The 144,179-nt window shown below is 41.3% G+C and overlaps 4 protein-coding genes across 4 annotated transcripts in view; 3 read left to right on the plus strand and 1 right to left on the minus strand.

The window, feature by feature from the left end:
• Positions 1-21,398: 21,398 nt before the first annotated feature.
• On the plus strand, positions 21,399-115,761 carry spock1 (SPARC (osteonectin), cwcv and kazal like domains proteoglycan 1; the record flags this gene model as incomplete). The annotated part of the gene is made up of 11 exons (XM_079228586.1): positions 21,399-21,530; positions 71,487-71,532; positions 82,328-82,408; positions 94,109-94,223; positions 97,145-97,277; positions 99,881-100,001; positions 111,654-111,773; positions 112,083-112,304; positions 112,781-112,843; positions 113,492-113,629; positions 115,550-115,761. The coding sequence occupies 11 exons, from the start codon at positions 21,399-21,401 to the stop codon at positions 115,744-115,746; spliced, it is 1,368 nt and encodes a 455-aa protein (XP_079084712.1). The 3' UTR covers positions 115,747-115,761.
• A 4,712-nt stretch (positions 115,762-120,473) lies between these two features.
• Positions 120,474-130,484, minus strand: bicc2 (bicaudal C homolog 2; the record flags this gene model as incomplete). The annotated part of the gene is made up of 19 exons (XM_079228308.1): positions 120,474-120,604; positions 120,696-120,795; positions 120,984-121,150; positions 121,247-121,469; positions 122,218-122,381; positions 124,254-124,293; positions 124,797-124,902; positions 125,403-125,605; positions 125,716-125,852; positions 126,196-126,385; positions 126,685-126,816; positions 126,982-127,233; positions 127,351-127,566; positions 127,818-127,871; positions 127,993-128,154; positions 128,368-128,447; positions 128,562-128,631; positions 128,965-129,011; positions 130,208-130,484. 19 exons carry the CDS (start codon positions 130,482-130,484, stop codon positions 120,474-120,476), a joined length of 2,751 nt encoding a protein of 916 aa, XP_079084434.1.
• Positions 130,485-132,963: 2,479 nt separating this feature from the next.
• dele1 (DAP3 binding cell death enhancer 1) lies at positions 132,964-139,771 on the plus strand. Its single transcript, XM_079228677.1, has 12 exons — positions 132,964-133,097; positions 134,212-134,344; positions 134,700-134,802; positions 135,237-135,381; positions 135,494-135,694; positions 135,808-135,890; positions 136,010-136,103; positions 136,256-136,398; positions 136,523-136,681; positions 138,078-138,170; positions 138,602-138,761; positions 138,927-139,771. The coding sequence occupies exons 1-12, from the start codon at positions 133,067-133,069 to the stop codon at positions 139,181-139,183; spliced, it is 1,602 nt and encodes a 533-aa protein (XP_079084803.1). The 5' UTR covers positions 132,964-133,066; the 3' UTR covers positions 139,184-139,771.
• A 3,879-nt stretch (positions 139,772-143,650) lies between these two features.
• apbb2a (amyloid beta (A4) precursor protein-binding, family B, member 2a) overlaps positions 143,651-144,179 on the plus strand; it is a gene marked incomplete at both ends in the record, with an annotated part of 30,971 nt that continues 30,442 nt past the window's right edge. The window contains one exon of the mRNA XM_079228587.1: positions 143,651-144,179. This exon is cut by the window's right edge and continues 723 nt beyond it. Coding sequence (XP_079084713.1) covers positions 143,651-144,179 — 529 coding nt within the window.

Here is a 144,179-nt window from a genome sequence, read left to right on the forward strand (position 1 = left end):
ATGCTGGTTTTGACAACCTCACACCAGGATGGCATTACTGAAAAGGGCAGTGGATATGTGTACTGCAAATAGTCCATTCAGCTGCAGCTCTTCACTTTACTCTGTGTGTGTGTGTGTGTGTGTGTGTGTGTGTGTGTGTGTGTATGTGTGTGTGTGTGTGTGTGTGTGTGTGTGTATCCTGACCTCGGTATTTCTGCATAAAGAATTAACTTTGTTCGGCATTGACATGTTGGTACAACACCAAGATTTACAGCTCAATCTGATCAAGGTCATATAGTGTGTGTGTGTGTGTGTGTGTGTGTGTGTGTGTGTGTGTGTGTGTGTGTGTGTGTGTGTGTGTGTGTGTGTGTGTGTGTGTGTGTGTGTGTGTGTGGTTAAGAGAGTAACAGAGAAATGGACAGACAATGAAGGGTGAGAGAGATCAGTAGTGTGAACTTAATGTTACTTGAACACTTTAATTAAACATGGTCAATATTCATTTTTACATATTTTGTAATCATTCTATACTAAATTTCAGATGTCCATGAACCCCTCTAGTAAGCAAAGTTTTTGGACCCTGGCTCTTTTATTCACTGATTATCTTTGACTCTGCAAAGATAATGAATTCAAGTTTGATTACTATAACTAATAGGGAGGGAGTTGAGGCTTTTGTACAATTTCTGTGATCATATATTTGACATGTATACATGATAGATACTTTATTCATGCCCAGGGGGAAATGTGTTTGTGGCAGCAGTAAGCAAAGTTACATAGGAGACATAAAATTATGAAGTATTAAAAATACTCAATATATACAATACAATGAAATAGCAGAGCGTATTAAATTAAGTAGCGCATGTTAAATCTCCATTGCTTATCTCCGTGAAAAGAGCTATCATTTCCGCTATTGACCATAGAAGAAATAACCATTATTTCTGAGTTACACATGTTGTGGAAGTCCCAAAAACGTCAGAACATCAAACGCCCTCGTGTTTGGGTTCATAACACAATCTGTAGCCGCACACAGCTCGGTGAATTTCACCCGACTTCTCCAGGAACTGCGTCTGGCTTATCTCCGTAAAACAGTTACCGTTCCCGTCATCCACCATGGGAATAACCACTAGTTCTGCTTTAGACTTGTTGTGTAAATTCTACATACGTCGGAACATCAAACTCCATCGTGTCTGGGTTCATAAAATTACCCGATGTCCCGCAACAGCATCACGCAAATTTTTCGGCAGAGTCGGAAAATTTAAACTTTCAACTCATAAGGAGTTAGGAAAAGACAACCGCGGTGTTTAGCAAATCTTTCACTAAGCGACGTATAGGGCTGCAACAACAAATCTATCAAATATGATTATCAAAAGAGTTGGCAACAAATTTCATTATCGATTCGTTGTGTCACGCGAATATTACGGCAATAAATCGCGGAGAAGAAAAAAAAGAACAAAGCAGAGCAGAGCAACTGGCCCGCCAGCGTTTCTGAGATTGGAGTGAGACACAGACAAAAGGTTGTGATCTTATAAAATAAAACCTCTTTGATGTGACGTGTAGAGTCTTAGCCAATCAGCGTTAAGATGTCTTCAGCGTCTTCATTTCCCTCAAACTTGTTTTTAATGGAAGCTAGTCAGCTTGCTATCGCGTTAGCTAACGTGTTTGGGTTGTGTATTGTCGTTAAAGTTCCGTTATGTTCCGTTACAGTTCAGTCTTGCTTGTAAAAAAACGTAACGTGATGAAACATGCCGTCACCCCCCGGTCTGGTTCAGTTCACGCTGTCACTCGTTAACGTTAAACCGGCACACCGGCGGATGTGGCTGCAGGTTTTAATTTTTTTACTTAAAGTAAAATGAATCAAATCACGTAGTTGGGCTTAGCCAACAACGTGACGTCGTGGTCATAAGAGACCCAGAATGAAATAGTTTAAGGAAGAGGACGCTCTATATGCAGACGTGAAAGGAGCAGTACAGCTTCGCACAAGGTTGAACGCAGCATTAAAGTGTTGAGGAAAAGCCGCCGCCATCAGCACATGCTGAGAGCTGATGCCTGTGTGTGATGCAGGCTGCTCCAAGTTGAGTGGTCCCTTACTCCCTGTCATTTCCATTTATCTTATCAGCCTCCTCTGTACCAGGTTGTCTCGTCTTCTTTTCTCAGTGCGAAAGCTTTTCAACTTACTTATTGAATAAAATACATCTTATACATAAAGTACAACATTTTCACTTAACCTTTTTGGAATTTATGTACTTTTGTGCAACTGTATTGTGCCTGTAAGGAGCATTTGTTCACATCCTATTGTGTAGACTTTACTTAGCCTACTTTTACTTCCTGTTGAGGCAAAGTTTTTCTTTACCTCAACCAACCTCTCATGCTCCTCTCCCTTACACCCTTTATTCAATTTACGCTTACTCTCGCTATCTCCTGTTGTCACTCCTTTGCCGTCGCCCCCTTCCTTTCTCCTTTGCCCTTCAGTCATTTTTATTATGATAAAATGACAAAGGAATCTCAGCCTCCAAAACAATCTCTAGCACACATGGTGTCATGTCCTCATCCAGGACAAAAAGGAAAGGCAGATTGAAGTGCTGAGGGCCGTTGTGCTTTAAAAGAAGGTGAGGAGCAGGAAGAGGATCACAGGGTTGTTACACTGCTCTCATGGAGGGGTCGGAGGAGAAGAAGAAACCGAATAAATAAGACCAGTAGTGTGAGTGATAACCAGTGATACATATTCAAAGGCTGGGTTCAGTTTACTGTCATACTAGCGAGTCCCTCTGGCCTCGCTTAAAATCACAAGGGGGTCTCACAGTTAACTGTTCTTTTGGAAGAAGGCAAAGACGGATCCTCATTTTTTTTTTCCCCATCATTTTTGATTACATACACACACAACCTTGACCTTTATACTCCAAGTAGTATTAATATGGAAGTGCTCTTATCTAGAGAAAGTTCACACAGACCCAATCCAATGCCCTACTCCTCCTCCATAACCATCATTCTTGTCCACTCCTCCAGTTTTTTACTGTAAAATATTGTTCACGTCATGGCTGTTTTTCCGAACCATATCCTCCCAATCTCTCTGTGGTGCTTTCTCTCGAAGTTTATGCATCACCCTCATTCTCCCCTCACCCCTCTCGTGGTTGCAGTCTCTCACATTCTGCTCTCATATTACATCCAGACTCTGCCTCTCATTAGGCCCGATATCGCTCGTCCACTCTTCTCTCCCTTTTTCTACTTCACCCTCTGCTCTGTCTTTGTATTGTTTATCTACTGCTTATTCTTCAGTGCTATTATTTTTCTGAACCTTCTTGCACACTGTCTGTCTTTCTCTTCCTTATTCACTCTTCTATTTTCATGCTGCATTAAGTCAGTGAGCAGCGTACAGAAACCATATTAATCCAGAGAGAGAGAGAGAGACTGGGAGATTCTCAGAGCTTCTCAGTGTGCCGACAGTGACTGGGGGAGGTTATCCATCTCCTGGGTTTTCTCCCTCGCCTCCTCACTCCCCAGACAGCTAATTCAATATATTGAGAACAGGACCGAGCGCCGTTCCTTTGTCAACAAATTTCATTAAGCAACATTAGTAGCGCAATCAAATAGGTGACAGGACGGAAATGATGGATTCAGATTACAATATTGAAAATTAAAGTGTTGAGAAGCAAAATGGCTAACATGTGCATGTGTGCGTCTGTGCACAATCTCATACTTGGCCACTTGTCCCCAGCCACTTACCAGGCAGAATTTACATAACCCATTTGAATTTTCATTATTTCCTCTCGGAAGAGGTTCGTAATTGGATTTCTTCCCACAGAATTTCTTCCTTCCCACATGTACCCAAGAGGGGAGGAATACTGTTAATTTACTGTAACATTTCAAGATGTTAAAGCCGGGTGTGGTTTGCAAATGTTCGGTTGCATTAGTGTTATTAACGTTTCATGACAAATTAATCATTTCTTTTCTCACAGTCGCAAATCTGATATTTGTAAATTAATCATTTTCCATCACATTTGCTAAATTGTCACTTCAGTGCTAAAATATAAATGAGCCATCCACTTACACAATTATTGCTGAATGGGCCAGAAGGATGGATGGCATTTTTTCTACTGTATTGAAGAGAACATCATGACTACCTGACCGAGATGGACCATTTTGACTTCCCTTTTTTAGTCACTGAATTAATAGTTTGTGGTTATCATTTCGTGGGCGACTGTGGCTCAGTGGTGAGCAGGGTTGTCCTTCAATGAGAGGATCGGCAGTTCGATCCCCGGCTGCGCTAGCCAATGTCGGTGTGTCCTTGAGCAAGACACTTAACCCTAAATTGCTCCCGTAGCTGCGCCTACGGTGTATGAATGGTTGATAATCTGATGTGGCACCTTGCATGGTAGCTCCTCTCATCAGTGTGTGAATGGGTGAATGATGTCATGTAGTGTTAAAGCGCTTTGAGTGGTCGGAAGACTAGAAAAGCGCTGTACGGGTCCATTTAAAATAGGTATCAGTAGGCAACTTTGTATCTGTCCAGATACAGGACACACACACACCGCTTTCAGTAATGCCATCCAGTGGATACTCTGTTCAAGTGGACATAAAAAGTTCCCAAAAACCACTCATACTTGTTTGTTGAAATAAATTATCTACAGGGACCTTGAAAGTCAAAATTAATTGACTTCTACACTACTACATGTCATCTTTCAACATCTCATCAACTTTCTGGATTGGTACTAAATTATGCCACTAAACATGCAGTTATATACCAATGCAGAACAGCTGCATGAGATCATTATTCAGTGGACACTGGGTTGAATTTGTACTGCTTTCACATCTGATGTTCTGTCTGATATGCAAACATTAGAAATAGCTGCAAAACCACAAATACACGTGTGCACGCTCTGGTTATGCTTCAGGACATCTTGCGAATCAAATGGTTTCCCCCTCCTTTCTCAGCTGTTTTTTCCCTCCCTCCACCTTCATCTCTCTGGCAGCTACAGGGAGCAGTGACTGAGTGAGTGCGTGTGTCTTATTGTTTGTCATGAAAATAGGATTTCAGCAGATGGATGGAGAGATTCTGGAAGAGAAATACAATCCACAAGAAAGTATACACAGAAAGAATGGATGTTACCGACTTCCCCTCGCCCACATGGGGGGCAACAGACTCCATTGTTCTTTTTGTGGGTGTACGTGAACGACCTCACACTGTGGTATCTGTGATAAGTGCTGGCATGTGTCCTAATATAATTTGAATTCATGTGTTTATGCTTGACTCTTGACTTGTGTGGGAGGTGAAACGGGGAGAGTAGAAATTCATTCCTGAATTGACATTCAATCAACATACCTACACATCAGTATGGAGGGATTATCTTGTTAGATGCACTGATTATTTGTACACAATACGGCCCTGTGTATGGAAGATATTTTCCCTCTGTGTGTGTTTTTGATAAAGATAAGAGAGGGTATTTTCCACATTAATGATGCTCGCCTCCGCCTTCCTCTGAGATGTTGAGTGATGCAGAGACGATGAGCCAAATTTCCCCATAGGGATTATGAACAATTCATGTTGTTTTATCTAGATTCATATTACTTCATCTTTTCTTGTTTTTATGAGTTCATGAATATGTAATCTGTTTTGATAGGATGTTCCCATCATTTTCAGAGATCTATCTATCCATCTTATACGGGTATGTACATCTCCCTTTTTAGACAATTTCAATGCCTATCTATACCAAATCCACATTTCCATATATATCATTTCACAATCAGAATTTTTCCCAATATAATACACAATTCAAAGCATATTTGTCATGTTTTGGACAAATTAAATAATCTTACTCCAATAATAAATGTGTGACTGCATTTAATGTAGATGTGCTGCTGCTGCTGGAGCGAATTAAAAAAGTATCTATCTATTTATCTATCTTAATGAATTACTTCAAATAAGCTACTAAAAACTAGGGATGCCCAGAAACCTTTTCTTTTTAGACCAAGTACAAGAACAAGCACTCACATTTGAGTACTTTCCAAAACTGAGTACCGATAAGAGTACTTAATAATACCATTACAGTTCTAACAATAACAAACAATTAAAAGGTAATTATTTAAACTGAGTCCGGCACAGTGCTCACTCCTCGTAAAAAGCACTGGCTCCATTACATCGCTTCCAGCGAACGCACCTCACAGACAACAATAAGGACAAAGCTGCATCACCAATCTGTTTTAACCAAATATCCTTTGGTCTAGCTCAGTTAAAAACACAAAAACACACGTTAGTGTGTCGTTCACTACAGAGTCTGTCTGTAACCAGTACCAACGATATCATCTTTAAATCCCCTATCTACGCTCCATGTGTCAGCTTTCGAGCTTTCAAAAGACCAATCGCAGATTGTTAAATGGTGTCACGGTCTTGGGGTGTTCCATCTATAATCCTTGCTTGTCCCCGACTCTGGCTGCTTTAAGTAGAGATAGCGAGTTTATTGCAATTGGGGATTTTTTTATATAGCAGCGGCCCTAATCACTTAGCAGCGGTGCTAATCGTTTAGCAGCGGCGCTAATGATTTAGCAGCAACGCTGTATGCAGGGGAGACGCTGGAGCCATAGAACTGCAACTGAGAGAACCTCTAACAATCCCTTTGTAAAAGCAGATCGTAGAGACATTTTAATTGTACTGATCTAATACGGTCATATCGCGGACACATTCAGACACACACACACTGGCTTTCTGCCTTAACGGGTCTTGTCTAATCTCTCTCCGATAAAAAAGCATTCATACAAATCTTGATGACCATCAAGCTCGTTTAATACAAAAGGAACGCCTCCGCCAATTATAATTCTGTCCATTAGTGTGACGCTGAATGATGGAGGGAACAGAGAGTGTAATGGAGAAACTTTTTACCAACTTGAATGCTGCCTAATTATTCCTCCCTGTCTTTGTTCACTAGAAACTATAATTATGAGTTTGTTTTGCTGAGAGGTTGGCTGTGGGAGTTATGGGAGTGGATGAGAAATGAGATCTATTTCCAGATCTTGGACTGTGTCAACAGCATTATATGCATCTCTGCTTCTATTCTCTGAATTTACTATTTGTATTCAACAAACAACAACATACTATCTCCATCTCTTTTTCAAATATCATTGTATATTAAAACACTTCACTTGGCTGAATTCAGACCATGTTTTTTTGTGCTTGTGTCCGTTTCTTTTTCATATGCTTTATCGCCATTGATAGCAACTGTGGCTCAGTGGTGAGCAGGGTCGTCCTTCAAGGAGAGGATCAGCGGTTTGATCCCCGACTCCGCTAGCCCATGTCGATGTGTCCTTGGGCAAGACACTTAACCCCAAAATTGCTCTCTTAGCTGTACCATTGATGTATGAATGTTAGCTACTCCTGATGGACAGGTGGAACCCCAGACCCTCCCTTCAGGGGGTGAATAATGACAAATAGTGTGAAAGTGCTTTGAGTGGTCGGAAGACTAAAAAAGCCAAACTGTCTTTTACACTCACTTCTCTTTCTCACCCATTTATGTGCTGTCAATAACTTTCATATCCATCATTGCCCAGTCCAGCTATCTCATGTCCCGCCTCCTCTGCCCTTATCCTATTTACGTGGCTTTCCTTGCCTTACTCTGGCTTGTTGGGAGCACAAGACAAGAGAGTATAAAGAAAAACATTGTAGTTCAACTCACAATGCACCATAATTATTTAACAATGGCTCGTATATTGTTTATTTCAATAATGTGTTGAAACAAAATTGTTTGCATTACTTAAAATGGCACACAACAATGTAATTATGTTAATAAACATTTAAAATCACACGAAAGAATCCAGAGAGTACATCCTAAGGCTGTAAACCCCGACACACACACACACACACACACACACACACACACACACACCTCAAAGAGATACAGATGTGTGGGAGATAGGAAGTTGTATTCACAGGGCTCTGTTACGGACAGACCAAAGGAAGGGATGGATGCAAGGAAAACCTTTAACAAGCATAGACACGCACTGGCAGAATTATTTCAATTTCATGATTGCATGTTGCATTCAGTTATAGCTGATACTAAGTCAAACAAAACATGGCCCTGACAACCAGCATCCTCCATTCAGTACAATACACACTTTATTCATTTAAGAAAAGTTATTCTGGGGGGAAAGCAAGCCCATATTTATTGCCAGGAGTAAAAAGAAAACAGCAAATGAAAGGAGAGAACGATGCTGTCTCACATGACAAAAGACTACATGCAATCGTTAGGGCAAAAAACATGAAAATATAATAAGCTTCATGATGTATCACACCTGGCTTTCCTTTCCAATAAACGTTACTCAATTTCCAAATAATGGAAGTGTGTTCACCATGGTTCCGTTCTGGTCCTGGTTTAGTTATCAATATTACACACAGAGTCGTATTTGGACCTAATATACTGCAATGAAAATACATTTAAAAACGGCAGGATTTAGTAGCAGACCTTGCTATGGGTAGATGTGTTCATGTGCATCACAGCACACCCAGATAAGACGCCACGGTGCAATAGTTTGCCTCAAGCTCGTGCTAGCAGGCTTGGTTGCAGTGGCACAAGTTTTAGAAAGTCACAACAAGTACCGGCCTACTTTTCGGCAACGCGCGTGGCGCGGCGGCCGACACAACATACACACACATGATGACATGCAATTTAAATACACTTACCGTGTGTGTCGGTGGTATGTGCTGAACTTGTTGCTCGTGTCGTCCCTGAGCGTGTCCTGCTCCGAGTGGACGAAAGATGTCCTCCTCCATACTTGTCTCAGTGTCCAGAGTCCGTCGATGAAACTGCTGCTGGAGAAACACCAGTAACATAATAATAATAATAACAGTGTCGCTCGCGACGTTTCCTGACGTCATCAAAACTTCTTCTTCAAATAACTGTCAGACATGCACAAAACACAATATGTGAAGCCATTTCTTCTTTCTAGCTCGCTCATACTGGTGGTGCGGATCCAGAACTTCCTGTTGGCGCTTCTCTGTTGTTCACATCGAAGTTCATCAAAGTTACCTTGCTGTTCAAAGAGGTGTGTTTCCTTGCAACGCCATCTTGAGTTTCGCGCACAGACAGGGGGCAGCGCACTGGTTATACCCAGAGAGCTCAGTCCAGTGGGAATATGGGAACTTTCCAAAATACATTAATAGTAATTATACGCAGTAGCTTTTAGCCTGCACTTCTTGATACACTTTCCATATATCGTTTAGTGTCTCCTCATAGTCCTATTTGATGAATATCATAGATGTTTGCTTATATTTAATCATAATTGTGCTTGATAGAGGCTCACTTGCGGCTTCTAATTTACTTGAGTCAATGCTGTGGGTTTTTTCACAAACAAATACAAAGCTGATACATTGAGTCGCCACAGTTTACCAGTTTATACGATGAAAACCATTGTGCCTGTTGGAAACTATCAGATTACGTGTCCTTGGGGCGCATTGAACAGTTTGCATATCATTTCATGAGAAAAAGGGATACAATTATAGTTCTCTGTTCTCGGAACAACACACTGTTTTCTCATGTTGTACAGATTATAAAACCCTCTGAGTCACATTTGTGCTTCGTGATATTGAGCTATACCAATACAATTGAACAAAAACCCATCAAGACCACCAGTTCTCACCAAACCTTTCTTTTGTATCTTCTTCCAAAAACATGAGTTACCAGGGCAACAGATGCCTAAGTAGGCTACTTCTTTCCAAAAGGCCTGACAATGGACCTTTTCACAGCAGACATTTTGACTAGTGATTGTAAGAAAAGCACTGGGGAAATGTATAACAATAACAATGGCTCCAATGAGTGTCCCAGTTAGCTATGCATGGACAATACCAGGGTTTCTCCTAAGTGGAATGCACTTATCATCTTGTTTTACCCTGTTATTGAATACACCTGTTCTGGCATGTATAAATGTCTGCCGTGAAAAAAGGTCTTTGGTTTGTAACATTAGTGAGGGCCTTTAGTGAAAACACAGCTGAGGGCATCTATAGCCCCCAGCTGCAACTCTGCGCCCAGAAACACAGTGGGCCGGAAACAGGTCGCACACTGTTATACTGCTTGTATAACGCTCCATCGCTCCTTGATTTTGAGTTTTGAATTTCGCAACAATTTCTGAAAGAGAAATTCTGGGACATTGTGCCAGTGTTGTTACTTCATGTCAATTGCAATCACATTTGTTTTGGAATTGGCCCCACGTACCATGCACCATGTGCAATATCAAATATGTATCCAATACCTCATCTTTTGGCCCATGTCAAAATGTAGTTGTTAGACGTTCATTTATTAATGTTATATTCTTCTCACACTGAGTATATTCCTAAATATGTGTTCTGTCAAATAGTCGAAACTAATAGCCAAACCCTGATGCAGGTTTCCAGCACAAGAGTACTCAAGAGTACTTAATGACCACCATGTGCCCATCGCTTGTTGGGAACCTAGAGCCACAGGCGACTGTACATTGTGTGGTCAGTGGCAAATTGGCTTTTTTGTACTAGAATTCCCAGGCGACACTGGCTGCATTGCTAGTCCTTCTAGTCTGTAAACAATGCAACATGTCAAGATAAACTAGAATCATACAAGTGATTAATAAGAAGCATAACACCTCTGTTTACATTATTGTCGATGCTGTCACTCCAGTGATTTTTATTTGTAAAAAAAACTGACGGCCATTGCTTTACTTGCTATGTCATTCTCAATTGATCTGAGTTAAAGATAATCCAGTGTTTGATATTCAACCTATGGTACTGATCAATAGCTGTTCCTTGTGTTTGTGGTAACAAACTAATAACAACACATACAGTACTTGACAATACAGAGTAGCTGTATAATGTTGTACAATGTTGCAGCTTCATCCTCAGTCTAGCACATTGAAGATAATAAAGAATGGACTATGAGGTGCATATTATATTGTATTTCAAGTAAAAATCGGACCTCTATCCAAATCAGTTCGTGCTGACTTGTTCAATGCCATCCAATAGATGCACTTTCTATGTGTCCTTGGCGGCTCGAGAGCCTCTGTTCTCTCTCTTCTGCGCCTGAAACTATTGACAAGGCCAAAAACACAACGCTCAAGGATATCTCAATGCTTAATTACTCCACCATTGCAGGGAATTTTAACAAACAAACTTCTTGTCAAAATCTTTCTCGGCTTCAGCAGCACTGTCCCTTGATATTCTAACCTGATCCTGTTCCACTAATCTATAGCCATATTTCTGTCTTTTCTCCAATCTTTTCTGCCTGAAATGAAGTAGTAGCATAAAAATGTAAATACTAAAGTACCCCCAGATTGTATTGTAGTGCAGTACTTGAGTAAACATAGACCTTCTACTTTCCACTGTATGACCTGCTGTGTAGCTACTACAGTGTTTTCTAATCGTGCAAAAGTCTCACTTGTTTATCTGTGTTTTAACAGTTGCTTTACTATCAGTTTTCTCCAGTAGCGTGTGTCTTGTTCCGGCCTCATGTGTTGTTTTGAAGTTGCTAGATGCTGATAAGCTGCCAATCTGGCACCCCTGGCTGTGTTATGTTTGTTTCTCTTTTTTACCCCTCATCTTCTCTCTTCTCCCTTCACCAGTGATTCATTTGTTTTCTGTTGAAGGAGGTGAGGGCAAGAGGTAGGAATCTTCACAGGTGGCTGCTGTGCTAACCGAAGGAGGGATTTAGATTTCCTGTGTGTTGGTGCGTGTGAAGAAAGTTATTTCTCAGAGTGCGATAAGAGAATATGTAAGATCTAAGCCAGTGCCCCAGGTAGAGTTTATTGTTGCCACTAAGGATATTCATAGTGCATAACAGACCTGGTCAATTCAATTTGTCTCCTCTTTTTGTCTCTCTCTGTATTATAGCAGTGTGCTTTTTGGTCTTTTATACTTTAACCAATAGGTTACACATATATTCTCCCATTTTCATCTTTAGTTTAACTTTCTCCTATGTTTTCTTTACTGACAGCAGTAGCATGATTCAATTTCTGGGCTGACTGTGAAACCCATGAAATCCTTCCACCGCCTTTGGAAAGGTCTTGATGCTGTTTGGGTGACTGACAGCTAATGTATAAACCTGCCTGACCCTGTGATGGAGCTCAAAGGGAGACAATTAACTGGCTGTGTTGTCTCTCTGTTGTACCCTTCTATCTGTGTGAATGTTTTCAACTGCAGCTTTTGGAATCATTGCCCAACAAAAGGACCTCAGGCACTGGCAGCCATGCAGTGCCTGCCCGAAACAATTTGGGTCACACCCCAAAAAACAGATAAGAGGGTTGCTCTGAGACTCATTCTGAGCCATGATGCAAAGTCTACAGAGAGTTGTGAGCGAGCGATTGAGAGATGAGGCAGTAAGAATAATATAAAGTCGGAGGAGAAAAAAGTGCAGAGAATAAACCAGAGATGTACTTCAGCTGAAGTGGAAGTGAAGAGAGAGATGAGAGGAAACTTGCAGTGAAAACAATGTTGGGTTGAGGGAGCAAGAAACAAATGACTGGCTGGATGATCAGACTCTTGATAGAATTGAGAGCTAGCTCAAGAGAATGGGTGGGAAGTGGGAGAAAAGTCAAGTGAGGGAGCGAATAGTTGTGCAGGAAAAGTGAGGAAATCTACCAATAGCACTTGATTGGGCCAAAGAATGGATTGGATAAAGTCGGAAATAGGCAGAAAGGGACCTGCAGAGTATTGTCATTGTCATGTATCTGAACTTGATGATTTTTGGTTTTCAGATTGGTTGAAGGAAGACATGCTCCCTAATGTGTTGAAATATTTATTTGGCTGCAATGTGACCAAGCGCAAATCAAAAGTGTTTTACAAAGTTCTTGAAAAGTTTACGTTTTGGAGATACATTGTTGTCATAGGACAGCCACAATATGCAAGGCTGTGTTTTATAATAAGATCATTTTCATTTACGTCACCCCAAAGGGGTTGTTTCACCACCAGCACTAACATTAAATATACATTGGACTGGACTGATATCCCTCCAAGACTAAAATGTCTGGAAAACCACTAAATCTTCAACGATGAGACAACTAGAGATTGCTTTTTATTCAGGCAATGTAAATATGTGAGCGCTGCATTCAGGAGATTTTAAAGAGCGCCAAAGACCTCTAACTTACTGTATCTCTTTATTTCTACAACGCACACTACTCTGCAATTGTCGGCCTAATTTCCGCTGATGATGACAGGGAATACAGAGCACTGAACCAGGACTTTTTAGGATGGTGCCGGGAGAACTGCCTCCAGATAAACTGCAGCAAGACCAAGGAGCTGGTGGTGGATTTCCAACGGGGTAAACGCTCTCGTCCGGTACCAGTGAGCATCCAGGGACTGGACATTGAGATTGTTCAGTCCTACAAGTACCTGGGTGTTCACTTGAACAATAAACTGGACTGGTCTGACCACGCACACAAAAGGGACAGGTCAAACTCTTTCTGCTGAGGTATTTTGGAGTGCAGGGAGCACTCCTGAAGACCTTCTTTGACTCTGTGGTAGCATCAGCCATCTTCTATGGAGTGGTCTTCTGGGGCAGCAGCATCACGGCAGCTGACAGGAGACTTAACAAGCTGGTGAGGAAGGCCAGCAGCGTGCTGGGGTATCCTCTGGATACTGTGGAGGTGGTGGGGGACAGGAGGATGATGGCTAAGCTCTCATCCCTGATGAACCACGCCTCCCACCCCATGCAGGACACTCTGGCAGCGCTGCACAGCTCCTTTAGCCACCGGCGGGACTAATAAAGTATTATCTTATCTTATCTTATTTGTCCTATAAATTAATTGAATCACTCTTCAGTGCCCCCTCATTGAAAGAGAACTGTGTGGCGGGAAAACTCAAATGTAGATTTAAAAGTATTGCCCACAACAACAACCCTCTGCAGAGGCAGCTGAGGCGACTGTATTTGCAGCTAGATGCGGCAGGGCACAAGGATGAATCAACACCATGAACCATTCCATTCATCCTGGGTTTAAGTGTTTTCTCCCCGGCTGCAAAATGCAAATAAACAGCAAAAACTGCCTGTTTTCATGATGCACTAGACCTCAAAGAAACGAGTATGTAGGATTGTATTGTATGTTTTATTTGATATGTTGTACTTGAGATGAGAATTTTCAGTTTTTACAAAGGGATCAGTCTTCACTGCCTTCTCTTTCTACTAAATAACTTACATACCGACAGTTGTTGCCTCTTTTAAGAGCCAATCATGTCCGATACTTTTGAAGACACACTGTATCTACCAATTTGTTATTCCTTTATTTCACTTGTCTCTCCTAAATGATCGGTGTGTCAGGCTGCACTTGAACTTTGAGAAATTGTCAGTTGAATGTTAAATGCCTTCTTGTGGAATATTAATATATTTCCAATCAAACATGTCAAGAATTCATCTTTTTGATTGACTATTGTCTTAGTATGAGGTGGAGAGCACTCCTCTGGGATTATTTTTGACCTGCACAAAATACAATGAATGGGACGACATATAGAGATAGATTGATTGACAGAAACGGAGAAAAGTCATCTTAATTGGCAGTCAGACCCGGTCAGTGTCAAGTAGTTGAAGGAATGAGTGATTTGTTGAGCACTGAAAGAGACTGATTTATACTGACTGTGTCTGCAGACACAGGTTTGAAGGAGTCAATGGAGTTTTCAAGAATTAATTTGCTCATTTTAAACCAGCTCTCATTGGGCATAGTGTGTGGACACTGTCTACTCACACATTATAGACTGTCCTTCTTATCTTTGGTATTTAGTCCCTTTCTTTTTTCATTATTGTCAGTAAGAAATCCACAATGACACCTCCACCGCTTTTGTCTGTCGGGGGATTTGCAGCCAACACATACTGTACATGTGATCACAAGTCGCATAATATGATTAAACACAAAAAAGTAACAATTTAACCAGTCTGCAAAGTTCAGAAAAATAATGAAATGGGAGGGAATTTTCCATTTTTTCTCTGCAGTTTCAGAATGCAATTAACTCTCACGGCTGAAATCTATTTCCTCCCACGCTGAGGCAGCCTTGGGCCCACTGCTGTGGTCAGTTATGGAATTCCCTTTCTATCGCTGTGGGTAGACAAGGTGCTGTATCTCATCAAGCTGGGAAGCAGTGATGAGGACAGGTGTGTTCACACTATATTTTGGTCATCATCCCCCAAACCAAAAAATTACACGGCATTTTACTCAGTTTACAGTGCCTGATTACAAAAAAAAAGAAATTAAACATTGACCCATATAGCCTTTAACTCATTCATGGCTGGAATATTTCAACATTTTTCTTCTGGTGAAGCCTATAAACATAGAAATACTAACACGTGTTTTCAGACATGGGTAAAACTGTTTTTTTCCCTATCATAAGTAACAAATAAAGATCACTTCAGAAGTGCTATGGAATAATAGTGTTATACTTGTAAGTGTCTTTTATCACGTAACCCTTCAGCCAATCCAGACTATAATCACACACTATAAAGAACGCACACTGCAGTTAAGGCAACAAAAGCCCCGAATTAGCTCTATTGCCCCATTTGTTTTTTAAGTCTGTGTAACACAAACCAGTTAGAGAAAAGATATGGGCTGTTCAGGCATCAACACTCAGGAGTACAAACATGGCATATATAATGAAGTAAAATCAAAAATACATAACTAACAAAAATTTAATTCCTAATGGGAGGAAATAGCTCTCGAAGATGTGCATTATGAACAAGGTGAAGAGAGGGCTGCTCTGCCTCATTGCAGATAATAGTCCTGACATGGTGTCAAACATCCCTCCCTGGGGTAATGTTGTTCCGCTGGTGAGAATCTCCTCTAGAGAATGGTTCTCCTAACTGCCTGGTCAGGAAACCTTGGTGAACTGTCATGTTCCCTCCCCACTGCTACCCTGGAGGCCGGCCCAGCAGATGTTGGTGCTGTGCTGCATTGCAGGCAACTCTTTCTCTGTTGTGTCCTCTTGAACATTGGGCTGCTGTGAGAAGATAACCTCTCGATGTCATTGCTAGTTTCATAACACTAAACTGTTTTCTTCTCTTCTGTGTCCTCTGCTCTTCTAGAATATATTTAGATCCCGAACACAACATGAGCTGCAGACCAGAATGGTGTTAGAGCCCCTATATATTTTCTGTATTTCTGGTCTATACCATTGAACAACTAATTTTTTTTTTTTTTTTTTTTCAAATCGTTACCTATTCACTATTTACTTAATGTCCTTGGCTGTAACCTCACTGTCTGCCTCACTGTCTGTGTCTTATCTCTCTTGAAATAGAAATAGATTATGTCCTACTGTAAGACAATTAGGCAAACTTTTACCTGCACCGACTCTCCTTTGTCTTTTGCTTTTCTCTGTGTGTGTCTGCATGTCTTGTTTTTATTGACAGTATATGTGTCAATGTCTGAAACTGTAGGATGTTCAGTGTGTTGGGCCAGATGCTAGATTACTGGGTTCCTCCAGAGGTATACAATATTTTAGAGTTGTTTTGTTATTTTCTAGGTGATTGCAAAGTGTTTACCAAATTATCTTTGGTTAGAAAGCAAACACATCTTCAGATAGTCTTGTTGCATTGAGAGTATTCACATTTGTATTGAGGATGACCTCTATTGAAAGGCGTCACGGTTCTTTTACCTACTTTTAAGATAGAAAATCAGCCAGTCAACCAATCGCTCTCTGATTTTAGGACCTGCAGCTCCATGGAAAGCGTTCCTCTGCCTGCAGTCCTCCATGAATCTTCACAGGCCTGCAGCACAATCCTAATTTCGGTATTATGAAGGAAGAGTTCGACATTTTGGGAAATACACTTATTTGTTTGATTTGAAAAGATTAATACCACTCTAATGTTTGTATAGTAAATATAACGCTACTTCTTGCAGCCAGTTAATTTTTGCTTAATTTAGCATCAAGATTGGAAAAAGAGGGAAAGAGCTTGTCTCGGTGCAGAGGTGAGAAGATATCCCTACTGTACCAGCACCTCTAAAGCCCACTGATTAACAATTTATATTTTGTTCATGTAACCGAAATGTAGAAAAGTTTTCCTGCTTTAGAAGATGGATGAATTTTGAATGTGGTTTTTCTGTTGCAATGTAGTGAGTGGCTACTTTCAGCACCACGGACAGTTCCTCTGCCTGCAGCATTTAACTGCTGCAATAAACCACACAGCCCTGCCGCACAATGTTGATTTCCAAAAAACTGGTGACACTTCTACATGTTCATGTGACCAGCATGCCAGATAATGGGTCCAAATCACACTAGTTCACTATTTAACTCAGGCCTTCCTCCACAGTTACCTACACTACTGATGGTACTCCTGCAGTTGGAGGCCAACAAAGCGTAGTCATCTAGAATTGAAATGTCATTGTGTCACTTTAACAATACTTTTTTTCATGTTAAAATTGTCCGGACATGATTTTCAAGCAATGAATCCCCATTTCATTAATTTATTCAGGGCATATTCATACAGTGTTCTCTTTTTCTTCATTTTGTCCCGTCTTATTTTTGAGGCTGAAGCTTTGTTTTCAGCTCAACAAAGAAATGCTGTGATCATTTAGAACTTTTCCAAACCAGCTTTTCACACAGTTATCAAGGGAAATGACAAAAAGGCACCCATCTCTTTGCTTTGAAAAAAGATGACATATAACTGCTCTAGTGCCCGAATAACTGAGGAAAACATCAAAGCTGATTGGTGGGTTGTTTCTAAAAGAGTCGTCTAAAAGAGATGTGTTTAATGTGTTTACATGCTGAATTTTATCCCATTATTATTGTATGCTAGATTAGTCCTGTTTTTAGATTGGGAAAGTCAACAACACAGTCTGTTTACTGTCACTGAAGCCCTTGATGAGGAACTGATTAGGATACGTATAAAAACATCCATCAGGATGCTAAGACATTTATACTCTTTATCCCATTTGCCGGTGGGTTTCATGCTCTATGAGTTTTCCTATTTTCATCCTATGTGGAACGTCAGATGTATGATTGGATTTATGAATGGCCTGAAGAGCACCCAGTAGAAATGTGCATTGTTGTGTGATGTAAATGCTACATTGTGAAACATTTTGCACCTTGCACAGTGGGACAGCCCAGGCAGATATCATCTCAGAGGCTGATATGCTTTACGATCATGTTCCATTTCTCGGGCAGACTAACAGAGCTTTTCTCTGGAATCGCTCAAGTGGAACTGAAGTTCTCATGCACACGTTAAGTTACAGACACATAGCTCATTAAGAAACAATCGATCACACCCCACTGCTCACTTACAAACATCACTTTCAAACTTCCTCATCTCACTTCTCCCTGGCTTTCTCCAACACACACACACACACACACACACACACACACACACACACACACACACACACACACACACACACACACACACACCCACCCACACCCACACGATTGAAATCTTGTTTCAACATTCTTGTTTTCCTTCTCTCCTCTCTCCCGCTCTTCCTTTTACCAGAATACCTGACTGAAGTGGACCTGGATTGGATCCTTTAAACTCAGAGTGGTGAGTCTCTGACTAAGCTGTGTTAACAACACAATGACATTGAACAATGCTCACAATGATACATGAACTGAAATGGCATCAGGTTTTCTTTTCAAAAGCATTAAAACCATCCTGAGATTACATCTGACATTGAGACATTTTTCCTAATCTTTGAAAAATCTGAAAGGAAAAGAACAAACACCTCTGATGCTCACTGTACACATCCACCGAAGGACAAATACTCCACACATACATTTCCGAGTAGTTCAACCCAGATTTACTGTAAATGTCGGGATACCCATTTAACACAGGCAACATCACTATTAACATATACTCTATATAACTGTCTTGTAAGAGCCTCTAAATGTCAAAATCAAGTGTCTCATATTCATCCAGCTCATAAGCTGCTTATTGGACTTTCCAATTCCACCAATTACTTCGCACTTCACAGTGTAAGATGGCACAGTGAGAGACATGTTTTTAAAGAGGGAAGTGTCATTATTAGCTTGTATTATGTAGACCTTTAGTTCTATCCATTAGCTTTAATATGTTGATGTCACCGCTGTATATTTGCAAGGCATTGACTGGTTTTTAAACAGTACAGATGTCTGGCAATGACAACAAGCATCGGACCGATTAACTCTGAATCAGCTGCCACTCTAAATGACACATAACTAATAAATAATAACTTCATGATATGTGCATTACTGTTTTTGTACCCCATACTGTAATCCTAGCAAGCAGATGGTGTTGAAAAATGAGTTCCTCCATATGCAGTGTTTCATTAAAACTCAAAAGCCTGCTTGAACAATCCTGCTTTCTGTGTTGTAAAGACACCATCAGACACCAACATACCTGCAAGGCCTGCTCATGTAATGAGCATTCTCCACCTAATTAATGCTTAAATCTGTACATAGTGTAGACAAATATTAAACAACTACAGTATTTTATGAATAAAGATTTAGGAGGTCACTTCGCAAGACTTCACACTTTTACACTGCAGCATACATAATAATTGCAAAATACTGCATATACTTCTTTGTGTTTAACCTGTTTAATTTTTAATGAGCTCTGCTTCTGGACCTAGAGCACGAAATAAAAAGAGAAATTGCTGTCGGCCTATAACCTAAGGTTGCTCAAACAGCACTGAAACTTGGATGACAAAACAATCCAGACTCATTAAAGTGGCATGAGGAAAAGTAGTTAAATAAATATAATACAATATTGGCGAAAACAAAAACATTTTTTGCAAGCGCAAGGACTTTTGCAACGTAGCAGGACAAGATGAATACAGAATTGCAAAAGGAAACTACAGTCTTTCTTTTGACGACTGTGCCCGACTAGATTAATACTGGTAATACTTTCCAAAAGTGCAAACATTACAAAAGAGAATTGTGATGTCAGCCAGAATAGCTAGATTTTATGGGAAACTGAGGGAGATACGGAGCCGAACCGAGCTACTGGTTTCCTCTGTACCAAACTAGTCAATAAAACATACTAGAACTGAACCACATGAAGGAGAGTGATGCCAGTATTACTCACCACATACAGACACACACAACGATTTATTGCCGAGCTCCACACACACACACACACACACACACACACACACGCACACACACACACACACACACACACACACACACACACACACACACACACGCACACACACCCAGACACACATCACACAAAGAGAGGCAGAAAAAGAGAAACAAGAGAGTAAGCGAAGAAAAGCAAAAGAGAGATTCAGCAGAGAGTTGCAGATTAAATATTTAAACATAAATCGTAATATTCCTCTTAAAAACGAACGCCCTAGTTATATGGCCCATTTATGAATTGTGTTTTCATTTAAAAAAGAGCGTTTCGTGTGGCCTGCGCCTCTGTCCGTGGAGTTCCAGAGCGTACCCATCCACCCGCTGTGGGAACTGAAAACTAGAGACGTTTCCAGCACCAGCACAGCGCCGATTTTACGGTTTGTGTATCTTAATTGTGTTTACTATAGTGGACACGAGCTTGAATTCCACAACAGAGGCGCGTGACTAAAATGAAATGTGTGTTTGTACATCCCGGAACAGCGCTGCGACACGGCTCCTAAATCCTGCTCGCGCTCTGTTATGAACACAAAAAATCCCCCTGCTGAAAATCAATGACACGGTGAGTGCGTATTGGGGAGAGAGAGAGAGAGAGAGCGAGAGCGAGAGAGAGAGAGAGAGAGAGAGAGAGAGGCGGTGTCTAGTGACTGAGGAGGAGGAGAAAGCTCCCGGTACGGTCGTCCTCGCAGCTCCCTTTTTACCGTCAATCCAAGCAGTCGGGTACCACCGGAGTGCCCGGGGCCGTGGACTTATTTTCCCCCGGGAATCGACACATTGGGCAACAACGAACTATTCCAGGTAGGTGCGGTGCTGGCTGTTGATGGGTGTTTTTAGTTTAATTTTTTTTTTTTTAATTAAATGTTGTATCAAAGAAATATAAAACTGGAAATGAAAGTGAGTAGTTGTCGACTTTCATGGTGCTGCTGCTGCCGGATGGGGGAGAAAGCAGATGAGAGCCCAGACAAAGCTCCTGGGAGGCGGCAATAGTGTTGACGCGGCTAATTGCTTTTTAAATTGGCGGAGGGGGAAGCTTGCAAGCTTTAGTTATGTCGCGTTGCCCCATCTGCCGCGGTGACAACTCTCCAATGTTTATAATCCGATTAGGAGAAGGATCAGCAATTTGATCAAATGAGCACTCCACGGCCACGCCGCAACAGTGGCGCTTTCCAGCCGCTTTGTACGTTCCATTGTGACATTCTAACCAATATGCGTCACACTATGAGAGTTCTGTGTTCGGTAAAGTGCCCTGTCTCACTTCATTCTGCTCTTGTAACACTTTACTGCATCCTCTTCCTCCGTGTCTGTTTTCTCTCTCTGAATGGCATCCGTCTCATGTCCCCCTCTCTCTCTCTCTCTCTCTCCCTCTCTTTCTCTCTCTTTTTTTCTTTGTTTTCAGAAGATGCTCTTCTTTCTGCTACCTGTCGTGGCTCTTTTGCTGAGCAGAGAAACGACGGTCTCCGGTAACAGTAACGACAAATGGGTGAGCACCGTGGCTCAGTACAAGGACAGGTCCTGGAACAGATTCAGAGATGTGAGTTTGAACTGAGAGAAACAACATCCAGCCAAAAGGGGTACCATCATTAGCGACCTTGTGTTTGTGGTGTGTGTGTGTGTGTGTGTGTGTGTGTGTGTGTGTGTGTGTGTGTGTGTGTGTGTGTGTGTGTGTGCGTCTGAGTATGTGTGTGTAAGGGGGGGGGGGGGGGGGGGGGGAGAGAGAGAGAGAGAGAGAGAGAGAGAGAGAGAGAGAGAGAGAGAGAGAGAGAGAGAGATAGCTATATGCCCCTGATACACCCCATGAGTACCTGAGCACCTGCCAGCAGGCATAATCGACATTGTAGTAACTCAGCAGGTTCAGATTCTGGTTGAGGGAGAAGCAGCCTCATAGACTGAGAACATCAGACCTCTGCATATGATTGAACATATACAAAACAGAAAGCAGAGCTCATGATTTGACTGACTGAATTATTTCCTGAACTGAATTGACGGTCTTTACTTGACAGTGTTGACATTATGAAATGTTATATTTTCATTCCACTTTCAAGTAGTCTTACAGCTTGTATAACTGATAATGTATCATCTCTTTCAGTCAGAATCAGAAAAAGAGAGTCTGTGACTTATTTCCAGCTATGAGTCCAGTGGAATTTCATAATAGACACAACAGCCTCTGCAGTAATGATGTGTGTCTGGTTCTGCCTCTCCTGTAGGATTTCTCAGAAAAAGAACATACAGTACATGCAAAAGTCTGTCGTCTACACAGGAGTTAGGGCACCCGTGTGTGTCTCTGTGTAGTTCAGATGGTGAATCATCAAGACTTGTTTATTCAGGGATATCAGGCATGAATTGGATGAAATCTCAGAAGTTGCCATGTTTGCTCTGCAGTTGACTATTTTCCAGCTGAATCAATGTTCTGTCAAGTCAACACAGGCACATATTGATGCATTTGTGTCTCACTTTTGTGTAAACATCTATGAAATTTTCTGAGTAACCTTTGACTGAAGAAGAACTTAGTGAATAGAGTAGGTGCTTCACGTACTCTATTTGAAAGTCAATTTGAAGTCGAGGCATGACTCTGCAGCGACACCAACGTGTAGGTCTAATTATTGTGAAAAAAAGAAATAGAGCACACATTCAGCCAGTTGCTGCGCAGCCACATTGTTTAAACCCCCATGTTTTCAAAGATACCCCATATATAAGGGGGGATTTTTTGGGGGGGAAGTGTGCAAAACAATTAAACACAAGACATCCAGAAGATTTCTATTTTATGGAATGGTACAGTCATAAAAACCTGTAATTTTGGGTTTAAATATTTCACTCGGTGTAAACATTATACAGCTTCAATGAAGAACTGGAAGAGAATATATGTGATGCTGCCAGACGGTGTGATTTAAACATCCTTACAGCTACTTAAGGGGAAATTGGAAGGGTTAGATGTATTTACACTGAAGGCATCGTGCCATGAACATAATTACTCATGACTTCAGTTTCTTTGGGTATTGGTATTTTCTTAGGGCAAGCTTGTGTTCTTCTCCGAATTCGGCCTCACCTGGAGAATGACACCAATACCGAACCAGCATACTCTCCAGTCTAACCTGTCGTCATCAGGCTGATGGTGACAGCAGTGTAAACACAGGCTTTTCCTTTTGATTACTCCGAACATGACGGTGTCCTCAAGAAATTCCAGTCGACAGTGGGCTAACTTTGGCCTTATTAGCTGACCTTCCCCATACTGTACTGGATCAGCGCCAGTATTAGTCATGTCTGTACACACTGCAGGGCTCTACTACCTGCAGTGTGTGTGTGTGTGTGTGTGTGTGTGTGTGTGTGTGTGTGTGTGTGTGTGTGTGTGTGTGTGTACACTGCTGCCTACTTTCTATTCCTCTGTCTGGTCTCCTGTGCAAGTGAAACTTATGAACAGGAAACTGTCAGTGGAGGGCTGCGGACAGGAGGAAAAGTAGGAAAATGTGGTTCTGTATCAGTCAATTCCAAACTACAAAACAAGCATTCTTACAACTATCTTAATTATTTAGCTTGAAATGACAAAATACAGAGGTGAGCTAGCATATTTACCTTGCTTTCTTGAACATTACGATTTTGGGGAACTTTGGTACGAATATATACATATATACATGGAAAAGAATATATCTTTTTTTCAGAAATTCAAGCTGGATTATAAAAACTGTTAATTTGATGTCATAATTGGAAGCCAGATTTTAATCCTTTATGACCCTTTACATCCTGAAGCAGTATATGCACACACTAGTCATCAGTCAGTCAGTCTCACCCCCTGCATGAACTCCACATTTTTCTTTCATGCTTCTCTCTTTCACAAATTTTCATCCTCTGTCTCTGGAGCGGTGAATGACCCTGTGCTTCCTCAACCATGGCCGTCTCTATCTCCCCCTCCCTCTCCATCTGCCCTCAGCTGTGACTCCTCCTCTCCAGTGTTCCCCCCTGCCTGCCATGTTTCACTCTGCATCCGCGATGAGCTACTTGCTCCCTCCCACATATTGCCTGGAGCGTCCATAGTTAAACAGTCAAAGTATCTTGACAACATGAGGAAAATAGGATTTGATTTATTTTCTTTTGCTCGGCACATTCCTAACAACAGGACTGTAATGCAGACAGATGGCTTATTTTAGTCCACTCCAATCTACAAAGGACAAATAGAAATCAAATATGTCATTCATTATCACATTTTGTCTGTTCCAAAAAATATTTTCTTCAATCAAAACAAAGCCAATGTATGTGTTATTAGTTTGTATACTTGATGCATGCATGCATTTCAGCTGGTTTGTTGAAACAAAAGGACACATTCGTGGAATAAATGACACAAAGCATTGGCTTCAGACTAAAGTCTGTGGACAGGCTTGCTGGCTGAGCCAGAATTCTGATTAGTTGAGTTGTCTAGTGGAAAAGTGTAATTTTATTGTTCTAGTGCGATGCCTTTGTTTCTAGTGTGCTTCAGTGAGCTTCTTCAGCTTGTTAGATGATCTAAATGTTTTTGACCAATTCAATATTTTCTTAATCTTTCAATTTGCTTGACCAGGTTTGTTGCTCTTTTGCCAAATCACTTGTTGTAATTTTAGCAAATGGTATTTTCTTTTTCCTCAAGTTACAATCACCACTTTAATTTGCATGATCGTGTATGCAAATAAAGTATAGCTGCATTGAATATACTGTACACAAATTTGTATGCAGCACTGAGTTTGACTGTGTTTCTGTTTCAATAAGGGACAACTTTGTTGTAAGCCTGCAGCTGCCTCGTGCTGTTGGCTATATCAGAGTATTCTGGTCAGGACAAAAGCATATATGGGGGGTATTCAGTGGTAGAAGCAGCAGCAGTAAAACAAAATAGCTCATTACCCATTATCTGGTAACACTAGCATTCAGGATTGAGACTGTGGTGCATGAAACATGTAACTAGTTTCCACACCGTCTCTTTATGGGGATGGTTACGCATGTGTGCTCTCTTACAGTCAGTATATTTGTTAGTTGAGTGAATCTAATGCTTTTCCTGACGTGTCCTTACAGACACATTTGGAGTTGATATCACAGTAATTCGCTATTTATTAATGATATACCTAATTACTTGACCTTGCTCACCTTTTGTGTTAAAACCTTCTGTGGTCGCTGCATTGCAAAGAGGAATTACTGATTATTTGGAACCAAACTATTGCCGCATTTGTTAAAAGGTTGGGGGAAAAAAAGTCCCCGGTGGAATTGCTTTTGACATATTAGTGAAGTCTATCGGATAAAACTGCACATATTATGGTCTGTGTTTTGCTGAGCTGGCCGGTTCAAGTCAGTTCTGCTATTCTGGCCTGAAACAGCCAATTATTTGTGGATGTATGTAGTGCAAGGAGATTATTGGGTAGTTTGTATTGAAGAAAAGGTTCAGCAAGCATTGGTGTCTGAAAGACTGTGTATAACAAGAGCAGAAGTTGATCTACGTTGAGAATGTATAGAACTGATCATCAGGACCATCTGATTTCATGAATCTGATCAGAACTCAGTCCTTTTTTTGGCACGGTCCAAAATGTGCCTGTTTTACTAAAAGCACAGAAAGTTGGCTTTGAATGCCTGGCCAGATTGATAGAATGTTTACTCATTTTACAGATTTTAACCTTAATTTGGTCAAACGCCCAGCCCTTGTTGGGCGTCTCGGGATGTCTTCCGCTGTCTAATCTTCTCTCCTGTTGTCTCTTATCAGAATCTCTCTCTGCAAACAGTGACAGAATGGCTGTCATTGCCATCCAGGCAGACACACTTTTATCTTCAGGAGGTGGAAAAGTTGTTTGCACTCTTCTTCCTGTTTCTTTCTCCTGAAAGAGTCATTTCTCATCTCCGTCCTCCTTCCTGTCCCTTTCTCTCGTGTCCTACTGAAATCCTGTCTTCCGCCCTGCTCGCATGCCGTCAGGTTTGCAGAAATGCACTAAATCTTATTTGCGTGGGACACCGGACGTGTGCTGCATATTTCCCTCATATATTTGTGTAAGTGCATGCTGTCCCCAGACTCTCTGTTCATTTGCTGGTGGACCTGGTGTTCGGCTGAAAAATCTCAGACAGCTACAAACCACCATGTGTGTGTGTTTGCGTGGTTGCATTGCGACTATGTGTGTCACAGCCAGCGGCCTGTCTCAGCTCAGTCTCATGGTGACAATTAAATTCTGTCATCTTTTATCTTCAGTATTTACTTTTCCAAGACGACAGTCTCTCTGAGGCTGCCAGTCACCGACCCCCGCTGTCTGTCTTTTACAAAATAGTGTGTCAAATGTGTGTGCATTTGTGTGCTTGTGTGTACGCACAATTATTTTCATTGCAAAGCTGGTCGGTGTGGTAGCTTGTATTACATGTTTTTCCCTCTTCCATTTATGGAGGAGAGGGTTTTGCTGCGCTTGCACGTTCTTTTTTCAGCCTCACTCTGACACACGGTAAACACATTCACACCTGGGAGCTTCCCACTGCATCCAAATGAACTGGTCCTCTTCTGCTATGTCTATGTTTGCACCCTGGTGTGAATGTGTGTGTCCTGATTACGCAGCTTGGGGGGGAGGGGCGGGGTGCGGTTTAGAGAAGCAGCTTAAATGAGACGAACCCTGGAGTCACCTTCACCTTCTCTCTCTCGCTCTCTCTCTCCCACACACACACACACACACACACACACACACACACACACACACACACACACACACACACACACACACACACACACACACAGACCCCTGAGTGAATACTCCCCTACAGACAAACAGTATTTCTGTCAATTAAACGAAGTCTTGGGTGAACACCTGCCATTCTTTCTTATCTCTCCTTTGCTCTGTCCTACATTTCTCTTTCGCCTCTTAAGCTGCCTCTCTACCTTCTCTTCAGACTGTTTATCACCTCCCTTCTTTCCTGGCTCTTCTCTCTCTCGTTTTATACTCCACTAACTCCTGATGAAACAGTGTCCTTCAAAATACACCTTCTCCCTTCATCCCTTTTCCTCTGCCATGCTTTCCTTCTGCATGCATACTTCTGACTGTGAGCTATGGATTTCAAGTGAAAAAATGATGATCTAATCTCTGTGTTGAAGGAGAGTCTTCCTTGTCATGTAGTACCCCTTTAAAATGACTCGTGGAAAATGTTCACATCTCTCTCCAGCTGCTGTCTCTGCATGTGTATGAGTGCTCACCGCACAACACAACACACAGGCACAGCTGCCCATCCACCCTGAGGCTCTTGGAGACATCGATCAGTACATTTACAGGGCCTGGTAACCCTGATTGGAGCCTTGATATAATCAATAAGTGTGTGAAGAGGCAGGAAGACGGACACACACACACACACACACACACACACACACACACACACACACACAGAGACACAGACACACATATGCAGGAACACACACACACGCACACTAACATTTGGAGGACAATTCGGTCACAGGCTAGATAGAGGTCACTGTCCCCTATGACCAGGATAAATAGGTTTTGACTGTGTGTGTGTGTGTGTGTGTGTGTGTGTGTGTGTGTGTGTGTGTGTGTGTGTGTGTGTGTGTGTGTGTGTGTGTGTTGGAGGATAGAACATAGAGAGACAGACAAAGTAAGGAAGCTAAAGGGTTGCCAGTGTAGTATTGGCTGACGATAAGAAAGAGGAAATGGGGGAAAAAAGCGAGATGGTAGGAGAACAGGGGAAGAGGAGGAGCTTTCATGTGAAGCCTATCAACACTGCGGGCAGAACAGATGGACAGACAGAGTATGGAAGGACGGGAGAAATGTGAAATCCATCATCAATAAAACATTGTGTGTGTGTGTGTGTGTGTGTGCTTCAGTCAGCTTTGTCATGGCAGCGAGATGAAGAGATGGTGTCTGATTTGCGGCTAATGTTAAAAGATTTAGACAGAGAAACCACCCTCAGACTATTGTGGGGGAAAACCTACATGCTCTATACTACTTTTGTATTTGAATGCCTTACTTTGAGCCATATTATATTAGAAAGTAGATCTTTTTTAAACATATGCCACTGTTACTATGACACTAAAGTGTAGAAAATTCCATTTCTATTCCTAAATGAGGGATTGCAATGGATCACCTATACTGCACATACCAAACCAATATTCATATTTAGCTACCAGCATTATCAGCACCCTACATTTAGAGGTAGGTGATATAATGATATATTAAATGAGAATTTATGATTTTTTTATGAAAGAGATTTTACTATGCTATTTATACTGAGGTAGCTTTCCCTTTTAAAGGGACAGCTCACCCCAAATCACATTTATTTTCCTCTTCCCTTTCAAATAGGAACTATGATTGAAAGAAAATAGTTTGTACATGATTCACTTTTTTGTTGTTGCATATGTTGTGAAAAAGGTGCACAATATGGCCGGGGATGTGATCTAAAAGGGTTAAAAGGACATTTTTCATTTCATCTCAATCCATCTCGAAAGTTATGTGCTCTATGAAAAGTTAAGGGATCATTCTTTATATAGTGCCTTTTGTCAGGTGAAAATAAGTTTTTGTTCAAAACTTTGGTCTATGACCAAATACCTGCAATACTAAACATTCAGCCTCCGGGCTGTTGTTTTTAATGCTAATTATCGGATGTTAGCAGGCTAACCCCATCCACATCGCTCACCCCTACCTACAATATGTTTTCTTCATGTGTTGATCTAACATCAATGCACACCATCATTATGACACCAATGGGGCTGGAACTAATGATCATCAAATAATATGTTGACTTTTTTAACATTTATTGAATAACTATACAATAAGTCACTAATGGTAAAAGAGGCAAAGGTGACAAACACTTTTTTGTTTTGTCTGATGTGAACAATACAATAGAGGAAAAATACCCCAAAATATTCTCGACAAATTTTCTGTTAATTGTCTGTCTAATTATTCAAGTAATCTTTTCAACACTAAAACAGATTCACTCTCAATATAATTTCCAGTGTAATATGCATTACCCTGCATAGATTGTGATCCATATGGCTTCAAGCTGTCTTCACTTCATTTTCACCATATTTCATTTTCATGGATGTCTGCGGTTGTTTCTAAATTTACATAATACTAATAACAGGCAGAAATCTTTCTGTCAACATATGTCTTTAGTACAGTGGGTTTTTACTCACATCGTTAGCAGCCGGTTTTGATGAACGTGTGTGTGTGTGTATGGAAACGTGTGTATCATAGTTTCATGCATAATAGGTTGTTTTGATCATCATGTCACTCTACTCTATATGTCAGAATAGTTTTGCCTCTTTGTGTTTCGGTTGCCTTTGCCATTAATGAAGCTGTCCCCCCCACTGTGCGCTCGCTGGTTTTTGTATGATCAGATGTTTCTTCCTCAGGTTTTTGCTCCCTCTACATCTCTCCATATGCCAGTGCATGATTTGATATTTTGTCATCTGTTTTATAAGTTGAAATGAGTGGAGATAAGCCATAGCAGCCGTATTCACCCGCTTGTTACTCTGACAAATAGGATAGACCTGCCGCTTTAACTAGTCTAGTAGGAACCACGCAGGTGAAACTAATCTCGTTAACGAGGGCTCAGTTCCATCAACCCTATACCAACACCCTGGAACTAGCTCACCTTAAATGGAATGCAGTCATTTTAGATTTCATTTTCATGTCAATTATACCTGTCAACAGAAATCGAGAGGTATATTGTTACTCAGCAATGAATACGCTCTATAATTAGGATGTTTTATATAAAAAAAATCTGAGCTCAAAAGGGGTCTTTTTTGGACACAATTATTTTACATGAATTGTCTCAGAAGCGAATGGTGGGTTGAGCAAGATCATTTATTTTCTTTGTGTATCTCGATCACATCATGTCTTTCTGTCATTTGGTTTCTCTTTTTTGTGCTTTTAGCTAAACGCTTACGTCAGCACATTAACATGCTCACAATGACCATGCTACATGCCGAAGTTGAGCAGGTATATGTTCACTATCTTAGCATGTTGGCCTGCAAACATTTTCTAATTGGCACTAAAAACAAAGTACAGCTGAGGCTAATAGAAAAGTTATTAGTTTTGCAGGTCATAAACCAAAGAATTGGACAAATTCTAATTTTGACCTGGTAATGACGCGTTATGAAAGGAGATGAAAGTAATAACAATTCATTCTCTGGAGACCATGAATGCCAAATGGCATGGCAACCTATCCAATTAAATAAAACACTAAAATATCAACATCATAGCAGTGGGCACATGAGACAAACATCAGTGTTGTTGATTTCCTTTTTCAGTCATAATAATCATCTTTTATAATTTCATGCTTTAATTGATTAAACCTGAGTTTACCTCCCCTTGTTTTCTGTAATTACAGTAGATGTATCTAAGAGGATGGACGCAATCATTGCTTTTCCCGTCATAATAGCTGATGCAGATGATAATTACAACAGTCAAATTACATGTTGTTCTTTGGAATAGATAGTTGGGCGATATATTGTGTTTCTGAGGTGGCCTAATCAATTATATAATGCAGCATACTTTACTGACAAGTCTTGCACAGGTTGTATTTGAAAGTAGCCTTCTGAGTGTCACTGTGTGAAATAAATCATGGGCAGTCTGTTTCTCTTTTTCACACCTCCCCAGCCCTCCTTTCGATCAGTGTCAGCATCTCTCCCCTCCCTCCCTCTCTTCCTCTCACTCTGATGTTTATGGTCTCTAAAACCATGTCAGATTGAATTGGTCATTATCTAATTTTTCCCCTGAGGGCAGGGATACAGTTACTGTTTGTGTGTGTGAGTTTGAGAGATGTCTTGTCGGCTTCAATAATTCAGGAGGTGTCTGCTGCTGCAGCTCATGTGGGACTCCTGAGAGAGAGGAGGAGAGCGGGAGAGAGGGAGGCAGGGAGAGATTGACACAAAAATCTGCTCCTCCTCCTGTGGCTTATAGTGCTCTTCCATATTCCTTAGTGCATCATTTTGTAGTTTTCTGACACTACAACTCCCTGGTGGTGCACTCTTGTTTATGAAACACAAACTCTTGGGACTTGTAGGTAATGGTAATGAATAGTTGAACCCTGAGGGGTTGAATGAATGCTGCATGTAAATGTGTGGATTCTGCATGTATGCGTGTGGACAGTTAAACCAATAGGCCTCTGGGTAATGTAGTGAGACAGTGTTAGTTTTTCCAAAGACTAAGTGGAACTGAGCTGTCGGCTGCTTCCCCCAAAGAGCCGTTTATTCTGGTTTATCAAGGTGTACTGGTCTAAAATGTATATCATATTAATACAACATCCTTTATTTAATTATGGCTGTTGCAATGAGGGGTGCATGGATGTCGAAACCAAATTCCATCGTGATCTCTTGAATAGTGGTTCACATATTTTAGTGTGCCACAAAAATTTAATAGAATTACATAAAATATCCTCTTTTGTAATACATGTCCTCGAAAGGTGGCGGTAAAAATTCATATGTACAGCTTTAATCGGGTAATTATGTCACCACTATGTTGTTGCTGTCCACTCTTTAAAGAGGAGAACCCAGTTTGTTGTTGGTTTCTTTGTTGGTGTGCTTCTGCTGTCAGTGTGGGATGAGTGAGTTATTTCATCTATGTGTCAGAAATGAAAAGTGGATAAAAGCAGCCTCTAGTCACGGGACCCAGTGCTCCACTTTAACCCCTCAGATAGATGCACTGCTGCTGGTCGGGGTGGTGGTTCTGCTATTGAAGTTAGTGTTAGCCCGTCACTGCCAACTTCGCACCCATTTTCTCTGGCACTATACGCAACCGCTCTCCAGTCAGATGCCACAGCGTTGTCAAAGTAACAGCTGGCTGGACGTCCTGTTTCAGACTGACTTTCAAATCCATGGAGACACATGTAACCAGATTTAAGCCAGATGGTGTTTTTATCCCTGGTATCCTATTTAAACTTTTTAAATGTTAACACACATAATATAGGTTCTGAGGGGAAACTCTAATTTAAAAGTAATGTGGTTATTTTTATTGTATAATAGTATTTGTAGTGTAGATAGTTTGAAGAGTTATAGATGACTGCATACCTGGCTGGAGGAAAATGGAACTAAGTTGAGTGTGAAGTATCACAGTGACATTCATTAATTTTACATGTACACCAGAATTGATGAAAGTAGTTAAATAAATGGACAAGGTAGCATTACATATGATCAGATAAGATACTTCTACATGCATTTGTACATGAAGCACTATTTAACAAAGCTTGTTCCTGCTTTGAATCAAACTGGGATGTTACGTTATTATGAATTTCACCCACTATTTTCCCAATGAAAACCATTATATCTACAACACATCTACAACACACAGGTTTCTTGATGCAAAACAAAACAAACATTTTCCAAGGTTCAAGGTTTTTATAGAGGCCATTTGTGCCTAGACCGTCAGTCCACATTCATTGGAATTCTTTGCGCAGGGCTCTCCGAGTCAACAGTTTTGGAGAGAATAAAAATAAGAAAAAACACACTATACAGGAAAGAGAAAAAATATAAAATATGAGAACACTATACGAAATATGAAAACACTGTACGAAATATGAAAACACTGTACATACGGCGGTATATGTGCAAAGGTGGTCGTATATACAAGGAGGTTATTAGATGCATTTTTTTATTACAGTGATAAATAAATAAATAGGTTAGTCCTGAGTGCTGTTCCTATTCACAGTTTTGTTTTGCCATCAGTCTGACTGTGGCAGGGAAGAAGCTGTTGTAGAAACGTGTTCTATGGGTGATGATGCTGTCCGCTCTGCTGTGTCTCAGGTTGTACGTCAGTGTTTGTGTCTGAGCAGAGAGTGAGCTGGGTGGAGTGAGTCTCTGATGATTCCCTCTGCTCTTTTCCGACAGCGCTGCACATACATAGAGTCCATGGAGGGACGTTTTGACCCTGTAATCCTCTCTGCAGTCTTTATGACTCTTTGCAGAGCCTTCCTCTCTGCCTGTGTGGTGTTCCCATACCAGACAGTGATGCCTGCAGTGAGGATGCTCTCTATCAGTCCTCTGTAGGCTGAGAGGGCGATGGTTCAGACCAGCAGTTCATCTTAATGCACCAAAATGATAGGGTCATTAAAACATTCAAAGTGACTGGTCTAGGAAATATGACAACTTGAATCAACAACTCTTGACAATTACACAAACAAGATACTTCCTGTCTGTCATGGGCTTGAGTTTCTCACGCATCATCATGGGATACTGTGCTATGATGTGAATATCAACACGTTGTTTCAATGAGTTGACTTAAAATTATACACGGTAGTGTTATGAGACCAAACAGCACTTGTGTACACACACACACACACACACACACACACACACACACACACACACACACACACACACACACACAGTGCAGACATGGCCGGCTGTACCTGAAGGCTTGTCTTTCATTACCAATCCTTTCTGAAGGGTAAAATACTTGATTCGGTTCTTGGCATATAGGTTTTTGTTTTGTTCAATTAAAATCCCAGAAAACTCTTGCCAACTCAATCTCCATGTGCTGGCAACCAAAACAAAAATAAAATCAACAGCACATATTTAAATGATATCTATGTGTAATGCTTCAGCAGAAAGATGTCAAACTGAAAGCACTGCTTGGTCACCATGAGGCAAAAACCCCAGCTCATGTTAGTAAGACCACTGTGTTGGCACAGAGGGGGTCCAGCTACAGAAGAGTGACAAACTAAGACCTGTATAACAATCAACTTGTTGACAGTCAACTCAGTATTGTTGATCACTCAGTGCGTAGACATAGGTGACTGACTGAGGAGTAGAACCGATCCTGTTCTAGGTCTGGTGCTCAGTGTCCATGCAAGTCTTGATGTCTGATGACTGGAGACCCTCCCACGCACTAACAACCAGAGCAAGGGACTCACCTCCCTCATCGTCTGTACCTCACCCCTCTCCTCCTGCTCTTCCCTCTCCTCCCTCTCCTCCCTCTCTCCATCTCCCATTCATGTACAGTTGCGATGATACAGGCACGTTGTGTGTGTTGACAACGGCGGTCCCAGTGATTGAGCAGTGGGCGGGGGAAAGACATGGGAAGAATAGTGAAGCCAAAGGCTAGTCATGTTTTCTGAAGGAATAAAGGGAGATTGATTATGCATATGTCAGGCTTCAATTGATGGGAGATGGGTGTGGGTGGGGAAATGAATTAATTTATGCATATGCATGTTGGAGGATGACACAAGAATTGTGAATTGTTTGACAGCTTTAATTAAACTCAACCGAGTCATCCTCTGAGCTGCAGCTTCAATCACATTTGAATGAGCCACACATGCAGCAGCGCACATGGCATAAGGTCTCTCTCTTTACAGCTCCCCTCCCCTGTCTGCCTTTTGTTTGTTTGTGTGTGTGTGTGTGTGTGTGTGTGTGTGTGTGTGTGTGTGTGTGTGTGTGTGTGTGTGTGTGTGTGTGTGTGTGTGTGTGTGTGTGTACTCTAAACTTGAATACACTCGTGATTGGCACATTCCCAGTGACTTCCTCATGGATTTTGAGTTGGTTAATAAGGTGCACTGGTCAATACTTGGAGCTTCTTTTATCAGACATCTGGCGCATTCCTGAATACAAGCAGACAAAGAAAGCTTCACTTTGATTATCACCATTTTAATGGTTGCCATTATGGGATTCATTTAGCCAGAACCTTTTATTTGAGGTACAGTAGAGCGACTGATATTGTATAGTCACAGGCAGATAGTCTATCTTACTAACACAGATATGATGTAACCAGCACATGTTGGTTAGACAGAGAAGGCAAAATGAACGATTAGCTGGAGAACATAGCTGATTATTTACTTGCCAAAGAGACGACTACTCAAACTAAGTGAGCTGAAGGAGAAGAAATATTAGATATTCGCAACGTGGAAATGAATGCCAATGTTGATCTGAATCTGCTGGATGTGTAGATTCACCCTAAAAGGTTGTAATACAGAACGGGAAAGACAACGCAATGTCAAGTAGTTGTATTAATAAACCTAATACACAATATAATGAAGCTGACATTTCATAAACTCTAAGTGGTCTGTTTAATGATCTTCAGCTGATTTAATTTGAAGTAATCAACAACACTGCAAACAAATTGCATTTGCTGTGATAATAATCCACCCTGGTGCACACACACACACACACACACACACACACACACACACACACACACACACACACACACACACACACACACACACACACACAAATTAAATGTTCATGACCCCTTATTTGCATGTGTTTTTACTTTTATGTTATGCGGAAACATTTCATGGGCAGAGCTTTGCCACTTAGATGAAAACAGAAAATACCATCCCACTCTAACTTTTGCTGCCCGGTTTAGAGTGAGAGTGGGTGAGAGTTTTTGGTGTTCACTTCCAGTGAAAGCACTTTTTTAATTATGATTTTTATTAGCACTACCACAACGCCAGACAGACATATTGTACATGATCAGGTTGTATTTTACTTATATTCCGACAAATTAAACAACAAAAGTTCAAAAGTCGGTATGACTGTGGGTGCGTGGGTGTTTGTGTGTGTGTGTGTGTGTGTGTGTGTGTGTGTGTGTCTTATTCACTTTTCTTACACTTCCTCCCCTGTCCCAGTTTAACAAGGACACGCAGCAAGGGAGCAGGAATGGGCAACACTGCAATATTCCTGACTCAGATTTGATAGCTGGCCTAGTTTCATACTTTTGCAGCGAAGGTCAAAGTATAGGCAAACATTTTGTACAATATAAGTGTGTGCTTGTGTGTTTGGAATATACTTTTACCGGACACCCCATGTTTCCAACAGAGGTAGAGGAAATACTAGGACAGCAGGTTGTGGTCCGATTTAATTTTGGCAGCATCTTCTGCCAGGGCACACTCATTTGATCACAGTCCTCGTGAAACATTGGTGTGTGTGTGTGTGTGTGTGTGTGTGTGTGTGTGTGTGTGTGTGTGTGTGTGTGTGTGTATGTGTGTGTGTGTGTGTGTATTTGGACAATTTGCATTTAATTATTTTACATTAAAATGAATATGTACCACAGAGTGATTGGATAGAAAAACAGTTTTGAACAGTTCTCTCTCGTGAGCATTTGCTTGTGCAGAAAACAGTGCTGTGTGCAGAATGTCAGTTTGCAAGCTAACATATTATTTTTCTGTTTTCCTTTCATGTCCTGATCCCTTTCCCTCCCTGATGGTACAACAGGTAAGTCTGTATTTTCTATTTGCTCATTTTGTTGTTAACTATAATAATTAGTGTGTTTGTGTGTATATATTTTCTGGTTGGTGTGTTATTTTGACTGCAGGGACTTGGGCTGTTTCTTTCAACCTGGGTTCCACACACATACACATCTACTGTACACACACAGGCAGTGCACACACACACACATAGAGGTCTGTGCCGTTGGCGAGATGATTTGTCGACTTAGAGTTTATAAATGTGTTTGTAGGTGTTTTTGCAGGTACAGCCTTGGTTACTACAGTACTGGCCTCCAGGCTTGAGTGTGGCAGCGGAGATTTGTAGCTCTGCGCCCTGCTCTCCCCTGAGTTTACACACACACACACACACACACACACACACACACACACACACACACACACACACACACACTGCATTTGGATTGTATTGCCGACACTCAAAACCTTGTGGCCTGAAGTTTGACTGCTGTTAACAGCAATCAGCGAAAAACACTCCTGCATTGTGCGACAGATCAGAACTCAGCCGTGTCCGAATATGTGTCCACACATGACACTTCAATGCGACCTACCTGATAGTGATTGGATGTATTTCAGGATCAAAGGAAAAACCTTTGTTATTTCTGGTGCTTACCCGTCTTCCCTGCAGTATTCGTATGCTTGTTTCATTGAAGAATAGCTGCTAACAAAGCTCTGCTCATTTGGCGAAAATCACATTTTCATATAAATTCCTTCCAATGAAATCCCCCGGTTATTTTGTTATTTTAAAGGTTTTATTTTGAGGCAGCAATATCAGGAAATGTGTTTTTTTCATCAGCGTTAACTTCACATGACACAAGACAGCGGGTCTCAGGTGTGTTTTCCTCATCTCTCCCCTTTGGCTTCGGAGAGGAACTCCTGCGTGGGGGGAAGATAAAGGAGACCTACGTTTGATAAATTGTCCACACCTCACTGCCATGAGAACTCAATGCGAGCCAGGCCACTTCGGCATGTGGTCTGGCTGATTGGACCCCAATGCGAGGGAGATCCGATCTCGCTGTGTAAAATAGACACAGGGAAGCTCATTTCAACACATGCAGAGGGAGTGACTTCTTTCTCTGCTCGGGTGTTACTCCACTATATCTTTACATAATAATCAATATGATATAGACATTGTAAAGTCGCTGAACCCTGCCAGTTCTTACTCATGTAGGGGTTTGAACAGGGCGTGAAATGATAAACCAAGTAACTATAGCGCTTTAGAGTTTTGATTTATTCATGATTTTATGTTACCGTAGTTGTAACAATTTTCTAGGTATTATTTTGTATACCAGATTAAGTGCACTTGGTCAAATGAGCCCCTTTAGCTCACGAGTAGTTTGAGCAATGACAGGTTTGATACCCGCCTCATCCACACGTCACTAAGTAGGACACTGAACCCAAACCAGTCATAAGTTATGTCCATGGGAAAATAATGTATTCGCTGAAAAATAAATTACTTTTGAAAAAACAGAGCCAAATAAATGCAAAATAATTAAACCTTTCCCTCTGATTATGCTGTATGCTCAGTCAGGTACATGTGATTGGTTAACTTGGCTGCTTTGAAATAGCATTTTGTTTAGCTTTGAGAAAGGTTTGTGTTATCTATATCTGAAACTCAAACAAACCCATGCACCTCATTATTATCGGCTCCTACTTGTCACAACCATGATGTTACCAATACCGCTGCTGTATGTCAACACTTTGTTTGCTCTACCTTTAAAACCTCTTGAAAGCTCATGTACATTTACCTGACATAAACCTTTAAATAAACCTGAAACAAATATAGATGATGAGAATAATATAGAGCTTCTCTATTCTTGTGTAGTACAAAGGGTCTTGCTTTGCTTATGATGATCGCATTGTGTTAATAACAGCACATCAAGCAGGAATACATGTATAGATAGGAGTATTCCTGAGAGATAGTCCAACATAAATTAAAAAGATAGTAAAACAATATTGATGTGACCATTTCTAAAGTGTACAGAGGAGTGGAAGAGATTGTGAAGGAAATAAGGGGACTTAGTAGGAGAGCAACCAAACATCAGTTTTGAAAGTGACAGCTCCATTACTGCTATCCTCCATTAATAACCAGCCAGGTCATTAGTGTGAGAAATGAATGCAGGCTCTCACAGAGACAAACAAACACAGCGCTAATCTCTGTTCTCCAACAGAGTGTCAACCGCCCCGACATGAATGAGGGGAAGGGAAAGTGAGCGGAGAGGTCAGGGTAGAGAGAATCATAGGGAAGGAGGAGAGGACGAAGGACAAGATAATACAACAGATACATGAATAGCTGAAGGGGATGGCGATGGAAAGTGATCCAGCAGATCTCAAAGCAGGCTAATTAGAGTGAGAGGAAACACAGAGAGAGAAGAGGAAGGGAAAGAATAGTGAGTTGTCTGTGATTTCTGTGAGAGGACTTTTTTCTTTATGTTTGGACAATGACAGCTCCATTATTTGCATCATCTGTGAAGAGCCAGCAAAGTCATTAGTGCTGGAAATGAGTCCTGCTGCACGGAGACAAACAAACAGTGCTGATCTCGAGCCTCAAACAGACTGCCAATCAACTACCAGGTGTGTCTGTGAAGAATGGCAATTAATCTGTGAGAGGGGCAGAAATAAAAAATACAAAGTGATCTGTGGTCTGTCCTACGTGTCTCCATGCTGCGTCATTACCTCACTGGAGTCAGCAAATCATATTTCATGAAGAAGTGTCCTCCCTCTCCTCTCTTGCTATCTTTCTTTCACTTGTGTTCATTTTTGGTGGTTTTTCTTCTATTGGTTTTTCTTCCATTCTTCTTTTTGTGTCACTGCTTTTTCTATTATATCATTCTATATATATATATAATGGCTCTATTATCGACCCTGTCATGGCTTACAGGTCTTTTTCTATGTGTCTCTGAAAAGGAGTCATACAATGGTACTTGAGGGTTTTGAAGAACAATAACAGATAACCTGCTGATGGAAAAAGAACAGGGCCTCCAGTACAAATATGTCTGTGTGCATGTGGACAAGCTATTTGTGTGTGTGTGTGTGTGTGTGTGTGTGTGTGTGTGTGTGTGTGTGTGTGTGTGTGTGTGTGTGTGTGTGTGTGTGCACATGCCAGCAGTTGACAGTAGCGTGGCAACAGCTCCAAACTAAGTCTGCCTTCATAAGATGAGATGAGACAATATGACATTTTATTGATGCCCTGGGGGAAATTGGATCTTTGAAGTATCTAAAGTAATATACTGCAGGATTGGATTTAACCACAAATGTGGAACGTAAAGCAATACATACAATAACATAAAAGCAAAATGGAATACAAAAAAAATCAAGTGTTCCCAACAATTTCAACACATGCACAATCAACTGTACTCGTGGGACTTTATATTGTATATCTTGTTTGGGCATTCTGCCAGTTTTGTTTGCCTACAAAATTACAATTTGTAAACTTGTGATACTTCTCTTAGTAATTTATCTAAAAGACCCAGCTATATGTGGTTCTCTGACACCTGCAGAGTGATCACAGCCTCTGATTTGAAGATCTCAATGTGGGAGGGAGTGTTTGCTCTTCTGAAACCCAGAGCCACACATGCTCTGACTTTGTCCCTGACATCCGTCATTAACACTTCAAATCTAAATTAAAAGTAATATATCACCTAAAATTGCTTTATGAGTAACATGAGCCTCAACACACACACACACACACACACACACACACACACACACACACACGCACGCACACACACACACACAGTTTATTTGTCGATCTGTTCGATTCTGCTTTGTGGTGCAGAATCTGTATTGGATTTGTGTTTGGGACCAGCCCGCTGCCTTATTACTGCGTTGTCATCACACAAAACCACACACACGCACAAACTGTATATACTTATATATGTAGAAAAGTGTGACCAATTCATTTTTCTAATTTTAGTGTCTTGAAGCAGAAGTGCAGCCGTGGCACAAAGCAGGATGAGGTTATTATTAGGAGGAGGAATACAGTATCAGAATGTAGCGAGCTTCAGTATAATGACCAACCACATCATTTCCTCTCATCCTCTTTAATTGCAGCAGTCAGTTTCTAATGAGCCGGGAGGAGAGTTCAGGTCAGACTTTCATCAGAAAAACTTATCCCGGAGGCAGTGTGACTACAATTACAGTTACTTGTATCTTATTATTACTGCTGTTGTATTTGTTGTGATTAAAACACATGATATGATCCTCAGGATGCGTCCTATGCTCTAAGTGATTTCACACTTAAATTTTGAATATACATTCAAGTCCAACAGTCTATTGTGCAGAAACGCACACACGGTTCCTATTTTGTTAGATCCATGTGCAGTGAAATTATTTATCAAAGAGCTGTATGACCCGCGTGAACTCAAATCACAAACTGTAGATGGGAAAGCGCCTTAATGCTGTTTAATGGTGACAATCTTAAATCAGCTTACAGTAAAGACCTGAGAACAAAGTTGTGGATTTTAGTTATTTACAAAAATCTGCCAATAATCTCCATAACAGCATAAATTCTATTACAAATGGCATTTGATATACATTTACTGCAGAGTTTCGGGTGTGTATTTACGTGCACTGAACTGGATGAAAAATGTAAATCAAAGTGAATGCGTCAAAGCTCATATCACACACCTTCAAGAGCTTTATTTTGAAGAGGTCTGCGTGTGCGGCGATGCCAGTTAAAGCCGCAAAAATTGCTCTTTGTGCTTGCGTTTGCGATAAGAGTTGGCGTAAGCGAGCTGGAACACAACTAAAATGTTATGCCAAAAGGAGAATTGAAATGTAACTTTGATGCCTGATTTGCATAAACACAACCTCCATCCACTTCGAGGCAAAAATGCTCACGTGACGCCACAATTTCACCAAAAAGGCACAAGCACAAAAGAACAAACTTGATGAAGCTGGCATTGCAACTGGGTTCACGCTACTGTTGTCTTTGCCCAAAGGAAATAGAGGTTTGCTCCTTTCCAGCCCCAACCTGGAGCTCTACCACAGTACTCTTCTAAAGAATATTTACAGTGCTAGACAGATGCTGAGGATATTTTCCCTCTAGGACCTCTTTGTCATCTTTATGTTTGTCTGCTTGCTCTTAGGATCCCAGATTGGACTGTGTCATTAGGGAGCATAAGGTTGTGATAAAAACATGTTTTTATCATGCTCTTTTACTGGGGCGTGTGTGTGTGTGTGTGTGTGTGTGTGTGTGTGTGTGTGTGTACCGGGTCCTTCGCTGTCCTTCATTTTCAAATAAAATGGGTATTGCTTCAATCGTAAATTTTAAACTGAAAATGGATGGATGGAAAATTGGTAAAAAATCCCGACTGTGAATAAAGGAACCTTGAAATTACAGTATTGCACAGCAGATCCCCCACTCAGCCCTTACAGGCATTGTTCTGTGCTATTTCATTGGTGGCGCCATTTATTTTTTACTTTGATCTCTGACCTCGAGCAACACTCAACGTGAGCCAACACTTTGATTTCTTTTCTGTTGCTGTTTTTTGACAAGACACACGAGTGAAACAGAACAAAAGCATCCAGTTAGTGCAACTTAACAGCTGGGAGTAGAAGAAACATCCAAAGATAATTTTGATTCAAATGCAAGCAGCCAAATTGGAAATAGAATAAATGGGTTTTCCAGTACTGCCTGTATTATCAAATTGATCTTTTTTTTCTTCTAAATTTGCTTGTATCTTATGTTATTGTGTTTGTTTGTTTTTGCATGAGACATCAGTTTAGTGATTTATTTTTAATTTGCTTCTGTTTTTTTACACTTAATTGTGTTTTCTTACTGCACAGTAGAACTAGAAAATAATTGCATGTGGAGTGCATGTTGTCATCAGCCTGCAGCCATATGGAGCTTAATGTATTGTCATCCAGAGAGATAAAACAGAGCTCATTGACTTAACTTTACTTTTAACAAGCACTCCAGAGATATTATGAGCTCCCTTTCATCTCTATACACAAATATTTCTCACATGCACACATTTTCATCTTTCAGCACTTGTAGAATTCAGTATCTTCAATTAGCAAATCAAATTAGCTGCCACTGTATGATCTGTAGCCTCAGTTTTCACATCTTGTGGTTTTGCGTTCCCTTGCCGGATCTGATCCTGCCCATTCTTGAAGGTTTAAGTTCCTGTGCTTCACGTTGTCACCCTGGTTTACATAATTGTTTCGACCAAAGTGGAAGCAGGCTGTAATGTTCACTTATTACTGCGGTTGGAGAGAGACTTTGGCTGCCCAGCCAGAGGGGAATTACAGTACTCAAGATGATGAGAGCTTGGATATATCAACTGTAGGTTATGTAACATAACAGCACTTGGCAGTCTGGTCAGGACTCAATGCCATGTTGTCAGCGGTGATGAAATGGTCTTGAAGATACTATTCACATGGGAAAAAAAGTAGTTCCGTTTCCAGGTGATGGGAAACTGCAGCTCGACTCAGAGTATCACCTAGGTGAGCAGAAAGGACACCTCCATAGGCCAGAGTGTCATTATATGGCCTTTTCCCCACATACATATCTTCATATGTATTTATGTGAGGAATCTGCTTCCAGTTTATCAGCAATAATTTGGATCATTGATTACTTGTATAAGTAATTCAGCAAAAATTACTATAATTCTAGTCAAACATCTAGTTTCAGCATCTCAAATTTGAAATATTTTCTGGTTTCCTCAGTCTTCTATAACAGTGAACAGGATGTGTTATCTCTCCCTTATTCTATCTTCGCTGAAACCTTTTAATCACAACATCCTACTTACACATCCTTTTTCAATACTGAATACATCTCTCTCCCTGATGCATTGACACACATCTTAAAAAGATTGCAGCAAAGAATCTCAGAGGGACACAAAATGTAGAACAGGCTACTTTGCTTCAATCCTATTTATGTGCATTGAAGTCAAATAATAAAAAAAACAACTCTGGCTTTAAAATGGAGATAAATACCTTCATATCCAGTTCAATTACCTTTTCACTCTAGTATCAGCATTTTGATTAGCATCCCTGTCAGCTTTATGATTATGATGCCGATTATGGTGATCATAACTGTTGTGATGATGGTGATGATGATTGTGTTTGTGATTACTCTGCTTACTGACTGTGGCCGTGTCACAGATGCAATCTTTCATCTGCTCAGCTCATTCGGTGTGGAATTTGCAGTCTGGAGGAGCTTTAACTGGTCCAGAACTGTTCCTGATAGATAGATAATGTGGAGGCTCTTTGAAAATAAGATTTCAATTTAGTGGGTGGGTAGATGTGGAAGAGTGGAAATTTAGCATAGAGTATAATTTTGTGATAAAAAGAAGAGCGTATCATAGATACAACATAAATCTTTCAGATGTATGGGAGTGTGGGGGAATATAAAATAATACTAAAACTAAAATCACAGGAAAAAAACTGAACAAATTAATGGTAATTAATGAAAAATCGTCATATAGATGAAAACTAATTTGCAAGATCAGCAGAATCATCCAAGCAATGTGTATTTTGTATGATGTAAAATGTACTATAAAGTGTCTCACACACTTCCAATATCACCGCTGCCCCCAGTTAACAGTTAACGCTGCTTGTGTCTGGTAAAACCCGATATGACCGAGAGGATTGCAGATTTCTCTTTTCTTTTGTGCTTTTGTGTTTATATTACTGTAATTTATATCTGTAAATTCAAAGCCCCACTCCCACCGTGTACATCTCTCTCTGTCAGTGTGGGAACAGGCTTTTCTTGTATCATTGTATTTTGAACATTCACATTTTTTGTATAATTTCCTCATGCTTGTAAATTGTGTGCACTTTAAAACGAGACTACAACATGTGATTGTATCTAAAGTTTGCTTGGAAAAAAAAGGCCATACCAGAACCAGGAAGGCTGTAGCAGTGTATTGAATAAAGGTGGATTATATTGCTTATGGATTTTGAAATTGAAAATCTAATTTGTAAGAGGAATGTCTCTTTAAAAAGTAGCGTAGTGCTTTAATTAGACACTGTAGACTTACCATTATGATTATTGTTAAATGCAGAAGCTTAGGTTCAGAAATGGACAAAGACAAAGAATGGTGAGAGATTGGAGAGAACAACACAGAGAGAGTAATAACCAGAAAACAACATTTTCCTCTTATCTTCCCAAGGCTTTGGGAATTGGGTGTGAATTGCTTTTAAGTGCACTCCGGTAATAAAAGTGCTTAAACATATTCACACACACATCAACACAAACACGGTTAAGACCTATAATCACAACAATAATTTGTACAGGAAAAGAAGAGAGAAACAAAGAGAGAACAACTCCATCAGCTTGCGAATGTCGCATCAGTAGCAGACGCTCATAAATCTCATTTAACAGCTATTAGGTCAAAAATGGAAACAAACGAAGAATGTAAGACAGCAAAGATGTCGTGATAAAGAGATGCGTTCAGGTTTTTCGTCATCAGTTGGATTTCGAGAAGGAAAAAGGAAATAACTAGTGAATGAAAGACAACTAGTGTCAAACGAGTGACAAATGTGTCCTTCGTCATTATCTCTTTCTTTATTTGTTAATAGCATAATCATTTCCAAAAGAAAATAATGAAAAACAGACTATATCTCATCATGCATTCTCTTTGTAGTTCATATTTGATAAAGATTCTGCAGATAAACACCTGACAGGCCCACGCAGCACCTTTCAGCCCCTGTATTGATTGGCTGACCAGGTGTCTGTCTGAGTGATTGATGAACTGTAGAGCTTGTTAGTTATTCGCAGCACCTCTCTGAACATTGCACTCCCAGAGCTTCAACCAAAACAAATATACATTTACAGCAGGATTTCTGGAAATGTTATTAAGCTCCTCCGTCATCCTGACTGCATTACTGTGTCACCAGCATCCAGAGAGACTTTGTGTTGAAGCTTTAAGCACAGACGACTGTAAAAATCCACTCTGTGAGTCAATGTTGTTTGAAGCGGATGGGTGGCTTCAAGCCTCAGTATCTACTCAGTATCTTTAGCATCAGTCTGATGTTTTCAATCTAATTATGCTGATCTCGTAATTACACAGCAAGAAAGAAGGATTTTAATAGAAGCATGAAGGCTGACTTGACTGATATAAGTGGATGTAAAATGGCGAATAAGCCGCTGAACTCTGTTGCTGCACCAAGTTTAGACATACAAGTTTTTCCAGCGAGCAGCTGGAGAGACTCAAGTTGACGGTGCGTGTAAAAGCACCTCCTCTGGAGCACGACTGAAAGACAAGTCACTCGACTGGATATTGTGGTTCAGAACTGAGAGCAGAGAGAGCAATAAGAGCTTCTACTTACCCCAATGAGCTCACTTTCACTGTTTGAGAGCGCATGTGGATTTCAGGATAATTATAACATTGGGAGGGACTCAAGATTAACTTCGTTGATTCTCAGATCGGAGCACATGGTTTGGCTGTTGAAGCCCAAGCGCACTGAAAACTTTAAATGACGCGCCACATTTGTCAATTGATGCTCCTATGGCATGATGCAGGCATCAGAGTTACAATGCACACACACACACATATATATATATATATATATATATATATATATATGTATATATATATATATATATATATATATATATATATATATATATATATATATATATATATATATATATATATATATACAACATTTGACACTGTCAGCAGAGCATACAAAAAGGCCATCAAGTTACACACAGAGTGACAGCTGACGTTTGGCTTGTTAACCAGTGAAAGCAACACCAGTGTTATTGTTCATCAATAATTAATTTCTTAAATAAAATATCATCCTCAGGGGAAAATCCTTAGCTTTTGATTCCTTTTAGTTCTCTCCAAACAGGTACTGCTGCTGCTGCGGAAAACAAACAGCTCTGGTCGCTGGGTCCTCATTTGACGCTCCAAAATCGAAACCAGGTCGGAGTAGAGGTGTCAAAGTAGTTTGGTATACGTCGTAACACTTTCAATGCGTGTTGGCCTTTAAACAAGCAGCTTGAGAAAGTGTAAAGGCAACGGCTCTATTCAGAATGTATCGATGACATCGCAATATTCTAGAATCCAAAAGTGCAGTCACAGAGAATTAGAACCACACATGTGGTGTTATGACTCACAGTGCTGACTCACAGCTTTAACTAAAGCAAACTTCCTTTTGTATGAAAGATAAACAATGAAACGACATCACGATTACTTCGGGTTAATCTATAGATAGCCATGACATCACCTGGAGGGAACTAATCATCACACCGGTCACTCAGGCTTCACTTTGCACAATAACATGTGCAGACCTGTCACATAGTCTGTGAGCTCAGACGGGTTTTGTAAAAACAATCTCACAGTATTGCTGAACATATTTTACTAACTCCTGTGTATGTTAATAAGTAATGTTTGATACACAGTGAATCACACACGTTAACGATGGATGGATGATGGATGGATGGATTGATTGATTTATTCTTGATCAAATTAAGCATGGAGGCTTGCAACCAAGTCTTCAAATTGTAACTCTTGAATCATGTCTGATTCCAACTGCAAGCTGTTTTCTTGCTAAAGCAAAAAAGAGTAGGGACAGTAGACAACCAAAAACCTTATGATTTCATGCTTTCTGACTAATATGCATCATCACAAACAGATGAATAAAACATAGGGTTGGATCAGCAACGGTTGCAAATCCCAGTCTCACCTCTGACGGGTAAAAATAAGACTTATATCCACCAATGAAAGCAATGGGAGGGTGCTTCTCCCAGGAGGGCTCATTAAATCAGATTTTGTTTTTGTTAGCGCAGAATAAAGAGGAAAGACCTTTCTGTGTGCCACTTCAGACATGACTCAGATTGGAGTAAAAGTAATAGGATGCCCCCTTCTACTACAGTTACTACAATGAGGTAGCAGCATTGAAGGTGTGAACCAAAACAAAACAGTAAAGAACATAGTAATTGCACGACATCATTGTATAACCCCTGCAGAGAGAAGACACATCTCTCAGCCAATCAGTGCCGATATGAGCCGGTTGGAAAGGCCAATCCCCATGTGGGCTTGTTAAGGACCTGTTTGTTTTGAGAGAGAGAGAGAGAGAGAGGCAATAGAAGGTTAGACTGATAGAGGCGATGAGAAAAACACAGCAATTTGTGTGTGTGTGTGTGTGTGTGTGTGTGTGTGTGTGTGTGTGTGTGTGTGTGTGTGTGTGTGTGTGTGTGTGTGTGTGTGTGTGTGTGTGTGTGTGTGTGTGTGTGTGAGGGGGGCGGGGGTTATCTGTCTCTCTATTTGCTGTGTCTGAAGAAGGCAATGTCTGTGTGGTTCTCTGATCAAAGGTTGGAAAAGGTTCAGTTCAGTTCAGCTGGTCAGGAAGGTCCCTTCCTCTCCTTCCGTTGGTAGGGCTGGGTTTTAAATAATCGTGCCAGTATGGCTTCTGAAATTTGATTACAATAACAAAAGAATACTTATCTTAAAATGTTTGCTTTACATCTTGAGCTGTCTCATCAACTAATAAATAAACCGTAGGTTTGATACCCGGCCCTTGCTAATAGTTGCAAGGGGTTATTGTGTGTTGTGAAATGGGTTTTATGGTTGTGGAGATTGTATCCCTGGAAACAGATCAGACAGGATTAACTGCTCAGACTGGAAAAGGTCAAGCACGATCTGGATCCCTTTGTGTCCTCTGTTCACACTGCAAAGACCTATCTAGTACATTGCAACACTGTTTGTCCATGAACAACTACTCATGACTTTTTTTCTTTGATGAAACATGTATATACTGTATTGTATCCTTACTCTTCCAATGATAGCAATCATTATTTAGTTCAGAATTTGTCATTTGCTATTATCCAAATATACTTTTGAATTCCTCATGATTTGTTTAATGTCACGTAGTGTCTATATGTGTGTGTGTGTGTGTGTGTGTGTGTGTGTGTGTGTGTGTGTGTGTGTGTGCGTGTGCGTGTGTGTGTGTACACTGTATAGACAAATATAAACCTTTCCACCTACTTTAACTAAACAAAACATGATGGAATCGGGCCTCAAACAGTGTTGAAAGAACAATTTCTGTATTATTCATCTTGAAGTATGAAGAGGATCTGGGGCATTGTTTGTGTCGGCTTTAGTTTTGACAGAGTGTGCTTGTTTGGATAAAGACGTCTCTCAGCTGTAGCTAACCTGAAGTTGCAGTTCTCTGCTGCAACGTCTTAATTCAGACACCATGTTTGCTTCATCTTTCGCCCTTCTGCTCTTCTTCCTCCTCGTCTGGTTTGCATCCTGCATTCACCTTTCTAATCCTTTCTCCTCCTCATTTTTTCTACATCAGCACATCGCCCTCTTTTCTCTTTGTTTCACTGACTCTGTTCCTGACTAAGCCTTTTAGGCTGTGTGGAATTAGCTCCTGGCTGGTGTGTGTGTGTGTGTGTGTGTGTGTGTGTGTGTGTGTGTGTGTGTGTGTGTGTGTGTGTGTGTGTGTGTGTGTGTGTGTGTGTGAGTGGCTATTGGTAATCTTTACAACTAACTTTGGTCAGATGTAATGCAAGTTGCTGTTTCACTGTTGTGTGTTTATAAGACAGTGGGTGAAACAGTGAAGAGGCTATTCTGCTTAAAATCCTCTTTCCTTCCCTCAAGCTGCAGCTGTGCTTTGTTTGTCTAAAAATATCCATATTATTTTGGGGGGGAGCTGCTGTTTTGGCCACGCCTTCTAACTGGGGTTCAGAGCTTGACTTTTGCCCTCTGCAGTGTTGCTTCATTGTCCTCGATGCCCCCTAAGGTGATACGTATTGAAATTTAAGACAATATACAGTATTCCTGTTCACATTTTCTTCCAGCAAATGAATACATAGTTACGATACCACTTCCCCTAACTCACCAAAACTGTGTTATTGTTTTTGCCCAGCAGTTTGATTCTGTCTGACATAACATAGACTGTACGTGCTGATTAATCAAGGAGATGAAATAGAAGTGCAAGTGTAATTTGAAACCCCAGAAGAGTTTGGTAAGTTGAGCAAATTCACAAATTCATACAGACCAAAATTCAAGGTGAAGCCAATTAAGCAGATATGTTAAAAGGGTATGTTTCTAGGGGGTTGTTATCCTAAAAGTAACAACAACACCAAGTAAAAGTCGATGCTTGTGCAGAAACATATGGTCTTCTTTATCATTACCATATGAATGTGATGGTCAAAAATGGCCAAGAAAAGATTTGAATAAACCTGCCAGAGCTCAAATGATTAGTTACCTAATCAAAAAGATGAAATACTCCGCACCAATTTTGATTAAAGTAGAATTTAAGTAAAAAATGCAAAACATGTGATTGTCCCAGGTTCTCCAATGTCTCTAAATATAGAACATTTAATATATTTGGCTGTTAAAATATATATATATCAAAAATCCCTTTGAGCTCTGAGAAATTCTGGATAAAATATGATTAATTTAGAAAATATTCTGCAGATTCATCTGTAAAGAAAAAAAATCTAAAAGTCCTCTCAGCAGCATTTTTTGATTCAACATGAATATTAACATGTGTGTTCCTTTGTTGATCTGTAATAACGTGCATGAAGGAAACTATAACCTCAAACAATATATCGCTGCCTTTGTACAAGGACCAGTAAAGTGGAAGATGTACTCACTGGTTTAGATTATAGATGAGCTCAGCTTTTACTGTAGAAATAATTCAGGTGACCTCCAGAAAACCCCACATAGAATAGACCGCTGTTTTTCCATAACAAAGTGACAAAGTACAAATGTTCACATACAGCAAACATGAAAAACACTTTGTGAAAAGTTTAGTGTGTGTGCCTGTCTGGGGGGCCTGCTTTGAATGTTTTCTGCATTAATTTGGTTTGCATTTAGTTTGACAAAGCCTTAGAGACAGGTATGTATCAGTACAAAGACATATGCACACACACACACACACACACACACACACACACACACACACACACACACACACACACACACACACACACTGTAAGATGAGAGCTTCTTTCCACAGACTTCCTTTGAACTTTCTATTCTGTCAACAGACAGGCAAACAATAAAAAAAAGAAAGAAAGTGTCAGAGAAGAAGCAACGGGGGAGGAGTTTGGGGAGAAAGGGAAGTGTGGATGGCAGGACCGCTCTGACACGCTGAGGGTGAAGGAAACTTACAAACTTACTGAGGGGAACTGAGGTGGACAATTAAACAGAGCAGACTAATGCACCTGGAGTACAGACAGGACATTTATCTCCCCGTCCTCCCTCGCTCCTCCCTCGCTTCCCCAGTGGAGCAGACAGATAAGAGAGCCTGTGTGCGATTGTCTTAACACTTGGCCCGTCGCCACGGCTGCACTATCACCGTGGGATACCGTCAGGAGCGGAGGGGATTCTGTCAGATAGAATGGTATTAAAAAAAGATAGGGTAGTTGCGTGCAGGAAGTTAGCAGAGTGAATTTAGCTCATTTGAGTTCTGTAAGTGAACTACGAGAACAACTGCCCACAATGCTCAGCTGTAAGCACGCTATCATACTGCCTTTCACACCGTTTTTCCATAATTTTCTTCACATTTCATACAATTTCACAGTGAGACTCAATGGATCTGTTTAGGGTACTAAGTCTCTTGCACGGAGACACACAAAGAGAAAAAACATAGTTGCCATATGAATATATTAAGTCTCTTTTGCATCCTTTGCCCTCATTAAGTGTGGCTTCAGCTAGAGGGGTCATAGACCCCTATAGCAAAGCGCACTTCATATTATTGCTCGGGCTTATTAAGTGTGGCTTCAGCTAGAGGGGTCATAGACCCCTATAGCAAAGCGCACTTCATATTATTGCTCGGGCTTATTATTATTATTATTCTTCTTATTCCGCCAAACTTTGGACCGTATCTTCTCCCACAGCGTTGCCCGCACATGCGTAAAAAATACATCAAAACGTGCGGCCCGATCGGGAATCGTGAGCTATGACTTTTCTAAGAGATTCGACCAGCCATTTTCCCGAAAAGTGCGAAAAACGGCGAGAAATTGTCCCATTCACTTGACTGGGGTTTCGGACTGAAGAGAGCAAAAAAACATACATCTTTGTGCCCACAGTGACTCGCCATAATGCATCGTAGAGAAATGATTTAAAGTTTAAAACGTTGACAAAAGTCTGGAGTTTATTTGCCCAATTGGGCATTTTTTGATAGCTAGCACAGTTTTCATGTAATTATTGTTCAAGTTTAGGAAAATGTGGGAACCATTTCAGAGTTTACAATGGGTGTGTGTGGGGAAGGTTAGAGCTGTGATGTCATCGCTAGAGCACGAGGAGCTGTGTCCTAAACAACCTTTTTGTATTTGTATTTTGCCATTCACTCCACAATATTGACTTTTGAGGCATAATTTATATATGAAAACGTTGGAAATATTGTGCCGGTGGTACACATGCGTCGTGGAATCCAACAAATGTATACTGTTTTGTCAGCAAGCCTGAAAGCGACATGAAGACCGGCCAACTGCTCCATTAACCTCCATGTTAAATCGGACCACAATTTTCTCTCATGACGGAAACGTGAGCACTTTACAAACTGAATTTACGCCCTCATTTATAAATCCTTACAAATATTTAAGTAGACGGAAACGTTCTCAGAAGTCTTGTGCTTCTCATGATGTCATTATTTTCGTGATGGGATCCATGGTTGTCTGTCAAATACAGTAGTTTGAAAGTTAGTTTTTTCATTAAATCAACTCTCCTGTCTCTCTCTCAGTGAACACCATGGCAACGGTGACACACACGCACACACGCGCAGGAGGAACTGTCAGTTGGTCAGCTGACATCCTAACTGTTTGTGCTTCTCATGATTTCATTATTTTCGTGATGGGATGGGATTCATGGTTGTCTGTCAAATACAATAGTATTATTTCTTGGAGTAACCACACCTCCCTACTCAATTCTGCGCCCTACCTCGAATAATGGCCCATCTTCATTACCTACACTTACACCGGTCTCAAGACACAAATAAACGCCTCTTAACTTCTTTTCTTCCATATGCTTCCTCTTATTAAACACTTAAACAAGCTTAAGACTCATAGACACGGTTTAAACATCCTAATATTACCAATAAGGCACACAAATAGACATTTTAGACCATTAATAACGTCCTCTGTCAGACGCTCATGAGCCACACCCACGGTTTTCCCGCCTTATGCAAATGAGCTGCACCCACAGAGACTTTCACCCAGACCCCTGCAAAGAGCTCCTCTCCCCTCCTCCTATTCTAATTAATGTTAAATATAAACTAATCTCTAAATCCTTGAACTTATTCAATCCCCTTGGCTTTTATTCAAGTTCAGGAACATAGAAATCCACTACAAAGCTGTGTCCTAAACAACCTTTTTGTATTTGTATTTTGCCATTCACTCCACAATATTGACTTTTGAGGCATAATTTATATATGAAAACGTTGGAAATATTGTGCCGGTGGTACACATGCGTCGTGGAATCCAACAAATGTATACTGTTTTGTCAGCAAGCCTGAAAGCGACATGAAGACCGGCCAACTGCTACATCAACCTCCATGTTAAATCGGACCACAATTTTCTCTCATGACGGAAACGTGAGCACTTTACAAACTGAATTTACGCTCTCATTTATAAATCCTTACAAATATTTATGTAGACGGAAACGTTCTCAGAAGTCTTGTGCTTCTCATGATGTCATTATTTTCGTAATGGGATTCACGGTTGTCTGTCAAATACAATAGTTTAAAAGGTTGTTTTCTCATTAAATCCACAGTTCAGTCTCCTGCTCTGTGACAGTGTCACACCTGTTTTAAGTTAGCCAATCAGGGCTGTCACCACGACAACCGGTGATACAAACGCAGGAGGAGCCAACTGACGTTGGTCAGCTGACATCCAAGACACTCTATTTTAAACTCTACAAAAAACGTTTCACACACATTCTTATATATCATACATTAGACTTAGACACACACACACACACACACAGAATTATCACAAGACGATTGACTGTGTGTGTCTATGTGCGCCCGCGTGTGTGTGCGTGCACGTTTTTTGACCCCAGAAAGTTGGTGAGTGAGGAGATACAACTTGGATCGACCTTTCACCCAATGAGTCTGTTGTTGCTGGGGAAAAATGGACAACACAACGAAGCCGATTAGGCTCCTCCCATAGAAGAAGTCTGATTGGCTCTTTTTTATTTGGCTTTCGGTTAAGGATTTTTTTTTTCATTGTGAAAAAAACTACGTTTTTCACCCTCTCAAAGAAAGTCATTTGATCTGATAATTCTGAAGGTGGCTGAGGTTATTGAGGTTATTGTGTTATTGAGAGATGTGTTACCTCAATAACACATCTCACTACCGGTAATGTATACATATTGCGACGTCTTACGGCAGTAGTAGCCACACTTTCAAAATTTCTTGTGAAATTTTCTAGTTATTATTATTATTCTTCTTATTCCGCCAAACTTTGGACCGTATCTTCTCCCACAGCGTTGCCCGCACATGCGTAAAAAATACATCAAAACGTGCGGCCCGATCGGGAATCGTGAGCTATGACTTTTCTAAGAGATTCGACCAGCCATTTTCCCGAAAAGTGCGAAAAACGGCGAGAAATTGTCCCATTCACTTGACTGGGGTTTCGGACTGAAGAGAGCAAAAAAACATACATCTTTGTGCCCACAGTGACTCGCCATAATGTATCGTAGAGAAATGATTTAAAGTTTAAAACGTTGACAAAAGTCTGGAGTTTATTTGCCCAATTGGGCATTTTTTGATAGCTAGCACAGTTTTCATGTAATTATTGTTCAAGTTTAGGAAAATGTGGGAACCATTTCAGAGTTTACAATGGGTGTGTGTGGGGAAGGTTAGAGCTGTGATGTCATCGCTAGAGCACGAGGAGCTGTGTCCTAAACAACCTTTTTGTATTTGTATTTTGCCATTCACTCCACAATATTGACTTTTGAGGCATAATTTATATATGAAAACGTTGGAAATATTGTGCCGGTGGTACACATGCGTCGTGGAATCCAACAAATGTATACTGTTTTGTCAGCAAGCCTGAAAGCGACATGAAGACCGGCCAACTGCTCCATTAACCTCCATGTTAAATCGGACCACAATTTTCTCTCATGACGGAAACGTGAGCACTTTTCAAACTGAATTTACGCTCTCATTTCTAAATCCTTACAAATATTTAAGTAGACGGAAACGTTCGCAGAAGTCTTGTGCTTCTCATGATGTCATTATTTTCGTGATGGGATCCATGGTTGTCTGTCAAATACACTAGTTTGAAAGTTAGTTTTTTCATTAAATCAACTCTCCTGTCTCTCTCTCAGTGAACACCATGGCAACGGTGACACACACGCACACACGCGCAGGAGGAACTGTCAGTTGGTCAGCTGACATCCTGACTGTTTGTGCTTCTCATGATTTCATTATTTTCGTGATGGGATGGGATTCATGGTTGTCTGTCAAATACAATAGTATTATTTCTTGGTGTAACCACACCTCCCTACTCAATTCTGCGCCCTACCTCGAATAATGGCCCATCTTCATTACCTACACTTACACCGGTCTCAAGACACAAATAAACGCCTCTTAACTTCTTTTCTTCCATATGCTTCCTCTTATTAAACACTTAAACAAGCTTAAGACTCATAGACACGGTTTAAACATCCCAATATTACCAATAAGGCACACAAATAGACAGTTTAGACCATTAATAACGTCCTCTGTCAGACGCTCATGAGCCACACCCACGGTTTTCCCGCCTTATGCAAATGAGCTGCACCCACAGAGACTTTCACCCAGACCCCTGCAAAGAGCTCCTCTCCCCTCCTCCTATTCTAATTAATGTTAAATATAAACTAATCTCTAAATCCTTGAACTTATTCAATCCCCTTGGCTTTTATTCAAGTTCAGGAACATAGAAATCCACTACAGAGCTGTGTCCTAAACAACCTTTTTGTATTTGTATTTTGCCATTCACTCCACAATATTGACTTTTGAGGCATAATTTATATATGAAAACGTTGGAAATATTGTGCCGGTGGTACACATGCGTCGTGGAATCCAACAAATGTATACTGTTTTGTCAGCAAGCCTGAAAGCGACATGAAGACCGGCCAACTGCTCCATTAACCTCCATGTTAAATCGGACCACAATTTTCTCTCATGACGGAAACGTGAGCACTTTACAAACTGAATTTACGCCCTCATTTATAAATCCTTACAAATATTTAAGTAGACGGAAACGTTCTCAGAAGTCTTGTGCTTCTCATGATGTCATTATTTTCGTGATGGGATCCATGGTTGTCTGTCAAATACAGTAGTTTGAAAGTTAGTTTTTTCATTAAATCAACTATCCTGTCTCTCTCTCAGTGAACACCATGGCAACGGTGACACACACGCGCACACACGTGCAGGAGGAACTGTCAGTTGGTCAGCTGACATCCTGACTGTTTGTGCTTCTCATGATTTCATTATTTTCGTGATGGGATGGGATTCATGGTTGTCTGTCAAATACAATAGTATTATTTCTTGGTGTAACCACACCTCCCTACTCAATTCTGCGCCCTACCTCGAATAATGGCCCATCTTCAATACCTACACTTACACCGGTCTCAAGACACAAATAAACGCCTCTTAACTTCTTTTCTTCCATATGCTTCCTCTTATTAAACACTTAAACAAGCTTAAGACTCATAGACACGGTTTAAATATCCTAATATTACCAATAAGGCACACAAATAGACAGTTTAGACCATTAATAACGTCCTCTGTCAGACGCTCACGAGCCACACCCACGGTTTTCCCGCCTTATGCAAATGAGCTGCACCCACAGAGACTTTCACCCAGACCCCTGCAAAGAGCTCCTCTCCCCTCCTCCTATTCTAATTAATGTTAAATATAAACTAATCTCTAAATCCTTGAACTTATTCAATCCCCTTGGCTTTTATTCAAGTTCAGGAACATAGAAATCCACTACAGAGCTGTGTCCTAAACAACCTTTTTGTATTTGTATTTTGCCATTCACTCCACAATATTGACTTTTGAGGCATGATTTATATATGAAAACGTTGGAAATATTGTGCCGGTGGTACACATGCGTCGTGGAATCCAACAAATGTATACTGTTTTGTCAGCAAGCCTGAAAGCGACATGAAGACCGGCCAACTGCTCCATTAACCTCCATGTTAAATCGGACCACAATTTTCTCTCATGACGGAAACGTGAGCACTTTACAAACTGAATTTACGCCCTCATTTATAAATCCTTACAAATATTTAAGTAGACGGAAACGTTCTCAGAAGTCTTGTGCTTCTCATGATGTCATTATTTTCGTGATGGGATCCATGGTTGTCTGTCAAATACAATAGTTTGAAAGTTAGTTTTTTCATTAAATCAACTATCCTGTCTCTCTCTCTCTCAGTGAACACCATGGCAACGGTGACACACACGCACACACACGCGCAGGAGGAACTGTCAGTTGGTCAGCTGACACTTGACTGTTTGTGCTTCTCATGATTTCATTGCTTTTATTCATATCTGTTGTGACTGACTCATGGATTTAAACATGGTTATTCATTTCATTTTATTTAAACAAACCAACTGAAGTCTTGGGTAGGAGAGAGGCAAAGTTGTACTTTTTTACATTGAGCAGCTCTGGTTAATTGATGGCTGACATGATTGTTTCAAGGTCTTCTCCCTCTTCTGCCCCTCCCAATGGGCTTTTCGCATGAGTGTTTGAGTGCTATTTTTTTCCCGCCATTCGATCTATATACCGCCCCCTGTCTGTCTAACTCTGTCTGGCCCCCCCCCTTTCCGTGGCTGACATGATATTAGTTAATCTGATCTCTCTCTCTCTCTCTCTCTCTCTCTCTCTCTCTCTCTCTCTCTCTCTCTCTCTCTCTCTCTCTCTCTCTCTCTCTCTCTCTCTCTCTCTCTCTCTCTCTCATAGCTAGCACAGTTTTCATGTAATTATTGTTCAAGTTTAGGAAAATGTGGGAACCATTTCAGAGTTTACAATGGGTGTGTGTGGGGAAGGTTAGAGCTGTGATGTCATCGCTAGAGCACGAGGAGCTGTGTCCTAAACAACCTTTTTGTATTTGTATTTTGCCATTCACTCCACAGTATTGACTTTTGAGGCATAATTTATATATGAAAACGTTGGAAACATTGTGCCGGTGGTACACATGTGTCGTGGAATCCAACAAATGTATACTGTTTTGTCAGCAAGCCTGAAAGCGACATGAAGACCGGCCAACTGCTCCATTAACCTCCATGTTAAATCGGACCACAATTTTCTCTCATAACGGAAACGTGAGCACTTTACAAACTGAATTTACGCTCTCATTTATAAATCCTTACAAATATTTAAGTAGACGGAAACGTTCTCAGAAGTCTTGTGCTTCTCATGATGTCATTATTTTCGTGATGGGATCCATGGTTGTCTGTCAAATACAGTAGTTTGAAAGTTAGTTTTTTCATTAAATCAACTCTCCTGTCTCTCTCTCAGTGAACACCATGGCAACGGTGACACACACGCACACACGCGCAGGAGGAACTGTCAGTTGGTCAGCTGACATCCTGACTGTTTGTGCTTCTCATGATTTCATTATTTTTGTGATGGGATGGGATTCATGGTTGTCTGTCAAATACAATAGTATTATTTCTTGGTGTAACCACACCTCCCTACTCAATTCTGCGCCCTACCTCGAATAATGGCCCATCTTCATTACCTACACTTACACCGGTCTCAAGACACAAATAAACGCCTCTTAACTTCTTTTCTTCCATATGCTTCCTCTTATTAAACACTTAAACAAGCTTAAGACTCATAGACACGGTTTAAACATCCTAATATTACCAATAAGGCACACAAATAGACATTTTAGACCATTAATAACGTCCTCTGTCAGACGCTCATGAGCCACACCCACGGTTTTCCCGCCTTATGCAAATGAGCTGCACCCACAGAGACTTTCACCCAGACCCCTGCAAAGAGCTCCTCTCCCCTCCTCCTATTCTAATTAATGTTAAATATAAACTAATCTCTAAATCCTTGAACTTATTCAATCCCCTTGGCTTTTATTCAAGTTCAGGAACATAGAAATCCACTACAGAGCTGTGTCCTAAACAACCTTTTTGTATTTGTATTTTGCCATTCACTCCACAATATTGACTTTTGAGGCATAATTTATATATGAAAACGTTGGAAATATTGTGCCGGTGGTACACATGCGTCGTGGAATCCAACAAATGTATACTGTTTTGTCAGCAAGCCTGAAAGCGACATGAAGACCGGCCAACTGCTCCATTAACCTCCATGTTAAATCGGACCACAATTTTCTCTCATGACGGAAACGTGAGCACTTTACAAACTGAATTTACGCTCTCATTTATAAATCCTTACAAATATTTAAGTAGACGGAAACGTTCTCAGAAGTCTTGTGCTTCTCATGATGTCATTATTTTCGTGATGGGATTCACGGTTGTCTGTCAAATACAATAGTTTAAAAAGTTGTTTTCTCATTAAATCCACAGTTCAGTCTCCTGCTCTGTGACAGTGTCACACCTGTTTTAAGTTAGCCAATCAGGGCTGTCACCACGACAACCGGTGATACAAACGCAGGAGGAGCCAACTGACGTTGGTCAGCTGACATCCAAGACACTCTATTTTAAACTCTACAAAAAACGTTTCACACACATTCTTATATATCATACATTAGACTTAGACACACACACACACACACACAGAATTATCACAAAACGATTGACTGTGTGTATGTCTATGTGCGCCCGCGTGTGTGTGCGCGCACGTTTTTTGACCCCAGAAAGTTGGTGAGTGAGGAGATACAACTTGGATCGACCTTTCACCCAATGAGTCTGTTGTTGCTGGGGAAAAATGGACAACACAACGAATCCGATTAGGCTCCTCCCATAGAAGAAGTCTGATTGGCTCTTTTTTATTTGGCTTTCGGTTAAGGATTTTTTTTTTTCATTGTGTAAAAAACTACGTTTTTCACCCTCTCAAAGAAAGTCATTTGATCTGATAATTCTGAAGGTGGCAGAGGTTATTGAGGTTATTGTGTTATTGAGAGATGTGTTACCTCAATAACACATCTCACTACCGGTAATGTATACATATTGCGACGTCTTACGGCAGTAGTAGCCACACTTTCAAAATTTCTTGTGAAATTTTCTAGTTAAGTGTGGCTTCAGCTAGAGGGGTCATAGACCCCTATAGCAAAGCGCACTTCATATTATTGCTCGGGCTTATTATTATTATTATTCTTCTTATTCCGCCAAACTTTGGACCGTATCTTCTCCCACAGCGTTGCCCGCACATGCGTAAAAAATACATCAAAACGTGCGGCCCGATCGGGAATCGTGAGCTATGACTTTTCTAAGAGATTCGACCAGCCATTTTCCCGAAAAGTGCGAAAAACGGCGAGAAATTGTCCCATTCACTTGACTGGGGTTTCGGACTGAAGAGAGCAAAAAAACATACATCTTTGTGCCCACAGTGACTCGCCATAATGCATCGTAGAGAAATGATTTAAAGTTTAAAACGTTGACAAAAGTCTGGAGTTTATTTGCCCAATTGGGCATTTTTTGATAGCTAGCACAGTTTTCATGTAATTATTGTTCAAGTTTAGGAAAATGTGGGAACCATTTCAGAGTTTACAATGGGTGTGTGTGGGGAAGGTTAGAGCTGTGATGTCATCGCTAGAGCACGAGGAGCTGTGTCCTAAACAACCTTTTTGTATTTGTATTTTGCCATTCACTCCACAATATTGACTTTTGAGGCATAATTTATATATGAAAACGTTGGAAATATTGTGCCGGTGGTACACATGCGTCGTGGAATCCAACAAATGTATACTGTTTTGTCAGCAAGCCTGAAAGCGACATGAAGACCGGCCAACTGCTCCATTAACCTCCATGTTAAATCGGACCACAATTTTCTCTCATGACGGAAACGTGAGCACTTTACAAACTGAATTTACGCCCTCATTTATAAATCCTTACAAATATTTAAGTAGACGGAAACGTTCTCAGAAGTCTTGTGCTTCTCATGATGTCATTATTTTCGTGATGGGATCCATGGTTGTCTGTCAAATACAGTAGTTTGAAAGTTAGTTTTTTCATTAAATCAACTCTCCTGTCTCTCTCTCAGTGAACACCATGGCAACGGTGACACACACGCACACACGCGCAGGAGGAACTGTCAGTTGGTCAGCTGACATCCTAACTGTTTGTGCTTCTCATGATTTCATTATTTTCGTGATGGGATGGGATTCATGGTTGTCTGTCAAATACAATAGTATTATTTCTTGGAGTAACCACACCTCCCTACTCAATTCTGCGCCCTACCTCGAATAATGGCCCATCTTCATTACCTACACTTACACCGGTCTCAAGACACAAATAAACGCCTCTTAACTTCTTTTCTTCCATATGCTTCCTCTTATTAAACACTTAAACAAGCTTAAGACTCATAGACACGGTTTAAACATCCTAATATTACCAATAAGGCACACAAATAGACATTTTAGACCATTAATAACGTCCTCTGTCAGACGCTCATGAGCCACACCCACGGTTTTCCCGCCTTATGCAAATGAGCTGCACCCACAGAGACTTTCACCCAGACCCCTGCAAAGAGCTCCTCTCCCCTCCTCCTATTCTAATTAATGTTAAATATAAACTAATCTCTAAATCCTTGAACTTATTCAATCCCCTTGGCTTTTATTCAAGTTCAGGAACATAGAAATCCACTACAAAGCTGTGTCCTAAACAACCTTTTTGTATTTGTATTTTGCCATTCACTCCACAATATTGACTTTTGAGGCATAATTTATATATGAAAACGTTGGAAATATTGTGCCGGTGGTACACATGCGTCGTGGAATCCAACAAATGTATACTGTTTTGTCAGCAAGCCTGAAAGCGACATGAAGACCGGCCAACTGCTACATCAACCTCCATGTTAAATCGGACCACAATTTTCTCTCATGACGGAAACGTGAGCACTTTACAAACTGAATTTACGCTCTCATTTATAAATCCTTACAAATATTTATGTAGACGGAAACGTTCTCAGAAGTCTTGTGCTTCTCATGATGTCATTATTTTCGTAATGGGATTCACGGTTGTCTGTCAAATACAATAGTTTAAAAGGTTGTTTTCTCATTAAATCCACAGTTCAGTCTCCTGCTCTGTGACAGTGTCACACCTGTTTTAAGTTAGCCAATCAGGGCTGTCACCACGACAACCGGTGATACAAACGCAGGAGGAGCCAACTGACGTTGGTCAGCTGACATCCAAGACACTCTATTTTAAACTCTACAAAAAACGTTTCACACACATTCTTATATATCATACATTAGACTTAGACACACACACACACACACACAGAATTATCACAAGACGATTGACTGTGTGTGTCTATGTGCGCCCGCGTGTGTGTGCGTGCACGTTTTTTGACCCCAGAAAGTTGGTGAGTGAGGAGATACAACTTGGATCGACCTTTCACCCAATGAGTCTGTTGTTGCTGGGGAAAAATGGACAACACAACGAAGCCGATTAGGCTCCTCCCATAGAAGAAGTCTGATTGGCTCTTTTTTATTTGGCTTTCGGTTAAGGATTTTTTTTTTCATTGTGAAAAAAACTACGTTTTTCACCCTCTCAAAGAAAGTCATTTGATCTGATAATTCTGAAGGTGGCTGAGGTTATTGAGGTTATTGTGTTATTGAGAGATGTGTTACCTCAATAACACATCTCACTACCGGTAATGTATACATATTGCGACGTCTTACGGCAGTAGTAGCCACACTTTCAAAATTTCTTGTGAAATTTTCTAGTTTTTCATGTCATACTCATCTGTATTTTTATGTATCTATTCTGGAGCCCTCTGGCAGCTCATCAATGCAAATATATGGATTCAATTACAGCCAATGTATCGTTTTCATCTGCCTAGGTTCCATCTAATGCAACAAATTGAAGATCTGGCCACCAGTTAGAAAGCAGAAAGAAATGTTCTTTCTCTGTAATTTCCGCTCTTTCTTTATAAATCTCACTTTCGCTTTCACAGAGATTATTCAGCTTTTGGTGTTTAGATTTAGTGTTGACAACACAGGCAGAAAACAGCAGAAGCGGGTCAGTTATTAACATTTTTGTATTGTTCAATCTAAATATGTATATACTGCTCAGCAGGGACAATGTTGTGAGCTAGAGGAGAGGCAGAGGGAACTGAAATGTTCAGAGCAAGCTGTTGAGTATTTTTTCCAGGAGCAGGGGAACCAGACAGCCACGACTTTGTTTTTCACACCAAGGAGAGGTTATGGAAGCATGGCAGCCACAGGAATGCACGGTGTGAGAGCTGAGACTCTTAGCAGCCAGCAAAGTCTATTCATCATCATCGAGCGTATCGCCGTACACTCGCTGGTGGAGCTCACCTCACAGATCAAGGACCCACATTCACAGTCCACTTGTCCAACACCTGAAGTCAAGTCGACAAAAAGACAAGGAGCTACTCGTACTATTGTGTTCCCTCAACCAATCACATGGCCAGGGGCTGCAGGCACAAGACCTTTAGTCGTGTCAAGCTAATCTCGTGATATGCTGTCTTATCTATTATTTCTTACAATGTGTCCACCAGCCTCAGTCTCCCCAGGCCCTAGATCTAGATCTAGGCTGACCTCGACACGCCGGCTAGCTGTTGATAGGTGCAGAAACGCTGATCTGACAGACAGAAGTGACTTGGGAACAGTTGCAAACACGAGACTAAGCTAGGTGTGAGGAGAACAAGTCTGAATCAAAGTGGTTCAGACTTTCTGTTTCTGCCCAGTTTCCTTCGGCCATCTGCCTTTATCTCATTCTCCTCTGTTTCATTTCATCTGTTTAACTCAAAAGTGTGGCTGAGATTTTATTTTTTGTCCTTTCTCATTGACACTTTTTCAGTCCGTCATTCATTTGTTCATCAATTTAGTAACTCAACCTTCAAGCTAAAGTGCTTGATTGGTGTTCAAGTCATTTATCTTGCCAAAGGTTTCTGTACCTTTTTGAAATGTGAGGATATGCCTCTATTCTAGGTTTTATATCATTGTTAATGACACCCGAAATGCAATTTTAAACTGTTGTTTGATTAAAAGAAAAAAACTAAACAGAATAATCAATGACGAAAATAGTTATTTGTAGCACAAAATGTAGCGTTAAAAAGAAAACACTTACTTGCATGATACATGTGTTCTATCAAATGTCAAGTAATTACGTATCTGCACACTGCACAAGTCAAGGATAAATAAGGACGGTAAAGCCACCAGTGTACTGATTGTGGCTGCGTTCAGTAATTATTTTCCAAAACCCAACAGTCATCATTCACACTCACTTCATGCAGCGAGTAGCCAGGTGTTCAAAGGGCTCAAATCTCTTCTCTTAAGCTCCCTCTTCTCATGCGTACGAACAAGTGCAACACTATATAAAGTACTCACTCTAGATGATAGGGATTTTGTTGTCAAATAGTCCTCATGAATTCTGTTAGTTTTTAATTCACCTTTTCGCCGTTCAGAGGGCCTTTTCTTTTCCTGAATCATGGGAATCATCCTCATTCATTTGATTCTTTGCATCCTTTCAAGTATCACATGCCATTTGGATGGAAATATAACTGGAAGTCTTGACAACCAATGATTTAGTCCAAAGTGGCATTCATCATTCTACACCAAGTCTGTGTCTCTACACATATTATTTCTGTCATTTGTGCTCAATCTGTGTTTCTAACTCAGTTCTTTCTTCTGCTTAAAACTTTCTCTTCTCTCACCAGGGAATGTGCAAAGATTGCTGTTTCCCAGAGCTCCATTATCAGTCTCCTCCTTTGTCTTTCCCATTTTCTTTGTTTCTTCAAACTCTACTTTTCCTCCTGGTGCCCCCTCTCTACTCACTACAATTTTTTGTTAAACTAACTCTCTCACTCCTTTTTTCCACCGACTTGTCTTCACTTGTAATCAATTCATTTTCATGTTCAATATCCTGAAATTGAGAGGAAATGTGACAAAAAGGAAAGGAAGCGAGTTTAGAGAGGGTATTGGAAAGAAGAAAGGAATCTGAAGTGGGTGAAGATGGCAAGATATTCTGAATAACAAGCTGCTTAGTGAAGGGTTTTCCCTCATTAACGTGAAGAGAGAGGACAGACTGAAAAGGAAGCATCTTTTTTATGTTCGGCTTTGAGTCACATTGTTCAGATTCTGGATCAGTTGAGGGATGTTTTCAGCAGTGTGAAAACGAGGAGTAGAGGAGAAGAGAATTGATGAATGATGTAGGCTATAAAAATAGAAAGCCAAGGGGAGAAGGGGGGAAGTAAGCAAAAAGAAAAGAAGTCGTTTGTCTCAGTTTAGAGAAGCCAGATTGGCTGTGAATACAAATGTTGTCATTGGCTCGCCAGATCCTTACGTAACGTTACAGTCTGGGAGAAATTAATTGTTGGAATAAGACTTAGAAGATTTCAGCTTAACTGTGTGTGTGTGTGTGTGTGTGTGTGCGTGTGTGTGTGTGTGTGTGTGTGTGTGTGTGAGATAGAGAGAGAGGGCCAGAAAGTCTGAGTACCCTCCAACAAACTATTCATTTTAGTTTGTGTAGCTATCCTAAAACACAACTGCAGATGTGTGTCTTCTCAGCACCACATGTAATATTCAGTGTTACTGTCAATGAGATGCTGCCTGTCAATCTGGAGGCTGAAGACACAAATACTGGATAGACTCCAGAGGAGCTGCCCTAGAGGAAAGCAAACTACCATCCCTCTGCTGACTGTCCTCCTCTCCCCTTCTTTCCCCCCACTCTGTCTTTGTTTCCTCGTCATCTTCCCACATCTTGCTTCGTCCTCAATCTCTCTTTTGTTCCTGGACATGCCTTTATCGCCCTTCTTCTTTTCTTATTCTTCTCTTCCCTTTGCTTTAATGCATGTCTTCATGTCCCTGTCTTCTTCACAGCTCGGGTACGGATACATTTGTGTTGAAGACTTTGAGAGATTTAACTTTTCAGATTCAGAATCAACATTAATGGCCAGTAAAAAGAGGAAGTTTAACTCAGGTAATTGTTGCTCTTAAAGTACATGCACAGAAATTGGCATACTGCAGCAGTCCTGTCTGTCTGTTGCAGTCTATTCCTGTCCTGTTTGGTGGCTGACCCAAACCACACAGTGATGGATGTGCAGAGAATAGACTGGATAATTAAAGTGTAGAACAAGATCAGCAGCTCCTGAGGCAAGCTGAGCTTCCTGAGCTGGCACAGGAAGTACATCCTCTGCTGGGCCTTTCTCCTGATGGCGTCTATGTTGGAAGTCCTTTGAGGTTCTGGGAGATGGTGGATCCCAGAGTCCTGAAGGCTTTCATGGCAGACACAGTGATGTCTTTTACTAATTTTGTATTTCTAATCCATCGAAACATGTTACGTTCAATGTTTTAGACTGTTAAAGCCTCACCTTTAAATGTCTGAACAGCGTCAAGAAGGGACCTCTAAATAACCAAAAGGTCTGTTAGGATTCTGGATATGATAAAGGAATGCAAACTTGTTTATTTATAATCCTGAGATAGCAAAAATGCCAGTTTAAGGGTTAAAAGACTACGATCTGTTGAAGGGCCTCTTAACCGCAAACATCAACCCTTTCACTGTTTGTGTAAATGATTTCAGTTTGACTGCCACAGTAATACCGGCTTCGTATATACTCACATCATTCACTCAGTTGAGGATAGCAACCATTACCTCACCTTGGGGGTTTGAGTGCTGGTCAGGCTAATAGCATGTAACGTAGCAAACTACTGATCCATCATATGTGTCCATATAAAACATGCATTCTGATAATTTGGGTTAGGCCAACTAATTAAGGTTGTTATAAAGTATGGTAATTAATTCTATGAAGAGGACCGCATTGGTTGACTTCACACAGTGCGCAAAGATATTTATTTTCCTACTAACGAGGACAACGTTTCTAGTGAGAACAGGCTCATCAGAAGTACTTCTTCCCTCTGGTTGTGTGCTTTGCCTTGTTGAAGCAAAACTGCCTCTACTGGTCCTACTCAGCATTCCTCACTTCTGCAGAGGCCGAACAATAAAGTAATCTGATGCTCTGTTCTGCCATCTGCTCACGAAGCCCATGTATCAGCTTTACGTGATGCTGATCAGATCCCAGACCAGTGCTTGGCTATAAGTAGGATGTAGCCTAAGGAGGAGAGCAGAGACTTGGTGCAGAGGATGGAACTAGAGGAGGACGAGGAGAGGGAAATGAATTAGAGACTATGGGGAAAAGACGTGAGAGGGAATTTGGCAAGGTCCCAGACCCATGAATAAAATGCATTGAGTATGCAGTAAATTTTTAAGGCTGTTTAGTTTCCACCGAGAGGCTGGATTTGCATCCTCATCCCGATTATGACATCTTCAGTCAGCACTACAGGCATGGCTTTGCCTATTTTTATTTTAATGCAAGTATTTGTGGAAAGCGCACACACACACACATACACACACGTTCAGTGAAGGTTAGAATTTTGCTGAGAGAAGCTAATCGCGCTGAGGCCATTCCAACTCTGCTTCCCCTGTGTATCATGTCTGTTCCTTCTCTACCTTTTACTGTCAAGAACTCCTCTGCTATCGGATGAGATCTCAGGCCCATCACTTTTAACTGGAGAAGGAACACTATTTAACCGACCTGCTGCTGGAGACCTAGGAGACAGAATGGTGAACGTGAAGAGGTCATCACAGAAGTGAACCTGTCCTCAACGTAAAATGGAAACATTGGTTATTTGTGCATTCAGCTTTAACAACCCACTTTTGACAAAGTGACGTTTTGCTGCTGTGCAAATAATGGGTACATTTACGCGCTTGGTAGTATCTCTGTTTTGAGTCATGTTATGGTCCTTCTCCTGCTCTGGGGAGACTGTGTGAACACTGCAGCCTAGTTTAACTTGATCATACAGCTGATAAACAGCAACGTCTAATGGAACTACTCACTGGGACATGAAGATGTTTTAACACAGACATGCACTTAATTACGCATAATTAAAATGGTGCCTCTGCTAAATATACTGCATCATGTACAGCTTCATAATAAAGGAATCCCATTTTCACTGACAGCTGTTGTGCTACATTTTTAAATGATTTTAATTAAGCCCTAAAAAAACGTAATTAAGCGCTTCAATTGTTGTTTGCCAACAAGCTCCTGCTGAGTGTTCGCAACTTTAAATGCACACGGTGAAAGACTTCCCTCAATGTGAAGCTCACTGCTGGAACTTCCAGCACCACCTCCAGCAAAGATGATATGACAATAACAACACAGTTTTTATCTCCTGTAACAATTTGAATGACGTTGGGGCAATATTGCAGCCAGCTCAAGAGACAGTTTTGACATGAATGCATTGATATTAATGGATGTCTTGGGCAAGAAAAGGTCATCCCTGAGACTTATATTGAATGAGCAACCGCAAAACGTAAAGCTGGGCAAATCATTAGGCAAAGATTCCATATTAACCTTTCAGTATGTTGCAATTCAAGTGGTCTGGGAGAAAACCAGACTCCTCTCGGTTGTGTTGTCAGGCTTTAGAAAATATAGCGTGTGACAGGAGTCTTTGGCCAATCACAGTTTATTTCTAAATAAACTGCCTCCCCCAGCTTTAAGTAACACCAGCTAGTAAAAAAACAGTGCAAGCACACCTCAAGCAGCAGCACCTCAGCTGCAGTCCTCTGCAGGACACAGTCAATGCTGTTATCTAATGATAACACATGAAACACTTTCTCTTTACACACAACATATTTGGAGCTGCAGGTCAAAATGAACTCAGCAGAAAACACCAGTATGTCACTAGTGTCCAGATGGAACAACGGACCAGAAGAAATTTATTGAAAAAAGGAAGATGTAATCATTTCTAAAATTCACAACAAGTTTTTATCAAAAAACATATTCTGCTTAAATTCATATTTGTCAGCGTTTAGTCTTTCAGAAACATTTTTACAGCAGAACAATGTTTGGCAATTTGCCAAATCCCCCATTGAAATAGCAATGTGCCCGTTTTTTTTTTAAAGGGAATGGGGGGTAAGATTGGTATATTTCATGTTATACCGAACACACCTATGAATATTTAAGAGACTAAAAACAACCCTTTCACCACACTTTTACCACAAGATTATATGCTGTCTAACTAAGTAGAGTGGCACACACACGCTCTTTAGACTGTGCACTATAGTTCATTTAAATAGGGCCCGAAACTGAAGTAGTCAGTTACTGCTATTCTGCCAAGCTTCTAAGCTTCAGTTGAGATTTTTTCAATGCCATTATTATATTATACCATTATTATGGTACAACAAACAAAGCAAGATTCCTCCCGTATTTCATTTTTTAAGTAGCAGCTGCATACTGGTTTGTAAGGGATGAACATACAACACCCTTAATCCTATATACCCTCATTCAGATAAGGAATACCTCCACAAAAAACTTTAACCCTCTCCACAACATTTTAGCAGAATATAAAAGGCACTAAATTCCCATTACTTTTTTTCCTCTTTTTGCACAACTCCCCCACCTCTCTCTCTCGCCTCCCCTCTCGCCCCGCTGCTCTCTTTATGCTGTGCCTCAACTCTAAGCCTGTACTATTTGCCCTCGATGTGTTTCAAATTACATGCCACATCAAATAAGGCTATCTCATAATGCTGCGAGCGTGAGTGTGTGTATGTGCGTGTCCTTTAGTATTCTACCGCCTTCAGAATCTGATTCCTATTAAATGAATCTCTAGAGTTGAGCTCAGTATTCAGAATGAGTAACACAGGATTGTAATAGATCTGATAGACAAAGCATACTTTGCCATTATCACTGACCTTTCTTTCTTTCTCTCCTCTCTCCCTTCTATTCCTCTGCCTCTCTCCTCTGCAATCATTTAAAGGAAGCGGAGGTAAGTAAATCCATTGTGTTTGTGATTTGATAGTACCATTTTAAACCATTCTGCAGCACCTTCCTGGAGGCCACGTTGTAGTGTTCGGCTGGCACTTGCTTTCAGACATTGTTGCAGAGCTGGAGAGGTGTTGCTGATTTAAATGCACAGCAGGTTGGGTGGCTGGTCAGCCATAACGTGGTATAGTTCAGCATATTAAAATGTTGCTGTAGAGGTTTGGTAGGTCTCATAGCTTCAAGCAAACATAGCAAAAAGTATGCAGATACCTGACCATGACACCCATATTGATTGTTGGTCATCCTTTTTTTTTAAAAGTGCATTAATATGCTCAATTTTCCTTCTAAGGTGTTCCACAAAATCTTGAAGGATTTTGACCACACAGTCTATATAAGACTCCTGTCTTGATACCTTGAGTCATCTGACATGTTGTAACGTTACTTATTCCATTTTCTTTTTAGGACCATCAATTCAGTATCTTTGCCTCTTTGCACATACAGACCTGATATGTCGGAATGTGAATTACCTTGAAGCATATAAAAGATAAAAAGCATTGCCTGAGCAGAACAGTGGCTCTAATATGTATTGACTAGAGGGTCCTTATATAGATATTTTTCTTTCTGCAGCTTCAAACTGCAATCTTTTTTTTGCTGTAGCTGACAATGGAGTTGGAGGAATTTTCCTTATTTCATTGAATGTTTTATATTGTAGGACGACATGCATTTCTTTCTCAGCCTCACCTGTCAAACAGTGACCACATATTCCGTTTTCCGTCTTCCTATCTTGATTGCCAGTTTGTAGCCACTGAGCCTCTACTCAGTACCTGTCTCTGGTTTCTAGTTCTGACTGTAGATATTAATTCAATGATACTTTAGCTTTTTTCTTTCTTATTTCCAGTGTTATAATTTGCTTTACTCTGATTGGTGTTTGGAGAGCTCACTCTCTTAAAGTATTAATAAGAGATAGAGATCCTGCTTTCCAACCTGGCAGGTTTTCTCTGCCCCGGTCACTGTCACACTGACACAGGCTCACTCCCTGCTGACACACATATGCCTTCTTGCTCTGGGCACTACTTAAGATGCAGACACCGCCGCTGTGTGTGGGCGTGTGGTGTGTGGGCGTGTGGTGTGTGGGCGTGTGGTGTGTGTGTGTGTGTGCGTTTCAAAGAAAGCACTTTAGACTACGTTCAGTGCAAACCTAATTCTGTAGCGTTTTATCCCCCCTCTTTTTAGCATTTATAAGCGGTATATAATCATTTTTGTAAACGGTTTATAACACAGGATAATGTGTTTGTAAGCAGATATATGTGTTTATTATGACAATATAGTAAAACTGTTCCTAAGTATCTTCATAGCAGAAGCTGTAGTTGTTGAAAATACAGTACATTGAAAAATCCTTAAAATGTCCTTATATGCTTACAACTACATGCCAGTGTTTTATGAACCTGTCTTAATGCTTCCAAATGCAAATGTCTCACAAATGGCGCACACAGTGAAGGTTCAGTCAGGACTATGAAGTCATTCCACTCCACAGATCAGCTGATCATCAGCGGCTCTTCCTGAGCATCAACCTGTTCACATAACAGAGGGGTCTATTGAAATGCACAACTGCTTTTGCTGTTGCTTCTCTCACCACTGCAGTGCAAAGTGAAAACACACCACCTAGACACCTGCATTTGTCTGTGTCAAACAAATGTTGATTCAGAGACTATTAACCAATCTTTCCTACACCTATATGTGATATGCATGTGACACTAAATAACAATGTTTAATTCTGTGACTCTTTTCATAACGGGCCATTTCATTGTTACTCCCAATAAAAGATGTCTGGCTGGGAAGGAAATCCAGTCTGAATAGAGCCATTGAATCAAAGTGTATTTGGCTTAACGAATACAAACCTCTTCTCAACTGAGCTTAGCTGAGACAAGCCAATTATTTTCAGTTTAATAATTCCAATTGAAGAGGCTTTATCCGTGACTGTAGTCTACTCTGAACAATAAGACAATGTGCACTTATTTAAGTATGATTTGAGAACACCCCTGCAGCTAAAAAAACAACACTACCTCCTCGAAATCCTTCCTTGCCTCTTGTCATTTTTTCTTATTAACAACAACACTTTATTCTGAACTGTTGTTTTAGAGCCGAAGTCCATTTCGACCTTGACATTAAATGTCTTTGACCTAGTTTAACCCATAATTTACTAGAGCGTGTAACATTCTTTACTCCCCAGTGTGTCTCCTGCGGGTTTCTCTGTATATTTGTGTACTATTTTTAAACATACAAACAAGCCTCCTCCTCTTCTTTATTGCATTCATTCATTTTTACACAACACAAGTATAAAAGAACAAATGGAGAGAATAATGAGGACAGGATTTCTCAGTAGTTTGGTTTAGTATTTGGGCTGTTCGCCCTCTGGTCTGCAAAATAATTCAATGATATTCTCGACACAGAGTTGTTTTTTCATAACCCAGTTGCTTGTGTTGTGTTTCCACTCAGGATGACTACTTCAAAAGCTGGGCTCCTGCCAAGTCTATGGACCAAGGTGAGCCCTGCTGTTTGTGTGTGATATCATGTTTATATTAATGAGTATGGGGCCGAGGGTGGATCTCAAACATCAATACTTTCACTTCTGACAAATTGTGTCTGTAGTTAACATTAAATGCTTCATCAGCTACTTGTTTTTTTTGTGATTAGTACATTGTGATCTAAAAGAGGAAATCTGACAAATTGTCTGGCAATCTAAACAACACGAGACACTGATGCAAGAAGAGGTTTGACATTAATTTGTTAAATTACTAAAAAAATACCGACAGAAGTATCATCTTGATGACAAAATGCAGGTTTGATGTGTCGGTAGGAATCTTCATTTGGTCTCTTCCTGTAATGCACTTATCACCACCGTAGTCAAGAGGGTCATTTTCTTGAGCAAGAAAAGATTATTCCACAAACGGAGGCTAATGTGTTCAATACCAGGAATGGCTAATCTTTCACATTTTCGGTTTCTTTCAAGTTAATTGAAGCAGCCTTTAAAAGCAATGTGCCACAACTGAAGACACTTCACATATCTCATATCATATGCGGCTCATTCACTCCCATTCAGTTGCAAATAATGTGAAATGACTTTGAAGACTTTTAATTCAGATAGAGATGATCCATCTTTGTTAACTTCATACATCATACATTGTAATAAGATGGAAAATAATTTTGGACTTTATATACATGTTGAAATTGCAGCCATCTGCTTTAAAGGTATAAATCATATGTAGCTAGTATAATAAATACAACAAAAAGCATATGCATCAATGGTTAAAACGGTTTCTCATTAGATGATAGAAGTAGTGCAAAACCACCTGCTGTACAGCGGTTTAAAACTAAATTAATCTGTAGATTTTCAGAATATATTGAAGGAATCTTTGCGCCCGTGTTAATATAATACAACTTGAATGTAAGGTATACTTATTTTATGTCAACTTTACATCAATCATCCTTCACTTGGATGTGTGGGCGCGTTGTATCCGTCTCGTGGAAACATAAACCTGTGCATCCTCAAATAAAGTAAATCATCACATTGTAGGGTGAAGACTTGGAGTCAATGTTAAGTCTCCAAAAGTCATTAAAACACGACTGTGTATACAGTCTGCGTGTGTGTGTGTGTGTGTGTGTGTGTGTGTGTGTGTGTGTGTGTGTGTGTGTGTGTTTGTTCCAAGGCTAAATGCTGCTACTTTACACAGTTTCATACTGCTTATGGACCTACCATAGCAACAACGCCAAGTCCACTTATCAATCACACTCAAGTGTGTAATGCTCTTAGACCCCAGTAACTCTTGACTAAACTCAATTATTGCAAAACACTCTCTTACTCTCGCTCACACTCTCACTGTGTCATACACACACACACACACACACACACACACACACACACACACACACACACACACACACGCACACATTGATTGCATTGCAGCTCTCTGAACAGCACAACAGACTTTAAATCTTTCTACCACAGAGTTTGCTCTGTTCGATGCTGGCTTATTTTTTGCATATCTAGCACAGAAACTGTAACTCTTTAGGGAGAGACTTGCTGAGCAGGTTTATCTGGGCCAGCTCCTCGTGGAAACTGAGCCTAATGAGAAGAGCCTTGCCTCAGTGCATCATATTCTAGTGTCTGAGAGAGAACTGAAGACACAAAGTAAACAGAACTTCATTCTCTCAACCGGGGATTAAATACATGAGATGTTATGGAGGAATCCTCTGTGCTAAAACCCAGTTGTAGCACATAGTGAGGCCTGATTTAGATGCTTGGACCATGATGGACTAACCGATAGAAAAGTGTTACTGTGAAACTAAACACTGTTCTCCAAACATGGACTTTGTGACGAGTTCGTCATTTTGACTGTCGCCATCTCGGTGTTTGACCATCGCCATCTAGTTTTCCTTTTATCCAGAAGTATCACAGCAGAGGGTGAACGATATGTTACAATTCATTTTCATAAAAACACACTGTGAAAGGGTTAAAGTTCAAAGACAAAAGCACAGACAAATTCTAGACCGGACAATGCCGTGGTAGCAACCTGTCAATCACAAGTATATCCCGCTTTATGGTCAATTTTACTCTAAATGGGACCATTATTTACTAAATGAACATCATGCCGTATTGAATGTTTTATGAGGTAATAAATCAAGTGAGAAGTAGAGTAATTTTCTCATAGACTTCTATACAGTCAGACTTGTTTTTGCAACCAGGGGAGTCGCCCCCTGATGGCCATTAGAAAGAATGCAAGTTTAAGGCACTTAAATTAGCTTCACTTTTCAGACCAGGACACGAAGTCTGAAACGTTTTATGTCCCTCTGTAGGGATATCTACGTGGTGAAGGAAAACTTCAGTCACATTTTGGGATTTATTCTTGTAACTCTGCACACAAGTAAAGGTGAGGTTAGAAGAGAACTAGCTAAATAATGTATAGCTGTTCCAAAAAGCTACACTTGAATGTGTGGTGAAAAACAATCAATGTCATTTTTGTAAACCATGAGCTGATCATTCCCTAATTTAATTAAATGGTTATTACTGTTACCATAGCAAACGAAGCTCCCCTTATATCTTACTAACCTTGGGGTTGTGAACTGAACTTGCCCTTTTGAAACTATTTTAGATATTTCACTATTTAATTTGGTGAGTACAATGTTACTCTGGCCAATAGAAGTATTGGCCAGAACTACAAAATATAAAATACCTGATGCAATTAATCCTATTTTTCCTTTAACTGTGGCAGGAGACGCTCACAGTAGAACTTATTTTATCAACTACATGGAAAATTCCTTTTTTATTCTCCCTGAAAGCCCTCTCCTTCTCTCCGCTGCCCACACGGTACACTCCAAGCGTGAGTCACTGCAACCCTCCGACAGGACATCGTGAGGTGACTTGTCCTCGTGAGAATATGGCATCTGTGCACTTCACTAGAGAGGCCTTCAGTGTAGTTGAAGAAAAGAGGAGCTTTGTCCCAATTAGACTCTTTATGGGAGTGCATAAAAAACATTTTCAATCTTTTTTCTTTTTTTTCTTGTTCTGCTGCAGCAATCCACTTCAGCTGCAATGTGGCTGCTCCCCTGCTGCAGAGCTGCCAACATCGCTATGCACAGAGCAGTTGCTCCCACAAACAGCACACCTGGGAGTAATGGACAGAAAAACAATTAGACAGTGAATAAATAATGGGAATCAATCTGTTCTGCTTTGGGAACATGCTGATTTCATGTGTCTGAATTGCCTCGAGTGGGCTCTATTTTCACCCAGCTGGTACTGCAGGCATCGCACTCACAAGTGTTAGCTTCACCTTATGACTCCAGCCAGTGTCAGCATCACACGCTTTTGAATATGAGTCATCCAATGTGCGGTACGATGCCTGGATCCCTGTCCTAAACAAAGCTACCATATTGACTTGTTTTGATTTCTGTGTTTGCAGCCAGATTACAAACATCATATTGAAATGACCAGTGTGACCACAGCACATACTGGTCCATACAGCAGAAATTATAGCGCCATCAGACACCACTTGCTGATCTCAGTTTGACTAATGAGTCACTGGTCGCCCTTGGAGACTAATCAGCAGCAAGGAGGTTGATGGGGGAGAATCCAGTCCCCTGATGAATCACTTGCCGATTAATGCTTCCCTCTGTAGTATCTAATGAATGGAATCCCTGGGATCACACATTACTTGTTGGTGAAACTGAACGGCAGGCGATCAAATCCACTAGTGGTAAATGTTTTCCAGAATTAATGAGGTCCAGCAGTTGATTTGTATCTCACTATGGAGCTGTGGTGAGCATGCATTTGAATCCATGCTAATCCTACAGAATCAGAAAAAAAATCAGAATCAGATGAGCCCAGTTGGCTGCTTTGCTTCTCTGAAGTGAACATGTATCCCCTCTCATCAGTATACTGATAATATCAAGGCGTCAAGATTGCACTGTTGATTTAGTTTCTCATATAGTCCTGCTTTCTGCAGCCGTCTGGTGACAGCGGGCCTGATTTCAAATAATTGTTTTCTGTCTTTTGTTTGTAGCTGGTATGATTTGCACAGACTGCACTTTTGTATGGATGGCTTTCCTGAGACTGAACAACGTGTAACAACAGTAGAGCCTTGTGTTACACAGGGTATGCATATTAGAAGCTGATGTCGTGGATTAAGGTACTTTGTTATGTGTATTTTGATCTGATGGAAGTTGTGTAACCTGCATTTAACAGTAGGTTTGATAATTGCCTTGGAATGGTAATGCTTGTTTTGTTTTAAGATACAAAAAAGCTGTTATTAGACACGTTTGTTTATCTTTTTCTGAACGTTTTTGCCCACTAAAAAGTTCCATCATCCACAATACAGCTGTAGAAGCTTTGTATGATGTGGGTGATACCAACGGAGTAGGATGTTTGGTAGTGATTTAAAATGGTATACTGCGAGTAGATAGACTTTCCCGCCAACATATTATGTAAATGAATTTTGTTTTGTGAACATGTATGGTGTAAATCAGTTGTCTCCATGTATCCATTGTTCATATGACACGGGATAATCAACATGGGAGCACATATTGAGCATAAGAAAACCCCACATGCAATTTTCTCGGAAGACTGAAGAAGTCACAAACTTGGCATCCCATGGAGGTGAAATGTGCTGACTGTTTTCTGTCAGGCAATTTACGAAACCGACTGACTCTAAATATATTCATGCAGTAATACAGTGCCTGCAACCCTGCTTTGTGTGTGTCTCAATCTCTGCAGTCACAGAGGTCTCTCTCTTCCTTCAGACTTTTCTTTAAACATTATCCTCACTTTCTTTAAATTCTCTCATCAGTTTTGTTCTTCATATTTCTCTCTCGGCACCACTTCACGCCTACGTGTTTTCTATTGTTTCTGAAGTATTGAGTTCATCGGAAGGAAATTACATAATGATGAACAATGGGGGACTGTGAATCAACATACCACAGTGACGTAAACACACACACACACACACACACACACACACACGCGCGCGCATATTGAAAAGCCTGTGAGAATCAGTTGTAGTCATTTTTAAACATATTTGATCAATATTTTATGAGGTTTGGTGATAATTATCACATCCCCCTGTGTAATTGAGCCCTGCAGGAAATTGTTAGTAAGAAGACTCTCCAACATGCTGTCACTTCCAGCTCCACTTTCACATTATTCATCTGTCAGAAAGTAAATGTTTTGACCATGTCACGCAACTTGGTAGGGATCCTCTCCACATATTCATCGGAGAGGTCACACAGCTGACAGGCTCCATGGTTGCCATCACTCAAGATCTCTGTGACTAAGATGGAAAGGTTAAATATTTAATTATAGTATGTTGTACCTTGCATTTGGCTGGATTAAGAAAATATGATGAAACCTTTGCTTGGATTTCATTTTTGCTTTTCAAAATATCAAAATTTAAATTTTGGAACTGAATAGAGAATAATACAATAATTGTGAAGACAGTGATAAAACCTATATTTCAGTAACAATACTACAGCACTGGGAAGTTTACTTTGCCTGTATAGTATTTTTTAGCTGCATTACATTTATTGAATCAGTACTCCTTCTCCTTTGGTCAAAATGCACAGATGTGATATTAAAAGATAGGAAAAAAGTTCTTGAATTAAACCCAGTTGTATAAATTACACGTCGCACTGGGACAGCTAGGGAAGGTATTGTATTTAGAAACCTTTTTTGTTTTTATTTGCTGAAACTCTCTTCACACCCCGACAAAAAACAGAAAATAGAAAAACAGAAAATAATCCAGTGGCTGCAATCATCATTTCCTTCTGTCCGAATGTGTGGCTTTAGAGGAGGGCCTGAAAGGACCGGCTGGCAGTGTTGGCGTCTTAGAGACTTGCATCGTGAGCTGCTCGCTACTTTTATTAGAAGAGAGTTGTCAACCCTGGTCTGGGTTTCTCAGTTGGATAATTATTCAACATAGCATACTCTTACTGGTTTCTCAAATGTTGCCGACCCCAGCTTTAAATGTGACATCACTTCTTGTCCTCATTATGCACAAGGACAGACTGTAGAGTCCTTGGCCACGTTAACTTGTTTCCATGGTGACAGCTCATTGACCTATCACCTGCCAGTCATGGATGGTGAACCCGTTCGGCCTCCGTACATGATGTGCTTACTGCTCTGTGGCTCTGTAAGGAGGTAGGTGTGTGTGGGTGACACTGGCCCGTGTCCCAGGCAGCCAGGCTCTCGCCCTGTGGGTGGATTAAAGAGACATATGCTCCTCGGATCAGGGCTTCGTGTTCGTACTGAACCAATTCAATGCCCAAAGCAGACCCAGGACCAAGAGGAGGGCTGCTCTCTTCCAAGTCAAGTAGTCTCCGACTGACGGGAAGGACGAAGTGAAAATACTCTTGTTTTTGTTTCTGCCATCTTGGATGTAAGCCAATAAACAAACTGGCAAAACATGCACTTATGCTTATATAGTAAAAAAACAACAACAACAAAAAAAACAGGGTTGAGTATTGAGTTGGGTTGAGGGTTTTTATAATTTGCTTTATCACAAATTTTGAAGAATAAAAAAATTAGGGTCCACTTACTTGCTTTTCCTGAACCTTTCAAAGGGAAAGGTTGTTACTAGCTTTAATGGCATCTGTAATAATTTTGAGATGAAGACCTTCAAGATTAACTTGTTAAACTACGATTTATAAATTCAGGTAAGAGTTGGGCCCATAAAAGCAGAACAATATAAGAGAGCTTCTCCTCTGTTTTTTGCTGTTGTTGTTTTTTTACATTTCAATAAACTGCTGGTGGAAAACCACAAGATAACTTGTTTTGATATTTATTTCAAGATCTTAAAATTACTTTCACTGTTGAGGCAAAATATAATATTTTGCGACTTTTGTATAAGCAGACAAAGAGATATGAGCGCACACACCCACGTTGGTCTTCTTTGTTTGTACAAAACACACAGTGAGTTCATAAACACACTCACACAAACACACACACACACACTCACTCACTGTGGTTGTTGATTTCCTCTCCACCCACCTGTGACTGACTACAGCAATCTGGAGGGAGAGCGGATGCCTTGTAGTCATTATAATGTCAGCCATGTCCTGACATTTACTTTTACTTTTCCCATTTACAAGGAGGCAAAAAATGCCTGCTGTCAAACAATCTTAATACAATACAAGCTGAAGTACACTGTTGACTAGTCACACATTCTGGCCTTTCACAGTTTGTACTTCTTTTGCTTAGCTGTGATACAATAAGAACCACCTGCTTTGCAGCCACGTAAACACACGTAATGCTGCACCACGTTGAGGCCACGTGGCAAACTATGAATTTGTATTTAATACTGGTTTTCTACATCTGCATTATTTTCTGCTCTGTCCCATCTGTAACCATTACAGAACTGCCCCGAAAGCCCCAGCACAGACACAGAGAGACGAGAGGGGAGAACGAGTCCTTGGCAGCAAATAACAGTTTCACGGTCAGCAAGACCAATGTTAGAATCAGTATTCTGGCTATTTCATTCTCGGCCTTTGTCTATGGGCATGCCCAACACATTTGTGAGGCTGTGATTGCAATACATTACATGGAAAAGGGGAGTCAAAGGGAGGATTACAAATGGCAGGCAGTGCCCCATTATCACAGCCGGTCCAGAGGAGCGCAGGAGAGTCAAACTGGCAACCAATGCTCAGAAGACACAATACAGACAAAGACAGAAAGAAGACAATACAAGTTAGGTTCACAATTTTCAGGTGTTGTCTTGTTTGCTTAATTAGATTAGGTGGTGAATAAGTGGTTGCCATGGAAACCGTGTTGGCAGCGGAAACGGAAGCCATTTGTGATGCACTCTGGCTCGGCGGTGGCATCCGCAAACAAAAGCCTCGAAAATCTGGAGCTTCCAAATTGCCAATCAGCCTGATTAGACGTGACATTGTGTTTTCCCTGCAGAGAGTTCGTCGTTATATATTTCATCAGCTATTTCTCCAACTCACTGAGCCTCTGTCTCTGTGAAGATATGCTGTCTGTCGGCTCCCATTCCTCAACGGCCCATCTTCAATCTCCCCAAACTCTGTCACTGCTTCTTAATATATGCTCTCATACAATCATCTTTGATCTGCGCCTGGAGAAGCTAAAAGAATTAGAAAGAAAGAAGCTGATAAGAAAAGAGACAGATAGGGCAACAAACAACAGTGAGCACCTCAGGTCTGTGTATTAAATGGAGTGTGAGCTGGAGCAAGAACAAATATCTCATTTCAGTCTAATGTGCTAAGGGTTTGTAGCTCGCTCCCCAGGCGTTCTTTAAACATTGTTTACCGCTCTGATTTTAATGGCTTGCTGGCCACATCATAAAAAGTGACTCAATATCCACGACCCTCGGCTCAGCTCTTATCTCGCTCTTTCAGAGGGGTGAGCGCTCGCAGTGTTGAGCCTTAACACATAAACACATAAATAGGACTATCAGCTGAAACGCACACGTACACGCTACAGTGATTTCAGGCGTCTGCAGTGAATTAACCAGTCACACACACGGATGGTAATCAATGATACCTGGAGCCTGCCGAGACGCAGAGGAAGGTAGTACACGCAGTCGCGCCGAGGGTATTGTTAATTTAATGAACAGATGAAACCAATCATATCAGCAAAGCAGTTCAATTTCTGTTTGGGATGCAAAAGAAGAATTGCTACGGAAGAATAGGCCCTGAGGAAGCAGTGCCCAGAGAAATGGTGATTAATAAAGGGTAAATGTTAGCAGATGGAGCCACAGTGAGTGGAGTGGATTGTTACTGCCCTACACTTCCATCTTAGAAGGATAGAGCCAAAGCCAACGATAAACTAAACGCAAAATGATGCTGTGAAGCAATGGACTGTAGTGTTGTGAATGGTGCTGAACAGACTGTTTTCAAGGCGAGACACACACAACAGTACAAGACTGAATGTGTGCCTGATTGTATGTCTGTTTTCATTTTGCCCTTTGTGCCCCGTAGACAATGGAGCCTCCTGTGATCATCGTAAATTAGGATAAATAAACTTAAGAGGATGTGAGCTGACAGCCATTGCAAGTGAGCACGAGCCCCCAGGCTAAATGCCAGCTTGTGAAAGTGACAGTGGCATCGGGGAGTCTCGAGGGAGGAGACACAAAGATGTACAAGGCCTGGAGAGCACTTGAGAGAGATTGCCTGCACAGAGGATAGCTCAGAGATAAGAAAGTCATCCAATAATGAGGAGGAGAAATATCTGGCAAAGAGGATCAAGAGGAAAGAGGGGAAGAATAATGAAAGAAAAGTTAACTTTTACCCCCACACATATACAGTACATTGTCTTAATTTGTCCAGTTCCTTATAAACCAGGGGTCGGCAACCTTTTTGATATAAAGTGTAATTTTTTTATTTTGTTGTTAATGTGTACCATATTGACAAGGTTAATATACAGTTTAATTATCACATCAAAATGTTAATCTCCAACATATCTGTAATTGTGTCCATCCAAAAAGGCAAAGTGATGGGTAATTTTTCTCTCATACTTAGGACGTTGTTTATGAGAGCACTACAGAGGCTGCCGTGATTATGAAAACATCTGAGTTGAAATCATTAACCAACTATCATACCAACTTTCCATCAATTTTCAGCCATAAAAAAACAGCAAGGCAATGAGTATTAACCAATGAGAGGCGGAGTAAGGCAGGTGGATCAAACTACTGTAAACAGGCCGTGCGACTGCCAATGGTTGTTAAAAATGTTATTTGGCATGCGGATGAGAGGCCACCTCAACATTTTTAAAAAACTCACACTTATTGTTAGTGCGCCCATGGTTGAGCTACTGTGTGCCAATGGTGGCATGCTTGCCAAAGGTTGCCTACCCCTCTTAAATATAAATACAGGACATGGATGTGTTTGGGAGTTAATCATCTCAGAGTGTTAATGGCACAGCCTCGGGACAGACATGACTAACTCCCTGTACCTCAGTGTTTGGCTGCTCCGCTCCCACCCTGAGGCTGTGCCACCGCTGGCCTGCTTCCATATGGGATGTTGTACAGCACTGTGTATGTAAGAGGGAGGATGGATTAGTGTTTTTGTATTAAGATGGATAGGTGCATTACTGTGCTTTCCCTTGGCTGAGTCTACTTGTTGTTTTTGCGCTTGGTAATGATGCGGTTATTCCTTTCAGACGAGAAAAGTAATGTTTGTGTCACTTTGCAGCACCATCAAGTCCATCTTTCAGGAGATTAAAAGCATCATATCAAAACATTTTTGTTTTGAACTATGAATTGGAGACCTGAGTTAGATAAGAGAATTGGTACCACCACATGTCTCTGCATCAAGTAGGCCTACAGAGCTGGATGCGGGAGGCGATTAGCTTAGCGTAGCATAAGTCAGGAAGTAGAGTTAAACAGCTAGCTCAGCTCTCACCAAAGTAAACAAAATAAACCAGCAGCTCCAAGCTTTATCACTTCACTTGTTTTATCTATTTGATTTAATTCGTACAAAAACAGTAACCTAACAACGTGAGGTTTTTGTGGAGCTGTGACATTTAACTATTTATTGGCAAACAACAGCCAAGCGCAGTGGTGCCAATCAACCAACAGAGACGTCACACTATAGTATTTAACATTAGTGTTAGTCTACGGATTACACAAAAGACATCTAACCTGTTCCCCTTTCCTTCCAGTATTTATGCTGACCTAACCTAGTTCAGTCCTGGCTCCAGATCCATTAATGCACAGACATAGCATTGGCATCAATCTTCTAACACAAATAAGCATTTGTTCACAAAATGTAACTATTATTTTAAGCATGTATTAACTATTCTAATCATTACTTTTTTTAATGTCTTCCTGTAGAGCGAGAGGCTGAACCTAGCAGATATGGAGACCCGGGAACTAAAGCTCACTCTAGATCAGCCAAGAAGACGGTTCAAGATGGTGAGTTCGGCAACACAGTTTTCATCAGGATGGGGAGGCTTTTATCGTGGAAGAAATTGCTTCAGCCAACATACAGCCAAAAATGTGTGACCATTTTGTTCCTGTTGTTCCAGCTGATTTGACTAATCTCATTTATTTCTGATATACTCTATGTGTTGTTCGGCTATCTCAGTGTCTATTTGTCCATTAACAGTAAGAGTCGGATCATTGCAGATTACCAGGTTTAATGAGAAATAAATACTCTCATCGCCGGTCATTGATGCTTCACAACAGAATGCTGCATTACTTTCCAGAGTTTAAATTATTCTGTGCTGCTGTCTCAGCTGCAGATCCCATAAAACAGTGGATATATACAGCAGTGTTTAGCACAATTAGTTCTCCACCCTGTCTCAGGTTGTGTGCAGCGATGGCCGTGTGGAAAAGAGAGATAACCGAGCTTGCAGCTCATCGTCTGAACCAGATAGAGCATGGCGAATGCTCACAAGATGATCAAGCTCGGCCTGTCAGTAACATGGAGCTATTTCCAGGGTTAGCTTGAGTACGAACACCATTGTCTGTTAGTGCAGGCAAACACAAAAATTGTAATTTGTGGTTTAGCGAGCGAGCTGTAATGTACTCGGGTAAAGATGTCTCTCTTCAGAGCACAGCAGAATACCCGTCAGTTCTGGTGTTTGTGCTTCCAGCTTAGCAGAATTTAACCAGCTAACGTGGGTGTAGTGGGCTGAAATCCTGTATATTTCTTGAGATTACCATGGTAAACATTTCAATTGAATTTTGCAGTATATGGAAAGCAGTTAATTTACTTTTAGTCAGTTTTTGTCTTTTATTTTTGTACTCCATATAGGAGTACAAAATAGTCAGGCATGTGGGCATCACGTCTGCAACACAGCATATATTTAGGTTATTTCTTTTAGCATTTAGCCTGACACATAGAAAAGGAAGAGCCATACAAGTATAATCCTCGTCTGAACAAATATTTAACAACTACGCATGATTAAAATGTATAAGGAAGAAGTATGGGGATATTATTTATTGACTTATCATTTATTCACACATTTTCTGAGCCAAAGTAGTCACTTGACTGCTATTTGATTTGATAATAATGTAACAATAAATCAAATCAAGAAAAATAAAACAAAAAATAATTTAAACATGTAATTAATACAAAAATAAACGAGTTGCTGTGATTCATAATGAGCTAAATAAGATAATGTACTAAAATGTATTATGAAATGTATTAAGTAATCCCTCGACCACGTCCTCTGTGTCATGGTGAAAAACATGAGGCTGATATACCTTGTGATTTAACACGACTCTCATGTCCACTTACCTGAACCTTTCGCCATTAAATGCTCATAAATCCTGGTTGAAGCCACGACAAGACTCCAGACTACTGCTGAACTCAGTTGAGTTGGCAAATGAAAAACTAAATGCGGAACCAATTGGTAAATCAAATGCAAATTGAAATGTGACGGATGCACACATTGTGTTCTGTTCGTTAGGTAATTACAAAAGCAATTACACATGTTTTGATCTAATTCAATGGGAGATAAGCTGCATGGTAACATACAGTAATCCACACTATCAAAGCCTACATGAATCTACAGAAAAGAGCTGCAGCCATATTGTGTTGCTGTAAGATTCAGCCTGAATAAATAGCGTCGCTGTCCCTGAGCTTCTTCATGTACTGGAGTCAGATCAAACACATGGTGTGGTCTGTCGTTAAGGTTTGGTTATTTACAAGTTTCTCTCGTTATCATCTCTGATGAAACATTAACAACAGCGTAGAACTACGTATCTTTCTGTTTTCAGGAAATGATGTTGTCTCATAGAGATTCAGTGATTCAAAGATTAATTTATACGCATGCTTTTGATTGAGAGTTAAAAAAAGTGAACATGTCAGGCAGTGAGTTGATAAACATGTGATAAGCTCATACGGGACTCGCTGGTGTTGAGCCCACTTTACTCATTGTTTCCCTTTAAGTGGAGCTAAATGTGAGATTTTCAATCACATGTAGTATCATTTCACTCTCCACTCTTCCCTTGTCGTCGTGTAGGAGTCTTGCTGGGGGCTTAATGCGTTTAGATCAGCACACAGGCTCTTTTTTACAAAACGTGTCAAGGAAGAGGAGATTGAAATGGGTTTTTAAACTACATTAAATGAATATAGTCTGGTCTTTCTCCTATTTGTCACGCTTTAGATACAATATTAATCTAATGGATACGCAGAGGTTTGGTTTGTTATATTTGTTTGTAGAGTTGTTTTATTACAATTAATTTGGTGAATATGAGTGGATAATAACAGGAGAGGCGAGTAGATGGAGGTACAGTAGAGGAGGTACAAGGCTCTGATACTCATTCTCATGCATTATCGCTCTCTCTCTCTCACTCACTCACTCACTCACTCTCACATACACACACACACACACACACACACACACACACCCTTCAGCTTTAGATTAATGAATGCCTCAGTCTAGGACAGAGCAAAAACATTTAATTATCCCTGACACTGAAGGTGAGACAAGAGGCCAGATCTGTCATCCACCTGTGCATGTGTGTGTGTGTGTGTGTGTGTGTGTGTGTGTGTGTGTGTGTGTGTGTGTGTGCGTGTGCGTGTGTGTACGCGCACATATGAGAGGACAGAGGAAAAAGAGGAAGAGTCATTGTCAATGAGACAAATAATCCGGCTGTGAGTCAAGCGTGTGGTCTTTCATTATGACTTCTGATTTTGACAAAAACTCGCCGTGCCTGGCAGCAACACATGGTCAGTTAAGAAAGAATGAAAGAAATAAAGAATGCACCACTAGACAAAGTACAAGTGCCAAATAATAATCATGAATGGATCAAATAAAAACCTTTCCCTCCTGCACAGCTGCAGGCCATTCACTTCTAACCCTGACATGCACAACTAGACAAAAATCCAGTAGCTTTAATCGATTGGAGGAAGGTGAAAGAGAGGGGGGAAAAGAGGTGAAGTTTCTGGTGAGTTCTTAGATCAGTCAGAACACACTAACACACACACACACACACACACACACACACACACACACACACACACACACACAGTCAGTGTGTCCATTGTTAGCCGGCTTACAGCTAACTTCTGGACAAGGTGCATGGGCTGTTTGGGTCAAATAAACACAGACTGCACAAACGCTGCAGCATATTGCCACCAATGAGGTGTGAATCACAGCTTCAGTCTTGTTAAAAATAAATGGACTCTTGAAATTATCCACACACACAGTGAAATGAGCCAAAAGCTGGGTGAGCATTTCCATAGAAGACCGATATAATTGTTGAATTTCATGCAGCCGAACCAATAACGTGTTTTGAATTGAATCCCTTCGTATACCACATACCTGTACTTCACGATGAAGACCGTACAACCTGGAGTAACCGACTGTTATCAGGAGCACGTTGCTCCTTTCTGCTGACTGTTCTTTCTTTGTGAGGATGGACACAGTTCGAGACCCCAGTATCAGCCATTGTGTTTCTCTGAGTGTGTGCCTGTTCTCTCCCAATAAGCCTATTTCATGCATATTGTATTTTACTTCTGCTCTCTCCGTTTTCCATGATGACGATTAGAATTCTAAACATACTTCAAGCGGAACAGTTTATGTACAACTTTTTTTTAGACTGTAACAATTAGCAGCTTCCACCTGAAATGCATCTTTGCTCTGAAGCTCTGAAGTTGTCTTCAAAGGCTTTTTGATAATGTGCTTTCATACTGTTTCTTTAAAAATGCTCTGCTGCCAAAAACAGCTAAACAAACTCTTCACAATAAAATATGTGTGTGCATGTGCTGTTGTGTGCATAATGGTTGTGTGGCAGTGATGAATATTCATTGTAAGCGATAGTCAATATCTTTCTCCCTCTCCAGATATTTTTCTCCTGTAAGCCACTGTGGCTTCTTCATGACATTCAAATTGATGCAGCCTGTTTATCTTCTCTATTCCAGTTACATCCACAATAATATGATTTTCTCATGTTTTCAATAATTAATTTTATGGATGGTGAACCCGTTCTATCACTGCGTCGTCCCCGAGGCCCTCTCTGTGCTTTCATCCCTCCATCATTCCTCGCTGTCATCCATCGCTTCAGTGCCTCTCGTAGGCCAAACAGTGAGACCCTGAGGAGCGTTCACAAAGCAGAGAGAAAAGGCGTTTTTCTTTCCTCCTGATCCGTTTGTCTTTCTATTATCTCTTTCTTTCTCCAACTCTTCTCTTTTTCTTTTTAGCCCCCCAGGTGAAACAGAAGAAACACCTTTTTAATTAGTTTATCAAAGCCTCAAAGTGATGCTCATTTTTCAAATAACAGTCAGCTCTTGTTTATTTAATGTAAAACGTGTTTACTTTACATTAGAAACAGTGGCTGGGGAGAACAATGGAGCACAGTGACGATAAAGGAGCACACACACACACACACACACACACACACACACACACACACACACACACACACACACACACACACACACACACACACACAGATTACGAAAACACCCCGTTGACCCATGTCTAGCTCAGCAGCAATTAATTAGAGGTCACCCTCTTCTCTCTGACAGGGTTTGTTGCCGGTGGAGTCTCTTCTATTGGACTCTGACTATCTTTATTATCCAATCACTGCATTCCATTCTGGCCTCCGTCCAGTATTAGAGGACACAGGAAGAGTGTTTTATCTTACCCTTCTTTTCTCCAGACACTTTTTCTCGTCAGGAACATTAAAGGTGAAAGAAGGAGGAAGAAGAATTCTTGAAGAGACACAAAAGTGGATGAGTAGGGCAATTTACTGTCAACTTTAATTGTCATAAATTGTTGCAGCTGCAAGTTTAAAGTGCATTGATGCAATTAAATGGCTGGGAGTTATGTTCAGGGTTGGATCATCCAGGATTTTTTTAAGGGAAGACTTGTGCACATTTTAGACTATAAACTATAACTGTAGAACTATAAACTTTAATTAATTAATTAATTAAAAATAGATCAACAATACAGCAACACTGACATAATAATGCAATTAAAAGTGATTCAGTTATTGTAGACAGATATGTTCCCTGCGGATCCTAAAGTAATGCACGCTGAAATTCCCCCACAGTATCCAATTGAGCGGATGCATTTAAACAAAGGATGTTAAAAACTGTAATTGTAATTTAATGACAAGAATACAACTTCCAGTCTTCACTACAACTTTCCTCAGTAGTCAAAGGAACGAGAAACACTTTGTTGGACATACTACACATGGGTATTTTGTGACACTGTCAGGTCAAGTGTGTAAATCAGTCAATCTGCCATGAAGAAGGATTTTCATGCCAAAATCAAATATCCAGTGTTTGAATGTTTGACATCTGCACAAGTTAAATAACTGCTGCATCCAAACTAAATCAGCTGAACAAGATTATTCCAACCGTATGTTTCCAGCCCTCCTCTGGCCGGCTGTGTTTGCTCTGCGGCTCCCTGAGCTGTGGACTTGGAGGGATGGAGGAAAGGGATGCAAGTCAATACACAAACCCACTTCATCCACAGTTGGGGGAATAGAGGTACAATGTGCACAAGAGAGCAGTCTAACTGTGGTAATGGCAGGAAGGCACAGCGAGGGCAGAATGATGGGTTTACTGTAACACAGCTACACACAGACGCACAAAGGAACAAATCTATGACAAGTACGCTGTTTAGGAGTCAGTGAGACTTTTATTAAAACCATATACCTTCACATAATGTCCCTTTGTATTCCTTATAGATACTGTACATGGACATAATTTCACGTGAGTTTAATGAAAATGGCTTTTTTCTTCATGTTCAGCCACATTATATAGAGAGTATTTCTTTTCCCCTAAAATGGAGCACCACTTTTGATTTCAGCAGGGAATATATTTTCTTTTATGTTCTTGCTGTACTCGCTGAGCATGAGCTACCGACCATGAAGTATATTGATTCCCCCCAGTATATAAAGGCAGATCTGACCAGATGGTAGCTGGGATGATGCTGCGCTTGCAGCAACAGCAGCACTTTCAAAGCCGTCTGCAACACAGCAGTGAAATGTACAACAGCCATGAGGTGTCCATGTCAACAGATTTAAAAACAAGTCTGATTGTAAAACTCTCACAAGGCTCCACTGTACAAGGGCATGTAGATCATTTGACAGCTGTCAAAAACAACAGATTGAGAGTGTTCAGAAACGCCCTTACTGTCAATATACCTAGGAAAGCCATGCATTCCTAGAAGACCCATGGTCTCTAGTTTGAGGGTGTAAAGTTGAATCCGGTTTTAATTATCTGAGAGGTTGCGACAGGTCATTTTATACAGTTCAAAGTTCACAAAAATGGTCTCACTATGAGAAATGGCTACTATGGAGACTAAGATCATCTCACATGAATACAATTTTCATTCACATATCTTGGCCCTGTGAAAATGGCCATGCCAGGTTATTTTTGGAGTTAATAAGGCCCCTGACAAGCTAGCATGACATGGTTGGTCTTAATGCAAGCAGCTTCGACATGTCGGTCTGGATCGTTGTTCTGGGTCGATCGGGTTAAAGAGCATTTTACAACAAATTGACCATTTGGTTACAATGTTTTTTTGACTGAAATAGTTATCTTACACAGCAAGATAGTGTTTGTATTCAAACAGATGTTTGAAAACGACAACCAACACTAAACTGTGTCTGTTTCAGACATAGAGAGGTGCAAAAGTGCCCAATTTGAAATCAATCTGAGGACATGTTCACTTCATGTTCAGTTGTTCATGATCTGCTGTTGTCTTGTCCCCTTGCTACTTGGTCAACTCTACCATCGGTCTCGCCCCGACACATTGGTAGCCCAGCAACTCAGGGTCATCAATCAATGAACAAGGACAATGGCTACAATAATTAGTGGTATCTATGTGCAGTGCTGTTCATACTCAAACTGTAGCTGTAACATCGTAGAGAATACATACATGGCTTACATTTCCTCCTTTATTACCCACCAATTTCAAAGCACTTCACGATTTCTCTGTTAGGCAGTGTCTGATGGAGAATCATAATATTTACTTCACACATACACACACACAAATCCTTCAGACTTGTACATTTGGCAACATCTTATCAGCAACAGACAAGCTTGTTCATTTACATAATCAATACTATTTTCAAGGTAAAGATATGGGTTTGAGTGGGAAAATGTGTTTTACTTGTCACTTTGGAATGAATGGATATGCAATAGGTGTGTCAAGTCGTATTGCTAATGAATATTGACTTACTTACACACACAGATGAGAATAAAGTCATACTTAAGATGAGAAAGAAGAGGGGAATAAAAGGAGGTGACAGACTCGTCTCAAAGAAAGTGAAACAGAGGTGGCGAGTGTGCTGCAGTGCTCCTGCATTACAATTGATTGGCTGGTTTAACCGCCAATGCTGCTCACTCGAGCCGTAAATAGATGGATAAAACTCTCCTACACCCTACACTCTTCCATTTGCCTCTTTTCCCTGCCTCCTTCTCCCCTTCATCCTGTAATTTGCTCTTTCCTCTCCTCATTTCTTCTTTTTTCTTTTCATTTCTTTCTTTTCCTCTAATCTCCTCTACTCATAGATACCTTACATTTTCAAATTACGTCAGCTAAAAAACAATTTTACATTCAGAGCGTCATTGTCTCTCCAAATCGTTTTGCTGTTCATGAGAAAGTTGTATTTATGTAATCATCTACATGTGGTGCTTTCTGACTTGCTCATTTGTATGTGTGTGTCTGATTTCCAATTTGTCTGTGAGTGGAGGTCACGCACTAATCCTAAATTGTCCTCGAGTCCTGTTAACCAGATACGAGCCTCCTTTTTCCTCCATCCGTTCTCTCCACTCTCCCTTCATCTCTCATTTCCTCGCGGTGATAAAGTCATTTTGCAGCGAAGTGAAATAAGATGAATTTTCTGCAGCACTGATAGATGGAGGTGAGGACACGGCCCAAATAAGCGGGCGATAGAAACACACAGATCAGACAGCCATCAGGAGGAAGGCTGACATATCATCTCTCTGCATTCTGGAGAATATGAGAGGGCATGCAGGCTTGTAATGCGTTTTTGAATCTGTGTATGTGTTTTACAGATTGTAAGGAAACAAGTGTGTTGCTCAGTTATGACAGATGTGGACAGTGCAATTCCCATGAAACTATCTGACCTCCGCCATCTTCATTGTGTGTGCTTGTTCCCAAAGATAAAGAAAGCACTCCCATATGCATTGACAACTCCAGATATGTTAAACGTTGTGTATGTTAAGAGCTGATACTTGTAGGTGTTTGTTCATTCTTCAATGGTTGTTGAGATTACAGCCTTACTGCAAGTGGAGACAAGAGAACTGCCATAATGTGTGACTCTCTCTCTCTCTCTCTCTCTCTCTCTCTCTCTGATTTAACGCTGATAAACCAGCATGTAAACTGCAGCACAGTATGTGACAGGTCAGAAACTAGTTAATAGTCAAATCAGACACCAGCTGTGGCTCAAACACAACCCATTAGGCCCTTAATGGGGACAAGTCCACTGTTATTATATAATGTTAGCCACATGCTAATGACTTGTACATGACGCATGGCTTTGATCTGTACACTCTGTGCTCAGTCCTAATTAACTTTGGATTTGAAATTGGTTTTAGGTCATTCACTATGGTGACAGGATGTGGTCTTTGGATGTGGCTTAATATCTACTTTGTCTTTGATCTCTTTTGTCAGATTAGTAACAGGGCTCTCAAGTTTTTAAGACAGGTGAGAGTGACATATCCTCCTCCCCCTCCTCCTCCTCCTCCCCCCCCGGCCACTCCCTTGGCCATTCCGTATGCCCAGCTCCCCTTCTCCCCATATTATTATTAGCTTTATTTTCATTGGTTGCTGGATTACATTTCACCCAGATACAACAGATACGTTTTTCTGATTGGCTATTTGTGTAGCCCATTTCTTTTTTTTTTGATTGGCTCATGAGTGCCACCTTGCGGCAAGACCTCCAGGGGATTCGGGGGAGACGTGCTTGAATCCTCCATGGTGAGGGCAGCGCGACCAGGTCATGTTTGTGCGCTGCGGCACATTAAATAGCCTAGAGTTTTTTTTCAGCGTGAGAAATACGATGTGTGGCGGGAGGGCGTGACTTAAGACCGAAATGCGTGACAGTCACGCTCAATGCGTGACACTTGAGAGCCCTGGATTAGTGACAGGGTCACCATGACCAATGCGCTCTAAAACGGAAATCATTCCCTTCAATGGCAGGAAAAACACAGACGGTTTCTGTCAACTTTACTCAGCTTCCATCAATAGCAGCACCAACAAACACACATTTCAGACACCAACCACCTCCAGGATAGTCACACATGAAATCACAGCACCTCCACCCCCTTCAGGGCCACAGCCAGCTTCAGCTCCGCGCCCGTAGCAGGGGGCAGGTTGTATTTTGTGTCATGCTCCCTTTCTGGTCCCTTTGGAGCAGGCACAGCTGACCTTTCTCAGTTTATTTCACCGTTCTTTTCCTCCCTTTGTTGAAGAAAATCCCCATGCACACACAGCCTTTCATACTCCCTTACCTTCCCTTAGCTGTACACATCAATACGGCCTCTGCTCCTCCAAATATTTCTCTGTCAACACAGCAAGCCAAGAGCCCCACCCAACAACCCAAGGGTCCCCAGCACAGGTTGAAGTCTCTTCCTCTGCTCCTCCTTCATGTCCCACAAGTCTATACTTGTTCCCCTCCCTTCCCAATGCCTCCCCGATCCATCCAAATGTTTTTGACAGCCCCATTCATACTTCTGACTCTCCCATTATGCTACCTTCCACTTCTACATATTACGTTCAGACTCCTATCTAGAGGTTCAATGTAGTCGACAAAAAAACGATGAATAGATTCTTCGCCAATGAATTCAAACGTGGTAGTTGCTGCATGATGACGGTGTTGACAATCATGACCGAAACACCTCCAATCCACAATTTTGCTCCAATCCACACTGTCTTTATGTGATTTAAACAGCTGTCTGCGTCTGGACGTCTCTGTCCGTCTCTGCCGTCTGTCAGCAGCAGCTCCTGGGGAGTTGAGTGGACAGCGGCTGGCTAAACTGCCTCCACCAGGCTGACTGACAGCGGAAACTTACTGGACCGAAAGTGTTTTCCTGTAGGCTCCGTGGGAAGTAAACAACAGTGTTTGGATATTGAGTCATGGATGTTATTTCCCCACCCAAACTTGTGAGTGAGTGAAGGGAACCTGCTTTTGGTGAAACAGTTCAACTCACAGACAGACCGGGAGCCTGTATCAGTCAGTGTAGATACAGTTTAGGGTTTGCCATATGTACAGATAATACCGGTGTCATTTTTAATATGATTAAAAAAAACAATCTTGATAATGCCAATATTTAGGTGATGACGGTGTCTAGTTACGCACAGAAAGTATGCCTGAAAGTGGCATGGACAGTAGCATTGTCAGTCCTTTGCATTCAAGACTTCTATATAAACTATAAAAGCCACAGACTTTTCAGATCCTTTTAGCGACTTCACAGCTAAATGTGACAAAAAAGACTTGAAGCATAACAATAAATGTGGTGTCGCTGTGAGGCCTGTCTCATCCCAACAGTGTGGATTAATACGTGTAATCAAATGGAAGCGTGTCTGTATCTGATACGTGCAAGTGATGGACATTAATAATGCTTCTAAAAAAAGCTTTCTATATCGATTGTACTTCATATATGTTCAGTTGCTCTAGTAACCTGTTTGTTCCATGGCAGGACTTTATTTATGTTGATTGCTGTTATACCAACATATGACATATGTATTTTTTAATGAAGTCTTCATCTTTATTATTTTTTTCTGGCACATCTTTAGAACACCATTCCAGCCATGTGTTACACAGCAGCCAGACTGGGTATCTCAGATCAAACCACTCTTCTCTTTAGCATTGGTCATCTCAGGCCTACTGCGCCGTCAAGCTCATGTTCACCTCAGCTCTATTTAAATCTGTTGATTATTTTGGCAGCCCTTAATCTTCTAAACTCCTGAGATGGCTCTCCCTTAATGAGTGTCCTCTTCTTCTATTATAAATCTGTCCATGACTGACCAAAATGAGCAACTTCCTCCTCCACACGCATCTCCTTCCTCACATCCATTCATCCATCCCCAACACCTGATAGTTCCTCATTTTATTAAACCCACATAGTTATTATGGTGTGGTACTTGATGGTTAAAAAAAGGCTTTTTTTCACCATTGTTTTTTTCACCTTTTTCCGCCTCCGGTATTTTTTCCTTGTTTCTTTTGTCTGTCAAATGAAAGTGAGTTTGTGCTGTTAGCCTAGTGTGAAATGACACAATGCTCTGAGTCAATGAGCTGCTTTGATCTTTTGTCACCCTGGACACAAGCCAGCTGTGCCTGGCTGCCACAGCAATAATGTCACTGCACAGATTGATTTGGGAGGAGATGGGGTTGACGCTCAGAGAAAGTAGTCCTCATTAGGAAGCTCACACTGCGGAAAACTCAACGTTTACTTCATACCTATTACAATTCTTCTCCTTCTTTTTCTCCAACTCATTATTTTTCTTCCTGCTTCAGTTAGAAGAACGTTTCAAATGACCGGCTGGAAAACAAAAAGAAAAGCTTGATGTTTCCCTGCATCTACTTCAGCACCACATTGAGCACATCCTGCTGTAAATGTTTCCACTGACTTGTTTTTGCAGCTCAGAGAATAGCTTTGTCCCTGATCTCTCTCCACAGGTGCAGACGCCACCAAGGACCCCTGTCTGAAGGTGCGCTGCCCTCCTCACAAGGTGTGTGTCAGCCATGACTACCAGACAGCCATCTGCACCAATCACAAGCAGCCAACTCACAGGTAAGAACCAGTAGTGTATCATTTTAGTGTGTTAACCCCTGGTTTTGTTGTCATTGGTACTGGGACTCCACTAATCACTGATCCATTGCTCCTCCCATCATTTACCCGGGTGAAGTGTCAGGAAGGCGACGGTATAAGAAAAGTAGATGCCGTCCAAGCAGTCATGCAGTATCAAGACGATAAAACAATGTTAATAAAGGTCAAGTCAGCAATTCTAATCCAATATATTTTTTTCTCAATTTATGTGAATATCTCGTCACGGTCCGCTAGCTCTCATTTCTGTGTGTGCGCTGAAAACAAAATCCGGTGTTCAGACACAGCCCCTGGATACCAAACAAAATGGCTCGGACGGAGCCACGCAACAGAGTAACAAGGGACGTTCATGCTCGTGCGAAAGAGGGGAAATGCCATGAATGTATAAAGAAAAAGGCAGTGGGAGCCAGAAGGGGTGGTAAATATGCGTTTGTTTGGAGTGCCTCAACGATCGCTTACTCCACTTTTAAGTATATTTTTTGAGCAGTTAAAGAGTGCTGCAAACACAACATTAGGGTTGATTCAGCAGCCGCATTATCTACAAAAGAACAACAAAACAGTAAAGTTGTGGCTGCTTTGAACTAAGACTTTCTCTTTTGTTAAAAGTGCCTCGGGGCACGTAAAACAAATTGCACAAGCAGAAGCATGCAATAAAGTTTCATTTTGTGTTTTTTGCATTAACAGTGTCGACGAATACAATTTGCTTCCGTGACAGACATACAGACACACATTCTCAGCACCAATTAATTCTAATCAAACTATCTGTTTGCTCTCTGGACTGTCAGCACCCAATTTGTTTGTGTTTTCAACCTTGTCAATTTTGAGGTTTTTCAATTTTTCAGTTCAAGAAGCATTTCCCCAAAAGACATTTGATTCCTTTTTGTCTCTTTCTTGGGTTTAATTGATTTCCTCAGGTCATTAGCTCCTTCTTGGTTTGAATGCTTTTCTTCACATTGAATCAATTACAAGTTCTATTTGCTGCTTAATATGTCAAACTACTCACCTAAAATCTGTATTCCCCTAAAATCATCAATCACTGAAGCTTTGGATTATGATATTAATTAGTTGCAGTAATTTGCACAGAACAATGACGTGTCCTTTCAGAGGGACAATCCAAACTTAGTTGCTTTCAAGAAATTTGCAAACAGATGTTGAGAAATACAGCTAATGTAAACTTTGTTTCAGCATATTTATCTCAGAGGTGATCATTATTATTCACTACTAATAACATTTACTATTTGAAGATGCCTTGGACACACTTTACATTACTCTTGTGTCTACTAAAAATCCTCAAGCACATTAATTTCGTTCTTTAATAAAGAGCTGTCATTACAAAAGTCTCAAGCATAACCTTGTCTTCTTGAAGTTCATATAGCAGTCTACAGACTTCTTGATTTCCCTTATTGGGACATAATGTTTGGCCCCCGGCCCGGAAATCTTCATTACCATCCGGCTATAATTAAAAAATATTATGGACCCTTGCAGTGTTAATTGGTATGCACCTTTGTCTTGCTGTTAGGGGGCTGTAGGACCGACAAATCAGAGCTTTTCCAGATTATAGCAACATGGAAACTCTCAGCAAGGGGTTGAAGTCCAGTGGTTTATGAGGGAGAGAAATATATATATCACCTTCTAGTCTCCCTTTCTCTGTAGCGGACTCATCAGTGAATCATATACTCATTTTCCTGGCCAATCCAATCTTGCATTTTAAATCACACGAATGACTTGAACATATTCTGGTGTTTCACTGCAGTTATGCAAAGAATACTTGAAAGAAGAGGTGGCGACGCATAAGGGGAAATATCTCAACCTACAAGTTGGACTGTGCCTCCATCTCACCTTATCTGCCAGCAGTGTTGTATTTATCAATGCAGTGTGCATGCCTAATCTGCCGTGGCAATGATTATGGCTCGGTCGGTGAGTGTGACACTTCTAAAGAACCAAGAAAGCAGCTGAGACGCTGCCTGTGATTTGAATGTTGTAGTTTTACAGAGCATAGGTGTCTCTCAAGGGACTGACTGATTTATTTAATTGTTTATAAATATACATAGAAAAGTATATTTGCATTTACATTCTGAAAAAGAAGATGTTCAAGGAACATTTTGTTTTGTCAAACTGACCGGAGGCAGTGGTCCACACTGTCAGTGTAGACTGTAGAGTAATAGTCCACTGTTGGTAATATAGGAATAGGTGTGTGTGTGTGTGTGTGTGTGTCATTCGCAATCGAGCAGACCAAAATGTCATGAATAAATCAATTTTCCAGCAGTAAACGAGACAGCATGTGGGAGTTTTTAGATTTAGCATTTAGAACGTAGATGTGAGAGAGTTTGTTTGACTTTGGAATCTCCTCCTGGTCACTTCAGTAGTTGATGTTCACTTTGCTTCGATTGTTGTGCACACATTAGTTTCTCTGTAAAGAGTCTGGCTCTAATTTCGTCTCTGCTCGATGGATCAGGAGGCAACGTGGTGTTCTGGGAGAGCACTTGGATAGAAAATTGCTGCGAGATTTGTATCAAACGGAATTATGCTCGTTATTGAAAAGGCCTCGATGGACCAATCAGGATTTGCTCTGCGTCAGCTGACCCTGACAACCAGAAACACTTTTCAAACTGTCTGCTTAGTAGAAAACTGCTCCTGCTAGATTGGATATTATTCCTGCCTGGAAAGTTATTACTGCACTTACATGTTCTCCCACACATAAGTTTATCATAGTAATGTTAAAGTTAGAATGTAATATAAACTAGACTAGAAAGGTTTTGGCTCAAACAATGTATATGTTATTGTTAGTTTTGTGTTTTCATGTATCTGTAGGAGACCTCATCTTTCTTTCACTGAGTATTGTCAAAATTCTAATTCATGACCGATCCAAATGTGTGTCTCTCTCTCAGTGTGAAACCCAGGAAAGGCGGTGCAGGCCACAAGCACAGGCTTGAAGCTGCTGCTCGTGGGAAATGTAGGGTCTGCTCGGGGCTCCAGACAAGTCCCGTGTGTGGATCTGATGGACACGCCTACTCCTCCAGGGTGAGACATCCCTTCTTTTTGCTTGTCTTTCATTAAATTACACACTCTTCTTCTGCTCACATTTTACTTTTTATTTCTCAGTTATTCAGCAGGTATTATTATTTTTTTTTTTTTAATCAATAATTAAGTTTGTTTTTAACCATAAAAACAAGGACAGGATTGCTTCACATCATACAACAGCACTTGATTTTAGCAGATGATATTGTAATGGTCCTAATCTGTCGTCACCTTTTCCCTCTGCTTCCCTGTCTTTCTCCTGCCTCATCGTCTCACCCTGCTGTCCCATTTTACTGTACCGACTCTTGTCCCCCTCCACTGTGTCGATTTCAGATGTACATTTGTGATATGCAAATGACTGGGAAGAGGGTCAGGCATCAGAGGTCTTTCTAGCAGCAAAAAAAAATCCTATCAGGACAATTTAGAAAAGCTCTTCAACCTCGATATACTCATCTGAATGTGAGCCCCATTTCCACCAACTAACCTCTGCTCATAATCTCACTCTCAGCTACATTAAATGACACATAGCCACACACTCACAATGTCATGATAGAGGAAAAAGGAAAGGCAAGAAGGAAATGAGCAGAAGAAGTTCAGATTGAGGAGTTGAAGAAGTACGTGGCTGAAAAAAGCATTGTGGGTCTGTCCTCGGTATAACAGACTCTGGACTCCACATTTATAATTATTTGGTTACAAAGGGTAAAGCACAATTTAATAAACAAGAGCATCATACAAATGTACATCGTAAGACATCTTTTAAGCTGAATCAAAGTCTTTGTGAGAGAAATATTGTCAAAGTAGAGCAAGCGATAAGCTTTGAGCACACATACACACTGTTGCCCCTTGCTCAGTATTATTTACCAATCACAGCGACCGTAGTGTCCGAGAAGACAGAATCAATACAAGCAAAGCTTTGAGTTCAACGGCGGTCATGTTTTCTTTGCTTGGGAAGCTTGATGGCCATCCACACATCATCCGTATTTTTCAACTCAGCTCTGCAGGAAATTGATGGCCTTCCAGATAGTTGGTGGTCATGTTGTTTTCAGTTTAATTTCAAGGTTAAGCCTCCAACCCACAGGTCTAAAACAACGTGTTGAGATTCAATCGCTAGAGTGTGAGGAAGTCAGGACATAGGCTTTCCTATTCTTAATGACCTATGTGCCTGAAGCTGTGCTGAGCTGCATACATGTTGAAGGAGAAACAGGAGTAAGAACAAAAGGGAGGAGAGGGCTGGGAAGTCCCTCTGGTTGCTACGGTAATTTAGTTGGAGGGGTTCAGTTAGCTGGTGGAGTGATGGGTCCCTGTGGCCCAACCTAAACTCTGCTCACCAGTGAGCTGCTGGTCTCAAGCTTTTTCATGTTTTATTATTGCATTACATGCCTCCCTCATCGTGACCGCACACACACACACTCAATATCCTATTAAGAGGACAGTGCTCTTATCTCCTGAGAGGCTTCAGCCCACTAAGTTTAGTCCATTACTTCCCTCCTCTTAAATCATCATCTCCTCTCCTCTCCTCTCCTTCATTTTTACTCCACCGAGTCAGGTGTTAAAACACTGTTTCATGAAAACCACATTAACCCCTGGAGAGAGACATAAAGATGCATGGGGCCTCTCAGTGCCTCTGGGAGGTCATCCATTTCCTGGGCTCTCTCCCTCTCTCTCTCTCCCCTCTCTCTCTCTCTCTCTCTCTCTCCCTTTCTCTCTCTCTCTCTCTCTCTCTCTCTTTTTCTCTTTCTCACTCTCTCTCTTTCTCTCTCTCTCTCTGCCCAGACAGCTGATTCAAAATGATGAGAACAGGACAGAGCGCTGTTGCTTTGTCAACAAATTTCATTAAGCAACATTAGCAGCGCTATCAAAGAGGCAACCGGGAGGAAATGATGGATTTGAATTGCAACTTAGGAAATGAAAGTGCTAAGCTTGTGTGTGATGCATGATATGCGCATAGATGTTTATGCACGGTCATGGTCTCACCCTGATGTCATCATCTTGCAAACAGAATTTACATAACTCATTTCAGTTTTCATTATTCCTCTTGGAAGGAGCTTGTAATTAGATTGTTTTCCCCCAACTGGTCTAAACTAAGTCTTACCTCACTTACCTGAAATGAGATTTATACTGTTAAATTACGTTCTAAAGTAGTCCATCTTGCTTTTTTGCATTGCATTAGGTTTGTACTGCAGTGAATAATAGAATGTCACTGGCCATCTCTCTGTCTAATGATGTGTCTACATGTGTCTACATGGCTGCCTAATGGACACAACTGTTCATTAAAGATAAATGACCAATCATGTCTCAGCAAATCTTTTCCTTAATCAGCTCAACAAGGAAAGTTTGAGATTCAAAGTTCTTTTTCGGTTATAATTGGAGCACAGTTATAACATACTGATACATTCTGTCAATGAAGTGTCCCAAATTCATGCTTCTTCTTTATCTGGATTGTTTTCTTAGACTTTAGAGAGCTCCTCAGAGGACATTATACAACCGTTTTTACAGACCTAGTACTCCCTAAGTCTTTATGTGTCTATATGTGGAGTTCCCCTTGAGACTCCCAGAGTTTCTCAAATAAAGTCTCCATTACTCATGTTTGTGTTGTTTTTTCACAGTGTAAGTTGGACTTCCAGAGCTGCCTGTCTGGGAAGACGATTTCAGTAAAGTGTGACGGGCTGTGTCCCTGTTTGCCTGGTCAGGAGCTCAGCAAACCACCACATAAGACTGAAAGGGCTGGTGAGTACCGTAGCTCTGTAAATTAACGGAGTTACTCTGTAACTTTTCTTTCAGATGGCACACAGCGATGTTCATGGATTTAAGTCAAATTACTTGTCATTTCGGCTATTACATAGTTGGTCCTCTTCTCCACGTCTATTTCATCTGTTGTGAGCTTATCAATCGCTTTCAGTTCAGGTGGATGCCTCAGATACACACACACACACACACACACACACACATTCACTGGTAATCCCTCAAATTGTTCCATTCCTTTCCTGTCACCTCTCCACTTCCTCATGTTATCGTCTTCCCTTCCCATCCCACCAACCCGCTTTCTGACAGCTACAGGGAGCTGTGATGGAGTGAGTGTGTGTGTCTCATTGTTTGTCATGAAAAATAGGATTTCGATAGATGAATGGAGAGATTCCGGCGGAGAAATGCAATCTAAAGGGAAGCAGCACAGAAAAGGATGGATTGTTATTGTAGCAGGCTTCCTCTCTCCCAGATGGCCGAGTAGTGGGATGGTTTAATGTGTGTGCTTGTTTTGAGTATATATACCTATCCATCTGGTATGAATATTACATATTTGAATATACACACACATATTCTGCCCTCATAAGTAATTTCTAATCACCTTCTGATTAGGAAGCATTTATACAAATCCTGAGGTTCATCGGGCACATTCAATACAAAGCGAACGCGTCTGCTAATTAATTAACGGCTCCCTCTTATATCTTATTCTCTCCTTCATTTGTTTAAGGCTGAAAAATGGAGAAAACAGAGAGTGGTGCTATGTTCTACCAACTTGACTGCCGCCTACTTAATTCCTCCCCATCTTTGTTCAATAGAAACTATCATAATGTGTTCCGTCTGCTAAAAGCTTGTTTGTGTGTAGAAAAAGGTCATCTATTTCCAGATCTTGGACGGTGTCAACCTGCATGCAGCATTCCATTTTTCACTATCTTTTTAAGTTGAAAGTTGAAAGTTGTCCTCATGTTGCTATTTCCTCTCTCTCTGGATCTTCTTCTCATGAATGTTTCTGTACTTTCAGTACAGTCTGTCCTCAGACTATCAGTTAGAGAGCTGGTCCAAATATGTGTGCATTCAGAGATAGCAGGGATGATAGAATCTCTCATTAGATCAGCAACACAAAATGGTAAGCAGATGGAGATGGCAGTAGGTGAGGAAAACACTGTGTGTGTGTGTGTGTGTGTGTGTGTGTGTGTGTGTGTGTGTGTGTGTGTGTGTGTGTGTGTGTGTGTGTGTGTCAGATTGTGTTCCTATGGTAACAGCCAAAAGATTGCAACAGTTCGGTATGTGCTATCACTCCTCTATGTTTACTGATAGCCACAGGTTCAAACTGGTCTGCGCAGTTAAACCAGACTGGTAAATAATATCTCTTTTCACACAACATCTGAGTCTGCAGCCAGTTCCATAAGCATCACTTTTACAGTAAACAGGTTGTTGTGTTTTCAATTCGGCTTTTACACTGGAGATTCTGCATATCCAATGGTTTGGACAATATGTAAACATATCTTCAGCGATTAGACAATAGCCTTTTTAAATATATATCTTGATAATAAATATATCCTTTACATATTTTTGTATTACCCTTAATATCACAATAACTGTCACAAAGAACATTTGGGAATACTGTTAAATACACATTTATCATTATTGGAATTAGTGTGTGTGTGTGTGTGTGTGTGTGTGTGTGTGTGTGTGTGTGTGTGTGTGTGTGTGTGTGTGTGTGTGTGTGTGAGCTCATCTGTGTGGAGGGCAGATGAGGTAAATGTCATGGTGATTTGACATCAGGAGGAATAAGCTCGACAGGCAGCGCTAATCTAATTAAACTGGCACTGCGCTGTTTAAATCAAGCAAAAGTAATCATAAAGAGGTTGTTTTTCAGACATCCATATATAGCATATTCTGTCATATCCTCACGGCAGAGGCTTTGCTGAGGCCACTGAGCTCACTTAGCGCTGATATTGCCATGTACATTATCATCTGTAGTACTACTCTGTAGTGTTTTGATGATTAAGCACATTCATATCACTGGCATCGCAGTACACGATAGTACATTCATTAAGGCACAAGAAGATGAAATGGCAATATGTTCTTCTACTACAGGGTGCTTAAATCCTCATTGAATCACACATGGCACGGAGAACCAGCAGCTCTCAGGTAAACTAACTGGTGAAGACAAAGCAGGTCGTTAGCCTGATTGAAAACACCTGTTTTGACTCCACTGATTAGGTGTGTTTGAGGCTGTGTTGGAAATCAAACCCTCATTCATTCTCTACTCTTTATTTAACAGACCCTAATTAGTTTACTCTCTAGTGAGAGGCAAATAGGGATTTTGGACACTTAGTAATCGTCATTTTATTCATAAGTGTTTGCCATTTCCACATATTAAAATGCAAAGTAATGCATAGTGGGATTATTAACAGAAAGTAGTGTACATGCTGTGGACACAATGGCAGGATATTTAAGGGCATTACCTCAGCATGAAATTCATACATAAATACATAATTCATACTCATACATAAATTTGGACATTCAAATAAAATTATGTAGGGTAAATGTAGTGACTCTATGGTAAATAAAAAGTGAATTTGGAAGCAGCCCAATTGTAAAACATGTTTTATTCTTCAACATACTATATTTATTAGAAACAAAGTGATAGGACCTTTTTCAGTCCCGATAACTGAGTTTTGGGTATTGGCCGATACAGAGGACCAAGCCAATGCCAGCACTTAATTAATTAGCTGTATGCATCACTGGGATCTGTGATCATTCTTTTATATGTGAGGAAACATCAGGTCTGACTCAACCATCGCTTCACTAAAAAGCTAAATGTACCAAATTAATACATACATACAATTGTACTCAAATATTATTTAGAGTAACAATATCCAAAACCAGATCAGCATATTATATTGTCACCGATACCCCATTCAGCTATCTGAGTCCCGTATTGGACCAATATCTGATAACAGTACCGGTATCTGTGCATCTTTAATATTTGTTATTTCTAAATTATTATAAGAGCCTCTAACGGACCCTTGTCAATAACCCAAGTCAATGAGATATTACCCATATTATTAATTATCAAGGATTAAACTTGTGAGAAAGTGGAGGAAGATTCAACAAGCAGCTCTTTAGCTGAATCTCTGTCTTAACATCGTCCCTCTCTCACCACTAACCCGATTTTGATGTATAGCAGTGGCTTCGGCCTTAATGGTAACTGAGGCAAAGACTCAATAAGACAGTTCCAAAAAACGGTGTAGTAGCAGAGCTTCAGGCAAACAAATCCACAAACAGGGATGAGGCAAAAGGCAGTCAGGTTAAAGCAAAGTCAAAAACTAGGTCACAAAGATCACAAAGAGAAAATGCATTGGCGGGAAACACACAAGGGCAGGAAGTGAAGTTACCTGAACCGAGAGGGAGAGGTGAATGGTAAAATAAAACAGGAAACCCAAAAATGACAAGACCCGTGAAAGACAATGAAAACATAACTTGAAGAGGTGTTAAAGTAAGTGTTTGCTGCAGCATGCTGTTTATTTGGAGTGCAGGGTGAATATTGTTTTTTGTTGACGAGGCAGAGAGGGAGGCTTCACATATATTTTTGGAGTTCCGTTGCCTCAATTGCACTACCAACCGTTATTTTTCACAGTGAAAGTGTGTGGGGGGAACTTAGCCCTGTGTGTTTGTCACTCACAGCTCTCCCACTCTCACTCTCCCATCTCTATCTGTTGCTCATTTATTTCTGTCTCAAGCCTCCATCATTTTACAGTGTTAGGTTAAAGTTCCACATCCATTTTTGTTGTCTTCTCCCATTTTTCTGCACTTGTATTCATTGCACAAATGAGTGTGAGAAATACATCTTTTAATATTGCAAATAGAGTTCAACCCTTTCCTTAGCTTTTGACATTGGGTCACATTGGCACATATGGATCATGCAAAGCCTCTACTGTATTGAAAACTACAAAGACACAGGGCAGAAACTGTCTGGAACTGAGAGAAATGTTCAAATTCACAAAGATTAGACCATCATTATAGGTTAATTGTATGTGTTAATTGATACATTTAGTTGAATCTTTATTTTAATGACTATTTAAGTTATTTCTTAATGATCAAATTGAACTACTGATTTGCTCAGAAAAATCCATTGGTGCTGTTTGTGTGTTTGTCAGCAAAGGTTAACACATTGACACAGAGGCACTGAGATTTAATTTGATCTGTCATTCCTCCCAGAGGCAGCACTGCTGCGGCGTTGAGTATCATCACTCTCACATAAAACTAAGACTCAAGCTGACACAAAGCTATCTTGCTGGTGATTGTGTGTTGAGGCTGTTCTGGTTGTGGTCGAAGAATTTTTTTTAAACAATAATAGTTCATTTTCTCTTAGCTAATACCGAATAAAAACTTTATCAAAACGTTCAAAGAGAACTATTAGAGTCTCAATGGGTTTAATCCCCTCGCTAAATACAATTTTTCCTGGCAATTCTGTCTCACAGCTCCATGGAAAGCACACAGGAGGACAGATTGTGTTCTCCTCTCTTCTGCCTCCACACTTCCTCTCCTCTCCTAACACTTGCCAATTGCTTAGGGTTTTTTCTTCTTCCCCGAGTGCTGACTAGTGTGAAGAGTGCCTGTGGAGCATTTTTAGTACGTCCTCTTGAGACTGTCCTCACAAAAAGAAAAAAGCTGCATTAGCCATTTGCACTTAAAACAAACAATGATTACGGTTTCCTCACAAGCCACCTCGCTTTGCTGGTGCATTGTTATGGTTTTACAAAACCACTTAGTGAGGATGTAATGTGGGCGGTTGGGCATTTAGTTTTGGCACTAGACTACCATTTGCATCCCTTCTCCGAACAACAATCAATGTCTTTAACCACGGCATGTTCTCTATTGACAACCAGCCGACTAGGAAAAACAGTTTCTACTGTCAACAGACCACAAAAAAATGTCTGTAAAGCCACTATTGCTGCTAGCACTGTTACATCTAAATACATTAATCCAATATCAACCGCAATGCAGCCAACTCCTCTGAAATAAAAGGAGCTGTATGTTGTTTGTATCTGGTTTCACTTGTTAACGAACTGCTCCAAATACTATATATGGCAGCAAAAGCAGCTTATTTAGGCTGTTCATTTGGTGTAGCTACAAGGATAGAAATGGAATGAACCTCTGTGGAATAATGCATGATCAATCCCAAATTGTAATAACAGGGTATTTTCCCATTGTAACAAAATTGCATGAATCCAGAATTGGCCAAATAGTTTTTGATGTTTAAGATAATGCAAACCACCTCTTCTGTGTCTTGACTAACAACTCCCACATGGCGTATCACAGTAAGAAAAGTACAGGTATTAATAATAAAATAAATGATGGCTGACAGCTTGTCAGCTATGTCAAGTCAAAATATTGGCTGTGAAAACAAAAGCCTGTTCCGCTCATAGCAGAAGTCTAAAGAGCCTTTGCAGGGCCTTTAACAAGAGACATGCCAGCTCAGTAAAACACCTTTGAAACACTCATCTGTAACTATTTAGGAATACAATGACAATTTGTATTTTGGTTTGAGGACTTTCTGTTTTTGGTAGTATCCATTTTTCCTTATCAGCACCAACTTTCATGCTAATCTAAATGTAAAGCTATGTCAAAACATGACCTACATCCAAGTCCTAAAAAGAATTGATTGAAAAGACAGGGACTTGGTTGAGATTTGGTCATTTTACAAAAATAGCCTCACTCCAAGGTTAAAACTCAAATTGGTTCTGTTTCTGGCTCTCTCTTTGTAACTGTCTCACTGATATCTCTACCTGTCTCCCTGTCTGTGCTCACAGTGTATTACTGATCATTATCTCGGATAACCTTAACTCACTGCCAGTCCGATTGTTCTAGGGAGCTGATAGCTTGAGGCAAAGAAAATCAAACATACCCTTGTATCTTTTTAATAAATCTGACCTTCTATATTCCTCATATCTCCTATCGAACTGTCTCAGTTAATTTATATCCCCTTCTGTTAGCTTGTTAAAAATTGTCACCTCCCAACCTCCTGTCTCTCTTCTCTTCCACCTACCGTTTGATCTGATCAGACCATGTTCCTGATGTGTCAAGGTGATTGCCACATATTTTTTACTCTGTCTGGATTTAGACCCTCTCCTTTTCTTTTATATGACAAACTTATTTAATCAGTTGTAAATGACAAAGGAGACCCATTGGGGGATACAAAGCCTGACTACTCTAGTCTGGAGGACACATTTATCTCACGACCTACACCGGCCTGGAGGGATTGTCACCATATGTAATTGGGCAATGTTGCACTCAATCACCCTCTAATGGCAGTCACAAGCACATCTGGTGAAGGAGCTAGACTGTTGCATATGTGTGCCAAACGAAAAGGGATCAAAGAGGATGCATCTTCAAGAAACAAGATGCAGACTCACAGTTCCGACCACCTAATGATGAATAAACTATTAATTAATTGATATGTCACTGAGTATGGCACATTTTTGGTATAATAGTTTCATTACATAAGATACACCTTAGGTATCGGTTAGATTCAAAAAGAATATCATGAGTTGCATTTTCATTGGACGCCAGAACATTTCATGTTTTTCATAGTAGACTGTAGATCTTTAGTGACATGATTGTTGAGAATTACATGCAAGAAAAGGCCTGAATGTGATGTGAATTTATATAGCTTTAGATTTTCATTATTAGGAATCATCATCATCAATAATGAATCATCTCAGAGTTCAATTCAAATCTGAACAGCATACATATATTTTCACTTTGACTCGCCGTCCAAGCATATCATTATAGCTGATGTCCATCACACAGAAACATCCATAATCCACTTTGAAATCATGGAGAAAATATGCTCTTTATAGATTTATAACTTTTTTTCAATATGAAAATAGTCCAGTGCTATGCATGGAGGTGAGCCAAACCAAATCTAGTTTATGTTGATTGAGGGTACAATGAGATGAGCATAATGTGCAGGAGAGGTGGTGCAGCGTCAGCAGGGATACGAGTGTTGTACCGGACCGTTCTGGTGAAGAGGGAGCTGAGTCGGAAGGAAAAGTCTCCATCTACGTTACAACCCTCACTTATGGTCATGAGCTTTGGGTAGTGACCAAAAGAATGAGATTACAGAAATGAGCTTTGTTGGTTGGCTGGTCTCAGCTTTAGAGATGGCCTGAGGAGCTCATCGCGCAGAGGCAGAGCAGATCCGCTTTTGAGGTTTCTCGGGTACGTCTCGTAGTAAGAGGCACAGGGGTAGACCCAGACGCTGGAGGGATTATATATTGTCTGGTTCCCCAGGAAGAGCTGGAAAACGTTGCTGGGGAGCGGTATGTCTGAAATAGCATGCTAACCCTGCTGCCCCCACGCCCTAATAATCATGTGATAGTTGTCTGTACATGCAAACAGGAACTAATAAATCCTGTTTTGGCAATTTGTTTGTTTGTTTAAAGTTGTAACCCACAGCATAACCAATGTAATCCATAGCAACATTATGCTTAATTTTCTTTTCATTATCTTGTATGCTCCATTGTCAAAGCAATGACTTATTTCCAAATGTTTTAGTAGCCTGAACATTTGACAACAGCCAACGTCATGTGCTTTGTACATCCATGCTGGCTTCCACACTTTGGCATCAGGATAAGGATGTGTTGCTTCCTGCATTATATCCCGGAAGTCAATTAATAGTATACAAATGTGATTTGTAGGAGACTGTTGTGTAATTCAGAATGACAGATACTGATGCATCTCAGTGGGTAGTGGTTTGGTTTATTGTGGTTTATTTTGTCTAAACCCTACTGTCCACAACAATCTCGAAAATGTGAACTGGTTGGGTTTTAGCATATTAAAACAAGCTTTTGAATTGTGCTCACTTTGGCCAGAAAGATAGAGGATAACTTATTTCTAAATTATACGAGAAACTTGCGGTTTAGCTTTACTTTTCTACGTACAGCTGGTAGTTTTTCTGTATGCCAGTCTGTAAAAAACTTATGGCTTGTGGATTTTCTTGGCTGCCAGTTTGCAGACATAAAAGACAGCAGAAGCAAGGAGGTGAGAGGAAAAGAGGGAGGAAGGAAGATGAATAAGAAGGCAATTCCCAGCCATGATTCAGTGTTTGATATTTGACCCACAGCTCTGATCGATTCTTCTTCTTGTCCTCTGTGAAAGCAGCCGGTGTGTCTGGCTGTCTACTACCACTTCATCCTTTGGAAAAGTTCACTGTCAAACAATCTGTGATGGGTTGGAAGTGGAGCAGATAACATTTGTTCTGGCAACTTAAGCCCTGTGTCTCTGTCGCTGTGCATGTGAGCGTGGCCACTTCAGGATACACCTGTTTTCATATTTGAAGGGGAGAGGATTTTATTTCTCTGAAATGACAACTTCTTAGCCAAAGGCTTCTCACAGGTACTGGGATTTTATAGCACTATCTATTGTAGCTTTTGTTATATTTAAGTTGTATTTCCTGCTAAAACACATATGAATCACAATTTTGACTAGATTTAGTCCAAAACACTGGTAGGGCTGAAAACTCTTAGTAAAGTAAAATGTCTGTATACCATAGGCATACATGTAATACCTATTTCCTTTGGCGTGAACAGTCTGTAGCCGGCTGAACAACATGGACAACATGGACAACATGATCCAAACAGCATGCTTGTCAATCTAAAACCTTGGCTCCAGTCATGGAATGACCCATTTTTTCTTTAATTCAAACTTTGAGTGTTGTTCTGTGAAGCGATTCTGAGACACTTGATTGGGTTTTCTGAGAGCAGCAACATCACTTGTTGAGCCCCGCATCAAATCCAGTTCTGCCATAACTGGGTAATCTTTGTAACCGCCCGTGGATGGGCTTTGATGTTGGTTGTTTGTCTGACATCTTTAAGCCTGCCTGACCCTGCTGTGGCTGAGAGAGAGAGAGAGAGAGAGAGAGAGACAGAGAGAGAGAGAGGGCCATTTAATCTCTGTGTGTTGTGTCCTCACGGATACTTGAGAGGAAAAGAGAGCAGTGGCGACAAAAGGGGGAAAAGTGGAGGAAAGCGGGAGAGGGACGAAGGGATTGGATATATCAAAACGGAAACAGCCTTTGACTCTAAAGGGGGATGTGTGAGGGGAGAGATGGGAAATGAAGCACTCAAAGCAGTTTAGGTGAAAGAAAGAAACAGAAGAGCGGGGTATATCTAAGTGGTCCTCTAAGTCTAAGAGAAGCCAAGTTAGGTACAGCCAGGTGGGATAAGTGACTTCTATTGAATCTTAGACAATTGACAAAGAGAGAGGGATTGGGAATTAGTGGGAAATAGAGGGAAATGAGCAAGAAGTCCTCAAAGGCAACAAAGGAATCACAAACGCAGAGTGAATCAAATTGCAGTGAGTGGGAACAGAAAGGAAAACTTGGTGAGGGGAAGAAGAACGGTGAAATTAATGAATGAGAAAGCAAGAGCAATACGCTACATACTCCACTCCTGCCAGAGGAAGAATTTTAATTAGGAGGGGAAGATGGATCATGTTGTTGTGGCTGTTGGTATTTTCTCTGCTCCAGACCGTGGAAATGAAGAGCACTCTGAAATGTTATCCATCTGGTCCTGAAGGGATAACACACACACACACACACACACACACACACACACACCCACACACACACACACAGACCACCTTGGTATTCCGGAGGTAATGTCACACGAATAGCCAGCCAGATAAATGTTATCAGTCCCCTCCTTTGCTCCAGTCTGTTTCCTGGGGCGTCCTCTGTTTTATAGCAACTGCAATAATGACACAATCCCAAACTATTATTATACAGTGTTTGTGTGTGTGGGTCTGTGTGTATGCCCTGCACATGTTTTCAGAGGATGCAGAACATGGTTTTGGCAACATAAGTGTGACTCAACAGAAACATCTCTAAGCCTGTCAACCTTCTTAAAAGCTCCCACTGGCTCTGTACCGTGTGTGTGTGTGTGTGTGTGTGTGTGTGTGTGTGTGTGTGTGTGTGTGTTATGTGACCATAATGCATCCCCCCCTTAGAGTCTATGGTTCCAACCATGGCTCTGAAATATCAGTAGCCTCCAACAGGCGCAGCTGTGCCCCGTTCTGGCTGCTACCCGGCCGCCAGAGCTGACAATGCTTGTGATTCCACCAGACGCGCCGCAGAGCATTTCAAAAGCGTCTCTCGCTGTGCTGTGTGTTGATAAAACCATGGCGCAGTCCGTGGTGCTGAAGTAGCAGACAGATTTTGCAACTCTACAGTCAGAAATGCTCTACAGTTCAGCTTATGCGTTATGTATCTGCACATTTATGTGTTAGGTGATGCATTGTTCTTCAGATAGGTTAGATAGTTTTGAAGGAGTACATTGATTGTAAGGAACAAAACATTTACCTAGAACAAGCCTACTCAAGTCTAAAAACACCACACATAGGCCTCCCATTCTATGCATATGCGACTTGCTAAGGGGGGTCAGTGGGAGGGCCAGTGATTGTATGTCCCCTTGGCCCCGGGAATGCTAACAACCTTCCTCTGAATTTTCAGCCAGGACGAAGCTGGATCGTTATGGATTGGAAGCCTCAGCACGAGGTGCAGAATGACTTGAGTCCTTCAGGCACATTTATCAAACTCTCAGAAGAAACAGAATCGTAAAAAAATATGTCACTCAAATTCAGGAGAGAAAGAGAGAGGAAGATGAGAGGAGATTGACAGACAGAGCTGCAGAGGGAGACAGGCAGAGGCAGAGGTCTGCTTGGATTGCAGGCAGACCCTGTCAGTCCCATAGAGCTGAAGGAACAAGGGATTTGTTAGGCAGACAGATGCTGGTATGTACTTTTAATTCTGGGTAGCATTAAACATATTGCTCTGTGTTTGTGCTCTCTTTGGGCACTAGTATGGAGAGTAGCATCGACTTGTATGACAGTGTCAGATCAGCTTTCTTTTTTGTTACGCAGGGGAGTGTGATCACACGTAAAAACACAAACACTGGAGTGCCTTGGGAGCCGAGTGGTTACAGCACATGTCATATAACAACAACATCCCGGGTTTGATTGCAGCATTGGGACTTGCGTTGCACGCCATACCCTTCTCCTTCCCCTAACTGCTCTGGGTAACATCAAGTGGCCTCTCACTGCAAGATGACATTTGGCATTTGTCCCTTGGTTGTGACTTTGTGTGACAGTGAGTGTGTAGTTTCCTACTAGGATAAAATCAATCATCTTAACAAGAACACTAAATGATAAACAGATAAAGATGACAGCAGAAAAGGAAACTCCATTGTGTGTGTGTGTGTGTGTGTGTGTGTGTGTGTGTGTGTGTGTGTGTGTGTGTGTGTGTGTGTGTGTGTGTGTGTGTGTGTGTGTGCATGTCTGATTGGGTCCCTATGGTAACTGTCAAGAGATAGCTGCTCCACTGTGGATATCACTCCACTGTTTACTCAACGAGAAGAGTCGGATAAGAAAAGGAGAAGAAAGGACCCAGAGAGGAAAAGTACATAGCCGAAAAGTACATAGCCGAATTTTTTTTTTCTTCTGATGACAGCAGCAGATTGAAAGCTATCCTGCTCCTCATTATTGTGTGTGTGTGTGTGTGTGTGTGTGTGTGTGTGTGTGTGTGTGTGTGTGTGTGTGTGTGTGTGTGTGTGTGTGTGTGTGTGTGTGTAGCCTGCACTGACACAGAGCTCCACAGTCTGGCTGCAAGACTAAAGGACTGGTTTGGAGTTCTCCACCTCGACGCCAACAGAGACCTCAAATCCTCTGACAGCTTTGACTCCACCACTGGACGTGAGTACATCACCCCACACAATGTGTGTATATTTGTGTGTGTATATGTGAGTGTGTGTGCAGCCGTTTCCTGTTGAACAGCCACACTTGTCAGTCCTCATGACAGCAGCTGTTGACAGCGACCCTGCTCTGTTCTCTGTAATGTCAACATGTCTGAACATATGTCAGCTCTGCCACCGCATGCACTCAGATACACTCAGATCTCAGTGTGATACTTGAAAAAGACACAAATGTAAGTGACCTGGACATGTTTTACAGTTTCAAAAATTCCATTATCAGTTTTTTTCTCTCTGCTGCTTTCTCCTCTAGACTTTGACACCAGCATCTTGCCCATCTGTAAGGACTCACTGGGCTGGATGTTCAACAAGCTTGACATGAACTTTGACCTCCTACTGGACCAATCAGAGCTGAGTGCCATTTACCTGGACAAGTATGAGCTGTGCATGAAGCCCCTCTTCAACTCCTGTGACTCCTTCAAGGATGGCAAGCTGTCAAACAACGAGTGGTGCTACTGCTTTCAGAAACCTGAGGGTGAGCATGAGGAGTGGGTTGATTGAAAAACTGATTGCTAGAAACTGGCATTTAAATAAGAAGGACAAAGGCAATAATAAGATGTAAGCAGCAAAACAATTTGAGACTAATGCACAAGGGAAATATAATTCATGAAAATTAATTAATAATGTTTCAAGAAAACCAATTTAGTAGATAGATATTACAATTACGGGTACCAGTTGTTTGTAAAACATTTGCATTTTGTACTGAGACTGTAGTCCTTTAAGTGGATGGTAGATTGAGGAGGATACAGAATAAATTCAGGCAGTGACTGAAAGTCAGTAGTCAAAGTGAGGACTGAGGCAATTTATGAGAATGCATACAGGAATGAAAGGCTGACCAATATTTAAAAAATCAATAATATGTTAGAGCAGAAACAGCCGCTTCAGTCAAATAATTCTGGTTCGAAAACAAGCTCTAACAATTTAACTGTTGTGAATGCTCTCTGGTTGTAGGACTGCCCTGCCAAGCTGAGAAGAGCAGGATCCAGAACCAGAGTCGAAGGAAGAGCCTCATAGGTCAGTCTGGATGATTGACAGCTGTCAGTCACTAACTCTGAGAAACCAAACAAACACATTAGCATGTAAAATGTGATCCGTTTTTAATAGTTTCAAGCAGAGAAAAAAAAATCTGTAGTATTAAACACACACACACATTTTCACATTTTGTACACATGTTCTCTGTCGCCTCCGGGCTCAGGCGTGTTCCAGCTCACAATAAAACAGCTTGAAAAATGAGCTTGGGCCGGGTCAAATGAAGGTAGCAGAACTAAGTGTGTGTGTGTGTGTGTGTGTGTGTGTGTGTGTGTGTGTGTGTGTGTGTGTGTGTGTGTGTGTGAGTGTGTGAGTGTGTTTGTGAGTGTGTGAGTGTGTGAGTGTGTGTGTGTGTGTGTGTGTTATTGAAAATGACTACTTCTCTCTAAGCAGGATGTATGGTTGTTGTCCTGCAACCTTCACAGCAGTAATTGATTGTTGATCTCTGTGAATGCACAAGAACTTTGTCACAACTGCAGCACATGCGACCTCTGCCGAGGAGGGATCAGGTGTTACCCTTCTCAGTTTAATGTCCTCCACCCTCTCCCCTCCCCTTCTCGTATGGCTGTTTTCTTTCTTTTTCTAACCTTTTCCCCTCCTTCCTTCCTTCCTTTCTTTCCTTTCCATCTTTAGGCTTTTATATTCCCCGCTGTACTGAGGAGGGCTACTTCAAACCAACCCAGTGTCATGGCAGCACTGGCCAGTGTTGGTGTGTGGACAAATATGGCAATGAGATCGCTGGCTCCAGAAAGCAAGGCAATCCGAACTGCGGTAAGACCATATCACAGACACACACACACACACACACACACACACACACACACTCACACACACACACACACACACACACTTGGTTGTGTTCAGAGCTAATGCTTTGATCCAGGTGGACGGCTGTATGTCAGCCTTGTACCTCCCTTTGTAATCTGCTGCTGCTACAGACAAGAGAGACTGCAAAGCTTCTCTTTAAAACTTAACGTACCACTGAAGCACTTACACAACCACGATTCCAACTTTGTTCTATTTCTTTGCTTATAATTTCTCCCTGTCTGTCTTTATCTTTACCGGTATCTGCGCATCAGTGATCATTTAGGTGATAGATAACATTAGGCATGCCTCTGGTTTACTATCAGTCAAATGTCTGATTCTATCTGCCTCTGATATATTCTGCTCATGTAGTTTTGATATAACACTAGCGTCTTGCAAGTCAAGTCGGATAATCTGTCACACTTGTCAGCAGAGAGCAGTGTCAAAAGATTTGTTCTATAAATGAATTTGTAGCAGTATATAAGTTGCACCTTTTAGAGGAGAATAAACGCTTAGACTTCTGGCTGATGTTGGCATCCAAGAAGATGCATCTAGACAAAGAATATACATAATTAAGTACTTTGATATGTCAAAGTCATAGTTAACAAGCCAGTGGTGGGAATTCAAAGGGAATGTTCAAAAAGCCAATAGAAGCACTTTGCTGCAAATCAATGGCCGAGTGTTTTCATTGTTGGAAAAAAGAACAATAATTAGCTAGAAAGGATCCAGGCAGATATACTGATTACCAATCAAACAGCCAGCTCACAGTCACAGATTACGGCTCACTCGAATGCCAGTCCAGTCCAAAGCCAGTAATTGCAGCTTCCAATATTGATGAGGTGTCTCTCTGGCGCCACACACACACACACACACAGACACACACACACACACACACACACACACACACACACACACACACACACACACTGACAGCAGCAGTCCTTTGTCTCCCGTCTAACAAGCTCATCTAACTCAGGCTGGAGTAGCCTGGAGTTCTCCCGTGCAGCCTTGCATAGAACAAACAGGTTGCAATGCAGCAGCTCTTTGCTTGATAGCCTAAACACAAGTACATCAAACTGGTTTTAACACTGTAAGTGCCACTCAACAAGAGTACTCTTGTACCCAAGTGTAAATAGACTGTTTTGAAAATGATTTTAGAGTCCCAATTTCACAAAATGCTGGAGGCAGCAGCTGAGATAATGACTCCTGTTTGCACTGTAGTCACACAAGATGCAACACCAGTGCCAAACAACATTTAACATCAAAATGTTTGCAGCTGTGACTTGATTTAACTGAGTTTAGCCAGACACAACTAAAGCTGGCCAACACTTTGTGTTGTGTGGGGGAATGATGGAGGGAGGTTTGTGTCTACTTCTTCTTCTGTTCTTCTGTGCTGCTATTTATTGTTTTAATAGGAGAACAGAATATATATATACTGGTCGGTCATGACTAAATAAATATAGTTGGCTTGCCATGGTCGTCTCTGACTAAGATTCTTCAGCATTGCTAGTGGCTTTTTAAGGCTCCACTTATGCACAATGGTACAAAGAGTAAAATGCTAACACATCTAATACTCTTAATTAGGACTAAACACAAACTACAGCTGTAAAAAATGGGAATTACTTGAACATTTTTAAAAAAAATTTTTTGGACCTGATGATGGCACTGGACGAAAAGCAAAACAAAATTACAAAAAGCATTGCAATTAATGAAAAATGCATCCAACTGTTTTTCAGAATGTCATACAAAAATCACAATGGTTGTGCTGGACAACTCACTTTGTGCGCAGGGTGACCATGGGCCCCTGGACCCCACTACTCTGTTACACAGGACTCTATATGTGCGTCTAACCTGTAGGTGTGTCTGTGTTTGTGAATCTCCCTAAAGATGAGGACCAGGAGACATCGGGGGATTTTGGCAGCGGCGGTGCCGTCATTCTCCTGGGCGACCAGGAGGAGGAGCCAACACAGAGCGGGCGGAGTCGGCAGAAGAAAAGACGGGGACGGATTCACCCCAGAGGAGCCATCGAGGATGATGAGGACGAGGAAGACGATAAGGATGACGAGATTGGCTATGTTTGGTAGCTTCACTCCATTTTATTCCGCCATCAGCCGACCAGGAAACTCAGCACAGATCTGAAGCCATTCCAATGTCTCCTCCTCCAGTTACTTTGGCAGCAGTCCATCTTTTGGCTCCTGAACTTGCTCTTGTGATCTCTGTCCCTTTTCCATATCTCTCGCTTCAGTGAACCTCATCCGACCTCTTCATTTTCAAGTGTTTCCCTTTCAGATGGAAAACAGAGAACCTATTATATTTCAACAACTGTCAAGACCCTGTCAGATTTCTGCTCAAGCTGTCCACTTTCTGCCTCTGCCGTCCCCCAAACCTGCGATCTTTAACCTCTTCTAACATGGACTTGTTTCTCTATTTTCCCTATGACTCCCTCTATCTCCTTCTTTCTCCTAATCTGTCCCTCTCTCCTATATCTGTGCGTCCGTGTCAGAGCCTCTGGTCAGTCTGTGAGTCCAGATACATGAGCTGATATACTTGATGTAAATAAGTTTCCTCCAGGAAGGCCAGATTGTCGATTAAACCCTCCCTGTACTTCATCAGCAGTTTCATTCTCATGTTCTGTGTTCCACCGTCGGGCTCCTTCCAATGTTCAAAGATGTTCCCATAACACGTTCCCAGGCTCTGAGATGCTCCCTTCTACTGTTATTTCATGGAGGATTGTAAATTATTTAATCGTTGATCTTGAATGTCCCAGAAAGCCCAGAAAGCAATGAGATAAATGATGTATTGTCGTTGTTGTTGCATGTTTCTCATCGTGTTTCTGTAAAAGAGAGATTTACCTGGCCAGGTCTAGCTCTATGCATCTCAAACAGAAAGTGATGCCTATGTGGCTGCTACAATACTTTGTTGCTTTGTTGATGCTGTCTAGTGTCTTTTTGGTTCTTCTCCCAATCTCAGGAGGTAAGAAGTGGCATTGCAGAGCGGTACCGGTGTAGAAAAAGTGAACTACGAGGCCTACAGTCCAAACCTATGGCGTTTCGGCCAGCTGTTCTTTTACTGATTGGTCGGTAGGGTTTGGCTGTGAATAGACACTAGAGGAAGAAGCTGCTCCTGAGCTGGGAGGACACATGAAGTCGGGCGAGCAGAGAAGAGGCTCTGTTCTGCCTCCCAACACTGGATATGTACGTGATTTAAAATTGAAATCCTCACCATGTCAACTAAGTGAACTTTTATTTGTAACTTTGAACATTTCAGTAAAGTGGCACTTTGGGTGTCTTTTGAACCTTACATGTGTGTGTCCATGTGTCTCTTGTTTTCCTAATGTTTCATTTTCAGCACAAGCTTCACATTTCATCTTATTTCATGATGAAATAAAAACAAATCAAGATTAAATAAAAACACATCTCTTTCCTCACTGTGAAGCCACAAACACTTTTATATGAGTTTCTCGTGCTTTTTTGGTTTTATTTTCTCTAAAGCTCGGGTTTCTCTGCTGTAGAACTATCATAGCCCTCCATCATGTCTGACCTTTTCTAACCTTGTGAAAGTAGTCCCTCCAGTTAAAAGCAGACATAACGGTTGCAGCAGAAGAAATAATCAAATTACTTGCCTTTGAGAGACAGGAATCACAAAGGCAGCAGTACCCAAAAGAACATAAAAGCTTAATGAGTGTTTTTTGTAATATCACTGGCTAATGGAACAGATGACCCAACTGGCTGGAAACAGCCTGCTCAGCACTCCGAAAACACTTTCTAACAACAATCAGAGGCTAAGAGGACGACCAAATCTTCTGGCTTAAAACAGCCTATTCAGCAGTTCAGAACACACTCTGTCAGACACAATAGACAATGGGCTTAACTACGTGCATCAAATTATGCCAGAGGCTGTGTAGGGTGTATACTCATCCAAATCTGGGACCTTGGCTTGCACAACATCCTCTTCTGTCATCAAACTACATGGTAAAAGCTATAAAGAAAATGTCTCATTTGTCCATCTTTCTTCACATGCAGTATCTGCTGCTTTTTTCCTTGTTTTGTATCCACCTTACTCCTCACCTTGCATGAAGTATGGGCCCGGTTACTCCTTTCACTGAAGCTGCGTCTGTGAGAGTTTGCAGAATATTGCAGGTGTCTTCCCTTTTTCCCTTCTTTTTTTGAAATATGAATTATGTGGGAACACGGCCTATCACATCTTGAAGGAAACGTTGGCCAGTTTTGGAATTACGTTTATCTTTCCTATTAAGTTAGATGTGAAGATCGATACCATTCTCACATTTGGTCATTAATAAATATGAAGCCACCACCAGCAACCGTCTAACAGCTTAAAAGTTACACCCATAATTCACAAAAGGTATGACAGGGATAGGAACAAGGTGGATATATTCAAATAGTCAAAATTCCAAAGTATTTACATTTAGATGGAAGTTTCTTTTTCCTTCTAACTTGGATCTTCAGCCATCATGAGACACATCTACACACCAGCGCTCACTTACGACCCTTTACTCACACACACACACACACACACACGCAGGCACACACTCTCTCTCTCTTTTTCTCTCTCTCTCTCTCTCTCTCTCTCTCTCTCTCTCTCTCTTTCTCTCTCTCTCTCTCTCATTATTGTTTCTATTTCCTTCCTCTCTCCAACTCACTCCAGGAGAGTGAGTTCCATCTCCATCTCAGTAAGCGAGCTGCGTGGTTGTGTTTTATCCTCAGGGCACTTTGTTCCTCTATTTCATTTCTCTATTGCAGCTTTTTTATTATCCACAGATGGCTTGGGGGGGTCCTCCCATTGGCTCGGGGTCTCCGTGGAGATTGCTGATTGGCTATCACATGGGGGGAGTTTTAGTCAATAGGTGGCTCTTTTTGGGACAAAATGAGCAGCTTGATGTTGTTTGGTAGCATACAGTGGGTTTTCAGGTATATTGCCCTAAAAACAACCACGTGCCGTGGCTGAAAACAATAAACCAAAGAAACCATTAAACCAAAACAATAAACTGAAAGATAGTGAAACACGCTGTAATGGTGTGGGAAACTGCAGAGTGTGGAGATAACACACTGGGTTTGTAATTTAATCCATTAATAATATAACATAATTAATCATAGTGGCTTTACAACTTTTATCTTCCTTCACTCAAAGCCATCTCTGATGATATAAAGCTTTAACTTATCCTGCATCGTCTTAATATTGAATTTAGACCACTTAAATATAAAAAGACCAGGCAGCAATGAAGTCTGCTCATAGTTGCATCTATATATAACTCTGCCACGTGCCAGGATTGTCACTTTAGCAACTGACAAATCCAAGTGGCTCTCTTCAGGATCCAGAGTGCTGCTGGTCCTTCCAGGTAGTTTTCATTCTCACTGTTTGATCAAGGACCGATTTAGACCTGCAGCCACAAGGGAGTGCAATTAACTACCTAACAGAAAGGAAATCCAGCAGTGCTTCAGGGCCCGAGGACCAGATTTCAGGATCACTTGTCTAAAGCCTGCCTATGTAATTGGCAGAGACATTGTAATAAGTGGGGATCATCTCTCCCTAATCTGTCACAGCCCACCACTTCCACTCACACTCTCTGCTCTCTGTCATGCTCGGCTGCCGCTGTACCAGCCAGCTTGGTGAGCACTCGAACAGATCAGACCCGCTCCTGACCCCCTGATGGAGGATTCTTGGAGCATTCGCTTCGATGTGGTTGCCAACACTATTCCAAATTTGCAAATTTAGAGAGAAATCATACCGGTGTCGTTAATACTCTGCCAGTATAGTCCCTCTGATAGCACTAAATTGCTGGGTGTAGCCCTCTGCTAAATAAATTAAACAGGAAACAACTCACAAGCGGTTCCAGTGGCTTCACTCCTGTCAACAGTGATGAATTAAATTGGAACTTTTAGGTGAGCAGTCATCCGAGACCAAACCACATTAAAAGGTGTCACATTACCCTCACACAACTAAATGCATTTACCTATTTGGATTTCTAATTCATTTTCCACCCTATTTGATTGTTGCTGCTCCACCTTGTCCGCCAGGAGCACTAATGTTATTACCACTGTGTTTTCTCCTAAAACAATTCCATTATTTTCATGCAACTCAAATGTGACTTGAATTTATAAGCGCAGTGTGTGACACCAGTGCCCTCTGTTGGTCTGATCCTGGCTTTGAGTAGAGGACCAGTTCACACTATAGAGTTGGTTACATGTGCTTTTGAAATAAAGACACTGCTCTGAGGGGTACCCTGGTGGCCTCTGTTTGAGTCTGGCCATGGACTTTCGTCATTTACTATTTCTCTTACTCTCTCCTTTTATTTCCTGTCAACTCTCCAATAAAATAATAAAAGGATAACGGCAACATTGTATTTATTGCTACTTAATAGTACAATGTAATTTATTATTGTAAATATCTATTTACAATTGCATAAATGTAGTGGTTATCATGGAATTAAACACATAGTCAGAGGTATAGTTTGCATAAGAACGGCACTGCATGATGATGAAAGACACTACCAAGGATCAACATAGCTTTGTGTTTCCTACAGTCTGTTTCTTGTTTGGAATAGAAGACCTCCTTGTCTTGGTTTTGTATAAAAAGCTTTGGGGTTTGGCTGTAGATTAAAGGCACTGGACTCAAATGTTTACATAATGTTTGCTGCTCTTCAGGAAATCCCATGCTTATCCATGTATAATTAAAAAAAAGTGTCTAACAAGCAGCTTTAAACTCTGCACTGGCAACAGCAGTGAACTGAATTTTTTTTTAGAGGCTGAATAGCTCCACGTCAGTCAGGTGGAGATCAGAGCTGCTGGGATTCTCACCAGCGGTTACTCTGAGCCGCAACTCCTAGATCCATGATTCGCGGTAGTCGGCCACTAGCACCACCCTCCAAGAACGCAGGCTTCACTGCAGGTGTATCTGACAGCCTCCTCTTGCTCTTGTTTAGGTCTGGATAGGAAGATAAACAACTCAATCATTTTCAGGAGAGTGGGTGAGAACCATCTACCTCGTTAAAAGGTGGAGGACATCAGATTCTCACCTGAGATTGCAAATAACATCTTGCGTCTGGCTCCAAAGGTGGAGATGCCCACTTCCTTCAGATCCTCATCAGACAGAGTGAGGAACGTCTGGTAGTCAATCTGGATGAGTACATATAGCAGTTGCACCATAATGCTCATTAATTCAAGCTTCTCTGTTTGTGTCTATCCGGGAAAATTCTCCCACACAGCGTGTTGCATGTGTAAGTGATGATGAAAATGTAGAACTTTTTTTTTTTTTTTAAGTTTGCTCAGAGACAGATTCATTGAAAACCTTTACATAAGTATACCTCTTGTTGTTCAAACACGTCAATGTATTTAATTAGGCCAAGTTGGCTGAGCAGCTCAGGCAGGTCGTCTATCATTTGGGGGGAGGGGCTCCGCTGACTGCAGGTTGACGCCCTCCTCGATGAGCACACGCCTTCAAAGTAGCTGCTGCTGCCTGGGAAGCTCTCCACTAGACATCACAGGTCAAAGTTAAGAGGAAAATGTTAAAGGTGGCAGAGAGAAAGTGACCCACACTCGGTTTCCTCGAGCTTAGACAAATACTTACAGGGTTTGTCATTCCTGCTTCTTTTCATTGAGGATGCAAATGCAGGGAAGGAGGAGGTGGATGATGCGAATGTGGATGGGGGGGAGGAGGGGGAGGAGGAGGAGGAAGAGGAGGAGGAGGAGGAGGATGGGACAGGAAGGGATGAAGACGTGGATCCACATCTGTCCCTCCAGTTGTCACAGTTGCTCCCATTCCACATCTTTCCCATCTGAGCAGCCCATGACTGGAAGGACACAGAAATAGTACCAGCATTAAATATGAACTACTTTTTCTTTCATCTGCAAACATTCCACAGCAGCACCTTGTACTTCTGTCACGATCCCTTTCCTCCATCTCTCCTCTCTTTGTCAGGGCTAGAGGTCAAACGGTTTCAAGTGTAAGAGGGGTTTTAGTGGACATAAGACATCAATAGATCCAAAGATTTAATGAGAAAGCTCATTGGCCCCTGTGGGCTGACCTGTGGTAGTAGCACTCTCCCACTGGGTATTATCAATGCAATGGGCATAGTGAATACTTCCTCCCATCCGCCTGGGTCGAAGAAGAAAGTTATTGGAGGAATGCCTCTTACTCTTATTAACCTAAGTAACGGCCTACAGAGAAGTCACAGAGGCGACATTCAGGAGGCGTATGAAGAGCCAGGGAAAACCGCTCATGTAAACAGGCTGCTGAGTGGCTGTGTCGACTGAGCCGATGATATCAAGCTCCAGGTAAGTGAGCGTTCAAATCGGCAGTGCTTACCACACAGTGAAGCTAAGTGCTTTAAACTGTTGGAGAGCATTACCATTAAATAAGAATGTGTTTGGGGGCGCTTGTTTTACGGCACTGCAACTGATAAGTGCTTTTGCAGCTCAAAAGTTCAGCAAAAGTCAAGCCTCCTAGCTAAAATCAACAATCAAAATGATTCATGCTAAGTCGGAAGTTATTTCAGTTTCTTTAACAAGACATTAAGTTAGTGTGATACTCATTTGTACCTGTTGCTGGCTAGTGCTGATGCTCAGGTAGGGTTTGTAGCTGCGTCGGCTGATGTTGCGGAGCTCCTTGATGGCCTCGGCTGGCATGGACTTGGAGAAGCCAAGGCCACTCCAGGTGTCAGTGGGCGTCTGGACCTCTGTGACCATAGGCTTCCTCTGCATGGCTGTCATAACATACAAACACACTCAGAAGGAAAATCCTGACTTAAAACTTACATTTACTGAATTTATTTAAGGGTCAATTGACTCAAGCATCATGTGATTGGCATATTATCAGCTAGCGTGTTAGCTAACAGTAGCAAACACAGAGTGATATCAGTCATTTTAGAGTCATGTTTCTGACCACTTTCTCGTTCTTTCAGCAGTTTTGCTCCCTGCCTAATGCTGAGAGGAATATATGGCGCTTTAGCTACAGAATGTTCCACTATGTTCAGCAGCTAGTCGCTAACTTTGTCTGCTGTTTGGTGCTGGACAGGTAGCACACAGTGGGTTTATCGGAGTGTTTTGCTAAAAGCAGCTACCTGCGTCTGGAAACAACACCGATTAAGTATGAAGATACATAAAACCAAAACAATGAGCTGAAAGACACTAAAATGCTTTGTGTTGAAGGAAACTGCAGTCGGGTGATAATTATCATCACCCGCATTACACATACTCAATTGATCTATTGTTAATTTAGAAATACAGAACATATTTAGAATGAACACACACTTTCAGAATGCTGTACGAGCTGCACAAGAGTAAAAATGTAATTCACACTACAATGCATAGTGTTTAGCCTCAGTCAGTCCATCATGAAAATGCATTGCAGGTTTTCCATGTCTCCTCTGAATTGGGCAAGCTGGGTTCAGGTGTTAAATTATGAATCACAAACAGTGTCTCTCCTTGCCAGTATTTGGCATACTAAATAAAACTCAAATGGCTGAGACAGATACACTCTCTCAAATGACAAACAAGTCACCCTGGGCCTCTTTTGACAGTAGAACAGGAGACATGTGAGTGATAAAATAAAAAATAAAAACTGCAACACAGCACTCCAAAGAGTGTGATATCAATAGGATTATAACTAGTAGTAACTGGTTTTCACTTGTGTGGTATCTGTGTGTTTATGTGAGTAAATGTCCCATTCATATACTGGCATATGGGTGTCCTAATGACTGTCAGGCAGATGGCCCATTCAAACTGCTAATTCATAATCCCATAAAGCAACACTGAGGGAATTTAGTACCATTTGGCTACAGATATTCACAGTATCTCTCATTCTGCATGATGGATGAGATACTGTTTCATGTGTGTGTGTGTGTGTGTGTGAGTGTGTGTGTGTGTGTGTGTGTGTGTGTGTGTGTGTGTGTGTGTGTGTGTGTGTGTGTGTGTGTGTGTGTGTGCCTGTGTGCCTGTGTGTGTGTGTACCTGTGAGAGAGTCCATGCATGTGTGGGTTGTCTGCATTGTGTATATGCCCCGTGTGAATAAAGTTGGAGTGCCGGTGCTATTCTATTATAACTTTGGCACGGTGCAGCCCATAAACAGGCCCCCTTCATCAGTTGTCTTGGCAGGGAACAGCACTGAAACGAGCCCCCTCTCACAAGCCTGCCTCTGCTCGTGATATTAATGTGTTGCCTCCATAACATACTTGAATACACTAAATAAGCCACTTCATCTTAGATAATCATATGATATTAAATCATGTTTTCTCAACAATATGACCAAAACTTGTGCACTAAATAATTCATTTGATTTAGTCTTGTTTGAGGAGCTAAGTTCAAGTCCAATCTATGCTCTGTTCAGTTCCAAAAACAACAGCTTGCTGTATATAGGTGGCTCTTTGACAAGCAAAAATAAAATCTACAGTAGACGTGTTGGGCCAAATTTCCCTGCAAAATGTGTTTTAATATATCTGTCTGCAGAATACAGCATCAAGATCAATAAAGAAAAGAAATGCTTGTTTAGCAGTGACCTGGTTGCTGCAGCAGAAGCCTGTGCAGAGCTCTTGAACCCACAGGACAGGAGAACATATTAAACATTTAGGAGCACTGACCTCTGGTTGCCTGCAATTTCTTCCTCTCATAGTCATAATCCTACAAAGCACAAACAAAAAAATAGAGAGGGTAAATAATGCATGAAATTGAATTCTCTGGTTGCTGAGCACAGGCAGGGGGAACCCAACACTTCCTGTCATCGCAGTAAACTTGTTAATCCTCCACTCAGTAACCTTTGAGAGTGAGCGATGACAACAACAAAGGAAAGCAAGCAAACACAAAAATCAATTCTCAAAATCAAATCGCAACCGGTTCAGGATTGTGCAAATCAATAGGTCACATCAAAATACATGTTCCTGCTGTTTCAATCTATCTTTCTTTCTACTGTTTGATGCAAAGTGGTTTGAGGTGTTACATCTTCGGTCCTCTGTCTCTCTCGCTTACACCTTCTCCTTTACAAGTCTCTACACCTCCAGTGTCACCCGTCTTTCAGGGGTTCACAGAGACCTGATTGTCTTTCCACTGAGCTGTTGTTGCTGCCAAATATGGTTGTGCCTCATTTTATGAGGAAACAGAGATCATTGATTCCTGTTTTTCCTTACCTCAGCCTTGCATGAGTCAGCGCGAACATCCTGAGCCATCGTCACATCTCTCCTCAGGCTGTTCCTTCGCTCACTCCTCACTCCCTCGATCTCTGCATTCAACAATCTGGCACATTCAGGAGATAACACCCCACATACATATAAACACACACACACACACACACACACACACACACACACACACACACACACACACACACACACACACACAGTTAGAAAGACATGGTTAGGTTAAACTGTGATGGCTACGTCCAACATTCGAAAGCTTATCAACATGTTCTTTCCTGGCCAGCAAAACTACTGGAGGGTTTGAAGGTTTGAGTTATGATGCCTTATAATTGTGTGTGTGTGTGTGTGTGTGTGTGTGTGTGTGTGTGTGTGTGTGTGTGTGTGTGTGTGTGTGTGTGTGTGTGTGTGTGTGTTAACCATGCTAAAGTCAAAAGCCTGTAGTGAATACCCATGTTCCATCTGGAGACAAAACCTTCAACCATTAGGCTGTGACTTGGTTTTGATTTGAATTACACGTAGATTAGCGGTTAATTAATGTAAGCCAACACAATGACCTCACAAGTGATGAAAACAGGTGTTTTTACAGGTAATGCTCACCTGTATGTTAAAGCCTGCCCTGTTGAATGGCGCCTGTCGTGGTTGAAAAGCTTGGTAATTTCAGGACCCTGCAGACTCCCCCTCCGTCCCATCAATCCCACCCTGAGGCTGCTGACTGCATCACACATCTCAGATGATGACATCACCACAACCTTAGTACTCTCATCCTCTGATTGGCCGGACTGGTCCTCATTTTCTAGGATCTGATGGAGAATTTGGTGCTTAGCGTTGATTTCTTTTAAGGTGTATTTATCAGGAAGGATTTGTTTTGTACTGATAGCAGACTGTATTAAACAGTTTAACTGTGTCAAACCTTCTCCAGCGGCCGGCTGTCTGTTCCCTTCAGTCCTGTTCTCCCCTCATCAGCAGCGTGAGGGGTGAGACCTGGTGGAGGTGATGGGCGGAGCTTAGTACCAGTCAGCAGCTCTGGAGTGATAGCTGGCACAGAGCCTGAGCAAAAAGAAGGGGCGTGATAGTGAATGAAGATCATATTAGATTGTACTACTGCGTTAAAAAGGGAAACAAAAATAGACACAAGTCTCCATCCATTCATCATATTTTAAATATGTGCATAAAACACAGCCATAATAAAACTGCCAGACATTGGGGGAAAACACAAGGTTAAATGTGAGATTAAATGTGCTTTATTAATAAAGAGAGACTGCACAAAACAGTTATGAATACAGAATTTGCCATATCTTATTATGTTGCACATAATCTGGTGGCTTTTTACATTTCCTATGGCATGCAGGTGCAAACACCTACAAAGATACATATATTTGTTCATGCTCACCTTGCTCTGAGAGACGAAGCTGCTGCAGCAACATGTTGAGCCAATAGTTGGCCAGCCCGCTGTCGGCTAGCGTGGGTTCAGGGGTCATCTCGGTTACCTTGGCAGTCTCACAGGAATCCAACCCGAGGAGCAGACGGCGGGCCTCGTAAAGACAGGAGATGTTCCTTTCCAGACCTTTCACCACCGCTGACTGATGAATATATACAGTGGTACATCAGTATTCAACACACCACAGCATACAAGACTACAGAGGACTGTAGTTTTGCATTCAAAATCAAAGTGAACATTCCAGAAATATTTCATTGACATGTCTTATTTAATCAAGTGCGGATACAATACGCAATCCCAAGCTCTGTGGTGTAGTCTTATTTGAAAGTGAATTAAAAAAGATGAGACTGGAAGGCATCAAAAACAAAATTAAAATGTAATGTAATACAGGGGAGAGGTGATTCTAACAAGGACAAAGCAGCAAAGCTGATAAAGTTGTACCTTGCTGGTCTGTTTTACTTTGGGCTTGACACTAATGAAGACTCCCAGGTTTTGCATCATCTGAGCCAGTTTACAAGGATCGGCCTCCCCATCTTCGCGTATGTCAAACATCAAACACACAGGCAGACAGTCCTAGATGTGCATACAAAGACATATACATACAAAGAATGTCAAACAACAACAGATTAAGAAAACACAAATACAAGAAAGGAAAATATATTTTGACACATACTCACTTGCTACCTCACATGATTGTTCTTTATTTAATTCTCTGCAAACAAAACTCTGTGACTGTACCATGAGCTGCTGCCGAGCCAGGCACACTCCGTCAGGGCTGCCCTGGATGAGCAGTGACGGCGGGCTCTGAGGAGCACTGAGGTCTGGTAGGATGATCTGGGTCTGGGTCTGGTGCATGACGCTCAGGAAGTGAGCTCCGTTCTGCCCCAGCAGGAAGAGATGCTGCTGGGATGTGACATCCATCTGGCTGCTCACTGTGCCGCCTGTGACCTCTGACCCCAGCAACAGATCCATCAGGATGCAGGTCGCCTTCTGCCACGTGATGATATATACAAACATGACATAATAGTATACATCATTTAGACCTTATTCGAATGTGCATGAACTGTGAAGTGGATTAAAGTTGACTGTTAAATGTTTGACACTAACCTTGACAGCAGCTGCGTTGCCCTGCAGGCCCCAGACGGTGCAGCAGCTTTCATAGAAGTTGGCTTGTGCTTGAGGGTGAGATGGCACGGCCCTGAAGCTCACACTGACCCCCAACGTCTGCGCTACCTGCTGGATGAGCGGGGAGCCTGCATCTGGCACAGCCTGGGGCACCAGGTTGACTGGAAGGTCAAAGGTCAAGGACAATGGCTGCAGATCCTAGGACAAGAAAGAGTGGATGGAAAACAAGGGTAAGAGTGTGATGGAGAGAAGACAGAGAGCGGAGGGTGGAATAAAAAGAGATGTGGGACAGACAGTGGCTTTTTGACAAATATACCTGTCTTCTTTCTGCCAGACATTCTATTAATCATTCTATTGATTGCTGTGTCGTGACTGGAGTGAAGAAATTGCATTTTGAGACAAATAAATATTGATCCAGTCTCTGTTCAGACTGTACATTGACCACTCACTCTTATCCTCCTACGGGCTTCCTCCACTCCTTCTATGGGTCCAGCGATAGAGACCTGGTGGAAGTTGATAAACAAATGAATATTGAATTTAATTTGTCTTATGTGTCTTGTCAAAGCAGCAGTCAGTCGCTCATAAAAATGCTGCTTTAGTGTCTCGTGCATTATAGATTGTTACCTGGTTGCTTTTCTCTCCCGTACCGTTGTGGCGGTTGGAGTCGGGGAAATGGATGTGACACGATGTGACCTCCATCACCTTTTTGATGTTTCCACCACCTTTACCAATCACGTGGGAGTGCTCTGTGTAAGCCACGTCCATCTTTAAAGTCACCTTGTTGACCTGGATTTGATATAAAACGGCATGTCATTTGTGCAGATTACGTTTCAATACTTAGTTTAGCCTAAAGATGTCATTGTCATGTCATTGGTGCCATTTAGTTACAGATAACTTCTTATAGCAAAGAAGAAAACATGTAAAAGCACGTCGTCATCTATACATTATTGACTTAACTGTTTAGACAAATTGTGGTAATCAAGCACCACAGTCCCTCACCCTGGTTTCCAGCACTTCTAGGATCTTCTTTTTGGCTCCCAAAACATTGTCTCTCTTCCCTTCCACCTTCACATGTGGATCTAAAGCAATGTAGGAGTTCAGTTTAGGTTCTATACTTTTAAATCAATCCATTGGAACATAGAAATGACCGCGACAGGAAGGAAACGAAACACAGAGCATTGATATGGTGTCACCTTTCTTTGACTTGGCTCCAATCTTCAGCTTGGACGGCCATCTCACCTGAGTGTCAGTTTCTCTCATCACCTGTGAAGCACAAACAATGAGAGAAGGTGAGAAAATGAAGAATGAGCTCTCATTGTATGCTACAACACATATTGGAACACACATCCTGAAACATAGCAGATCTCTTCGACCTCAAAATACAAAGCCTCATTTGCATTTCAAAGACTGCAATTATCACCTCCATAAAACTAGTAATCGCTTGATGAAGAGTATGAAACAAATGTTAACACGATGAGGATCCAACTACCAGAAGTCTGTAGGCACTAATGATCAGCTGTGACCTTCACGGAGGAGAGCTGCTGGATTCTCTTTTAGTCATGAATAAAAGGCTTCCTTGTGTGGACTTTTACTTACTCTCTCAAAAAACTCCTCTCCTGTTTCCCCATCTCCATGCTTTGGAGCTGAAAGACACAATGCAAGCAAACAATTAAAAATCGAACAGACAGATAAAGAGAGACACACATTTCAAAATTCCTGCAGAGCGATTTATCACGCTGTGTCGGTCAGCGGCACAAAGTTCCTCTGTTTACTGCACAAGTGTTCAACATCGAGCATGTGTGCAAAGTCAACATTTAAATGTTGACCTGTCTGAGAATTGCCAAGCGACTGGAACAAGAGGTTGCCGGGAACATAAACAATTTTAAAAGGCCATCGCTCCACGGTGACATTTACAGGGTTGGGGGGTGCAGGAACGCCCTCACCCCTCCTCATCACTCTGGGTTACGCTGGCCAGAGCTGAGGAATGGGAAGAGAACAGTGTGGGGTGGAGAGAGAAGGTGGTGGTTGGTGGGGGAAACCACAAATTAGCCTTGAGACAGCTATCACATCATGATGCAAAGACCTCCCACTTGACCAAAAAATGGAAAAAACAACTGCAAGATCAAGAAGGAATGTGTAAAATGTTTTAAAAGAGCACTCCTCAGCTTATCATAGTAAAGTCTCAAGTGCAGTTTGGTTGGTTATCACCTGAGAGGATGAGATACAACATTTAGGCCACAGTTATCTGTGCTGAATTCGCTCCAGCTTTCCCATCAAGAGTCTGTGTGAGGACAAACAGACACACGTCAGCCTCTATCTGCAGCGGCAGCACACACAGAAAGAGTTTCCCCAGTAACACAGAGGAAGCATTTGTCATAAACCTGCCGAGCAGCGATAACTAACGGAGGCCGTTACCTCTGCTTCCCAGACAGGAATGATAACAGCAAAAGAGACTTCTGAATGCATAAGCCATTGCAGGTCATAAATCATGGTGATACAGCAACAGGGGTTTAGTGGATGGCAGTTACACCGATGGTGACAACAAGGACGCAGCCAGCTGGAGGCCCTGACAGGCACACGGGGTCAGGTAGATAACAGGCGCTGTGAGGAAGGGCACGCAGGGACAGGGATCTGCCTCCCATCTTGACGCATGTCAAACATCAGACACCCGGGCCGACAGGCCACACAGATACACATAAACCACACAAATTACGTGGCATGAAATAGCTTCTGAAAAAACATTTAGGGGGGAAGAGTGTGAGGATGAAGGTGATAACGGTGCCAGTGGAAAGCTCTGTGCATGGTATTGACAGTACTATGACCATCTCAGCTCACTCACCATACAACATGTTCTCCAGCTTCTTCCTGTCGATCCTGAATCTCTCCTCCACCCATTCTGGGTCCAGACTCTGCCCTCTTGCATTATCCTGCCCTGGCACAGAGCGTCCACCAACTTCCTCCTCTTCCTCATCCTCTTTTTTCTCTCTGTCATGTTGGGCCTCGCTGGGCTCAGGCATCACTGCTGAGCCGGGTTCTACGCTAGTTTCCAAGTCAGGCTGCTGGGGTGCTATGATGGCCGGGACCGGAGAGCTCTCCTCGGTGGTGCTGGTGGCCATAGCAGGACTGAGCCCTCGTCAGTGTTTGTGTGTGTGTGTGTGTGAGAGGAAGTGTGCATGTGTGTGACCAAGGAGACCAGCAGGGAGAGAGAAAAAAAGGGGAGAGGGGCAAGAAACACCCCTGTGTCTTTTCTTTAAATCCCCCGCCCCCTTCACAATTTAGTACACAAATCTCACTCTTTCTCTCTCACTTCACGCTGTTCGAGGCTTGAAGGATTTGCTGCAATGGCCTTGCAGTGTACAGATGTAGAAGGAGAGTCACGTCTTTATTTGAACAGAAACCATGTCTTCTCTATTTGAGGGGACCTAAACAGACAAACAAACAAAATCTACAACTTCAGCTGAGGCTCAGTCTGCTCTACACAAATCCTCTGTAATCCTCAATTCAATGTCCACAGATTATGTGGATATATGCTCAAGGCCTATGATAAGAAAATATACATACTTCACACACACACACACACACACACACACACACACACACACACACACACACACACACACACACACATCCTGAAAACGACCCTCACACCAGCCCACACAGCTAACAAAATAAAAGGGTCATCCAGTTGGGTTCCTCAGCACGTCTGTCCACGTCTCCCCCCCCCCACCTCCCTTCTTCTGAATGAGAAGTAAGGGTAAGGGCTTGAGATTCCAGAGGTCGGGGTGAGGGGAGTGGAGGGGTGTATCGCAGCAGTGGGTGTGCGGTGTCTGTGTGAAAGGGGAGCTTGCACCAATGCTTGGGAAAAGACAATACATTACAAGAAATGCATTCATTTTCTGAATTAATATATCTGAAACATGTAAAGACACTGCTTTACAGTTAGGGTTCATTATTAACAATGCGTAGGGTTAATTATTAACAATGTGTTTATATGCTTTTAAAACCGTAATATGAAAAGTATAACTAGCTTTATAAAGTAGCATCCAATGAAAGTACTTAAGGAGTGCATAAGTACCTATAAATTGTACTTAAGGAAAGTAATTGAGTAAATGTTACAACAGCTGCCAATGACAAGCAGGCAGCCAGAAAGTTGTAAACTTCAGTGACAGGGGGGGAAATGGTTTAAAAGTTACAAAAAATGTAAATGGGATTTAAAAAATGGTTTAGCACTTAATAAGACTCCTCCTTGGTTTCAATTTCCCAAACTCGGGAACTCAAGTACGGACTAAAACATGGGTAAACACAAACTGCTCAATTAGTCATGTCTGGCGGGACTCTGTTTCCAGCTCAACTCAGTGTTTTCCATATTGCTCAGACAAATTTGGCCTCAGGCGAATCGGAAAATATCATTTGGCAAGGCAGAGAGAGATCTTTCAAACATTACAAACTAACTACTGCAGGCAAGACTTATTTGCCCGAGGAAGATGGTGAGTGAAAGACTTGATGACTGTGTCACCATGGAAACTGGTCAAGAAGTAAATTATTCCAAGTTTAATCTGACTTTACAACAGCAGATCTGCTCCCTCCAGCCCCCCTGTAGCCCCATCTGACTAGAAGAGTGTGTGTTTCCAGTAAGAATCGCGACGTACGTCACTGTTTGATCTATGGGCCAAGTAAAGAAAAGCCAAACCGTCCTGCAGGGTGATTGATGAGCTGTGGGTGGTGGAAATCAACCCCTGAACCCATGAGTGAATCATTTATTCATCTAGATAGATAGATAGATAGATAGATAGATAGATAGATAGATAGATAGATAGATAGATAGATAGACAGACAGATAGACAGACAGACACCTGTGCTGCTAGATTAGTTTAGATTAGATATTCCTTTATTAGTCCCGCAGTGGGGACATTTGCAGGATTACAGCAGCAAAGTGCACACAAGAGACATCGTAAAATAAAAAACTAAACAATTAATATAAATAAACAGTAAAACAGTATTAAAAACAGTAAAGAATGCACAATAACAATATTGTATATACAGACAGGATACAATGTATTTATATTGCATAGTTGAGGTGATTAAAGTGACCAAAGTGATTAATGTGTTGTTGTGTGTGTGTAATCAATTCAAAAAGAGAGATAAATACCTTATTAAGAGCACTCTAGCCATGTGTCATCCAATTGGTATCTTATTTGTACAGAGGAAATACAATCTTTGTAATACAAAAAAGCACATGTTCTAAGCCACAGCAATGGTCAAATCATGTTTAACACTAAACTAAACAAACATTCTTGCGGGGAACTTTATTTATTTAATTTGGTTGGCCTAAAATTAGTAATATATATATATATATATATATATATATATATATATATATATATATATATTCATTCTAAATGACCTAAATCAGCCTATATTACAACCACTTTGTGCTGAATTAATTAACTGAGGGGTCTCACGTGAAACAGTTGTCCTCCGCCACACCGCATGGCGGCGCTGTGAAGCAGTGAACCACCTTTTCAGACTCTGAGTTGCGTCATATGAAGCACTTCCGGGTTATTTTCCGGTGTTCCGGTATTTCGGGTAGAAGCTGCTGGAGTGGACGGACTGTTTACGCTGTTCATGGTGCCAGACCACCCTCAGAAGACACTAAACATGCCTTTTCGCTTAAGGAAGCTTTAAACAAAGACAAACTATGTGGAGAGTTCAAGGTTTTGTTGGAAGAGGTGAGAGGAATTTTATTGACACATTATATTTTTAACGTCACGTTTCAAGTTGTTTCTTTAAGTAGCCTGTCGCTTTTATTAAGAAATAAACAAAGGTTATCCTGATACAGTGTAACGTTAGAACTCCATTGTTGTTGTTAAAATACCAGCGAAGTAAATTACTAAACATAAAAATTGTTAGTTTCTTTCGCTAGTTTCGAACTTTTCTCTCTAAGTGTAACTGACACTCGGTTTATTTTGGTCGAAGTGAGTGAAGTTGTTAACTCCCGTCTTGGCCACCAGTTCGAACTTTCGATGAATAAATAAATGTTTGTTAAACCTAGATGAATGAATGAATGGCTATTTTCTTTTTTTCTCTTCACCTCAATACTTGTGCCAATATATGTATTGATGTATTTTATACATTTTTAGTTGGCATGCCATGGATTGACTTACTTACTAGTTATTACTGAATTGCATAACGTGTTTTAACACATATTTTGGAAACCTATACAAAATTAGCATGTAAAAACCCTATTCTTTCTTAGCTAAATCATATTTCAGGACTTTGATACTGTTCTATAACCACTTTATTAATACATTTCAGTTTCCTATAATTTGCTCAATATTACTGATTAGATTAGTATTTGTAAATTTGTAGAAAGTTTTCTGAAAAGGATTTTGAGCATGTGGTGCTCATTATAGTTGAAAGTGAGACCGTGTTCACTTCTCGCTAATTATTTCCAGTCTTTTATCAGTAGGTCAGCTACACATGCAAAAATATTAAATGTGTCTACAATCAAGCTAGTTTACAGGTCAACATACATAGAGAATTAAGTTCCAATGATACATCGATAATAACTAAATGTTTACTTTATTGTTCATCTCTCGAATATTCCTCTGGAAACCAAAGTAATAAAACGGCAATAACCTCTCTTTTTACTCTATACTTAGTATAGTATACGTTCCTTCCAGGAAATGTCCTAGGAATATTTTGAAAGAAATTACAGACACTACAGAGATCACATGTTTTTTTATGTCACGTAGTTTGGAGGAAGCTGAGCCTTGTATGAAATTTGAATGTTGGACATTAATGTCTCATTTCTGCTGTGTTTGTCTTCCCATCACTTCTCAGTTCTGCATCGATGCCATGGCAGCAACCCCCTGCGACTGCCCCAGAACCAGGGCCAGTCTCAGGGACTGGGGGAGGTTGAGGTCATTAATAGCTCAGTTGTCCTCTCCACCACTCAACACTCTTCTGATGGCAGGTACGTTCCACACCTTGACCTTTTCTATTGTCGCTGTTCAAACTTTGTTCAGGTCTGATAGGAAAAAAAACCTAGAGAATGAGTAGAAAACCTTGAATTAAGGTCGGACCTCAGAGACTACCCTCATCCCATTCCTTTCTTGTTCCTTTACCCCTCCTTTGAACCCGTTCATGACTTGTAGCACCCCCACTGCCTCCCTTTCAGCTGGTTGCATCATCCAGTAGCATCTCCTGTACGCATAAAGAGGGTTAGTCGAGGGCACAGAAACAAAGCCTTGTGCCTCAAGCAGAATATTTCTGTGACGCCTTAATAAAATAAAATAGTCATTGTTATGTTTGTGCTGTTTCTCTGTCAGCTCTCAAAAAGAGGAGGATGGAGAGAGGAGGAAGAAACGGAGGACCTTTCATCTTGGCTTTGCTGAGCTTCCACCTTACACGGCCCTGGATGCTGTGGGATTTGTACGTCTTCTGTTGTGACATTTTCCCTTACTATTCTCTCTTTCCATTGAGCTGATTCTTTCCTTTAGCACCACTTGGTGGTCTCCCTTGATAACTACTCCTGTATTAAGTATACAGCAGGGTGGCCAACAATGTGTCATGGAGACCAATAACACTGGTCTTCTTTCCGACCAATCTCGCTGCATATAAATGGGCTTTCTGATTTCCTTCATAACCTGATTCATCTGCATAGACTGTTTTCTGTGTGCATGCAAATGCAAAAAAAAGAGATGTGTTCTTCCCCTCTACTCTACGGAAAGGAGGGCTTATAGTGTGTCGAGTTTTGGAAAGCCGGCAGAGTGTTGGCTCTTCATGGCACATTATTGGCCATCCCTGGACTACAGTATGTTAGACCAGGAGTAGCAGAGAATGAATGAATGAGTGTTTCTCCACAGGGTGCAGCAGCAGTTCTGTTAATGCAGATCTGCAGGAGGATCCACTCCCAGTTCTCCTCAAGCTCTGAACCGAGTCCCATCCCTGGAGCCCTGACGGCACCTTCCACCCTGCACAAGTGTGGCTACCGCATTCTGCTGGAGATCTGTGAGTCGCATTATTGTAAAGAAGCAAACGATCAACTGGTGGTTCACCTTTTCATATAATCTTGTGATCAAAATCCTGACTTTGTTTTGTTGCACCTGTCTGGGTTCTCTAGTGTCTAGACGAGATGTCCTTCCCAGAGGAAGGAGTGTGTTGTGTCTGCACGAGGCTCAAGATCAGGTTCAGAGCAGCAGCAGTTCAGGCGATGCCAGTCTTCACAGCAGCAGTTCAGACGATGAGCAGGCCCATCTGACTGCTGACTGCTCCATCTCTGACCAACAAAGTTCACCCCTGAACCCAGAACCTACTATACCTGGTTTGTTCAGAGCTCTGTGGAGATTGTTTAAAATGTATATTTATCTAAAAATGTTGTTCACCTAGTATTTGTTGGAGCAGGATAATAAAGCATTGTTCTTGCCTGACTCACAGAGGACTCACTTCTGTCAGCATCCTGTCCTCTGCAGAATGATGCCAACCGAGACAACACAGAGACAAAAGATGCCAATGACCAGGTGGACATCTACCTTCTTGAAGTTTATTTTCATAAAAGATGCATATTTTTCTTTATTCTTGCGAAGGCCTGACTTGACAATCTTGATTGTTGTTGTTTTGTGTCCTCTTCGTTTTTAAGGACCGGCTGTCGGATGAGGAGAGGCTGTCAGGAGCAGCACTGAATCTCAGACATGTGGGAGATACCAACATTCCTGTTATCCTCAACATCATTGGTACGGATTTTTTGACAGTTAAACTAAATCATTTTCAGCCCTTCATTCCTACTCGGATGAAGACTTTGTAGTCTTCAAGTTTTTCACATATTAGGCAATATTTGTTTTACTTTGTCTGTAGCTGATCTCTTTCATCTCCCTGCTTTTTGCAGGTTTAGAAAGTACCAAGAGTGAAAACTACGAGGAGGCTTTCACGTGTTTTGTAGCTGCAGCTCAGCGGGGTTACAGCAAGGCCCAGTTCAACACGGGTGTGTGCTATGAGAAAGGGAGAGGAGTCGTCAAGGACAAAGACAAGGTGAGAATCCAGACGGCTCACTTCACTTTCTTTGAGTGTTTCATCATTCTGAAAAACATCATCTTCCTTAACTCCTCTGTGAAAAAACAGTCTTGAGATGATTCTTGTGTGTTTTCTTTTCCAGGCTCTGTATTACTACTGGCAGGCAGCAGTTGGTGGTCACAGACAGGCTCAGTACCGCTATGCCAAGCTGCTTCTGACCAGCAGGGGGCACCAGAGTTTAGAGGAGCTGAACACGGCCATCGACTTACTAGAACAGGCTGCTGCAGCTGGACTGAGCCAGGTAGGAAATCGTCACAAAATCGTATTAACTCTTTCTAATTATTTAATATAATGTCTTCCCAACTCTTGTACATTCAAGTACGGCTGACAATACTTATAATGAGGCTTTTCCACATTACACTCATAATGTTATGAGATATCAAACTGTACTTCAACTTTTAAGAATGTATTTAGAAATCTTCTGTTAATAGATTTTTTTTAAACATGCCACAGTAGGAAAAGCAAAGGTATAAATAATGAAGTAAATAAATATAAATGTTCGCTGAATTCCATTTAGCTGCTTCAGTTTCACTCTCATCACATTGTCATGGCTCACTTTGACATTTAAATAGAATAAAGCCAACACTTGTAGCATTAATACTGTCTGCTTGCTCACTCCGTGTTAACTTTAATTCTCGGAGAAAACTTGAAGAATTAAAGGTAGTGCATTCCTCCAAGGTGAAGAAACAAAACAAGAAAATTCTTGAGGGATTGAAGGAATTGGGCACCGCATTTAACAACAGCAAAACATTGAAGTGTATTCCAAGTATTTTTTGTATCGTCGTATGCTCAGTACTTCCAATGTGCTTGTGTTTGGGAAGAAGTGAGCATACAACTGGATAAACAGGTCTTGGATTATACTGCAGGAGTTGTGAGAGTTTGTAATGTTTTCGCTTTTGTTAACAATAGGACCCCCGAGACGGTCTGATAGAGGTTGGGTTTTTATCATGCAAATTGCTCTGTTTAGTTATATAGTTAGTTTAGTTAACTATAAGCCTTTCAGCCCATTTCTATTCATAAATGTGTGTTTATGTATTCTGAAGCCTTGAAGGTAAAATAAAACACAATATTTCAAAGCATTTATTCTCGTGACCGCAGTTGGCATATTATGCATTATTACCATATACGTTTTTTAATCTTTTGTAATTGTTTGAGAAGAGAGGTGCCACACAGCTGGGTATCGGCCTCTGATTGGTCGAAAGACCAAATGCATCAGGAATTGCTTGTGGACGGCTAACAAAAATAATAGCTGTTTTTTACAAGGAGGGATTTATAAATATTCATAGAAAACATTCAGTGTTGCAATTATCGTTATGGATTTATTTAACAAAGTCTCCAAAAATACACTGTAGTTCAAGGCTGGAATACAAAGCTTCTGGAAGGGATAGGCTCACACCAGAGCCCTCATCAAAACATCACAATGTTAAGTATGTCATATACGACATACTTTGACCTGAAATCTACAATATAGTAGAAAGTTGTATATTAGGGTATTTTTGTAAGGCACATTGGTCCATTTTGATGGGAGACTTGCTGCAGCAGTAAATGCATCAAGGGGCATTCTAGAAAAAATACTGTGTATATGCTGTTGTATCCTAACAAAAGTGAACCAACTCTCTGCTTCTCTTCCTCTTCAGGCTCAGGTCTGCCTGGCCTCGGTCTACACTCAGGAGCCAGTGAGAGACGGCAGCAGGTCTGTCCAGTACCTGAAGATGGCAGCAGAGAGCGGAGTGAGTGCCCTTCTAGATGCTTCTAGAGTTTTATCTCTGTTTTTATTGTTGAGATTTCCCCTCCCCTCCCACTGTACATTCATTCTGTATTTGTCAACAGGGGATCCCCACTGTCTCCTGCTTTTTAGTATTCCCAGCTTATTTTAAAAACATCCCTACTTGCACTCGGTGCTGCAGTTGTGTTGAAGCAAATAGTGTTAATTACTGTTACTTCAAATCACTTTAGAGCTACAGCACTGCTGATTGTCCCATTGTTGAGTCACACAGAGCTGTTGTGCTTCTTTCTATAGTGACATAGTCACTCCATATGTATATTTATATTTATTTATATTGGTGTTGGTTTATAACATTTGCACAAATGCCACCACCCTGTCATGTTCTTGAGGATGAAATAGTCATAACCACATGTTTGTTTTTGATCATGTGCGCAGGACGACACCGCCCTGCTGTTTTTGGGTCAATGTTTTGAGAGCGGCTTCGGGGTGCAGCAGAATCAGACGACAGCGATTGAATACTACAAGCGAGCCGCTCACGCAGGCAACAAGCAGGCGAAGAGCTTACTGACACCTCTAAATGATACACTTAATCAGGGTAGGCACAAATGGAACATTTCACATTCGTATTAATCATTGCATTTTGTGCATTTGTTAATGCTGGCACTGCATGTGATAAGCTTTTAATGAGCCTAGACGGCAGTGATGATATCTGTGAAAATCAGCAATGGATTTTTCTTATCCGTCTCCATCTCCTTCTCAGTAGAAGATGCAGTGTTGCGCTGCATCCGGTCAGCTCCGTGTTTCTCTGCAGCGGACCGGCGGCTCCAGCAGCCACTCTCCTCTCCGGCCAGTCGTGTCCCTCCCTCCTCCAGCCGCCCTACCGCCCTTCCACTCCTGCCTCACTCTTGGAGCACCGGGAGCCTGTGTGTGCCCTCGGCGCTGTCCCGCACACCGCTTCACCTTCATCCACAAAGCGCCGAGGGAGGAGCCTGCCAGTGGACTGTGGGGGTCGGATAGTTATCATGAGCCTGCACAGGTCAAACTGAGGAATGTGTTTCATAGCTGGAATGTATTTTCACCGGAGGAGAAAGGTCAAAGTGTGTCAGTTGTGTACATATTGTGAAGTCTCCATTAGAGTGAATCGATTTTATACCTGGTCAAATTTATGTGTGTGTAGACTTTTTGTTGGAGATGTTTTATAAAGCTGAACGAGTTGTTGAAAGGGTTTTACAATATTATGTGGGAACGAAATATGGAAGTTATTTGTATTATTTGTTGCTATACATTATAGTGTTTTCTGGGACTTAAGTTATCCTGTGAGGAAGACATGTGATCGATGTGCCTTTGTGGAGGTTGAGCATCTTATGTGGGTCCTAACCACGTAAAAAAGAGCTGATTATAATTGTGTCTGCTCTATTGATGAAACTGACAAAGTGCTTTAAATTAGTGTAATATCTTAACATTCAGTAATACAATTACTGTATCTTTGTAAAAGAACAAAAAGATAAATGCTTTCTGGTATTCTAGACCTAACTAAAAACAGATGCACTGTGAGGGGATCTTGTACTGATGAAGGTGGAGCCTAAAACCATTAAAAAAATAAGTATCCCTAAAAGCTGTTATGTCTGCCTTGTTACTTTGTAATTGCAGTTCAAATTCACTGATGTGCAAAACAGTATTTCAAGTAGTTATGTTATCCTCTTTCTTTCTTTTTTACAATAACTTAATTAAGGAGTGGGCTACTAGTGTGGACGTGTCCTCTGTATCACAATAACTTTCCCACATAAAATTAGGACCACTTTGAGTAAATCCTCACAATATTTATCCAACGACAACTAAAGTGTGTTTCAGAGGAAGATGTGCTCGTCACTATAAACCCGGCCATTCATATTTCTCCAGACTACAGCATGACGTAAGACTTCGATGATGTGTGAATTCATTACCTGAGTTGCAAAATAACGCCGGTAGATTTATTATGGTTGCGTCTCCTCCGTGCGCCGAGCGTCCTGCGTCCGCGCCGCTGATTGGCTCGCTGAGCTCCTCCGCGCCGCTCCGGGATCCTCTGGCGCAGAGAGAAAGCTCAGCTTGGCCGCCAGCGAACACCGAGCCGGGCTGTGAGGGCAGAAGATGATGTGATCCGATACGGGCGGGCGGCTGCAGCGACGGGGCGGAGTGGAACTTAAAAGCGGCTGTCGACCTCGGACCTGCTCACTACTGTGTGTGTGTGTGTTTGTGTGTGTGTTTGTGTGTGTCGTCGTGGGAGCGGAGGCGCAAAAGCCCGGAGGCTGACCGAAGCGGTGAGTGGATGTAAATAGATGATCTCCCCTCCCAGTGCGGCGGCGGCTGGATGCTGAAGATTTACTGCGTCTGTTCACATATCGACAGCTTTGCTTCCGCAATAACGGCAACTCCACCTATGCTTCCTCGGCGTCATGGTGGATTTAAAGATGATCCAACGCTGTTTCTGAAACAGCCGTGAGGGAGTTTACTAAAACGGCAGCACAGAAAGGGGGGAGCTGGAATAGTCCGCCCATGACATCATCGACTTTTAAGTTAATCGTGTCCCCAGATTGTGCTTTCATCTGTTGCATTTCATTTCTGAAGCAGTGGGTGCAGTTCAGAGTTGAGGAAAGAGGCCTCCCATTACAGAGAGTAAGTTGATAAAGGAGGATTTCCTCTCAGTATCTAGATATTACCTGATGATGAATGTTGATGTGAAGTGATATGAAGTGGGTTTTTCTTTGTAGGATGACCTTCAGGTGTGAACACTATTTTGTCTGTAAAGCTGTGTACAGACGGTAAAAACATCTTGAGCAGATACGGCTCATGTTTGGAAATCTCGCTCTGAAAACAGAGATGACGTATTTTGTCTGTCAAGAAGTTGTATTATTATTGTTATGAAAGACTTATCTATCTGCTTGTTTGATACTCTGTCTTATATTGCTGTATATTTTACTGCAATATAAGCAGAGCACACTCAAAGAGCAGCAACAGAATGAAACAACTAGTTAATTGTGGCATAATTGTGTTATTAGAAGGTTACACATTTTGCTGCTAAAATCTTGTGCATCTCCAATGACCTCTGCTGTTGGAGAGCACAACAGATTTATTGAAAAGAACAGTTTAATAATAATAATAATAATACATTGCATTTGTAATGCACTTTATATTTAAACAATCTCAAAGTGCTACAGAACAGGATAAAACAAGAACATTTTTAAGATATATCTAAAAGCAAAGCCCATAAAAGATATTTTAGCAGTACGCTTTCTTAAAAAGGTGAGTTTTTAGGTCACGTTTAAAAGCCTCTGCAGTCTGTGGGGCCCTCAGATGGTCGGGGAGGGAATTCCACAGCCTCGGAGCTGCAGAGGAAAAGGCCCGATCGCCCATAGTGCGGAGCCTCTGTGTGTTGACTATACCCCACTGTCCTGCAAACTGCTGTGTCATTCTCCTCGCTAATAACCATCCTCTCTCCTCCCCACTTCCCTCACATCCTCTCTTGGCTTCACTTTGTTTAACTAATGGAGATCTGGCTCCATTGTTCAGGCTAAAGAAAGAAAAGGATGGTCCAGTTTGTCTGCAACTTATCTATAATAGTACAAAAATACTCGAAAAGGGGGATAATGATGAGTTGAAATGATGTTTGCTTACTACTCCTTGTCTGTTTTAGGTGTTGTGTCAGGATGTGCAACATATTTGCTGTGGCTTGAATCTCCAGCTTTTGTGGCTTTTATAGCTTGGTGTGAATGTATTTTTTGCATTTTATTTGAAAGATTATAAGGCCAATAATTACGTTTGAGCCGCCAGACAATGTAGTCCATTAGTTAGAGTGGTAACAAACAAATTAGAGCTGCAAGATCTTTGAGTAAAGCTGGTATTCTGGCAAGACTGCACGGCTCAGTGCAGGTAGGGTGTACCTGTTGACGCTGTGTTTGTGTCTGATCTCAGCCCTGGAGTGTGAGCGCAGATTCAGCACAAACAGGTTGTTTTGGTTGCCTTGCCCGCAGTGACGAAGGGACAACACGACAACCACCCAGGGAGAGGGGAGCGGATAGGGGCCCCGCATGAACAAAGTGCCTTGTCCAGGGATTCTGCTCTTTCCAAAATCCTGCCTCTGTCTTTTCCCAAGAACTTGTCGTGCATTAAAATCTGCTGTGTTTGTATTTTCCACCTTTCTGAGAAAAGGCACTGGCAATAACTGCAGCATTGTGTGTGTGTGTGTGTGTGTGTGTGTGTGTGTGTGTGTGTGTGTGTGTGTGTGTGTGTGTGTGTGTGTGTGTGTGTGTGTGTGTGTGTGCATGCATGCATGATTGGGCGACATGATGTTTATACATTATGCTTGCGTGCCTGGGCATGTTTTTCTACCTGTGTCCGTGTTCAGTTGTTTACCAGCTTCCCACAGCTTTGCAACCAAATTAGATAATTCAAAACCAGGAGTGACAGTGAAGCAAGCCATACATGTGCTGTGTCTTAAAACCACGATGACTCTCAGCTACTGTCTTTGTTGCTATCCATCTGCCTGTGTTCAGCATCACAGGGCTGATCCACCCAGAGATAAAAGAGACACGGTTAGCTAGTTAGCAGAGAGCTGCCGCCTCTCCTCCCCACAGACTGGCTTACTGCTCAGCTCCGGCTTTCAATGTCAGACCCTGGATGAATACATGACTCACTCCCAATGTCATGCAAATGCAATCCAGCTTTATGTCTTTGATGCAGTGTTTTTTATAACACTTCAACAGAGGCACCTTATGTGTAAAGGGGCGTATGGCTGTAAAATAATCAGCCCCATAGTGTATCGATAAAAGCCTCTCAGACTGGCTGAGCTGCAGCCTGAGAGCAAAGAGCAAGATGCTGTTATCTGCTTTGTGTTCAGAGAAATGCAAATGAGTGACACAGCACTGAAACGTCTCCTGATGATGTCACCCCCCTGTGATGATGTCAACGACACACGGAGGAAACACACAGAAATTATTTTAAGACAAATATTATATTATATTTGTAGCAGAGTAGTTTAGTACAATATGTTAGTTGAGAGGCCAGAGAAAGAAATCTTTAAAAAATATACTAACCCAGTGACCAACCACTTCCAGCCACGGAGATGAGAAAGCATAAAAGGAGCTTGCAACCACAGGAAGGAAGGAGTGTTATTGTACTCTGCCTGACTTCGGGGAAATGGAAAATGAGGAACACTTCCTTCTCTATCTTCCTATCTTCAAAATCTTAGGAAAAAATGAAGTTAAATCCAGTTTAAAGGATCCTTATCAAAAATGTAATGTGTAATGTTATGTTTGTCTCAAAAAATATATATATATATTCACAAATGATACTGAATTTGTTTACAATCTCTAGTATCAACATTGGCATCTACCTAAAAACACAGTATAATTTGGGTGATATATCTTTTAGGTTATACACTGTTACATGACTTCTGACAGTGTCTCTTCTCTCATCAGCTCTATCACGGCAGTGTATTTCCTGTCAGCCATGATGTCAGTACAAACTCCTCCTCTCTCCCGCTCTGGCTCCTCCCCCTCGAATGTGGGTCTGGCCAATCGCAGCGGCGCCTCTGCCACCCCGCCCACCTCTCTTAGCCTTCGCTCGTCATACAACCAGTTGCTTGGGCGAGACGTCATCAAGGAGTCCATGGAAACCGGAAGTTCGGCCACCTTGCCAAAGAGCCGTCAAAGGTATACAATGACCAGTGTGCGGAGCGTCATGGGGATAAGTGACAACTTGGCTGTTTCCTCTAAAAACCAACCTGGAACCAGAGGTAGGGGTCTCCCCACCAAGTCCTCCTCCAGCTCTGCCCTCTACTCCTCGTCCTCCTCTTTGCTGTTTAATACAACCAACCCCAAATTGGCCAAGAATGGGGCTAACATGCAGAGACGAGCTGAGAGTCAGCAGTTGCAGCTGAGCCGGGCCAATACAGAGGGCAAAATTCACAATGATCTCATCAATAATCCCAGTTCTGGCTGGCTAGAATTTGAAAAAGACAACTCACAGCTGCCCCCGT

Source organism: Taurulus bubalis (genome assembly GCF_910589615.1).
Source record: "Taurulus bubalis genome assembly, chromosome: 13".
NCBI lineage: Eukaryota > Metazoa > Chordata > Actinopteri > Perciformes > Cottidae > Taurulus > Taurulus bubalis.

Coding starts and splice junctions, on each gene's coding strand:
- dele1 (XM_079228677.1), top strand. CDS start 133,067: ATGTGGAGAGTTCAAGGTTTTGTTGGAAGAG. Junction 133,098..134,211: donor TCAAGGTTTTGTTGGAAGAG/GTGAGAGGAATT, acceptor ATCACTTCTCAG/TTCTGCATCGATGCCATGGC. Junction 136,104..136,255: donor TGTTATCCTCAACATCATTG/GTACGGATTTTT, acceptor TGCTTTTTGCAG/GTTTAGAAAGTACCAAGAGT.